Source organism: Pseudoliparis swirei, chromosome 23 (genome assembly GCF_029220125.1).
Source record: "Pseudoliparis swirei isolate HS2019 ecotype Mariana Trench chromosome 23, NWPU_hadal_v1, whole genome shotgun sequence".
Lineage (NCBI taxonomy): Eukaryota > Metazoa > Chordata > Actinopteri > Perciformes > Liparidae > Pseudoliparis > Pseudoliparis swirei.
This window is the reverse complement of record NC_079410.1, coordinates 15,533,429-15,676,463: the sequence shown is the minus strand read 5'-3', so window position 1 is coordinate 15,676,463 and position 143,035 is coordinate 15,533,429. Positions and strand designations below refer to the sequence as shown.

Here is a 143,035-nt window from a genome sequence, read left to right as displayed (position 1 = left end):
TAAGTTTACCAACCCTGCTGTCTCTGGTGGATGGAAGCCCTTTAGGAACTTTTGCTTACTCTTGAAACACAATACATGTTTCTGTCTGTTGAGTTTCAGACTCAGGTCCAGCTCTGTTGAGCATCTGCCATCCGTCTTATTTGTAGCTGCAACCTATAGTTTGAATACACTGTCATGTTGTAGTTATCAGTGGCTGCATTGTTCGTGGATGGTTGAGTACTTTGTTTTCTTAAATGTTTATCACAAAGCGTGCATAACCCCAAATATTTCAGCAGAGAAAATTTAAATGTTTCCCTGGCAACATCTTATAGAAGTTTCAGATGTTGTACACGATGTGTATATGTGTGTGCTATAATCATCTCTATTACAAGAACACCTGACCTATGCACCTGAGCTGTTTCTCAGAAGCCGGTATAGAGCCTTCCGTTATATTTCATTGACTTGAGTTTTATCAGGATTCTTTTGGAGCAGTTGCGCTGCTCTCCTCTTATATCCTCATGTGATGATGCAGTAATGGCTCACTGAAAGGTGCAATAGATTTCGTGGTGGCCTTTGTATATGTACAGCAGCCATCTTGGGAGTAGCAGAACAATATATCTGCTTCATTCCTCCTGTCCTCCTCTGAGATTGTCGAGTAAAGCCCTTCATGATTAATTAACCAACAACAAAAAGGGAAAGCAGAATGGCTCAGCTCTTGTCTAATCAATGTCCTCTTAATTTGAAGGTTTGATGTTCAGATCAGGCTCTTGTGTATTTCACAAACTACTGCTGTTCATTCCCCCTCTTTCCACTCCAAGATCTGGCGGCGCTGGCACTGCAGGTTGAGGGAGGAGAACCAGAGAGAAAGCATCATTAACAAGTGAAATTAAAAATCCATTCACTTTCCTCAGTCATCCATTTGGAGGCCGGCCAAAAGAGAAGCAGCTGTTAGGCTGGCAATGGAAAGTAAAGGGGTGGGGGGGGGGGATTTAAGAAAAATAGAGAGAAGCTTTTAAAAGGACTAGGATCAGTGGAATGGGATGTTTTGATAAAAATAGGCTGCCTGATAAAAAGTTGCTCTGCACTCAGAGTTGCAGTTGGCTCACACAATCAAATCAATTGCTTTCATTGCTTCTTGTCCGAAATGGGATCTATGAGGCTGACGATGCAGCTGATCAGCAAGCCGCTCATACTAGTAACCACACAGCACTTTCATTTATTTTCCTTATACAGAACAATATGTACTGATTAAGGGCCAGGGTCCAATGAAATACAGTTAAGAAAACCGTTAGAGGTGGACATAGATAGGTGTTGTTTTTTATGTGCACTTGTCAGGTATCTGCCATGCTTCAGTTCTCATTTACTTTGAGCTATTGACAAAATGTCTGACCTAATGTTAAGTTTTATTCATTCTTTCTCAAAAAGAAGAAACAAGTGCTTTGATCGTTCCCCTTCTCCGGTGTTATGTGTGTGTACCTCCATGTACCTCTGTCCATCCAGGGAGAGGATCCTCCTCTGTTGCTCTCTCCAAGGTTTCTTCCCTTTTTCTCCCCATTTAAGTTTGTTCACGGGACAGAGGATGACATATGTGTACAGATTGTAAAGCCCTCTGAGGCAAATTTGTAATTTATGATTTGGGGTTCTACGAAATAAATTTAATTGAATAAGCCAGTTTGGGTTTTTACCAGCAGGTGTCAAAGTGTTATGATATTTGCCTCTGAAATGTGTGCTATGCAACATGGGTCAGCGATATAAGAATTCATATAAAAGTGTATGTCTTTATTTCTCATTATCAATGTACATTTACTCTCATTATTGTAAAAATAGTGTAGTTAAAAGAAATCTGCATCACTGTCCAAAGAGAGTAAAGGCAACTGAAATAAACAGGACCAGAGCTAAGAATAGATGAGTAGGTGAGACAAGGCCTGGTATGAGACAGGAAGCTAAGGACTAGTCAGTTAGGAAGCTTATGAACTATGCTTTTGTAAGGACCAGTTTGGGACCTTTTTGGAAATGTTAATTAACGGTAGCTGGAAGAGAAAATCAACAGAACTATTGAACGCAGCAAGGATATTTCTGGGTGTTGTGGGAAATAAACATGTGTGCATTCAGGCGACACTGGCAATGTTCACTGTGGTGTCAGAGGCGGTGTGGGGCGTGCACAAGGAACTTAAAAAACAACTAGGCCATAGTGTGTGGTAAAAACAAGGAGAGCAATGCAATATGAAGCAGAGCTATACGTCATTATGGTTGAATGTAAACATTGGTGTGCCTCGGGGGAGTTGTAATTAAGCAGTGGTTTCAATTCCCAAACCAAACACCCACCTTCTGCTTCTGTGGAGGAATGTCTTACCTTCAGTGAGGGCTACCTGCTGTGTATGAAAATAATCCCTGATGGGACTGCACTGCCCCCATTCAATTCAATATGTTGATGAGCTGAGTGGACTGGACATACTGGGACAGAGAATGAGTCAGACTGGTTGTGTTATATGTAATGCGAATAAAAGTGCAGAGAAAACCTCACTCTGCTTCCATTTTAAATGTCACGGGTTTAGGCTCAGGGACAGAGAAAGACAGACTGGACTCTATGTTTAAAGCGAAACAAAAAGACTTTACTTCAAGAACAGGTATAACATAAAAACTCTGGTTCGAAAGCAACTACAAAAAAACTACCGTCGAACGAAGACTGGGAATGAGAGATAAAAACAGAGCCACTACAGGACTGAGATAAAGACAACAAACCGACATGAGACAAGGGAAAGACTGGCACAATATATAGGGGGTAAAACACAGGTGTACGGCATGAGACAATCAGGGAGAGCAGAGTGGCTGAGGGCAGGTGAAGGGAATTAACTAATCAAGGAGACAGATGAGTGGCTGAGGGCAGGTGAAGGGAATTAACCAATCAAGGAGACAGAGGAGTGGCTGAGGGCAGGTGAAGGGAATTAACCAATCAAGGAGACAGAGGAGTGGCTGAGCGCAGGTGAAGGGAATTAACTAATCAAGGAGACAGAGGAGTGGCTGAGGGCAGGTGAAGGGAATTAACCAATCAAGGAGACAGAGGAGTGGCTGAGGGCAGGTGAAGGGAATTAACTAATCAAGGAGACAGAGGAGTGGCTGAGGGCAGGTGAAGGGAATTAACCAATCAAGGAGACAGAGGAGTGGCTGAGCGCAGGTGAAGGGAATTAACTAATCAAGGAGACAGAGGAGTGGCTGAGGGCAGGTGAAGGGAATTAACCAATCAAGGAGACAGAGGAGTGGCTGAGCGCAGGTGAAGGGAATTAACTAATCAAGGAGACAGAGGAGTGGCTGAGGGCAGGTGAAGGGAATTAACCAATCAAGGAGACAGAGGAGTGGCTGAGGGCAGGTGAACCGAATTAACCAATCAAGGAGACAGAGGAGTGACTGAGGGCAGGTGAAGAGAATTAACCAATCAAGGAGACAGAGGAGTGGCTGAGGGCAGGTGAAGGGAATTAACTAATCAAGACAGAGGAGCCACAGGAGAAATGGAACAGGGCGTTCCATTAAGACCGTAACGTTTACTCATAGTATTCTAACTGGCATACTGAGTTACATTTCTTACACCATTTCTAATGGAACTTGAATACAAACATATTTCAAATAACAGTTATTTTAAACAAGTATGATATTAAATTATTCTTTCCAGTTCTGACAGTGTATAATGTATATTGTTGTACCGTTTTGTGGAAATTCTATTGAGAAAGCACTTAAAAGTAAAATTATCTGGCGAATTAAGTCCATCACATTAAAGCAACAATCCTTTATTGCCATAAGTCAATCTTCCTCATTGATTTGCAGCATTGCCCACACAATGACCTAATATTCCATTATATAACAGAATATACTAAAGAGATATTTACCTCATTAGAGAGGTGATAGCAAAATCTCTGAGGATGACAAATTAATGCAGTTAATGCTTAATCCTCTTATGCAATAGAGTATTATGGAGTTGAATGGACTTGATGGTGTGCAGAGCATTGCAAAGTGACATTTGGAAAAAAACTCCAAAGCAATGTTTCCCTTTCAACTGTCTCAGTGACCAATATGTCAAGAACTCATCAATGAAAGTCAAACTGCATGGCGAGAGAGGGGCAAGTGAGAAGTTATTATTTTGGGTGAAAAAGGCTGCACACTTCTATAAGTGACGGATCAGCGACACATGCAGAACAACCACGCCGCAGCAGGAGGAAGGAGGAGAAAAAGCGTTGCTGTCTAAACTAATTTCAAGTTCTGTCTTTCTTCTCTCTTCCTCGTCTTCCTCCTTTTTCAGCTTGAGTGTGTAAGAGAGAAACACGTTGACGGCCAGAAGGATGGATGCTGTGCAAAGGCCGGTTGGTGGAGGAGGTGGGGGAGGGAGGGAGAAGGAGGGGGGGGGGGACTGGAGGCCAGGTGTGGTTATCTCCTCTGTGCAGAGGACAACATGTCTTTGCCTGCGGGACGCTGCTCTTCCTCCGGCCAAGGACAGCATCCGTGTGGTGAAAGGAATTATGGGCACGCTGTTCCCAGTCTCTGCTTTGTAGGGAAGCCCGGGAACTGCACTCGGTTGTCTTGTTTGTTGACCATTTTTCAAGTATGTAATTAATTTAATGGGGTTAATTAGGGTCGTGCACAGCTTGTGCTGATTTAAAAAATGAACCCGTTCATGGACAGATGATAAACCGATCAGGGAGCAGAGATTTCGCCAGAAAAAAACCCTCACTGCTCAGAGACAAAAAACAACTCGTAATGTGCACCAAACCTTTTTAAGATTGTGGATTTCTCTGTTTTTCTTCCCTATTTTCTGCTCCTCTCATTTGGACTTGAGCTGTTGCCAAATCCTCAAAATGAAGTAGAGTGAAATCGTAGAGAAAGGCTCACTTCACAAGGTGCCCACTCCTCCACCTGGCCGATGATTATTCCTTACTGTAAACAATTAGAGGTACCAATATCACCTCTAACCAGGGACAGGATGAGTTGATCCTTTACGAAATGTTTTTCCACCCAAAAATGATAGTAAGGCGGCATGAATAAGGAATAAATAGAGACAAAAGGTGAAGTTAATTTATGGAAGGCTCAGCTGCTCCGATGTTCACTGCTTTTACTCTTAATCCGTTATTAACCTCCACAACACACACACACACACACACACACACACGTTGAAGAGATCAGGAATCCTGAGTCAGGGGAAACAGGTTCTGAAGCCAATATTACCCATCTGGGAAATATAGATAGGCCGAGGGTGCAGGGGGTGAGTGAGATGAGGCGACGGTGAAGACACGCTGAAGAGCAACAAGCCACCTGTGTTTAAACTCACTGGTTTCCAGGGCGATGGCAGGAGGTGTTTTTGCATGTGAGACACTGCTTCCTAACTATGATCTTTCTAGGCCTAATCTCATTAATAATCTAATTTTAGGCAAGTTACCATTTGAACTAGTCTTAGTCGTAGCATACGTGAACATGCAACTCTGTGTGTGTGTGTGTGTGAGAGAGTGTGTGTTTTCAGCCAGTGGTTTGCTGCTGAGTGTTTTTCTTTGTGAAGTTGTCAGAGATGAGCTCCATTGTTGGCATAAATTGCTCGGCCCAGGCCTGCCGCGTCCACCCCCCATCCTGATCCATCTAATCCTGAGCTGTAATGAGTTTTTCTGTCGGAGAGCGAGTGGTGGCCCTTGAAGTGGAGAGGAGAGTGAGCGGGAGGAGCTGGAGAAATGAGGGGTAGTGGGTCGTGATTAAAGATATATACAAAGGTACAAAGTTATCAAGTTCTGATCTGACAGCAGTTTATCTTCATGAGATGTTCTTTCATGAGGAGAAGTGTTCTTCTACTCGATGCCTTATGAGGATCTACCACTCTGCAGGATATTGCGTTGCAGAATGGAGTAGGCTGCCTCAATATGTACAGAAATATGAACCATTTAGATCCATCTATAACAATCCTTCTCATTATTGATTAACTCACCATAACTGAAGTGAGTGTCATCTTTTATGTTACAAAATTACCAATATTAATTATCTAACAATCTTATTTCAGTTAATCTTTGGTTGATCCACGAGTGGTTCAGCTATAAGTCTCTTGTAAATTGAGAGAGAGAGAGTGTTGGTCTTCCTAATATAGAAACACTGACATGACATGTTTGTGAAGTCAGAAAAATGTTTTCACAGCTCAAAAAAACGACTGTGTGCTACTCAGCAACACATGGCAGACAACATGAAGTGAGAGCCCAGCTGGTGAAGACAATGGGGCATTTAGAAGCTAAAGATATGCTGAAGTTCAATCTTTATAGTATTATTATTTATTTAAAAGGTGATACTTTGTCAGTGCTGTGTTAACGGCACATTCCTGCTGCCCCCGGGTGACCAAACAAGAGGAATAGACGGAATAGGTAGACTAGCTATTCTGCATCATCTAAATAGATGCAGCCACACAATGAGCTAGCTATAGCTACCTAACAAATGTATCCACTATTTTTTTTGTAATCATAGCAAGCAAGTCTGATTTTCTGGACACTCAACCCCAGAGCACACAGAGAGCAACCCCCCAACACGTCCAGCCTGCTCAGCTGGATTCAAGGCATGAAGTAGTATCAATGAAAGGCAACGTTGCTTCTCTTTTGCAGAAAACAGAGAGCCGGAGAGATGAATAACAAAATCAAGAACCGACTCAGAGCAGAGAGGGACGCCTGTTGTTCACAGACTCGAATGTCCGTCATCTCCCAGAGAGCCGAACTCTGCACATCAAGGCAGGAGACATAAAGTTTCACAAGATAAAAAGGCTTTGGAGGAGCAATAAGTCACACGAGGCAACATCTCTGTGAATATATATCACCCCTTTCTGGCAACTTGGAGACAAAAGGACAGAGTGCATCGTTTGTTGAGTTCAAACATGATGTATGAGAAATGTCCCCTTTCTAATAACAGGCCACTATTTGTTGTACCTTTCTTGTAAACGTAAGCTCTCTTCCATTTGTCTCTGAAAAAAATAGATTCCAGCTATTTTCATTATTTCCATTAGTCCCTCTGTCAGTCACTGATTAATATGTCATGCAGAAAATATTTGTAAAAAGAAAAGAAAAAGAAAGCAATTTCCCAGAAAACAAGCCCCAAGCAGACTATTTAATTATTTAGATGGCTGAAAGCAGCAAATCTTCACACTGGGGAAGTGGAAACAAGCACATTGTTGGCACTTTGTGGAGACGTTAAATGATTATTCAATCGTAAAGAGTTTGCGCCGGTCAACTGATCGATTTGTGGTCTAATCGTTTGATCGACGTCATAAAGTAACTAAAACAGTGCTGCTGTGTCTATTGTTGGCGGTCTGGCATCTCTTCGTGGTTTAGCAGGTTCAAGTGTCGTTAATCTGACCACCACATGCCATCGAGGCATCGGCCTGGCGTGACACTGGAACCCGCGTGAAAGGCCTCTTTGTTGAGCCGTGTCATCATTTGCATTCAGCAGGATCAAAGTCTCCTCGGCTGCCGGAACATTTGTCCTGTGGCTATCGTGTTGCCGGAGCAGTGAATGACAATGTCAAGGGAAGCGGAGGAGCTCCACATTTACATAGAAATGGCTCTCGATACGAATGTGCAAGAAAATACAATCAGAGTTCACAATTTTGGATTGTGTGAGCATGTATCTGTGTCTGCCTTAAGCTTGTGCGTGTATGTGTGTGTGTGTGTGTGTGTGTGTGTGTGTGTGTCAAATTTATAGCTACTTTCCCCAAAATTCTTTTATGTAGTTTGAATGTTATTTGGCCTTTTCTCCGTCATTGGTCAGTCTTACAGTGACTATGTTTGCATGCACAAAATATTTCACGGTCTTATTCTGGAAAATAAAATATTCCTACTCAGCGATGAATATCTTACACTACTCAGCGATGAATATTACTATATTTTCTCATGTTTTTATGCAGTCATGCATAGTCCCATTAACATCAAGCATCCGTCTTTCATTCCTTCAACCAGTCCTTGAAAAGGTCGGCATTCCCTTATTTGGGCATATCCAAACACCTGTTTATATCCATAATGGTTTAGGTGTGTTTTTGCTTCAGACCAGAAATGTGGGATTTTTTTTCAGGCCTGCATCTTTACTTCTGCAGGCAAACAATTGGCCGTGAGCATGCCAGAGGCCGTGTGAGGTGAACAACACTAAAAAACCCAATTGAACCGCATCTTCTGAAATTGTTCTAAGTATCGGCATATGTCTATTTTGTGCTGCACAATGAGAATTGAAAACGTTTAAATTCAGAAACCCTGCGTCATCTGATCGGCTGCTCTGATGTGTCTTTATAGAGACCACAGATCAAACTATTCTGAAAAATAGCCGATTGGCCGATAACGGCAGCATTGACATCCGCCATCTTCATTATTATGGCAGACACACCACGGAAAATCAATAGGGTCGTTGTAGACTTAATAAAGGGAATTTCTCCAAAGCTCATGCGGCACCAAAGTACCAGGCTCATTTCTCGACATATTTCATCCTTTTCCACGAATCAATTTGTTGGAAAAACGCAGCAGGGAATGATTCATCAGCCAAAAAATATTCTAAAGTAGATTGTGAAAGAGAAAGGTGAAGAAGGCTTTATTTCAGTAGTTGAATGAAGCAGATATGTCGATCAGCCATTTTTATGAGATCTCTTGGCCCCCGTTTTAGAAAAAAATAAGGTGAATATGAATGAAGTCATTTCACAGTCTTCTTCACATCACACATAATAGTCACTCTGTACAGTAATGGTAACTGCCCAAGGATCTGATTAAAAAAGTAAGTATTACCCATATCCATAATGCCATGCTCCTAATAAAAGCATTATCTGTGCCTGCGCTGTCTATTTGACTAATCCTTGTGTAAACAACAATGATATTGTAATATTAGCTTTACTTTATATGTATTATTGCTCACAGTTGATTGCGCCTGAGATAATGACACCTCGCACCAGTATGCACACTGTCATAAAGCTGTCTTCTTCATCCGGAGTTTTTCTATTTTCATACAAAGAGAAACATGCTGATTGGCTAGATTGTTGTGAATAAGAAAACACTCACACATTAGTTCAAATCCACAACAAATTAAATGTATTTAACTATACTCTTTTAATCAAATTATTGATTAAATCATTGTCATCTTCTTTTATATGGTCAGTTTAATTCCATCTTTTTGCGTTTTCTACAATCATTATTTTTTACTCATTTACATAGCATAGTCACATTTTTGCATACACAATGTTTGAACTGCTAGATGTGTGATTACAAGCGTTTCTATATTCTAAGGCATCAGTAATGTTCTTAAACTATTTGTTTGTCCAGCCCAAGGTTTGGCACTCTGCATCCATACAGTGTTCATTTATGTCCCTATAAATGGGAGTAATGTTGTCCCTATAATGAACAATCATTTTTCAAAACTAATAATGAAAATGTCTTCCGGGAGAGCGTTTAAGTGAGAGTTGCAGCGTGGACAGGAGGCTGGATAAGAAGGACGGTCTAAGCAGGTGTGTCGCCTTTGGCGAGAGATTGTATTATAAATAGGAAGCTGTGGTGGAGTTTCCATCAGATCAAGGACAGCTTCTGCCTGTACACTATTAAGATAGTTCTCGGATTAAAATTCTCGGAGCATACACCAGATTTGAGTCCAGAAACCAGAAAGTTCCTCTACTCCTCCACTTGGACAAGCAGAGAGTTTACGAGGGAGGATGTAGCTCGACCTGCAGAGTTGGACAGAACCCAAACCAAGCTTAGTGTTATCAGTGCATGTCCTCCTAAATATCCAGGAAAGGTTAAATGTGAGATGTCTAGTCCTGAGTCATAAAGTCCGTTTGACTAGTCTGTGGACTTCAATGCCCCCGGCGAGCCCAGGTGAGTTACCACCTGACCCTGGGGCTCGTTGAGTGCACATGCCGACCCGAGGCGCTGGTGTTTATCATCTCATCTCGGCCACCGACATGCCTTCGGATTTGGATCGCTCCGTTATGAATTTTAATGTCCGCTCCTGAGCTAGACTGAAAATCTCAAATGCTTAAAAAACCCTGACATCCTCTCCCAGAATGGGCGTAGTGTCCCAGTAAAACAGACGCATGGGAGCATGGGTCAGTGGTAGTCACTAAAAGCGAGGAGTGTGCTGAATTATTTAATCGATATTGAAAGGTGAATCAGACTCAGAATGTAAAGACAATATAACTTGTGTGTCTGGGGAGTTTTCCAGCTAAGATGAATAACATAGATTTGTGTTGTGTACATCAAGACTAACAGCTGGATTTTTCTATTGATAAAATGCAACACAGAGCTTCAGGGCAAGCTACAAGGAGGTACAAACGCCCTCTCACATAAGGATGGTTCTGGTTTATTAAAACGTGGGTCATATATTCATAGCTTTGCACTATATTCATATCTGTTGTCGTGAGGATGCAGTCGTCAAATGAATCCCAGGATTATTGCTGAAAGAACACAAACGGTCAGACAATAACACAAGTGAGTCATTAGCTTCTTTGAAAGAAAAAAATAATTCCTGTGACTTTGACGTGCTGCTGTTGTTTATGCATTTATGTGCAATAAAGGATTATATCAAGGTTATGGAAGACACTTTTGGTTTTACAAAAACTTTGGTGAGAACGATGTAGCCATACACAATAGAAATGAAAGGGTAAAAAAAAGCTTCAGATTGATTCAAATTGTCTTTATTTGTTATTTTATGAAATAGAAAAGCAGCATTACGGTTATTTAAATGACACACTGATAGCACAGGGTATTTGGATGCAATATGTGTGTGCACATTTCTGTGTTTGTACCAGGAAGTGATTAACAGTGGGAGGTAAATAGGCAAACTGCCTTCAGAGTGAGCCAGAGTGACAAGAAGCTTTGCATCAACATCCCAGCATGCACGCTGTTTTTACCCATGCTATCCCTCACACTCCACCTCCCTTCCTCACTCCCTCCTCATTTACTCATTGTCCTGCCTCTCTCACTCACACACCGCACTCACATGAATACAGACACCGACAATTTGCATGGAGCAATGTGCCCCTCACGCCAGTGAGAATCGGTCTTGTGAGATCGGCCTACTATGTCTAATCAAGAAGTGGCGCTGCGCCAGTGGGCCATTTAAACCCACTGCTGCCTTTTTGAATGAGAAGGCTGCATTTGCTCTCCTTTTATGCCTCTTTGCAGGTAAACTTAAACCCAGATCGACAGCTGCGCGCTAGAAGACAAGCAGTGAATACTAAGAGGTGTCACTTATTACTAGAAATGATTATTTTGGACTAAAGCTGCAGTTGTTCTTTCCATCGTCACACTTTTGGCTCATTTGTCTCAATATGTATGTGTGGATAGGTAGCTTGGTATGTCGGTCGATCTTACCTTTGCTGGACGAGCAACATATGCCTGTGTTTCTGTCTAAAAGCTTGCAGTCTTGTGGCGTTTGTGTATCATTGTGTGGCTGAGTGCTTCATGAGCGATTCACTCGACGGGCCGGGTTATAATGAGATCCCTGGGGCTGCACGCAGGCTGCCTGTAAAACAACAGATGTGACCGGACTCGCTCTGTCTCCCCTCTCTCCCCACTAGCCGACAGAGCTGTCACTCAGCAGGGAGGGGGTTGAGTGACGGGTGAGCCGGGGCCCCCGTGTAGGGCAGGAGATGTGTGAACCGCTGTGAGGAAGAGGGAGGCGGTCACCTGGGCTGACAATAGATCCCACAGCTCGCTGCTCTCCAAACAAAACTGTTGAAACCAACCCAAATGTCAGCAGCTCAATCGCACTGGAGATGTGATGATGGTGATGATGATGATGAGGCCTTACACTTCCATTACTGATGCGATACTTCAAAAGCAAGCAGAATATTCTGACATTTAAAAGGCATTTTGAGAAAAATTGCTATAAAGTACTATCTATAATCACATCGGAAAGGACCATTTTTTATGTCTTGCAAGGTGTGAAAATGAGGGGGAAAAAAATTCTGATTTCCCATAAAATGCTAAAAGTAAATCCTAACATTTGATATGCCCTCCACTTCACACTCTTTTTGGGAAAAACAATTCAGGATCTGAGTTTTCACCTGTCTTTCTTCCTTCGAGCCAGGCTCCAGGAACTGGCAGCCATACAACCCAGACAAACATGACTGCAGAGTGCCAGACACATCACAATAGATGTTCTGTGTGAGGGAGAAAGCAAACGGGGACAGACACACACAAACATCCCTCTGCTCCTGGGCATACAGCCACTGGGGTCCAGTGCAGCCTCTCGGTCAATAGACCAGCATTGTGCCTCCTCCAACAGGAACCGGCTGCAGACGCCTGTTCCTGCGTCATGTGCAGGCCAACATGTAACTACGAGACAAAGGTTGCCTGACATACAACCATGTGACTTTTTTTGTTGTGATTTATCCACATAATAAAACAACAAGGGATGAGATGTATCCATAGTTACTTGGACATTGTCCTGAAATACGAGCTGGTTTTTACTGACCGTAATCCTGCAACTCTGGATTGACCAGAAATGTGGCACAAGATGAATTGTTATGATTATGTTGATATCCTGATTTTTCATTTCGCTCAATCATCAGGCCACCATTTTAATGTGTTCAATGCTTTTGACCAAACGCCTGCAAAACCTATTCATTCCCATCGGCTTCAGCTGTATGTCTAATGCATAGACTCCAGAGAACATGGACGTATAGGCTACGCCAGGGCCGGAGTGGGGCCACTTTTCAGCCCGGGAATTTCAGGCTCAAGACCAGCCCACTTTTTTCATGGTATAGTGGAAATTGGATAAATGAAGCAACAGTTCAGCTCTTACTATCCTGTAGTTCTTTTATTAATACCATGGTCCAACAAATAATGTAACGGTTAAATACAACAATAATAATCCACTTAAGATGAGAAGTTAACAAAAAATATGCACAACATTAAAAAAGGCAGAAGGGCATAGCAGGGGTGTCAGACTCAGATGAGGCAGTAGGCCAGATTTGTTGGAGTGAGACCTCATGGGGGCCGTCATGGTCATGGTCATTATCATTTTTCTGCATGAGTATTATATAGTGGTGATTTACTCCTTTACTACACCCACTTCTGAGCAAACAATGCATATTGGTTCATCAAGTACTGTACTGCTCTTTCTTAGAATATATAACTTTAATTCATATAGTGTCCACTGTTATCCTCTCTACCTGTCCCTGTAGTCATGGCCTCCTCATTGCAAATGTCAGGCTCATCATTTTCAGCAGGAGACTGTCTTATCTGCTGCTCCGAAGCTACAAAGAAAAATTAAGAGTCATATTACTGCATACTTCAATATCAATAGTATATATCAATATTTGCAAAGTCTATGGATCACCATATTTTGGGTGATATAAAAAGGCTAATATTTTAATTAAATTTAATATTTTGCTTGGGAATAGGTTGACAACGCTACAATGATATTAATCAAGGCTACAACGTTAGCCGAATAGTTATGTTGCTAATCATTAGGCCTTTGTCTCTCTTTACCAGTTGCCACTTGTGTTTGTCCTCTTGAAAATAAATCGGTAAGCTTGGCACATTTGGCAGCATCCTCCTCCAATGGCTTTCCTTTTTTCAACCTGGCTTTTTCAGCCCTTCCTGCCCTCTTCCTCCCGTCCATCCTCCCTGACGCGTATCGTTGCGGTCGGGCCCGCCCAGCTATCCGTAGCTGAGAAAACTTTTTGGAAAAGACGGCTAAGGACCGAACCAACTCTATTTTGGAGGGGTGAAGTTCTCCTCTCCCAAACTGAGTTGGTTGAGTTCCATAATGGACTGAACCAACTCTATTATTTGGGAGGGGTGAACTTCCTCGCATGGTACAACCCATGCAGAGGCTGCGGTGTCAGAATGCGGAACGTGTGTATCCCACTTTAAGAGAAGATGGACTAACGTGACAAATGTCAACAAATAAAATTCTCGACCGGCCCAGAAGTGAAGCGGCCCACCGGGAACTCTCCCGATTCTCCCGATTACCCACCCCGGGCCTGGGCTACGTGACGTCGCCCAGAGGTTTCTGAAGCAGTGTCCACACACCCAACTGTCACTCAAAGCGGCCATGCCCTTAATTATACATACCTTTTAGCCTAAATGTAATTCCAAAGGCTGTAAACATGTTTATTTCTGCTAGAAAGTTAGGCATTTTAACATCGGATTCTCTGGGAATTGACTCACTTGTAGGGGCCAACCTCTAGTGGCCAATCTGTGTACTGCAGCCTTTGGAAATTCCCCGTTGGCTTGGTTTTTCAGCCTTATAGGTTACTGCTTGGTTTAATGCAGATTAACAGATGTTAACATGATGACATGTCTAGGTTCCCAAGGTTAACATTATACCTACTAAACATCCGCATGTTCATCTAGGAAGTGTGACCGTGTTAGCATGCTAGCTTAGCATTCACCATAGCCCTATTGTGGCTAGGTACGGCCGTATGAAGCTGGTAACATGGCTGTTGAATCGTAGGCTTGTTACCTTCGCATTGAAAATGCCGGAAGGTTATGTTTTGATCGCCGTGTATTTATTTATTTATTTATTTGTATGCGTGTTATTCGCAAAACTCAAAAAGTATTGAACCGAATCGCATGAAATTTGGTGGGATGATTGTTTATTATCCGGGGACCAGTTGATTAGATTTTGGGATCGATCGGGTCAAAGGTCAAGGTCAAAGGTCATGAACAGGTCAAAATATTTCGCAGAACTCAAAAAGTATTGAACCGAATCGCATGAAATTTGGTGGGATGATTGTTTATTATCCGGGGACCATTTGATTAGATTTTGGGATCAATCGGGTCAAAGGTCAAGGTCAAGGTACCATAGCACGATACATTTTTGTCCAATTGGCATGCAACTAATGCCAAAACGTTCATAATTCAATGCCCAATCTTGTGATATGCGAAGGTATGCGCTCTACCGAGTGCCCGTTTTAGTTAAATGTTGTTTTCACCACAAAGTGAAATGTTATTCACCTCCATTCTACTGGATTGGAGGCAGACATCTCAGAGACTGATGTGCATGGCAAAATACCACTCGTGAGAAAAACTTCTCTTTAATAATTTATGTGACACTTTAACCCAGCTCTGACCCAGGCTTTTGTTGACACAAAAAAACAGCCTACAAGGCAAAGCGTACAACCTGACAGTGGGTCTGACATATGGGCTGTGCAGTGCTGAACAGTAGTTAATCCCTGTGCTGTAGCTCCCTGGTTTCTTTATGAGACAGCCGTGTCGTTAGCTAGATAATCAAGCTTGTTCCTATTATCGCTGCTCATTTTAATGAGCTGTGTACATCCACAGCACAACCTCCAGAGATGCACAATCACACAACCAGGCCTGCTCTTCTCCAGCCTTTAGTCTCTTGTGTTTTAGTAACATGTTTAAATAAAACAAAAAAATGTTGTTGTAAAATCTGCTATATTTGGGGAAATTGACAATTAGTGTTACCCTGTCAGGCACTATTTTCAGATTGCTTTGCTTTTAAAACACATCATAAGTTATCTTTGAGCTCCATATCTGCTCCATTGCCATGCGATCAGCACACAGCGGCTGGATATTTTACAGGCTAAATATGCAGCGTCTCCATCATCAGAGAAAGCTATGATGCCTGACCTGCTTGAGTGAGTTGATGCATGATTTATCAAAAGCACACACAACCAGTCTAGGTAAGGGTTGTGGACACAGAGAGATGCGAGCAGGCAGAGGGATGAAAGCGAGCGCCGACTGTGAGAGCAAACGTCGAAGCTCCAGATGGTGTCGGTGACAGGTGTGATTATCATTGAGAATTACACGATGCTTGTGATACTCTCACTGCACAATGTGTGATAATTCAGCTCCAAAATCAGCTACACATCACACCACAAGAAAAGATCCCTGCACATGAATGGCTTTTTAAATCGACAGGAGCAAAAAATACTTTCGTTTTAAAGCATAGAAGAAGCTTGGTAACTCTATGCAATGAAAAATTGTAAACCGAGGAGTACAATGCTGTTTACAAACCAAGTTCATAATATTAGATTTAATTAAATTCATTGTATATATGAATTACTGCAAACTCAAGCTCAAAGAGTTTTAAATGGATTTGAAATATGCAGAGACACAAGCCCAAATTCATGCATTCATGCAACGTGTTGTCTCATTAAAACCAATTGGAATTAATTGCAGATGGTTGACCTCACTGTCAATTAGCTATAATGAGGACATAAATGTAATACAGAATTATATTTTGTAATTTCCTATTTGGTTGCACATTGTGTGCCACTTTGAAAAAGAAAAGCTTGGTTGTTACATTTTATGTCATTTTGCAGATCCATAATATAATTTAGTCCAGTGGATTAATATACTGGTGTTTCAGTGCTTTGTTTAGTATTTAAAATGTACCTGAAAGCTGTTTTCTCTCTTAATTACACCAGGGAATATGTTTTCTTATTATTGACCAACACATAAATGCTCTGTAGTGTGTGGATGTTCATATATGTTCAAAATTATTAATTCAAACACTCGTGAAAACATTGAGACTGGATTCAAAGCGTGTGGCTTATTGGTGGCATATTTTTTTTTAAAGCTTTGTGTGACTTTGTGACTCAGTACATGCATATCTCCAAACACTCACTCACCATGGGGGGGGGGGGGGGGGTTTCAAAAACTCTTCAAGTCTGTCAAGTCTGGCAAAATTACAGTTTTAGAATCCCATCTCTAGGTGACGGTCGAGCAGCTTCGGCTATATGGATTTGAGGGCACTTACTTTATCACGATTAACTTCCCACCAAGTGCCATCATTTCCTCTCCATTTATTCTCTCTCTCTCTCTCTCTCTAGAAACAAGAGCAGTGTCTTGCTGTGCCTCTGCTTTCCTTCTTCCTCTCCTCGTTGTTTAAACTGTAATCTCTGATTGTGGAGGCAATGTTGCTGTTGCCCTGAACTCTGTTTTTACAGCCTGTCTTTCTAAATTTGACACCGCAGGATGAAAGACACACAAAAAAAGAGATCGTCAAAGAGAAGGAGGAGAAAACAAATGCTGCAAGTGTTGTCCTCTGAACACAAAGTGAAATTAACATTTGACTCAGACAAATATGTCCCATTGGCTTAAAGTATAGCTGCTGTTCTCACTATATCTTCTACTCAAAGACCCATTATAATTGGCATTAATTCAGTGTTAGCAAGCTGTGAAAATGTAATTTCCGGTGTAAGAGCTCTAATTGGAGCTTAGCTGAAGTGGAGAGCATTACAATTGGCTTCTGCCAGGCTAAGATTGCCCCGGCTCCTCTGCTGAACGCTACGGGTTAATAGATCGACGAGGACGAGGAGGAGGCGGAGAGAGAAAAGAGCAGGAGTGTGGTTACTTGGAGGTAAAGAGAGGAGAGAAGTGTGAGGAGGGGAGTGAATGATTGGCTTGATTTCCCCTGTGAGTCTGTCATCATCGGGGAGCCGGTCTGGCTCCATCAGCCGGCCAGGAGCTCGGCTGCCTCCCCTAATGCCACTCCTGCCTCCATTACATGGCTATTGGCAGGAAGGCGCTGTGCTTTGATGGTCGGGCATATTGGTCATCCTCGCCTCTTTGCCTCTTTGCCTCTTTGCAGGAAATAAACGAACAGGAGGGAAAGGCAATTACTTATTTGTTCCCCCATACCATCCTCACTGATTTGCTACATTGTGTGTATTCATGCTGGAAATCTTTTATGAGGACGTTGCTTTGTAGAGCACTGTTTGGCATATTTCGGTCTTTCTTCGCATTTGTGTCCTTGTTCTTTCTATTGTCTGACTAATTTCGAGTGTGCGTGCGCGCCGCTTGTCTGTCAGCTGCTTTTGTGCCGCTGTGTTTTAAAGTTGTGTGGGATTTGTTCTGTTTATTGCCTGTCTGGTTCCTCCCTGAACTGTTTGGCTCCAGCACAAGTCTGTCTCTCCGGACTCCTCGGCAACTAACCGGGCAACGCTGGCACGTCTCCGTGTTCATGAGACAGCGGGCATGTGTTTGGTGCCACCTGGCAAGAGGAGATAGAGAGGGATGGGGGGGGGGGGGGCTTGAAGGAGTGTGAATGAGAGGCCTGTTGTGACGCGGTGGGGAGCGGGTGGGCATATTGGGGAGCAGCAGGTGCTCAGCCAATCTGGAAGGTGGCCTGAGCCCCCGTAATCCCACCTCGAAGGCGAACGAGGCTCCGATTGGCTGCTGATCCAAATGACAGGGTCAGAACCCATGTAGCTTTGCCAAGGATCCATTCTGAGTGCACCTGGCCTGCAGTCACATGACCGGAGATGTCTCAGACAGACCCTGTGTGGCGTTTGTGCGTGTCTGCTTTGAAGTCCCTGTTTCTGGCTTGTCCGTGTTGTGACCACATGGGTTAGCGGAGGCCCGGCTCTTCCTCTCATTAGAGCCGATGGGAGTGGCTCTGTCTGTCTGCCAGTCATCATGGATGTGGCTGCTTCTCACCGGACGCCTCTTTGTTTTTCAGCTAATTTGATTTTATTCTCACACTGCTCATCTCTCCAGGGGTGGCCGGTCAGCGTTCAGCCCCTTTGCTTTTAGAATACCATTCAAACACCCACCAGTGCCCACTAAATACTCGTCAAACCCGGAGCCAAGAGAACTCCTCCTCCTCTTGTGTCTTTGGAGTGTACTTGTAGGCCAGCAGAGCCATCTGGACACAGAGTACTGCTGCTGCTGCCCATATACATGGGCTACGGCATTGGTAGAAGTAAATAAAGGATTAGGATATCACTGCAATGCTAGTGTTGTCAAGAAACCAGAGCTCGCCTCATCTGCCAAGAAGAAGCCTGGAATGCACAGCTTAAGTGCAAATGTATATTTAATAGGCGTTTTACTCTGGACCTTTTAGAAAGCATGCTAAACCCCAAAGCTCCTACAAGATATACTAAATGGGATTTTCAGGAACTGCCGCTGTGCCTGCTTGAGGTCGCAGTGAGAATATTCTCTCATTAAAATGTGTCCGATGGTTATGAGTTTAATGGGGGTTTATGTTTATGTTTTTTCCCCCAGAGAGAACTGAGGTGATCAACAGGGCAGAGATGTATTCTCTCCCTGTCTCCTCCTTTCTCTTCTCTTGGACTTTGATCATTGACCCAGACACCTGACTCAGAAGGGCACTGACTCAGGACAGGGAAATTACCAGAGGAAATGGTACCCCCCCCCCATTGCTGCTGCCCTCCATATGCAGCTTGCAAAGAAAAAAACTACAACTTTTATGTAATTATTTCCAGCCTCAGCAATAAACGCCTGGGGAGGAGATAAGAGCAAGGGAGAGAACAGAGGACAGAATAGGACAGTCGACTGTTGTGAAATGATTATTTTTTTTCTGTCAGGACAAAGGGGAAATCAATAGAAGATATTGATGTTGAGCTCGAGGCTCACTTGTTTCGTTGCTGCTTTGTCATCTTTCTCTCTCCGCTCTCTCAATTGTGGGTTTGAAGGTGTGTGGTGATGTGTGTCTGTATGTTATTTTGTTATGTGTATCTTTTCTATTTTTTAGAATGACAGAATGAATCATAAGACTGAAACCTATGAACTCCTGATGTGAATGAAGGGGGTCGGGGTCAGGGTGGGGAGTGAGCACGTAGCACGTATGACTTTAATGCAGGAGAAAGGAGTTTTCATCACGTCTTGCATCCCTTATATAGTTTATTTGATGTAGCCATAACTTACCACCGGGCTAAAGCACATTGTTTTACTGCCTCTGGTTGACGTTGAAGTCTGTTGCAACTATACACCCGATGTGACGTCACGCTGTCCGACACTTTTACACCGCTGCAGCAAGGGGAAGTTTATTTGCGGGGTGTTAAGTTGCTCTTTAATAAACATACCACGGTGGCCATGTGCAGATATTTTTAATTGAGGTGGGATTTAAAATATTTTGAAGAATCGATTATTATTACTTTTGGTGATAGAGTTAAGACAAAGCCTAAGTAAAGGAGGTATGGACTCTCGACTTTTCAATTCTGGTGGCCTCATACTTGGTCTCAAAAGGCTTATGTCCACTTCTGCGTTGAATCTGAGCTTTTCATTATTATTATGTCCTCATAATCTCTTCCTTTCTTCCACTCAGAGCTGTCTGTCAGGTCTTTCTTTCACCTCAGCTTCATATTCAAAAGATACCGTATGTTGTAAATAACACAGGTCTATTCTAAAAACACAGATGCCCTCACTCCTTGTTTCTAGGAGACAGCCCCGAGTCAAGCGGTCTTGAATAATTACTTTCATCTTACAATTCCATCGCTATTGATGCCCATGCATGTGCTATAATGCCATCAATGTACATTATCTTCCTCACATATATCCCATTTGCACAAGTACTGATCCACACATCATTGCACATAGAAACATCTACAAGGATACAGTGAGCAACACACACACACACACACACACACAGACAAGTAATTAAGTCTGAAAATCTGAAATTAAATCACAAACACAACCCTTGGCGATGGCACAATGAACACATCTCTCCTCGTAACTGGGCATTTAGAGTGAGAAGAAATGAGCGTCGAGAGATAAAGACTGAATTAAAGTCGAATAGAAGATGAAAAAAGAGAGAGGCGGAGAGAAAACGAGAGAGGGCCTTTGTTAATGCAAGTGCCAGAAGTATACATCTATAATCTGCTTGATTCTACATTCTGTTTAAACAGGCGATCCATCTTGAATAGAGCTCTTTCTTCACTGCCGTTTGCCGTTTGGCTCGAACATCACGGAGAGATGGAGCACTGACGCTGACACATGGCGCAAGGACACACCTGCACTTGAAAACAAAACATTGAAATCAGTCTATTGCCAAGTTTGTTTTGTTCTGCTTCTGGGAGGCTCACATTTAGTTTTAATAATAACAACCGGTTGTTATTTTCTGTCATTTTTCTCGTCTCATAGATCCAGTTCGGCTACGCATCTTAGCATACGCGGATAACACACCACTCCAAATATTGAGAGGTAGTCAACGCTCATCAGCATGTTTTTCTTTTTTTCCTTTTAATAATAACCTAGGTGTGCAACTGCGCACTGGCAAATATTACATTCAAAAAAGCACACTCATTTCCCGCCCCCCCCCCCCCAAGAGAAAATAAGGGAAAAGCATTAAGCTACTTAGAGAAGCTTTTTGTGGGATTGTGCAAAATATTATTTAACAAAAAGCCCCAGCTCGTACGAGAAAGCAAAACACGGAGCAATGGATTGTGGAAAATGGAAAACTAAAGTGCGTCGAGGGAAATAAACCACTTGTTTAAAAAATCACGAGTGTTTCTTTCATCCAGCCATGTTGCCAGCTGTGTACCTGCACCTCTTACAGAACCACACTCACGGCTGTCGAGTCAAGAAACATAAACATGCGATTGTTTTTGCACCAGGAAATCTCACCATTGTGAAGCTTTCAGTGAGCTCGTCTGACTTTCCTCCAGTTTTCTAGACCTTGACTCTGGCTCCAGGCCTGCCCTGGGGAGAGGTGGGGGGGGGGACTCATGCTATAGGCCAGGATGACATCCTGGTGCTGGATGCCTGCTCGTCATCAGCATGGTGGGTTTCTGACTGGTCTTAAAAGATTCATTAGAAAAGCCACCATGCTGCAGTTTACATGTTCCAGGAATGTGAATGGAGAAGGGGGTGTACATACCCACTGGGCTTCAGGAGAGGAGATCAAAGAACTGTACGAAGAATCTTACAAGGGTGGGACATATATTGTAAACCTCCAACTACCTTTATATGGCTTTAAAGTACGTCATCCTGAGTGTGGGGCTGTTGCCTTCAGACGACTCTGTGGGCTGAAGGCTATTTCCCCCACTTAGTTAGAACATATTTACACTACACTGTCTATATTTTGTGAATATTTATTTTTGTTATAGCGTCCAGAGAAGTTTGCAATGATTTGAGTGAGGAAATACTTTGTTGGATGTTTGTTTGTGTGGTGTAAAGTCACTCAGCGGGGGAGGCAGTGATTTATGTGTCGTGCGGGAGGGAGGCTACACGTCTTGCCGACACAAGACAGCCATCAACGGGAGTTATGTCCTCCTAGGAACACAAAGCAACCTCTGAAGGTGCACCAACACAGGACATAAGGTAACCTTTGGTTATTACCTTTAACTGTCACACACACACACACACACACACAAAGCCTCCAGGCCAGTCGTCCGTCTCTCTGTTTGTTCATTCCTTCCTCTTTACCAAGCAAAACATGTATGCATTGCCACAGAGCGTGAATACACATTGACACACACGTGCACAAAAACAAAGGCGCACACATACAATTGCGATGCAAAACAAACAAACTATAATCGCACTGTAAATAAGCATATTCACACGAACTCACAGAAGTAATAAAAATGCCTTCCCAGTCTATATAAACCAGCTGTGTCACACCGTGGTGAAGCTTGTCTTGTCTTGGGGTTTTTGTCTCGTAACTTCCTGTTTTATTTTGAAGGCTAACTCTCCTCTCGTTTCAGGTCACTTGCCCTTTCTCATTTACTCACCAGATCTAGATACTCACAGAAAGCATGTGTCCCAGGTTCTCCAACGATTGTTAGAAAACAGACTCTATGTGAAGGCAGAAAAGAGTGAGTTTCATGCCGACACCATCTCCTTCCTGGGCTTCATTGTAGCTCCTGGAAGGGTGCAGATGGATCCGGCTAAAGTGCGCGCTGTGGCCGAATGGCCCACACCTGATAGCCGCAAAAAGGTCCAGCAGTTCCTCGGTTTTGCGAACTTTTATAGGCGGGTTATCAGAGGCTTCAGCGCAATAGCAGCTCCGCTCCATGCACTCACCTCCACGAAGGTGCGCTTCCTCTGGTCCCCGGAGGCGGAGGCAGCCTTTCAGCACCTCAAGACCCGCTTCACCACGGCTCCCATCCTCACGATGCCTGATCCCCAGCGGCAGTTTGTGGTCGAGGTGGACGCCTCCAATGAGGGGATTGGAGCGGTCCTGTCCCAGCGGTCTGAACAGGACGGTAAGATGCATCCCGCGCCTTCTTGACGCAGCGCCTGTCGCGGGCGGAGCGGAACTATGATGTCGGCAACCGGGAGCTGTTGGCGGTCAAGCTGGCCTTGGAAGAATGGAGGCACTGGCTTGAGGGAGCTGAACACCCGTTTATCGCCTGGACCGACCATAGGAACCTGGAATATATACGTAAAGCCAAGAGACTGAATTCTCGCCAGGCAAGGTGGGGCTCTTTTAACCGCTTCTCTTCGCCCTCTCGTACAGGCCGGGGTCCCAGAACATCAAGCCCGATGCCTTGTCACGTCTCGACCCGAGCCTGTTGCCAAGGAACCAGAGCCAATCCTTCCACGAACCTGTGTGGTTGGAGCGGTGACTTGGAAAATAGAGAAGCAGGTCAAGCAGGCAACGGGAGAGTCCGCCACCTAGGGGTGCCCTGAGAATCGGTTGTTTGTTCCGGCTGAGCTGCGCCCACAGGTGATCCACTGGGCTCACACCTCGCTGCTTTCCTGTCATCCGGGGTTCGCGGACCATGTTTGCCATCTCTCGGAGGTTCTGGTGGCGGTCCATGGAACGGGAGGTCCAGGAGTACGTTGGGGCTTGTTCGGTCTGCGCCAGGAATAAGACGTCCTCTGGGCCGCGTATGGGACTTCTACAACCGCTCCCCATCCCCTCCAGACCATGGGCTAACATCTCCATGGACTTTGTCACGGGCCTCCCGGTCTCCGAAGGTAACACCACGGTTCTTACCGTGGTGGACAGGTTTTCCAAAATGACGAGATTCATAGCCTTACCCAAACTGCCGTCAGCCAAAGAGACATCTGAGATTATGATTAACCATGTCTTCAGAGTCCACGGTTTCCCTAGGGACATCGTTTCCGACCGGGGGCCCCAGTTCGTGTCATGCTTCTGGAAGGAGTTTTGTCGGCTTATCGGAGCCACGGCGAGTCTCACGTCAGGCTATCACCCGAGGCCAACGGCCAGGCCGAACGCCTCAACCAGCAGCTGGAGACCGGTCTCCGCTGTCTGGTGTCCCAGAACCCCTCAACCTGGAGCCGGCACCTGGTCTGGGTCGAGTATGCCCATAATACCCTGCCCACCTTGGCCACAGGTTTCTCACCCTTCAAATGTGTGTATGGTTACGAGCCTCCTGTCTTCGCGGACCAGGAACCGGAAGTGTCTGTGCCCTCCGCCCACGCCATGGTCCGCCGTTGCCGACGTATCTGGGCGGCCGCCCGGCAGCTCCTCATCCGCCAAGGAGACCGGGTCAAAAGGGCCGCCGACCGGAGAAGACGACCCGCCCCTGCGTACCAGCCGGGCCAGAGGGTGTGGCTCTCAGCCAAGAACCTCCCCCTCAAAGGCCTCTCGAAGAAACTGGCACCGCGCTTCGTGGGGCCATTCCCCATCACCAAGATTATCGGGCCTGCAGCGGTTCGCCTTCGTCTGCCCCGGACTCTCCGGGTCCACCCGACATTCCATGTCAGTCAGGTCAAGCCAGTCAGGGAGAGCTCCATGGTCCCGCCCCTCCCGCCCCCTCCTCCTCCTGAAGTAATAGACGGGGGTCCTGTCTACAAGGTCAAGAAGTTATTAGCTGTGCGCAACCGTGGTCGGGGCAAGCAGTACCTGGTGGACTGGCAGGGGTATGGCCCGGAGGAGCGTCAATGGGTCCCATCCCGGTTTATACTGGATCGGTCCCTCATCGAAGACTTTGTGAAGGACCATCCTGAACTGCCTGGGCCGTCAGGAGTCGGCCCTTAGGGGGGGGGTACTGTCACACCGTGGTGAAGCTTGTCTTGTCTTGGGGTTTTGTCTCGTAACTTCCTGTTTTATTTTGAAGGCTAACTCTCCTCTCGTTTCAGGTCACTTGCCCTTCCTCATGTGTCACCGGTCTGATTGTCTCCCCTGATCCCTGATTGTTTCCACCTGTTCCCCATTACCCTCATGTGCTTATAGTCTGCGTCTTCCCTCTGTCCTGTGCCAAAGTGTTTCGTCTCATGGTCGTTCACCAAGGCCACATTCATAGCCACCGAACCTTTTTGGAAAGTTATTACCCACCTCTTAGGAGAGTTTTGGTTGTGATTAGTAAACTGCTCACTGACGCCTCAGCATTTGAGTCCTGATCGGAATCTCGGCCTGACAAGCTGTATGTGCAGTTTGCTGGAAAGAATCATTCAAATATGTTTTAATTATATTGTTAAGATTGTTTCTCAACGGAATCTTTCTCTTGAATTAATCATGTCTATGTTCCTTATCTTAACAGAAACACACAGACTTGACAAATTAAAAATAAAGCTAGATTCATGGATGAAGAATAACAGACTCATGCAACTGTTGGCCGTAACAAAGTGAAGGCCAGCGTCTCTTTATGCATGTGAAGGCATGATAACGTTCATAAATAACACACATAAATGTGTGGTCATGGTCTTGACGCGTCAATTTCTCTCTGACTTCACTCTTTTGAAACACCATTTGCAAGTCAAAGCCAGCAGGCTTTATACTGCTGCCATTTAATTGCGACGTATAACAACCAACTCTGCAGCAGCAGTGCACACAACAAAGTTGCCTTTCTGCTCCGGCCGCTGAGTCTGAAAGCAGTTGCTGCCAACTTGGTGATAAGCCATGAACCACTGGCAACCATAGCTTGGCTGGAGCTGGACTGCAGCCAATGCACACCCCTTGTATGTACTACATACGCATGCTGACACAATAATACACAGCTGTGCATGCAAAGCCAATTCAAAATTCAGAATAATACACAGAAACAAGTGTGTGTGCACTGCAGGAATATTGCACGCAGCCACAGGCACACACACCTAAACCCACAGAGACAAGAGTAATGAAGCAGGCCACGGAGCGTCTAATCTTAAAGGAGTTCATTTTGAAATTCGGAGCGTTCATATGGCAATAAAATAACAACTTGTTGTGTGCATGCATAGAGGGCTAATGTCTCAGAATGAGCAGAGAATGAAGTCTTTCACTTCTGTGTGTGTTGTAACCGGAGCTTCTCAGGCTTTTGTTTCTGTAGCTGGTTCCCTGTGTGTGCTCATGTTAGTGCGTGAGCGTCCCCGTGTGTGTGCCCCCCACCGGCCAGCTAAACGAGTCCAGCCATGGGACCTTTGTTGCATCATGTCATACCCATCTCCCCATTTCTACATTGCACTCATTACCTTCGCATTGAAAATGCGAAGGTTATGTTTTGATCGCCGTGTATTTATTTATTGATTTATTTGTATGCGTGTTATTCTCGTAACAAAAAAAGTTGTAAACCGAATTGCATGTAATTTGGTGGGATGATTGGTTATTTTCCGGGGACCATTTGATTAGAATTTGGGATTGATTGGGTCAAAGGTCAAGGTCAAGGTCATGAAAAGGTCAACATCTTCTTGAATCGCATGACATTTGGTGGGATGATTGTTTATTATCCGGGGACCATTTGATTAGATTTTGGGATCAATCGGGTCAAAGGTCAAGGTCATGAAAAGGTCAACATCTTCTTTTTACCATAGCACGGTAAATTTGTATCCAATTGGCATGCAACTAATGCCAACATGTTCATAATTCAATGCCCGATCTTGTGATATGCGAAGGTATGCGCTCTACTGAGTGCCCATTCTGGTTAAACAATGTGAGGAGCTCTGCTCCGTGATCTCGGCAGCACACTGTCCTTCCTGAGACGTGTGAACCTTCATAAGGCAGAGCGAGACACAGCAGTGTGAGCGTAAAGGAGGAGAGCAGCCAGCAAAACACACTCCAGTCTCTGCGTTGTGTGGTCGTGTGTGCTCAGGGCTACACAGGTCTGATTAGGAATGGCCCCTGTGGCTTTTTCCCTCTCGATAAATCTCCAAAGTCCACATTTGACTCTCTCTCTCTCTCTCTCTCTCTTGTTTTTCTCCGTCCCATTCTGTCATTTCCTCCCGACATGCATTGCGTTTTGTTTTGCTGGCCATGTCTGTGCTCTGAGTTCTGAGTGAGTCACCTCCACCAGGTAATCGACGACGTCTCTTGGACATCTGCAAGCTCATTACCATTCTGAAGCATCAGCGCCACGGTTGCCATGACGTCAGTGTCTCCGTGGAGACCACATCGGGGATCGGGTTCAGATACACATTCTCGATCGTATTGCTATTCATCTCGTCCGGTTGTCAGAAAAGACACTTTTGATAATTAGTTTTTGCATTTTTTTCCTCTCCTCTATCATATTTTACAACCATTGTTCTGAGCGGTGGGTGTTTTAGTCCAGCAGTCTGAAATGCCTGCGGGTCACACGTATGGGGAGAGACATCCAGCAGAACACCTGACTGGCTCTCTAATGACTGTTTAATTGTCCATACCAAAGTCACATTGTTTCAGGAAGCCCGGGGCCTCGTGTGAGCAGAAGGAGGGATTCCAGCATCAGATCAGGCAGCTCGACGAAGCTGCTCTGAGATGCACAAGTGGACATGAGATTTATTACTCTATAATCACCTCGACTGAGCCGACGAGAGGCTGAGAGGCTTTCTGCCGAGAGAGACGATGGATGATCCCGTCTCCTTGGTGATATCATGTTTGGACAGCCTCGGTTGCCTATTCGCATATCCAAAGGTGCAGCAGGATTATAATGATCCAAAGCGCGGTCCTCGTGAACGTGGTAAATGGTATTACACTCAAGCAATTACACATGTTCAATCCCAAGCTGAGTGACTGCATTAGACACAGCGACCTGATTTGTTTTGTTATTGTTTAAAAACCCAAATTGGGTCGATAACATTTTGTTCCCCTTTAAATCTGTTACAGTTTTGGGGAACTGTTGAGTGCTTGCACATTTACAGCATTCACTGGGATTTTCAGCCTCATATTGCTCTGGGTGTAGCGGCTGCTCTTCTTGTTCATGATGCCAATAACGTGTGTTACGCTCCTCTAATTTCCCTTTTACCCAATTATCTCTACCTCTTAATTAGAAGTGGAAATGTTAAAAAAAAGAAAAAGAAAAGGTGAACCTATCTATGATCTCCACCATGCAATATATTAAAGCATAAAATGTAGTTAACAATCTTAAAATGATTCCTTTCACAACCGATGAGCAGGAATAAATTGCAGTCAACTCTGCAGTTTTTTCTTCCTCAAAGGAAACCATAACCGGGTTTCTAATGAAAATTAAAAAATCTTTTTATAACCATATGACATTTACATTAGTTCCCTGACTTATTTAAAGATATTAATTTTCTTGAACACTCAATTTGCACGAAGTTCTCTCAAACGGGGACAGGTGAGATGATCGCACGCGAGTGGTGAATAGATAATGCTCTTCCCTCCCTCTGCGGTTGACAGTGACGTGACCTTTATGGAGGCACTACACCCCCGGCTGCTCCCGTCGAGCCGCTGGTGGACAAACAGACAACAACTCAAAGGGCATCTCCCTAAAGTCTGACGCCCTGCAGCAAATATGAGAATTACAACCTCAGCGGCCGATGGGACGGATGGTTGCTGTTGGGATTTAAGGACCAACACAAAAAAGATGACTTCATTGAATAAATCATGAAGATTTATTTCAAATATGTCTGTATTTTTATTTTATTGTTTTTATTATTTTATTGTCTGACCGTAAGGAGCCACATAGACACAGCAGTCATATCAGTTTCCATGGTGATGCTTTACAGCAGGTGGTATTGCAGATTGATGACCTCGTTGAGTGAACAGGAACATTTAGGCATGGGCTGGATTATCCCAAAATACAAAACAGCTGCTTGCAGAGTATTTTGAAGAAACCTTTCTGCTGTAGTTATTCACCACACAATTAGTTGCTGACAGGTTGTTAGTTTGCCAGCTCGGAAAACAAATATTCAATCGATTCCTGGAGAAATAAATATGATGTAATAGACTCGCTTGCTGCTGCAAGCTAACACGATGAAGGATTTACAGCCGTGCGAGTGGCTCTGTGAGGCAGAACGTCATGAGGATCTGCCCAAAAGTTATTGAAACATTTCTCTCAAAACCACAAACCTCATGGAGGAACACCAAAGTCACGGCGATAAATCATCCGGGAAAACATGGTGTGTGTGACCAAAATGTTGCAGCAATCCATCTTGTTGATGTTGAAATATGATGAAGTGAAAACTTTGACCTGCCGGTGGCACTACAGGAAAGTTTAGGACGTAATCAGTGTCTTCATCTCTTCATGTTCTTGGCACCATAAATAACTCCGAGGCGATCCATCCCAGAGTTGTTGACAGTCGAGACCAAAATGTTGGAGCGAAGACCAAAAAAATAAAAGTAACTAACAACCATACATCAGTTCCAGCTTCTTAGTGCAACCATTGTGAAAGAAAACAGACCATTTAGACAGGTTACTGAATAACTCTAATAAATACACTCGCTTTACAGATAAAGCTGTTTTAATAGATTTATATCCGTCTGTGGAACGCATTTAAAAACTCAGAAGCTGGATATTGTGTACTGTTGCAAGACTCCATCTTACCAGACCTCCCCCAATAAACTCAGTGACACAATACACAACCTACTTTCTCAGGGAAATACTGTATGTGTGCATCCATCTTAAAGAAAACACAGCTTTCCAGATTATAAATAGCTGTCCAAATTATAAATAACATAATAACATGTTAAAAAACCTTCTAAAAATGTTTTTCTCTGGAAAAAGATGCTCGTCCCGATGTAAATTCAGACAAATTCGGATAAAGACAAACACACACACACACACACACACACACACACACACACACACACACACACACACACACACAGTGACAAGCTATATGAAAGCAATCACACATTTTGAAAGCACTAAACCGTAGGATAATTAATCTCCACAGTCCGTGTTTTCACTACGTCGGGGAGGAGCCAGGTTTCTCTGTTCTTGGTTGAGTTTATCTGGGAGACAGGAGACAATAAAGTTGAACATCTTAAGAGGAAACTGTCGTCGGATTAATATGCCGTTGAGGGCATCTGCTTTGTGCAGTACACTGATGGTCAATTTCTGCTTTGTGAATGTGGAATGACAACTATCTCATCCGGCTTCCTGCGTGTGTGTGTGTGTGTGTGTGTGTGTGTGTATTCAGCGTGGTCACAGACTGCCTCTCATTACAAATCCTCTCATGACTGTATGCAATTTGTGGCTCTGGACTGTTGCCTCGGCAAGCAAGCCAAGTGCTGTCTCCGTCTGTCTCTGCCCATCACTCCTCCTCCATGTGTCTCTGGCAATCGCTCTGTCTCTCTCTCTCTTTCTTTCTCTCTCTCTCTCTCTCTGCCAATCTCTGGGGACACAACCCCATCTGCAAATTGTTGTAATTAACCAAGAACGTCGGCGACCTCGTGCTTCCTGTGCCCGCGACGTCGGCTCTGGCCATTGAGGAATACGATGACTGGGCTCTCTGTGCTCTCTCTTGGATTGAAGAGCAGATCAAGAATGCAGAATCAGAGCATAAACCCACAAAGGTACTTCTGATCCTCCGCCGTCTCAGCGGTAAAGGGCGCATGGCTGATCTGATTGCTGAAATCAGGGCTAAACATCCGGCATTAATAAACCTGCGTGCGAGTGGGAGTACAGATTGTCAAGATAAACTCAGATGCCAGCCTAATTTTACAAACAAAGCTGCGGCTGATTTGTCTTCATCTCGGCAAGATGTCCCCGTCTGTACCAGCGTCTGGTTGACTGCTTTGTTTGAGGGATATGCAGGCGGATGGGGAAATGCAGGCCAGTGCAACAGAGATGATGCTGCCCATTGCCCACTCTGTTAAACACACAAACACACAAACACACACACACACACACACACATATATAAGTGGCACAACAAGTCTAATCCTAACTGTGGGGGCACAGCAGGTCTTGTGCCCCCTGCTGTGGGTGCTGGCCTCATTTCCACTGCTCCTTTCCTGCTGGGGGCAACACCTTCCTAGAGGTCCTCAGTGTCTCATGTGTCCATCCAAACAATACCCCCACCCCCCCACACACACACACACACACACACACACACACACACACACCACCACCACCCACCCACCCACCCAGACTTTGACAGACAGTTTAACAGCTGGCTTGAGAACTTTCTTTGGATGTGTGATTATGAGTCAGTCGTAAGAATTGAGGCCCCTTTCAAGCATACAGGTGAATATTTGATACTGAAAAGATGTATGTATTGTCCAAATATTCCTTTAATATGTACGCCCACCCTTTATCACGTCCACCTATGTTTCTTGTTTTATCTTATTACTGTTGTCATCATCCTAACTTCGGTGACATATCTTATTGTCAGTGGTTGAGTGTCTAGCAGCTTCATTGCCAGACCCCTCTGACAGTTGTGAGGGTGAAGCTTTAAGTTGCTGCCAGCGTGTTGTGACTTACAGCGGACGGGCCTGTCCACGCTCACCTCCCCATACAGCAGCTTGCCAACTTCAAAACCACTCTGCACTGAATGTTCTGCTGCCTCAGAGAAACTGTCCACATTGAGACTGACCCATGGACTGCTTCACAGAAACAGCTCAGGGGGGATGAAAAGCAGCTTTGAAAGGTGCGGACGGCAAAATGGTTCTCTGCGGATGAAAGAGCTCACATTTCACGTCCTCTGTCGTACTGAAATAGGCTTGAAGCTCCAACAACAGTACGGAGTCCGTCATTGTAAAGCACAACATGAGTGCTCTGGTGCTGCTGCATTGCAGTTTAATTTCAAGTTTTCCAGCTGAGAGGTCTACACAGTGTGCACATTACTTTGAAAGACTGACTCATTCCTCCGGCTGCAGTGCTGTTGGACTTGCAGGGCAACACGACAGCACGGAGATGACATGGAAATGGACGGTTATTATTCAGGCTGGTGGAGGAAGGAAGCAGCGAGATGCGACGTTGTAGAGGAAATACTGAGCATTGAGAGAAATGGCTCCTTCTGAGCATAATGAGTTGGTTAAAGAGTGTTCTAATCACGTGGTTTACATCTATGATGTCATGTCATGAAAAGAAAGGTCATGAAACCAGCCACAAATCAGTCCTCTTCCTATATAGTGAAGTTGTTGCTGTATAGTGAAAGGGAAACAAAATACCCCCAAGATTTAACAATTTATTTTCCACAAAGAAACATCTATAAACTAGAATAGATACAACAGCATTAACATCAGCGAATCAAACGGACACAGTTGGAGTTGTTGAGAAAAATGGTGTTTAAATGAGCGAAATAAAATCAGATATGTTGTGACTTCTAAATGCACTTGTGGTGGTAATGCACCGTTATTATATTTCAGTGTTACGAAATCTCATTTCCAGCTCCCAGTGTTTGGCCTGAGCCACCATTCATCTCATCACTACCACCCAGCATTACTCAAGTATGGCAACAGGAAGCAACTTCAGACAAGCACAGCAAGATAATTAGGGCTCGTGTTCCCGGAGCAGCACTGTCTCTGACAACGGCAAGCGTTGTCTCCATCGTCCAGCTTCAACGCGTTCCTCCTCACAGCTCCCCCGCCTCCCACTGCTGCGTCACCGCGGTGGCAGCCTCCAATCGGAGCACTTTCTGGAAATTCACTTTTCTTTAATACCCCGGGACTAGACGGCATTTCCACTATCACATCTTCCTTGTGTGCAGAGGGTTAGTCCACTTTGCCATCATTTTAAAAACAACACACATATGTAAACAGCTTTAGAATATAAGCACACACGCAACAAAACATGTCAAAAGTCCAGAGCGTTTCATTCCACGGCGCAGTGTGTCTTTTTTCATCGCTCCTCTTGCCGTGCAAAAAAAGAAAGGAAAACTACAACAACCGAAAAAAAACAATAAATAGACTTCCTCTGGTTTATATATTTCTGTGTTCATGTATATACATATATATATACATATATATATATATATGTATATATATATATATATATTTATAGTGATGGGTCTCTACATGAGTACACAGCTCTTGGCCCGGTCCTTCCTCATGGTCGGGGCCTCGTCTATTTGCTCAGTCCGGCCCGGCAGAGGTGGCAGGACGAGGTGTGACACTCGCTTCAGGCCTCTGCGGGAACTGCTGCGCTTCAGCTGCGGCTTGTGGGGCCGCCGCACCGACGCCACGGTGGTGACGTGGAACACGTCCCGAACGCTGTTCTCCGAAACCTTGGATGTGCACTCGACGTAGGCCGTCGCCCCCATCTGACGAGCTATCGTGCTGCCCTGGAACACGGAGACAGGAGACGCGAGAGACAATTAGCGAGCGAGCACATTGAACTCACCGGGCGTTTCTCACAACAGGAAACGTGAAAAGGGGAGGAATGCGTGCAACATTTTATCTGCGGTGGCACCGACAAACTTCAGCTTGTAAAACACATTCCTGGTGCACTTTTTATCCTTTCAATGGTTTTGCGTTCAAACTCTTTTCTAACAAAACTCCTGAGCGTGATGTGTTCTCTCTCATTTCCTTTTAGAGTTTGCGCTTGAGTGTACTCCACATCAAAGTGTTGTGAGAGCCCCTGAAAAAGAATTACGATTTTACAACATGCACCCCATGCGTCATCGTGCCGTGGCAATAAGACGGCGTCGTATCTCAACAGTGGAACACGAAATGTCCCCGAAAGAAGCAGCAGATCCCAGACAGAGATGTCAATCTAAACCGTAGACTGAATGTCAATGATCTCAACATGTCTGGAGACAGATGCAGGTCCTCCAGATGAGGCATGAATAATCGAGACACCCATCCTCCTCAGTCTGTGGTGGGACAGTGGGCACAGAGACCACTGGGCTGCTGTTGACATGGTCTATGCAGCTATTTAGAGAGAAGTGAGTTCCTCCAGTACTGGAGCTCACCACTGAGTAATGTTACTATATACCCAGTTAATTGAGACTGTAAATTGTTGGCTTGAGATGAAATCAGTGACACATTTAATTCAAGAATCCCTCTTGCCTCTCTCTTTTACGCAGGAAGGGTAAAGGTTGCAACCAATGCGACAGGACTGCATTTCCCATGACCCTAAAAGTGCATGCTCTCCAACAGCTTTTCATCCCCAGTGGACGCGGTTTGATTCGTATCGCGTGGCGGTCCACTGAGCCACCTCTAAGAAGCAATGAATTACTCATTTTGGTGGAACGGCAGATTTAGATTCAGGGGTGGAGGTAGAGATTGCCGTGACGAGAGGGAAAGGCTCCATCAGATCTCGGGCAGATTAATGCGGGAAATGTCTGGAGTTCACCCAATGGTCACTCTCTGATGACTCCTCAGCTGTGTTGCAATTCAATGTAAGATCAACCACAGGATAACAACACAGGTGATTGGATTAGAGCTCCAGAGATGTTTGAACTCTGCTGCGAGACACACGTTTTCTGGGCTTGTTGGAGGGACAAACAGGAGTTGCCTCAGATGAAACAATAGTGTAATGTAGACATGGCCACAAATGGCCCCCACGTATTTTACATCAGCTCTGTGGTTTGCCACTCCATCTTGTGGTTGTGTGTCTTATTTACATGAACTGTCAGTTGTTTTCAGTTGCTGATTTCCTTGGGAGGTTTGGTGCTTTTAGCCTCCGGCAAGCTCTGGATGTCAAAGGCTCCTTTGTTCTGACGGCTTTTGTGCGGTGCTGAAAAAAGCCCCTCCACTTTGTGTACGTCCAACACAGGAGAGCACAAAATGAAGACGCTGAACGCCGATTAAAATTCACCAATTTACAGAACAGTTTGTCACCCCCTCCCGCTTCTTCCCCGTTCCCTTGGCTTCGAGGTCATGGCGGCACGCGATAAAAGGGCTCACTCATTTATCAATGTCCGTTTTCTTTTTTTTAAATCTGCATGAATATTTCATTTCAGCTAAAAATATGTCCCTCGACGTAAACTCCGCTAACCGCCTTGTGCCTCTTCCGCGGCCCTTGCCATAAGCAACCCGGCGTCGCCTGTCAGCAAATTTTCGGTCAAAAATGCCAGCAACATATCCCAGAGGGGTTTCACACGGCTCTTATTCTGCTGCGGTTGATTGTGTTGCATGAGTCCCTCCCCCCCTCCCCCTTCTTGTGGGACTTCACCTGAGAGGCCCTGCTAAAATGGAAAAAAAATTCTATATAATCGCTTGGATCGCTTTCTAATTTCTTTTCCCGAAAACCGTTGTTGTTTTCAAGTCTGTCTTTTTTTTCTTCTCCCCGGGCACCTTCCAAATCCCTCTCTCATTTCTCATGCCCCCCTCCCTCCCTCCCCCCTCTCTTCCTCCTCACATATCCATCATATGCTTGTTCTCACCTGCTCGTGGGTGACGGGGATGAGGCGCTGCTTGGAGAGCTCCCTCAGGGTGCCGACGTCTGTCCTCATGTCCAGCTTACAGCCCACCAGCACCACTTTGGCATTGGGACAAAACTCCTGCGTCTCCCCATGCCACTGTTGAGACATGAAGCGACACCGATACATCACCGATTGTGCCAAACACGAGTGTAGAGCCGCCTGTACCGACTGGGATACAGTGACGACCTTTGGCTCCTCGGACACCAGAGACCCGAGCTCGATGGGGATTCGCGCTCTCTTGATAAAAGACAATTGTTCAGCTAAGAAGTCACAGAGAATAGAAAATGTCTTTTGAATCTATGTATCAGCATTCCTGAGATTAAATGAGTTGATATTTGTGAAAACAAATCATGAGTGCTGTAACAATAATGTAACCCTTGTGTTGCCTTCGGGTCAATTTGACCCGATTCAATGTTTCACCCTCCTGTCGCCTTCGGGTCAATATGACCCGATTCAATGTTTAACCCTCCTGTTACCTTTATATTTACTAACATATTTTACCCTTGAGGTCAATATGACCCCAGCTATTAAAATCTCCAGAAAATTATTAGGATTAATATTGTTTTCCAAGTTTAAGTGTGAGGTACTTTATGTTTGTTTGTTGACTCCCGAAAGAACACCGACATTAAACATTGAATCGGGTCAAATTGACCCGAAGGCGACAGGAGGGTTAAATATTGAATCGGGTCAAAATGACCTGAAGGCAACACAAGGGTTAAGTAGTCCAGTTCTGAAACACCATAAAACAGCCGTGAGATATTGTAATTGTAACATTTGATTTTTAAAAGAATTAACAACAAATCAGTTAAGTGAAAAAATAATTGAGCGATGAATTAAAATAAATGGTTAGTTGCACTGTAAAACATAAATTCATATAGTTACTTTAGTTACAACTAATAATGTTCTGAATAATTATTGAATAACATTTATTCTCTCGATTAACATTTTATAGTTTGATCAATACCTTCTCAGAAAGCAACGATCAGTGCACATGATACTTTACTGAAACACATCACATTTTGACATTGCTTGCTCGTCATTCATGCCACTTTGGTTCAGGTTTCTGCGATACCCATCAACAAATGTATTTCAGGTTGTGTACAGAAAAGGTTGAACGTCTTAAATGTCCCTTCTGAAACTCAGCTGAACCAACATCGTCTCTGTTCCGGTTAACACACAACCGCAGCCAACGGCCCTGACATATTCCTCATGCCGTGTGCAGAATGTCAGGGTGTCCATTCACCCTTCATGTTGAAGACCTTTCAAGCCCACCCCTATTCTTCCAATAACACCCAATCAAAAGCTTTGACTGTTTAACCCTCTGTCCTCCCCCAGCTGCCATTCGGAAACCTTGGTTTGCTTGTTTCTCGAGGTCAAGAGTCTAATTTGGGACGGTGATTGTGCAACGGGTTTTCCATGTGCCCCTGAGTTTTAGAGATTACCAGGGTGACAGCTAGGGGTCAGGGGTCACGGCAACCCCCTGCCAAGGGATACATGGGAAAACCAAAAGCTTGACGGCAGCTCTGCTTCCCCCTGTTGACAGAGAGCACTGAAGCTTGTGAGATATGTGGGAGAAGAAAAAAAGAGTGTCTCGGGTAAGATCTACGAAAATCTGCAAGGGGAATTTTAGCTGCTCCCCTCAGACCACTGAACACGTCAACGGGCCCGCCCTGGGAACGGACTTTGGCCGCACAAGGAGCGCAGTTCAAAGGCAAACACACACACACACACAGCTTCAAGATGAGATACTACGAAAAGGCACGGACCTATTTCACATGACACCCATCCACGCAAACAAACCCATTAAGTTGGGTGTCTCTACATATCCAGTAGGTATGTAATAACACTTCTATGACCACATCCCCGCCCTGCCTGTATCACACATTTTAACCGCCACTCCAAACTCAGCATCTGAACCATAGAGCCCCTTATAAATTTCAAGTTCCACCATCTGGCCAACTGTTCTGCATAAAATTAGTCTTTTAATTTCAATTTAATTGTAGATTGCCAACACTAAGTACTCGTGATCAGACTCTGCAACAGCTCCTCTTTGATATGGCTGATGTGGCTAATTTGATATTCCTCTCGCAGCCACTCGTGTGCAAAGCCTCTCTTCTCATTCTTCACTCTGACCTTCCGTTCCTCAGAGGCACGAGGGTCAAGTGTCCATGGACGTTTTAATGAGATAAAGGAGCGGGAGGCTCTAACCTCTGTGCTGATTGGCTCTATTGTTGAGCCATGAACATGCAAGCTGCTGCTGCTGAGAGGGAACTAGATGCTGATTGGAAGAAGCTGGATGTTGTTCTGGTTAGTTCTCCAGTGGCAATGCGGAACCAAAGTGTTCAGAGGAGGAGATGAAATAAAAAATGTAAAAAAACACTGACCTTCTTTATGACACTGTCCAAAGTCTGTGGGCGGCTGATGTCAAAACAGACGAGAACTGCATCCGAGTCGGGGTACGCCAGCGGCCTCACGTTGTCGTAATAAGAGGAACCTGCGAAAACACAATAACATATGGCATAAGGTCACGGTGTCTTCTGTAAAATTCCTGTGTGAACTTGCTTTTAACCTGAATTAACCCCATGAGGCTCAGACCACATGGCTTATTCTGTCAATTAGAAACATACTGGAAGGTGAGCTAAAGGTCAATAATACATGGAGAGCTCGTTAAAGCAGAGGCTGTGACCTGAACTTGGACATGCTGCATCTTGAATGCACTCTGCAGATACAAACGAGTCTTGATCTTAACAGTTGTGTGCACATATGAGTATCTTTGTCTCTTGGGCTTCCACACAGCTGTGGCCTCCCTTTATCAGAGCGCTTCAAGAGGAATGTCGAGGGGTTACTAAAACAAGAACACACACACACACACACACACTCAAAAGTGAATTATAGTGGGTTGAAGACCGGAGGACTTGTGCACACAGTCCATAATCATCTTCAAACAACAGCGAATGCCAACACAAAGGCCAAACTAAAGGTTGAACCCCTTCACTTTGTCTACTCATCCATCTTCCTGCCTCCTCCTGGTCCTTGTTTTAAAAGCCCAAACTTGTTTCTGATTTGAGATTCACATGCACTCGCACGCCTTTCTCCGCTCTCTTATTTCATTTCTGTGCCCTGATCAAATTTGAAGGCGGCGTGGCGCCTTTGTACTTTCACAAGTTGCTCGGTTCCACGGGTCCTGCTCACTTACAGCTCTCATTAGAAGGCTTGTAAAACTATCTGGGCTCTCTCTCTTTCTCTCTCTCTCTGAGCTGTGGTTGTGGCCGTGAGCACCCTCCCTTCTGCCTTCCCTGGGAATTAGTAAGGAACTGAACTCTTACATTTCGATAGCAACAGCAGCCTGGTTGCATTACTTTTAGTGTCATGAAAACTCCCACGTTTTAGGGAGAAATCACCACATTGTACCCTGACAACTGCTAGAAATGTGCATCACATGCCGTTGATGAAAGTTTATACATATTCATATTCTACAACCACTCAAATATTACATGAAATTGTATAAGGCCCCACCAACTATGAGTATGATCATGATGGATTATCTTTCCTGTTAACATGCTCGTACCAGACCCGACACAATAGCCAGCATGTAAAAGAGCTGTGTGACTTTGTCTGGCGAGGTAAATGGAGTCTGCACAATAGCGCTGGAGCCTGTTTTGGCATCACTATGTTCTCTTTGTTCATGATGGAATGACAATAGCTGCATGCGGCCCGTACCCCCACCCAGCGGGCTGACTGTCCCCTGATGATCTCAGCCCTGAGAACAATGCACAGCCTGCACATTAAAGATGGCTGTGCCTCCGAGTGAGAGAAACAGTTTTGTTTAAATTCGGTTTCTCACCAAAATGCACTTTGCCATCAAGGGCTATCAAATATTACAAGATTTAAACAAATAAAACTCTGTGAAATATGCATTGTTCATGTCTCCTGTTATTGTGGCATTCCACTGGAGATATGCATTACCGCCCCTTGCAGTGAACCTTCACACGCTAGCTCATGGCGTGTGTGCCGTACTACGATAACTGTCCACTGGGTTACAAAATGAATTCACTGAATGAAAGTTTCTCGGTGCACATGTAAACGTTCTTCAAGCATTTTTGGGCTTCGTACATCATTTTCATAAGAGGCCTCTCTGTACAACTTATACCGACACAGCGATTGGACAACTTTTATGTTTTTATTGTCCCTAATGACTCAAATTGTGGTGACACAAATTTGCCATGATCCATTATTGTCATTGTTTTCACAACAATGTAAGCAATGTAATGAGTGGTTATGACTGATAAGATAATGATTGGTTACGGGGCTGCTGTGGGCTTGGTCCAGATTAATCTGTAATGAAAAAATCCGTCTAAGTGGTGCCTTTAAACGCAGCAGAAGCAAGTTTTGACAATCTTGTTTCTTCTTCTTCTTTTTTTTTTTTACACACATTGCAATCATATTTGTAGTGTATTATAGAAAAAGCACCCCTTACAGGACATTATCAGGAATTCAAAGTCCTGTCACCGTGTTAGTAATACAAGATTACTGTTTTGTAACACACACACACACACACACACACACAAAGCCCAATCACACAGATGCCAAATTGAACAGTCAGCAAAGCACACATTGTATGACAGCGAGCTCCGATTGGCCGTGGCCATACATGAGGTGCTGTAGCTGCTGAAGTCGGTCTTTAGTAGGTATCACAGTGCAGCAGGCCGTGCTGAGGATAGAGCTGAAGAGGAAAAGAGCATGTGGAGGTGGAGAGGGGACAGAAAACATTTAATGACTTTGATGCTCGGGCGAGGGCAAGTGCACAAGCACGAGATGATGAGAGAAGCAAACGTGGAATTACAGCGGAATCCAGATGAAACAAAAGGTCCTCGTTTGACTGAAGATGTAATTAGAGGCTGGAACGAGGCCTTTGGGATCAATTTGTCGATCCCAAAGATCAGAATGATTGTCAGTTCGCGGTCACGACAGACCTTGTCACCGCGCAGTATATCTGAGCTCTTTTGCCTTGAGCGACATGGAAGCTACATCAGCACTTTTACAAAGTCAGAAAAAAAAGTCCTCTTAGGGAGAGGAGAGGAGAAAAGAGCTGAGTTTAAAAACAAGCCACGCTGGCAACAAAAAAAAGCTGATCACCATCACGATCGAGGACATAAGGAGGAGGAGAAGGGAGGGGGGAAACGATTCATCCTGATTGTAAAATATATCACCTCCACCGCCTGAAAGGCACTTGTGTCCCTTCCAGCAAAGAGACATGACCGGAGATAAAAGGGGCTGTGCAGTGGGCGTTTGGGTAGGTCATGAAAGCGCTGGACCCGGCAGGACAGATCAAATCGAGAGCTATGAGAGCTCTGCGTTGGCTATCGGTGAGGCTGGCCTGTGCCTATTCACTGTGCAGTGGAACAAAAGGTCAATTGAATTTCAGACAGAGCAGGAGGAGATGGATGGAGCAGGAGGACGAGGGAGGGGAGCCCAGCCTGGCAGCCACCACTAAAAACCATCACCCCTGCCACGTCGTGCCAAGGACAGGCATAAACCACCCCTCACAAAGCCTCCTCCAGCATTAGCATTAGCCTGCTTTAGCACCGGCCTTCTCCCACAGTGGAAAGTGGATTTCTGTCTTCATTTGCGCCATGCAGGAGGCTCTGCCGAGCACAGGCGACAGAGGTCGAGCTTCTTCAGAGGCTTGAATATCCCAGGAGACGTCGATAAAGTGATAAAGCTCGAGGGTTTCTTGGCCTACTGTCCGCTAACCCACTGACTCCCCCTTAGGGGACACTCTGTCCAAAACATGACAGTCTCTATCTGCTCATTCAAACCCTCCTTTGTGAGAATTTCCATTTCACGAGGACAGAAAGTGACGTAGCCTATACTGAACAATAAAACACGAACGCGGCTAGATGGAGGAGATTCTTTAGAAAGCCTGTGAAATTGAGTGTGCATTAACATCGAACAAAGCCATCCAGTCTTCAGTGCATTAATCTGTACCATCACAGCAGGAATTCTCTCTCTCTCTCTCTCCCTCTCTCTTTCTGTTGCATGCTCATTGCAGACACAGCTAAAAAGCAAACCATTATGAGCGAGGGTAAAAGAATAGTCTTTGCCTCGAGGCTCTGATGTGTTCATGCACATATGGCAGGGAGTCAACAGCAGCTCATTAGGACCCACAAGAAAACACCCATGCACACAGACAAAGGCAAGGGTGGAAGGAAACAAACACTCTCAGAAATGAAGACAAATAAACGAAAGCAGTTAGTGTGACTTGGTTAGCACAAACGCTTCGAAACACAACACATTCAGCACCACACACCCCGGCGTCTTTATTCCGCTGCAGCTGTTTTCCTCTCGAAATGCACCTTCAAAGCAAAGGCGAAACATTTCAAGTCGGGGTGGACGAGTATCGTAGCAACCCGGAGGGATGCAAATGGATTCATTGCGAGGCCCTGAAAGGAAGTAAGGAAGAGGAGAGCAGGGGAGCGGAGGGGATCTAATGACTCCGGTGCATTGATTATTAGAGGTGAAGAGGTGCAGGAGAAGAAGAGGGTTGGCGCTCCATCTCCATCCTTTAAAAAGGTTGAGCAGACTTTTCATGACAGAAGGTTTTGGTCTGTGTTGTGAACTGTTATGGTTTCTTCTCAATCAGGGTTCTTACTCGCATATGAAAAGAGACGAATGCCAAGACACCCTTAGAGCGGAGGTGAAGTTGGATCGACCCAGTGTGCTGCTGTACAAGCATGTTCCCTGATGCGAATGTAAGCCAGAACAACACTTTCTTTTACAGTCCCACGTCCAGAATCCAATACAGTGTCCCGCCCGCACTGACCTTATTCACATGGCAGAAATTGTAAACTCACACTCCAAATGGAGAAAAAAAACCTACCTTCAATATTGGCATATAACTTGTGCTTCTATAAGAAGGGACTCAATTTCAGCGGGTCACATGAGCGTGACACTTTTTAAATGCCGGCTCTACCGTTTCAGATTTTTTTCCCATCATTTTCAAACCGTTCCAGGAAACCACTGGTTTCCATTAATTTTCACATGATCAATTAGAAGACTCGTGAAACGTGTTTGAGTAATCCGTCACAATGAGGATGAAGATCTGCATTAATTTTGGTCAGTGTCAAATTTTCATAAATGTGACAAATATTAAAGCACGAGCTTCATTGTGATGTATTACACAACTCAAGCATGATTTAAGTTTCTGCTCATTGATATAAAGCCAGCCGTTAGATAAGTAGAAAATGAAAGAGACAAAGCGTGGCTATGGACTAAAAGTCATGATATCTTGTCCTCTCTTGTGGAGGGCCACACTTCATTGGATTAAAATGGATTTCAGAGTTCAAGTTTCTTGAGATTCATTCTTAATTAATTTGTTATTTATTGTGCAGAGAAGTCTCTCAAATACATGTTTCCATTGTTCGGTGTTCTTCTTGTTCCATAATAGCGTACATCCTCCTCCTGTGAGGCGACTTCCAAATGGCCATCAATGATGTAAACATTGATATTGGCATTTACAGATCACATATGACGCCTGCCAGATTCTGTGCACATGTAGGCTATGGACATGTACATATACCCCCCCCCCCCACACACACACACAAACACACACACACACACACAGGTAAAGCAGTTGATCTATAATAGAGACGGCTACGTCACATTTTCAAAGGCATTAGAACACAGTAGAGGTGACACTGGGTTAAATGGCCGTTAACCTCCCTTCGTCTGCAGTCTCCACCCAGGGGATATTGATCAAAGCTCCCTGTGCTTTTCGCCGTGGAGGAAGTGCTGCCTTTGAAGGGCATCGAGCACCTTCCACATCATCTGCTCTGAGCCGCGCTGCCGAGGATTCAATGCCCGTGTCTGTGGTTGAAAAGCTGGGCCAGCCACCGCAGAGATGGAGCAGCATTACTGTCTGTCTCCTGCTCGCCCCGGGGGTATGGAGATGGACTTGTGTGTCCGCTTTCAGTTTCACCCCCGGCTCCTCTTTTATAATCACAGACAGACACGCACACACACACACACACACACGTACACACACACCTATACACACACACACACACACACACACACATATTCTTTCTCACTCCGCCGGAGAAACAGGTTTGAATTCCATCTCCTGTTGTTTGATCACCGTGTCCTGTCTAAGGCTCAAGCTGTATTTTGCTTTTAAAGATCCCTACACTTCTTTTGTTGCTCTCTCCTTCTATCGATTCATTAATATATACCCTTTCTCCCTTAAAAAAAAAAACACAATCATGCCTCTGCTTTGATTTTCTCTTTCAAAGTGTGACATGACGAGATCAGGAGAGGCAGTCTGTGATGATGCACCCCTCTGTGCCACTTCAATCCTTGGAGATGTTCTTGGGTTTTAGATGTTGCAATACAAATACTACCCAGATTGTGTTTGTGTGAGGAAGTCAAGTAGCTAGGAACAACGGCTGGCAGTGTACAGGGAGAACACACAGTTTGTCTTTATCTGTTATGTGTTTCCTCAAGCTCAAGCGCAGAAGCAAAATGTTTGGACAAGATCCATCGAATAACTTAGTTTAATACAAAATAAATAAAAAAGAAGAACCAGTAAAAGCACACCATATGGTGACTTGAAGATTGTTTTGTATTTGCACAACCTCTTTCACCACTCGAAACCAACTGGTTATAATACTCCCAGTACAAGTCTTCTTGCTGGATTTGTTTTTGTCTCGTTGCGCAACATTTCAAAGCAAAAGATTTCAGATGGCAAAGAGGTAATATATATATATTTATATATATATATTTTATATATATATATATATATTTATATATATATATATATATATTTATATAAATATATACACATTTTTATATATATATATACAATTTATATATACAGGACTGTCTCAGAAAATTAGAATATTGTGATAAAGTTCTTTATTTTCTGTAATGCAATTAAAAAAACAAAAATGTCATGCATTCTGGATTCATTACAAATCAACTGAAATATTGCAAGCCTTTTATTCTTTTAATATTGCTGATTATGGCTTACAGCTTAAGAAAACTCTAAAATCCTATCTCATAAAATTTTAATATTTCCTCAGACCAAGTAAAAAAAAGATTTATAACAGCTGAGTGTTTGTCAAGGCTCAGGAAACCCTTGCAGGTGTTTCGAGTTAATTAGACAATTCAAGTGATTTGTTTAATACCCTACTAGTATACTTTTTCATGATATTCTAATATTTAGAGATAGGATATTTGAGTTTTCTTAAGCTGTAAGCCATAATCAGCAATAAATCAGAATAAAAGGCTTGCAATATTTCAGTTGATTTGTAATGAATCCAGAATGCATGACATTTTTGTTTTTTTAATTGCATTACAGAAAATAAAGAACTTCATCACAATATTCTAATTTTCTGAGACAGTCCTGTATATACATTTATATATATTTATATATATATATGTATTATTTTAATTTTTTTTAAAGAAAGGAGGCAAGTAGGAATTTCAAGCTTACTCCTTAAAGGTTGATCAATCAGCCACCCTGAGCAAACCACTGCTTTGAAGGGATGTCTGGATCATGGATGCATTGGTCAACATTTATTGACAAATAACTTGCATTCGCTCTAATAAAAACTCTAATTTATTTGACCTAGCAATGAATTCTGCTCTGAAAAGCTACACGCCCTCCTCAAAGACTACCATCACGCCACATCTCCTTCCGCTCCTTTGCACGTATAAAACCGCAGAGATCACAGCCTTTATTTCCAGTCCTACACATCTCTCTCAATCACAGGATTTTCATTAAAACTTGTAATAACACTGACGGAAGCTTCTCTGTCCACAGCTGTCTGTTTGATATGAAAGAAGATGTGAGAATATTCAGGCAGGATATGAAAGAATAGCTTGTGAGAGGAGAAGGACATCCTCATGCTGCATGGAATCCACTTCCTCCATCCAAACACATCCCTATCATGGCCCGGGCCCACTCTGAAACCCCCCAGGGAGACCGCCGGGAAGACATTGCACGACGACCTTGAGTGCTATTTCACTTCCACAATGGCGACCGTAGAGCGAGAAAGAGAGCGCATCGAATCTTGTTTATAAATAAAGTCATCCATAAATGATGGGATCCTGTCGAGTGTGTGTGAGCGGGGGGGGGGGGGGGGGAGGTGAAAGGCGGCCCTGTATCCCCTTACGCTCGGATGGGTTGCAGACGGATGCGTTGAGGGTTTTGCTCCCGTGGCGGTAGGGGGCTGAGGGACTTAGCGCTAGCTTTGGGAGCAGCAGGACCGGTGTGGCTGTTTGAAGTGTGCTGATCACTGCACCGAGGAACGCAGACATGGCTGAACATCGTCTTCCAAGCGTTACACATTCAATTCAATCTGAACCATGTTATGACACGTTTAATTAAAATGTGCACACATATCTTTCAAGCATAATTAAGGCTCACTGCAAAACAAACAATGTATAAGTAGAAGCAAGCACTTACTTTGATGGCTTTTTATTTATTGAGAAAGAAGGAGACGTTTCTTTTCTCTTTGGATATCTATCAGGCAAAACTATATTGGCCTCGCTCTTTGGCCCATTTAGGCATGAAGCTCTTTTTTCTCTCTACATAACATTATTAAAGCACACGATGTTGGGGAGGTTTTAAATGCTGGATACTCTTGTGAATCTTCTTAAATAAAGTATAGAAGTTCATCACAGCAACATGTAAGTTGTGTCCGGGTCAAATCCATCAACCGACTAGACCCGGAAATATGGCAGCATCAAACTGGTGCTTGTTAGTCAGTTATTCTCAAAGTTAAAACGTAAGAAGCTCTCAGTTGTATGGTCAAGTCCATGTGCCTTTGAAGTGACAACCTTTAGGACCCATAACTTCCTACCATGTCAATATCCTTTGCATTGTGCTGCAGGTCGTGTTACTTCAGGTCAATGGAGAACCAGGTTGCATGTTTCCTCCATCTCTTAATACAATAGACAAAAGCACTCCTTTAAATCCCCGACATGACTTCTTATATCGCGATATGTAACTGTGTGTTTAGCATGTGACAAGAGAGCTGCATTGGTTTAAAATGGTGACACAGTTGCTGTTTGTGTGTCTGCATCCCCGGGGACCACAGTGGGTCAGGTCCCAAGGGTGCCACCAACAAACCTCACTCGCAACCAAAAGCCTCGGAGGGTGGGGCGGTGGGAGAAGCACAGATGTACATGTCTCCTTCTGTCCACCCTCTCTGTCCCCTTCTGCAGTTTTCAATAGAGTGAACACTTACTGCTCTTATAACATGCTCCAAGGGCGCCCCCCATGCTTTTTACTCGCTTCACCCCCTCACTTCCCCAATCTCTGTGCGTATTGGGCGAAGCAGCTGCCGCGCTTTCCAGCCTCGTTGACTACCGGCTCCCCCCCCCCCCCCCCCCCCAGCGCCCCGCATCAGCCCCCATTACGCCTCTGTTCAGCTGAGAAACAATAGGACAGGTCGCCGGGTCAGAGCTGTTGGAATGCCCATACACAAACCCATTCAATCACACACATGCCCACACACATGTAAACATGCACTCACACATGCCAATAACCATATATAACTGTGCTCCCCTACTATTAATTACAATTTATTTTAAAATCTGACCATTTGTATTTTTGTTGCCCTCAATGCTTGCCAACAAAACTGTTTCTTATCTATATTTCATCACTTTTTTCTCTCTGTCAGCCGTCATATAGCGTCATTCTCCTCTGTTCGCAGCGCGGCGAGGTTTAACACAAAGTTTGTAATCTGAGTGTGAGCGCATCGAAAGCCTGAAGTGCACGTCTTTTTTATCCCCACCAAAAGACTCCTTTTAATTCTGCCTATTTAAAGTTCATTCCCACTTTGTGATTTTTTTTTCCCCCATTGGCACATTAAGTAATTAAAAAAGCCAAAAGCCATATCCGGCCTATCAGCAGCGTGCGGCACAGTTCATCAGTGGACATGCTATTTAAGCAGATTATACACTTTGGCCTGGTGCTCAGCATTAAGCTGACAGTGCACGGGGCTGAGAGGAAGGAATGTGGGGTGGCTCTCAGCTCACAGCTGTATCCATGGTCACATTCGGGCTCCTCCGACGGCGATAAGAGATCAGACGGGATGGGAGGCGGTCTCCTCGGGGGGCCTCCAAGGAGCGCTTGTTTGATAGTTTATGGGCGGGTGGCCATGTGGGACGCTCAGGACGTTTTCTATGCACGTGAAAGCGGGCAGAGGAGCGGGTACAGGCCTGTGTGGTGCAGCTGGCAGGCCGCACTTCTGTGTGTGAGCAGAGGTGTCTGGGCGAGAGAGTGTTTCACAGAGCCTCTGAGGAGAGCCCATATTCTGTGTGGTAATTACAGCCTGTGTGTTCCCGTCAGTGTAGCTGGCTGGCTCTCATGCAGCACTTCTGCCCACCCACTGCTTAACACGGCCCCTGACTGCCGGTGACCTAAGCGCTACAGAAGCCGCCTTGACTAATGGGCTATCAGAGATGGAGAACACCGACGAGGGAAAAGAAAGATCAGAGGATACATAAACAGCACTGAGGAAAAGATAACAGACACTACACCTCCAGAGAAGATACTATACAGTCTCCTGCAAATCAACAATCCTTCTGATGCAGCTTCCTTTTTATTTCTCTTACCTTCTTATTTCTCACTGTAACAACTGCGACGCCATTTCCTCTTCAGCTTCTTGACCCTTTGCGTAATGGTCTATGAATATGATTCCCGTAGTGCTGAGCTCCAGGGATGGAGCACAGCTGCTTGCCTGCTCGAGAACCGAGACTTCTAGCCCAGCAGCCAGGACTGCTGGCGGTACTCCAGAGTTTCTGTCACACAAACCCACTCAGAGAGTCAGGGTGCAATGAAGTGCAGCACTGTGCATGAGACCATCATTATTCAAGAAATTTAGAGCTGGAGACAATTTACAAAGAGGAGAAGAATGGAATGTCTGTAACACAGAGGGGATTTGTTCATGCAATGCCAAAATAATTTGCCTCATCTCGAATACGAGGGAATTTATGTCGAAGCCATTTTAGTTGCATGCTTTCATGTGATTTAGAGCCGTCAACACGTTTTTGTTATTGTCAAATGGAAAAACTGTTGATTTAAGGCACTTAACAGCCATATAGTGGGTGTTAAAGTAAAGCAAATGATCAGTGCATTTACATTTTCCTTGTTATTTGAAGTTTAAATGTATTTATTTGCATGTTTTAGCCAGTCTCATTATTCCTGATCACAGGAGTGATCAGTTTGGAAGTCACTAGAATCCTTGGCTCTAACATGTGAGGTAGCGTGTAGGATGTGCAGTACTGTGACACTCAAAGACTGCATATCCACTTCACTCCACGCAACTCTTGCCGTTTAGTTTCTAATATACAAAATGTCTTTCTGGGCTTCAACCATTAACTGTAATCCCCGGGATTATCAAGTTTCAGGCTGCCAGAGAGGCTGCAGGCTCATCCCAAACCAGGGGGATGAGAGTCATGGAGGAGCCAGAATATATGTCCTGTCAAGCTCATCAGGCCCCAGGAATATACCTGTACCAGTTACTGGTAACTGTACCAGTTACTGGTAACTGTACCAACTATCTACGAGAGTGGCAACCAGGACCATCAGCCCACGCTCATTTCCAACCTCACCAAATCCAACATGGCAGTCATATATATATATATATATATATATATATATATATATATATATATAGTCAAACAACACACTCTGTGCTCACTCAGCCACCAAATTAAAAAAGGAAACTTCTATTAAATGTGTACAGTGTGATCTTTACACAAACACAAGACACAATGACATGCCTTCTCGTGCTCTGTGGGTCTGTACTGAGGCACAACAGTGCTTTGAGCAAGGCAGCAAAAGAAATGATGGCATAAAGATACTTTACAATGTATGAATATGTATTATGTGACAATGTTATGGTGGCATAATAACTACATAAACAGCTACATGAGTGTAAGAGTGTGTTGATTTGATAATTAGTCCATTAATCAATTTGTAAATGAAGAAAACAGTTTTAGATAACACATTGATAATTGAATCATCAATTAAGTCATTTTAAAACATCTTCTCAAATTCAAAGATCTGATCTTTTTTTCCTTTTCATATTATTGTAAACTGTTTTTTACAGAAGGGGGTAAATATAGTCAAAGCAAATTACTCAAGATTGTGTGTATGGGCACTTTTTATCAACTTCTTAATTGAGTTTGTTTAATTCCTTTAGGTTGCAGTAATTCAAAAGCTTGCACTATCGTCTGTTTACTCATTACTCAAATATGTCATGCAGCCGTTCCCCCCCCATTACAGGGAGTGCCTTATCGCCTGCTATGCATCATCAAAACAGGTTTTAATTTAGGCAGTTATTGCCCTGAGCTGGTTAGGCAAAGACTAGGAACCACTTTCAGAAATCAGGCTCGGTGCATCCATTCAGTCTCGTGAACGGCAGTAGGATGCTGACAACATTTTTTTTTAAAGGTAAATCTATTGTCTGCGGTTAAATAAGCAGCACCCTTACCAGTGAGTTGCAACCACCTAATTTATTAATTGGAAATTGAATGAAATTTAGTTTTTAAAATTATTTAACGTTCCAGTTGTGATGCAAAGAGGTCAAACAGACCAACTGTGAGAGCCCAGAGCAAATCGTGTTATCTCTTGCGATCCGCATCGTCGCTACTCAGGTCAGGCAGCCCTCTCTGAGCATCCTCTGGCTCCAGTGAGCTGTGGGTTTGAGGGCAAATAGCTGCCTGTTAGAAGTAGGTATGCCCTGTGTTGTGGCTGCAGTTCACTCACTCTATTAAAGATTAATAAGGTGTAAAGTGTCGAAGAATAGAAAGCCTGCTGAACTCTGTGTGTTTTTACAGGCCTCTGAATGCCCTACTGGTCCAGTGTGCTGAGAATGTGGAGTTTAAAGACACCAGGAATGTGGGAAAGTCGGTTTAATAGGAGCGAGACAGACGGACTGCGAGTGCTGGCGCTGGGAGTGGTGTTGCACACTTGCAGTGTCTTGTTGTCGTCTCTCAAGTCAAAACAATCACACCTCTGTCTGGGAAAAGCCAGGACAGCTTTTTGTTGACAGAGGAAGACTCAATGAGGAAAAGATGCTCGGAAACCTGTGTGAATGCGGAATTTAATTTTTAGAACGTCTAAATAAATGTGTTCCTGCTCTCTCTGGCAGTGCAGCACAATCGTCCATCTATCTGTAACCAGACCATGAAAGCTTTTATATTTGTTGTTGTGGTGTGTCAGGCAGGTCTATTGCAGGAACAATCCTCCCCTGAACAGCAAAGTGATGCGTTTTATGTTCCCAGCAGCAGCAATTTGTTTCGAAAGTAAGAGTAAAAAAGAAAGAAAAAAAATGGGAAACTACAGCGAACATCGCTGATCAGTCAAAGAGCGATAACAGAAGCTCTCAGGATAAGAGCGAGAGACTCGGGGTCTGAATGACGAGCGACCTCTGGGAAGCACACAGTGGAAAAAAGCACCGCAGCGTGAGTGATTAGTAACAACGATTTCAGCAGAAGAAGAAAACAAAACAAGATTCCTGTGGATAGCCACTTGAAAGAACACTCCACCATGACTAAACAGAAAGTAAAAGTTCCAGTCCTCGTGTGGTGATCAGAGAGGGGAAACAAAAAGAGACGCGAGTGTACTGCTGTATAGGAAGTTCGTGGAAACCCAGCTGTCGTAGCTTGGTGTTATAAGAAACAGTGTGCACACCTCTTAGCAGGGTAATAGTCTGAGGGCAAGGCTGTAGGGAATCTTTCCCAGGCACCTATACCATATTGGGAAGAGAGGAAGAGTGTATTCATGCCTCAGGCTCAGTAAAAACCCTGACTGGCTGACTACCAATGGGCCCATGAGTGTCGACAGTAATCACTAATGGCTCTCAGACAAGTTATCACCAAGCTGCATTAACATTTTGACCACTTAACAGCTTGGGTTGCTTTAAAAGTGCATTAAGATACAGATACATGCGCTGGCACAACAGACCGCCTCTCCCTGGTTGGCTGTCTGCGCGCTCATAAACAGATACCCTTTCTAATTGACTTCATTCTGCAGATGGTCTGGAGCTGAACGCAGAGCGGAGCACAAAGCTCAGCGGAAAGTTGTCCCAGAAGTCATAAGACCTCCCTGGTTCTGTTTAATGCTTCTTAAAATACACATTCATTTAGAGAACAACAAACACACGCACAGACGTACAGATGTACAATTGGTAATGACCTCAATTTAGAGACCAACCTAATCAACGGGGCGACAATGAGTGCCGGGAACCTTTTTTTAGAGGCGATGCACATCTAACCGTGCCGGAGAGATGGGAACCAGGCGAGATGCCGTCTGTTTGAAAAGCCTCGGATAGAGATCAATATTGCTTTGTGATCGAAGCCCGACCACAGCAGGCAGGCTTTTCCCTCAATGAAAAGGGAGACAATACTTTATGTGAAGGGGCTGAAAGCTCGGTGGTGAAATGGGATGTGGCTTTGGAAGAGCAAGTGGAAGACTGACTGACAAATGTTAAGTCAAAATTGAACTGGCTGTAGACTGCAGCCACAGGAAAGTGGCGGAGCACAATTCCTTCTTTCTAAAATAAAAATAGCTCGGTGAAGTCGTGGCCCGGTTGATGAAAGGCAAAGTGGGTATGAATAGAGAGAGCTCCGTTGGCACTGCTGCTCTGTTGGCACTCAACGGCCGTGATAGGTTCCTCCATGTTGGACTCCCTTTGGTTTCCTCAAAGGTCAGCACTGTCTGACGGCTTGCAAGAGGCCTCGCAGAGTAGAACAGGTCAAAGGTTACCAAAGGTTAACTGGAAGCCTTAGCATGTCACACACGCTGCGAGTAAATCCACCGATCGCAGCGATTGCGTCGAAATAAATAGATTTAGCTCCAAATGATGGCGTGCGCAATGCCTGAGAGCCTGGGCACTGAACTGGTGGTGCTGCTGCTGGTTTGCGTGAGATAAAGAAATAATCAAAACTAAGCTAGAAAGGGGCAGGAGAGGGGCAATAAACCAATTAGAATCCAAAAGAGATGCGAGACGCGCTCTTTTCTTCAGATGAAAGCCTTTTTTTAATCTACGTGCGACTCAATTATGTTTCTTGTTGAGAGAAAATATGAACATCTTTGTTTTCTTTGAATCTGTGAAAAATGGCATAGCACATAAGGACCTCTAAACACACACACACACACACACATACCAATGCACACATGCTTACCAAACAAACACACTCACACACTCACACACATTTCCCCTGTGGGTTGGGTGACGTCATGTTTGTTGTGGGTGGCGGCTCTTGGTTGAAGATTAAAGACTAAACTGCCAAATGGTGGTTTAGGGTTTTAAGAGGGACAGAAGCACAACACTCCCACTGCATCATTAGGCTCCTACAGCCCAGAGATAAGGAACTCTTCTAAGTTGTTGCCCCGGGCCCCAGAGGACCCCGACCCCTGACTGACAGGCTCAAACTGATTTACTCCCCGGGTCGACGCGAGGTCCCAGGAAAAACAACATTCTTTCAGTGACTGCATGTAACATAAAAAATACTCCCACCATCTCCCCTGGAAGATGGTTTTAGTTTTAATGTTTGGGAATGTTTATGGTAGAAGAGGGAATTCCCTCTGGGAAGGTCTCGTATTCAGTGGTGTGACTGGCCAGCCATGTCGCTGACGGTCAGATGACAAGAGCCTGTAGCCTGAGACGACTACGATGACATGCAGATATCAGGTAATCCATTCATGCCGACTAGACAGGGATGAAAGTAGACATGGCTTTCTGTGCAGGAGTCTCACGGAGGCCACGGCAGCTTCTGGGAAGAACTACTTCCTTAGCAAGAAGCAAATTCATACACTGAAACCCAGTGACATAGAAAGTCATTACCATGTCAAAGTAAGGAGGATGTGTTGTCAGAAACTCTTCCTGATGACACAACACTCCTTTCTGCGGAACAACTGATGTCACCAGTCATTGCTATTTTAATAACAGCTGATAATAGCATTGCATAGCGATCGTATGTACATTTTACAGGGTGGGAAAACCTCTTTAAACAACATTCACTAAAGTCACGACGACTTTCAGATTAATTAATTAATTAATCCACAAAAATATTTGTAAGGAATTCAATCATTTCAAGGTGAAGGGAATGTGGTGGCCCGATGTGTTCACTCTGGAAACACTACTCTATGAATATGAATGATTCTTTCACTAATGTGTAGACGAGAGGGAATACATCTTCAGATCAGAGCTAATGGGACAAAGAAGGAAAACTCAACCAAACCAGCAAACCACATAATATCAGGCCGATATAAGACATATATAACAAACCACTGCATCAGTTTACCCTTTTAACAAGTTACTGGTCCCTTCAGGCCCATCCTGTCTCAATTACCCCCCCCCCCACCCCCAACAGCCTGACCCCGGCCAGAGCATGGGAAGACCCCGGCACACACAGTGGATATCACAGGAAGGAATGCCAGACACGGCGGGCACCAACGTTTCCAGCAAAGACAACAATCATGCACGATGCAGATGACGAGTCTAAAAACAAAATCCCCCGCTCTCGAGTGGGCAAGGTCGAAGCAGTTTGTCATAGAGACGGTGACTGCTGGGAAAGTTGGAGAGGGGCGGTGGAGGCAGTCCTCCCCAGTCAGCGAGGGGTGGATTTGATGTCAGCCGTTAGGAGACACTGGCTTACCTGACGTGTCCCACATGTTCAGCTCAATCCGGTGCTTGTCTATCTCAAAGCTGGCTGTGTAGTTTTCAAACACCGTAGGCACGTAGTTCTGTAGAATAAGGGATTTATTGTAGTTATCCAATCAAGACGGACAAGATAAACGTGTGTGACATAATCATATTTGGAATGATGCAGCATATTAATAAAACAATGGAAGACACATTTAACAGCAACACTATGGTTATAAACTCATTTGGGGATATTTTAGAAATACGGTAATAATAAAACAGATGAAGACAACGCCTAAAAGTGTCATGGGCAGTACTGCAGACCCAATAAAAGTCCATTAAGACATTAAAGGACTATTACAGTGGTGTTACAGGAATTCATTACAGATCCGTCTCCACCGGCGCTTCTTCTCTGTCTTGATTTAACAGTTGCGTTTTGGGGCAGGTGTAACCTGCTGAACAAGTGCTAAAGTTGAACTGTGCAACATTTTTATTGTAATGGCAGTGCTCATAAACTCCTGGTCTCCTGTGTCTTCACATTAAAGCCACTTGAGTTCAGACCTACCTCTGGATAGCAGTCCTTGGCAAAAACGTGCAGCAGTGCTGTTTTCCCACATTGCGTGTCCCCGACCACCACAATCTTACAGCGGCTGCCCTGACTGTCCATGGTCGGTCCGTCAGAGGTGTGTGGTTGACGCGCGGATGGATAGCATCCAGCATCCAGCATCGGACACGCAGCGAAACAGAAGACAGGAAAGAAATGTGAGCAAATAGCATGCGCCGGGCCAGGTGTGCGCTCTCCAGCTCCGTGTGTCCTGCGCGCAGCTCCGTTGGTGCCGCTGGTGCCGTCTGACTGGTCCGCTACCCAAACCATGAGAAGGACGCGCGCAGCCTTCCCTGGAAACTCTGGCAGTTTGATTGCTGGCCACGCCTTCTTCATCTTCACGTCTGAATCTCATCACTCAACTGGAATAGGCTGATGTGACGCGAAGGGTGTGTGCGACACATAGTTTATAGTGACCTTATCCGGTTCTTTTGTTGTATCCTATGGTGTCTAATATCCCAATTATAATAAGTGGGGACTAAATTAATGGCCCTCAGAGTTTGTGGAGACAATTATGCCTCCTGTTATATATGGACACTCTTGTAAAGGAGATTTTTAATCTCAATGATGCATTTCCTGGTTAAATACATTTAAAATTAAAAAAATGCATATGCCTGTATGTCTTTATTGTTTTGCCCTAGACGTTTATTTTTAAGAACTTCAGAATTGCATCTATGGGACAGAAGAAAGAGTCCCAGCATGTAGCCTACTAGCCTACTGGAGCTTCAAATACAACATGGCTCTCTAAAGAACACTTATCTGACCTCCTACAGGTCCTCGTAACTTTAATTTAGCAATAAACGGTCATGTCGTAAGAGCTGAGCAGAGCATTAAAACCACATATTTGAGGTTTGTTCCTAAATGGACCTTCTCAGTAGTTGCACCCAGATATAATCTGAAACTGTTACAGTGATGCATCATGCCTTTACTGTAACGTGGACCACACACACAAACAACCACCAATGCACTCAGTCGTGAAACCAGTTAACACAGATAGATCGATTTATTGTTCTCAATTATTGTCTTCAGATCAGTGATTTATTCACTGAGGAGATATGAGTGCGAACTTCATTATTGATGTGTTGCTAGTGGTGCCTGTTTGTCCCATAATGATCACTGAATGAAGAGCTATTTTTCATGATCCCTGTTTGGAAAGCAGCATAAATAAGGCACATTATGCTGCTTGATTTAGTGCCAGTATGATCTTAATGGAGGTATAATAAATGCAGCGTACGTACATCGATAAAATAGTCCATCAAATTAAATAGTTAGAGGTGACTGGGCTGCTTTTATGGGTCTCATCGCCTTGCTTGTGGCTCTCCTTGTAAGTGCCCCGCTGAGCAGTTACTGGTTTTGTGAATGAGATCATTAAAAGACGTGGCACCACCTGCCAGACGAGCACTGCGGAGTCATGTCGTTTCCCCTGAAGATCGATATCGCCACCTGCTGGACATAAACTGATAGTACATCTTATTTAGAGGTACAATAAAGGCGGATAGAGGAGAGGAAACAATATCCCAATAAGCAGGAATATTATAGATTTTAAACAAAGCAACACACCTACAAAACTGTTGAAAACTTTTACTCCTCACATTTTTATTTTTTGGCAATAGTTTGTTGTATCGTTGGATTGTTAGTGCCCCTCTGTCACTGGTGGGAGAAGGAATGGGGAAAAATGGTCAAAACTTGACCCTTCTGACCCTTTATAGCCTCCGCTTTCACAAACATCATCACTTTATATAAACCTGCAGGGGGAGGGGTTTGACCTGCATCATAATAGTAGGGTTAATAAAAAAAGTTGCCTGTTCTGAGGATAAATATTTTTTCTAGAGGTGAAAGTTACATTTGCTTTCGTTGCTGTGACAAAGTAGTTTTTGATTTAGCCTGCTCAATCCTTTTCGAGTAGCCTATTTCTTAATATAAATCCTAATTATTTTGCCTATTTTTTAACACAGGTTTTGTTCTTTGTTACATTTGAGGTTGAATCAGTCCCACAGAAGCCTGGTGAAAAGTAAAAATGCTGCATCAGAGGAGACATTGCTGCGGCGGTCTGGTCGCACCAAGAGGAGGGCAGAGCTTCAGAGACTCTGTGCCACTTTGGAAAAGATGTTGAACGTGTGTGTCCACTGGCCGACTGTCATGGTGAGTACAGGTATACGGTGTAGGTGTTTCACATGGGCCAGGGCTTACAGTCAGTGAAGGGAGCATGACAAAGCAATGAAATAAAGGATGACCTCATTATGGGTTGATGCCATTAGTGCTTCTCGACATAGTTTTAAAAATAGGTTGCATCTACCATAATTCATTATCGGTGTATTGCAACACTTGGCCAGCACGCTGAGTGACCCAAATAAAATAGATCCAACAGGTGTGTGCCGGATCTGGCTGACAAGCTGAATGCTGAGATGCTCATGGTGGGACTTTCACCCTCAGAGAGGTTTGTGAGGTCTTTCTGCTGTTGGTGACATTTATTTAGATTGAGGAGGCTGTTCAGACGGCTGTGTACGTGGTGACCTCAACACATCGCCGCGTGTGTGTACGCAGTGAACTGTTTGTGGCTGTAGCCCTGTGGAGTCAAAATTGTTGTGTTTTATATCTGTGATGTTTTATTCTTCTGTTGATTCTATAAGAAGTTGTATTTGTGGCTCAGGTCTAATGCGTGTTGCACTTGTTGTGGGGTTCTAAAACTTCATTTTGGCCTCCTGTCTGTCCTATTGGTTTAATTCTCTGAGTTTCATGCTCTTTTCGGGTTAATTCAGAGGAAAGCATGCTTGTATATTAATAATTGGTAGCCTAATGCTGCAGGGCAGTGTCGTTTATAGAAATGTGTTTGTGCTGGTTTGGACATGAGACGTAAGCTTAGTCCACTCTAGCTATATGTTGACCTGTCATGCAATATATTCTAGATTAATGTTTATCAAAGTAAATTTGAATTTACCTACTTTTTACTCCAATCCAAGTCCATTTTAACAACATTTTTACTGGAATAAATATATAACTAATTTAATTTGACTCGCTCGTACTCTTTCCATCCTGGCTTGTTTCTGGAGGGGATGTTGCTGTAGCATTTATCAAATGGAATGTTTCCAATATTTCAAAAGTGCAAACTAAATTCCTTTCAGATTCATCCTTGAAGTGTGGCACACAATTCAGAGGCAAATATCTACGAACTTGGGCAGACAGACCATTTTTGATAGGGCAGAAAATCCTCATTTCACTCAAAAGAACAGCAGATGGCAGTATATTCATTCTATATTTTATCCCAGGAATATAATAGATTTCTTTTCACAAGTTAACTGAGTAGATAGAACTCTAGGAAACGGCTGGAGCTCACCATTTTGTTCTTAAATTCATACACACACATTTCCCATATTGCTTTTTATGAATGTGTGTGTCCATAAATGAATAAATATTTACAATACATTGGGTACAACTTTATAATAACTGCATGCGAAGAAGCATTAGTATGAGTAAAGTAAGCATTGTTCCACACTTTATAAATGATGGATTTACCATTTGTAAAGGAAGTATTATATAATGCTTCATAGCATGCAGTTATTATAAAGTGTTACCATGTCGATAACGGCACGCTATGAAGCATTATATAATACTTCCTTTACACATGGTCAATCCATCATTTATAGAGTGTGGAACAATGCTTAATTTACTCATACTTCAGTAATCCTTTTTAGCATGGAACAATGCTTTATAAATGATGAATTAGGTGTTCATACTTTACTAATGTTTCAAAGCGTGCTTATATTATTAAGTGTCACCGTACATTAAAGGTGGATTACACTCTCGTGCTGACTCATTTGCCTGCCAGAGTGGTGACACGGTACTTTATCCAGGCCAAATTACACCACGGAGCAGCATTATGTATTCACTAACCTACTTAGACCACAGAGAAAGTCTCCAAACTACTCCAGGTGTCCAAGGCACTGCATCTCTGTCCCTGCATCCTATTCCTGTGTTCCTTCAACTGCAGCCACTTCCTGTGATGGATACATTTTCAAACATCGTGAAGCTGCTGTAACATGCTCTGAAAGTGTCTTCTCAGCCTCACAGTGAAACTATAGAAAGCTTAACCATTGAGCTCCACTTCTAATCCTTTTTTTTCAGACTCTAACCTGCAGTCCAAGTCGTTTTCCTGATTCTGCTTTGCTGGTACATTACTATACTGGCCCTGTCAGAACTAATGAGGAGAAGAGCCACTCAGCCAGCACCCACAGCATACTGATGCATTTTCAGAGTGGCTCAGTGTGGTCAGCTGGGAAGAACAGACAATCTGCCATGTAACATTTTGCCCATGTCAAAGCGGCAGATCAATAATGCTTGCATCCTACATCATTAGGCCCCTGTGGGATATTGATTGGGACACTGCTTACTTTGGCCCCAGAAGTGCTGAGTGGCTCTTTACTGCCACAAGGTGTCTCACCACTTGTCGTGTGGTCAAATCTCCCTGAATGGTCACTGGGTTGATATTACGGCTGTAATGGCACAGAGCTGGAGAATGTGAATAGACGGTTGATGATGAGACATATCCTGACTGTTGCATCTGTAATCATAAAACTATTTATTTGCAATCCCGCAATCCACCAGGACTCCAAAAGACTTGGACCCTGGACCATGTGTACTAGATTTGAATGGAAAGGTCATCCCGACCCAATGGCTGAACAATACAAAGCAGGTTATGTTGTTTAATCAGAAACTGGCTTGACCTCAACACTAACTCATATTTTCAGAGCAGGGAAGTTCTAACAATGAGCCGTACGCAGGCCCAAAGTTCCTGCAAATCCCAGTGAAGAAAAGGCAGCATAAACAGACATTTCCTCCAGCTCCTACTGTTCCAGCACCGCACGCCAAGCAACAGTAAACGGAAAGAAACAGGCAAATACATATTCATTTTCAGGTGTTGTATTCCACCACGTGGGGCAACTGCACTGTGCTGTGAAGATAGGTCATAGTCCACTCAAAAATGAAGAAAAAAACAATACACTGTTGAGTTGTGATTTATTATCTCTCAATGATTAATCCAATAATCTCGGCCTGTGGCTTCTTCATTGGACATGCATACTGTTCTGCTCTTATGATAATACTGCATTTTAACTGTACTATGGAGGATTGGAGGAATCACCAGATTTTGGGTTTTGCATGGGTTGTCTTTAACTTGATTTGCCATAACTGAGTGACATATTTGCAAATGCCCCCTGCTTGATGCAATACACCCTCATCGTATAGCCCTGCCAGACAGCCAGACACACCCAATGACAAAAGCCAATCCCTCTGTTTCCACAGCTCTCCGGGTTTTCCAGTCCGCCTCAGTCTCGTCCCACTCTTACTCTCCTCTGTCAGAGCCTGGCGTTGAACCCACTGGCCACTGATCAGCCCACTTTGTCGGGGTTTGTGTCTCCATGCAAGAAGACTGAAAAAGACGCTCTCACTCTCGCATTGTCTTTCATTCTCAAGCTTTACGCGACGAAGCAACACGGCCACGGCACCAGAAGCACAAGAAGTATATATTTATTAAGAAAAAAAAGCTCTTAAGTCATTTTCTAGACTCATCACTGCCTCTCATCTTCCTACACAATGTCTGGAGAGGACGCACCTGCCGAGCAGCAAAACGCCGTGGACCAGAAGCTGGAGACCAAACCGGCAGAGGAGCCCAAAGCGGAGCCGCCCAAGGCAGAGCCGGCACCCGCCGCAGCCGACGCCGCAGCCGCAGCCACCGGCGACGACGAGGCGGCTGCTACCCCCGCGGCGACCACCGAGAAGGTCCCCGAAGAGGAGACGTTCACCTACCGCGCTCTGGTGCTCACCGGCTACGGGGGGTATGATAAAGTCAAGCTGCAGGTTAAAAAGGGCAAGCCCGTGCTCAAGACTGGCGAGGTCCAGGTGCGGGTCAAGGCGTGCGGGCTGAACTTCGCAGACCTGATGGCTCGCCAGGGGCTGTACGACCGGCTGCCGTCCCCGCCGGTCACCCCGGGAATGGAGTGCTCCGGGGTGGTGGAGGCGGTAGGGGAAGAAGTGACGGAGAGAAAAGTAAGCACACACATGCCTCTTAACTCGTTATCTTGGCTCATTCAGCCTCATTGTACTGCGTGTGTCTTATTGTTTAAGTGATGAAGATGTGCTGCTACATCTGGACATGGGCGTGTCAGGCTGGGCTCGCTGCTCAGGTGGTGCTGCCGGCTAGTGCTGTGCAGCTTCATCACTTCATGCATTTAATAAGAGAATATGCTATTGCGTCAGGTCATTAACAAGGTAGTATGTTAATAAGCTATATTGATATATAGTTATATATGTTAGATATTTAAGCTGTTCTCGGTGCTCATATCCGTGCGTAAAGAGACATACTGTGTTATCTCTTGGTGGATGAAGCCTGTTATTGTGTTCATGCTGTATTTTATCTCTGTAGAATAAGCCCGAAGTGTGTAAATGACACGAGTTGAGCACAATGAAGGCAGCAGTAGGCGTTGCCCCTCTTGTCTCCCCGGTTTGCAAATTGCGCTGAACTGTGCGCACTTAGATTGAGCAACTCTAAGTCCAAACTAGTTGCTGAGATGAAGATGGATGCGTTGCTTACACGCAACATGTGTGTTTTCAGTCTAAAGTGTAAATAAACACATGTACACCCGCGGGATGCTTTCCGCCCTTCCAGCACCCACCCTGTACTGCGCCTTGATGTGTGCTAAGGCGCGGAGAGGAGAGCTGCGTCAAGTCAGCCACAGATAGCCACAATTAGACCGGAAATAAGACTCTACCTTCAAAATTAAAGCTTTAAACAGTTACTTGAGTTTATTTATGCCGTTTATTTGTGGAAACATGCAAGCTATGGAAATGAAATAGGAGTTATGAGTATGTTACACGTTTAGCGCAGTGAACGAGCATTTACTCATGTACAGTGCACGTGTAGGCTAAGGTGTGCAGCTCCTCGTGCTGAGGCCTTTATTACGCCTCTTTATGAAAACGTAATAATTACGTTTTTGGTGAAAGAAAAAACAATAAAAAGACCACCTCGGTTATAATTAAGTTATCCAATAATTAATAGGGAACTTTACCGTGGAAACGATGGCCAGATGCCACCGTTATGAACACGGATGAATTGAAACCGGTGGCAGAGACCGGAGTCACCGACGCCTTTTGTTACCGGGAGCGACGGTGGCGCACGAGCTCACGGAGCGGAAAGGGCGAGGCGCGACGCGGCGCAACAGACAGCCTGGTGTGAGGAGAAGAAACAGTCGGCTTCTTTGTCACCATGAGTCTATCGCCTCGGCTGTGATAAGACAATATTTCCAGTCGTAAATACACATCACCATTAAAGTTCACATTCACAATGAAGCCAAGTCAATTAAGCAATCATTATAAAAAGAGACTTATTGGTCGATTTATCACAGTCCATGATGAGTCACAGGCCCGGCTGCATGGCATCACCACGGTAACGTCTCTGTAAGGCAATTAAAACACAAAGCCAACATGCTACACATGAGCCGGCGATGACTCACGCCATTTGTCATATTCTCACATCAGACAGTTCTGTGGATAACATCAGGCCCATCGGATGTGTGAAGCAAATCAAATGCAGCATCAGTGCTGGGAGTGGCACAGATGCCAATTCCTTATGGATGGAGAATCCTTGCAAGGTGATATGAATATGGTTGGCGGCCGGTCGGCCAATAGCAGCCAGCCATCGTAGAAGGTTAAGACCCTTGTCTTTCTAAATGTCCTAATTGCTTCCTTCCACATTGTCAGTGATGCAGATTGGATTTAAAGGTCATGCGTTAAACTCTCATGCACAAACACACATCTTGTCATCAAGGCCTCACCCTGAGTTTAAAGAATTAAGAGCCACTCTTCCAAATGGATTGAGACCTCTGAGATCTTTTGGCATCCGACTCAGAGGGAACCTGCTGACCCTGACGGCTCAGAATTTTTTGGGGAGGTTCATCACTCACTGCAGCTCTCTTTCTGTCTGCCTATCTATCTCTGTTTCGCTCGCACACACACACACACACACACACACACACATATGCTTACAAAGACAAAAATGGGTGTGCCTCAGTTAGCTCAACATACAGCATGCACTCAGCTATGGAACCATTTCTGCCATTTAATTAGATAACGATTAGAATTTATTTGATCTTTCTGACATTTTAATATGTAATTGCTTGCTTCATACAAAGATAGCATTTGAGAACTTCAGCTTTTATGCTAAATGAGAATACAAATGGAGACGAATACATGTCTCCATTTGTCTCCGGATATATATGTGATAAGATATTTGCAAAGTTGATAAATGCAGCACTTCTTACGCCCTTAATGTTTTGCTGCTCGCTTCCTCTTGTTTTTATTTTAATGTATTATCCACTGCCTGCCTCGCATTATGTTTCAACGTCTGCAAAACTATAACACCCCCAAGAGAGAGAGAGAGACAATCAGGCTGAATGAAGTCATGCTAGTGCCTCACCCGAAATGACCTAAGAGTGAGTCCGGGAAAAAGTGTAACAGTGAGTACGAGGGGAAATATCACAAATCACACCGATTTCTCCCCAGATACTAAACATCAGCACATTTCTTTCTCCTGACCCGCTTCTTTTTTTTTCGTGCTCTTCCTGTGTGTGATTTGGTCGGATCTGACCCATATGTTCTCAATTACCTCCCCCTGGCCCACATTGTCAGTCTGGTATTTCCTCTATTCCTCCTTTCCTCTCTCTCTAACTATTTCTTGATTCTTCCTCTGTTCAATGTGAATCTCTCCATCCTGCTGCTCTCCCTTTGTGTTACCATCCTCTCTCCTTTCCAGACATGTAGAATGTCCTCTTTCATCCTACGTGTCTCCTTTTCACCACAATGACAACATGAAGAGCTCTCTACTGTACATGGCCTGTTTTCCATAAACTGCTGGGTTAAAATAAAAATCTCAGTTTTTTTGTAATTGTCTCCTAATGCATATCCAGAGTGGTTTTAGACCTCTACTTTTGGATCTTCTATTTTTTTAAAGTGTATAGTTGCATTAAGGTAGAAGCCTTAATGCAAATATTACTCAAGCTGCAAAAAGGCGATGAACAATAATTATATTTTGCGAGCATGACATGCTGATTTGCATAGTCAGAGGTGCTGTCAAGTGCAAAAAGCAGCACAAAGACCCTCATGTCACCAATTATGCTGTATCTGAGAGCAGGGCGTGGCCCTTATCCCAGCATCACACAAACTGTGTCAAAGCACAGTAACACCTACGCTCACACTGGGGAGGTATTGTGTTTCCTTTTAATTACATTTACAGGAGCCATGCAGGCTGTGTAGGTGTTATATTTAACCTTCGTATTTTGCCTCACTCTGACTCAGGAGCTCTGTCAGAAATTTGGTTCATCCTTTTTTTTTTGTGGTAATTTTCTCTTGCTGAGATCATCAAACCTCAAAGCCAGGAAGCAGCTAACTTGGAGGCCCGCATACCCCAAAATCGAATCACCATCTGATAAAATGCATTCATGTACAGTTAACTGGAAGTGTCTTTGTTCAGCGCTCACTCAATGCTGACCCCGACTGTGACGACGTGTGATGCACTGGCATGAAGGCTGAGAATGGAAGTGCAAGTGTGTGTGTCACACTGTGAAGATGTTGTAACAGAACTGTCACAAGGCTCCTACCCCGATGCTGCGTGACTGACAGTACCTCGCACGCTTTGACGTGGGCGCAAAAGAAAAGCTGCAGATGCATCTGAATGTGATGTGTGACAAGTCATATTTGCGTGTGTTTCTTGTTACAAGCCTGAACTCCCCCGTCCATCGATTTATGCCACACTGTACCCCCAATTAAACCCACGAGGCTGATGAGTTTGAAGACTCAAAAAGACGGGACGAAAACCCGAGGTGGAGATGACCGAGAGCGAGTCAGCGTGATGGACAAAAGAGAGGGAAGAGAAGAAGCCCACGGTGGAAACGTGAAAGTATATTTTTGGAAAAAATGAAAACCACATGACTCGGCCTCAGACGGCAAGATGTCGGTCTGAAAAGGGAAAGAGAGACGGAGATCTCTCTAATTGGAGTGGATCGACAGCGAGGCACATTGCTCCCTCCAGACCATTAGAGAGGCCCGGGTGGAGAGGGGTTGTTCCCAGGAGGAGAGAGCTTGTCTTAAGCTCAGCCATGGGGAAGAATCTGGCAGGGACTCTTGATGAGTGGAGGGAAGCCAGGGGAGAAGATGGGCCCCATTGTCCTGTCTCACTGATGAGGAAGAGGGGATGCGGGACACTCCTGGTAAGAGAAAAGAAAGAGGATGGTGAAGACCAAATGAGACGGAGAAGGATGAAGAAATAGTGAGAGGCGGCAATACCGAGACACAGACAGGACGAGACGAGACGAGGGACCGGAGAAGGGGAAGGAAGACGCTCTAAAGTTGTAAGAGGAAAAGGAGTCAGGAAGTGAAAGAGAAAGGGGGGAAGAGAAAAAAAGTGAGGGGAATGGAAACGGGACAGGAGGATGAGCTGTGTCGCGAGGGGTGAATAAGTGGGGGAGGAAGAAAACAGGAAGAGAGTTATAATGCTGCAGTCGTCTCTGTTTCCTGTGTCCCTCACACGGGCTCTCCTGATTGGTCAGTGAGGCGCCCGAGGGGTACGGTTACATCGAGGCTTGTCCTTCTGGAAACAGACAGTTGTGAATCAGAGGAACCTGCACTGATAAGATTTTGGGAGCATGACATGAGGCGACGGTGACTGTGGCGTTGGGCACGTTGAATGGTGTGTGGCTTCCTCACTGCCAGCGCAGTGGTTCTGAAAGGTAGAAATGGCTTCAACGACACTCCTACTGTGCTTTTATCATTTATGGAACAGCTATCATACTGTGGCACAAATCTCAAAGCATCTGACATGCAAATCAAAAAGATAGAAGAAGAAAAAAATAGAGCCACTTCCTTTTCTTTCTTTTTTTAACACTGATTCTTCTGTCGCGTTGATTTTTCCCTCCATCAAGTCAATGCAGTTGCTCCTTTTCCTCCGCTGCACTTTATTGCTTCTCTGGTGATGTTTGCAAACTCTATCGGGTCTGGTGGCTGCATGTTTGCGTGTCTATCGCCCGTAAACCACACGATTACTGTATCGCAAGGCCGCAACAGCTGCTCCCTATTCGTTGGGTGTTCAGGTAGTATAATTCAAAATCGTTTTCTAAATCAAATAAAAAAACATTCTTATTACTTCTTAAATCCAATGAGCTTGAGTAACCCCTTGTTGGGAACACAGGCAGAGCCCTTTGCTTTCCCTCCTTCTCATCGCTCGTCTTCCCGCGCCTTCCGTTCCAGGTCGGCGATAGGGTGATGGTGATCAACCGCTGTGGGCTGTGGCAGGAGGTGGCAGTGGTGCCGGCAACCCACACCTTCCTCATCCCAGAGGGCATGGGCTTCGAGGAGGCAGCAGCCCTGCCTGTGAACTACATCACTGCCTACATGATGCTGTTTGACTTCGGCAACCTGCGGCCTAACCAGAGCGTCCTCGTTCACGCTGCTGCAGGTAAGGAGAGAAGTAGAAATACACAGAGGGATGCACAGTTTACACACACACACACACACACCCTTTTAATATGTCAATCTTGGGTTGGAAATGAATGTACCACTCCTCATGAAATGATAGTTGAATTAATTATACCCGGATAAATAATTCAACCACCGATCTAAAGCAAACATTGTTTCACAGTCGGCTGTAGTATCTATGAATAACTGTTGATTTATGAAAAACACATGTATGTAATTTACTTCTCAGTATCCATAACTTATGGTTAGAAGCTACACAAATTAATTTCCCAACCATCCTTTTGAGTAAAACTCTTGAGAATATTTTTTAAGTCCTCTGCAGAAGCTGAACACAAAGATGCAAAGCGTGTACTATGACGTAAAGGAAACATCTTTGAATGCTGACACTACCAGACTTCTTCTTTATCTGCACCTCCTGCTTATGCATTTCCTTTCTATATGAATTATGGCTGTTGGGGAAGGACACGCTGTTCATTCGTATGACATATGGCTCAGTGTTCTGCGGTCATACCGGAGCGCCTGCCACCTGGACTGCGAGGTCAAAGTTCGTGAGAGTGTGTGGGTGGGTGGGAGAAAGATGGGAATTGAGGGAGTAAAAGCACCTGTTTTGGGGTGTAATGCACCTAGCCTGGAAACATTTGATTTTGCTGGCCAGCTGGAGAGAATGTGGAGCCCATTAGCCCAAAAGCCCCCCGATCCTCTCTCGCTATATCTGCCGATGTCCAGCTTTCACTTTGCCTCTCGTTCCGACTCTGCCTGCGCAGAGGATGTCAGAAAGGGATCCCTCAGCATTTGGGACAGTGTAGGCGTAGACACCCGAGAGATGTAAGCACATATTCAAAGCTGAGCCCGAGACAAAATATGACGGGAAGAAAGATGTGACTACCGGCCCAGGCGGACGTATCCTTTAATATTCACACAAGATTCTCATTCAACTGGGCTGTTTCCCCAGAGCGGTGAACAGACTCCTAGTTGTGGGATTGGTGGTTTACAGTGGAATCCCAAATGTTTCATCTTGTTTTTCTGTGCCGAGTGTGTAGAGGAGGAATGCTGTGGAAGTGTGGGTTGAGACACTTTTCCCCACTGGTTTGGTTGAGGCGGCGTCTCTGGTTTCTCGGGGCAGGCTCGCCAGCTGTCTGGACACCATTGTAAAAGCACATTACTGAGGCCATGACAAAAACATTTGCTTAACCGTCTGCTTCACTGCACTCTGTCATTCTCTGCATGTGTAAATCATTATCATGCTGTATGCGCGACAACGCAGCTCCACTGACTTCTTTAAAGCGTGTTTTTACCAGCTGTAAACATGGAAAGTCCCTTTGGTGGAAAACTGTGAGAGGTGTGCACGTCCTTCACTCCCTCCGTTGTGGGGCTGCATGGCTCACATGGTGCTGGAGGCTGGTGTGTGTGTGTGTGTAGGTGTGTGTGTGTGTGTGTGTGTGCACACAGCGGTTTATATTCCTCACTAAATGCATTTGTAATACTGGAACTGTTTATTTTAGTGATATTGTAACATACTGCAAATATGAATAAATCTATTTAATATATTAGTCAATCGATAATAAACAATTTTGACCATCAACTTATCAAACTCATTTACCTGCTGTCCAACAATTAAATAAATATGAAAACATCACCATGGTTTCTGAAAAAAAATGTATGAGCATTTTGAAAAGCATTGTGACATTTTAAAGAACCAAATGATTACATATTTAATTGTTAGCTGCAACCCTGCAGGAATGTATAATGTGTCTGTTTCCCTTTTAGACATAATATCTTGACAACCCATCCACAGTTCACATGAGATGTGATCAAATAATATCTTTTAGAAGTCTGAGGAGGTGAAACTTTCCAGTATTTCACACATATTTGTGAATCCTTCCTCACGCATCTACTCTGCTTGCAGTTACTTTACTTTACTTCCAACTTCAATCTCAGATGGCATTTATTTGACTGTAATACGTCATTTGGAAATGTGGAAACCCCCCAATCAAAACCTCAATCAAAATTCCTTGTTTCAGTTAAAAAGCTTTTCCAAGTATTTGTAGTTCTCAGTAACACATCAGAGTACAAAGCATGTGATGGATTTTGATTGTGAAACAGTCGTTAACAACTTCTCTGTTTCCATTCAACCCTGTCCGCAATTCCAGTGAACACCCCATTTAACCACACACTATCCATTTGAGTTTAAATGGCTTTACTTTAATCGTCACTTGGTCTCACCAGGCTTTGTAACTGATAAAGTCCTGTAACTAACTTAAAAGCCGAGGTGTTGTGTGTTATGCCTGCACAGCACGACATTCCTGCTAGATCCGTCTCTGTTTTGCAAAGATAACGTAGTAATCGTTATTTTTTATTGTAAATTCTGTTCATACTCAAAGGCACAGAGTACACATTCATACGTTCCCCACTCAAGTTCGTGAATCTAATGAGAGAGTCTTCAATTTATCAAAGTATTTTATGATAAAACAATGAGTGGATTTTCTTTTCTTATGATTTCCTCCAATTTACATAAGAACACCAGGTCCTTTAACCACATGGAGCGGTTTGGGAGGACGAGGTGACTTCCAGTCCAAGAGGATTCTCCTTCGTGCCAAGAGGGTTGAGAAGGCAATTATGGTTTTGCGTTTATTCATTAAAGTCAAAGTTTGGTCGTCATTCCCCTGAACACCAACGATGCACGTCCAGGCGTTGGGTAAAAGATTTAGATTAAGGGACTCTGATATGATTTTGAATATTGTATCCCAGTAATATGTCAGGACCAGAACACGTGTGTAAGATCTGCTGGTGAGTTGTGACATCTACTGCAGCTATCCTTGTCATTTGAGGACATATTTGCAGTATCTTGAATTGTAGTTCATTTAACCGTGCACACAAAGAGCTGTTATTGACTTGATTAGGGCATGGTTCCACAATGAGTCTGGTATATATATATATTTCTTTATTCCAGACTCATGGGTCCATAAAACAACAAACAAAAAAACAACAACAATATATAAAATACAATACAGTACAATACGAGGACACAGGTACAATCATTGCAGCTAAAAAGTCACTCGTGGTTAAAAAACATATAAACATTTGTTCCATTGCTTCCAGAAACAAGACACACACCTGGTATCACTCAGTGCTGGGTCAGCCAAGGCTTTTAGAACTACATTCTCTGAGACACTCAATCGACATTTAACTCGACATTTGTATGTTCATGGCAAGTTATTTTTTTCCAATCTGCTTCGAATTTGACAATGTTAGTCTCAGTAATTAAGTTGATAGTTATATATTCGGGATATAAATCCTTTTACCTCTGGTGGTGTGTTCAGAGTGTTCTCATACACGGAGTCTAGTGGGGCATTATGAAAACTATAGTGTTGTTAAAAAAATTCTGCACTTGGAAATAGCGAAACTAATTGGAATGAGGGATATTATATCTCTTAAATATATGCCGAAGCTTCCAAACACCCCACCAATGTATAATTGACCAATGTTGGAAATGCCATTTTTAAGCAATATAGCGAGAATGCATAGTCCAGTCTGGGTGGGGAGAAGAGGGGATTATCATGGAGAGGGGTTATAGCCCAATTATGTGCAAAATGGTGCCAGAATTTCCTATATTATAATTACTTAATTAACTTAATTAACTACTTAGTTAATTAATATTATTATCGGGTTGGATGAATATTTTCTAGGGGTGAATGGTAGTTTACCAATGTGAGGACAGAAGATGTTGACCAATATTTAGCTTCATTTAGACAGCAGCCTACTTGAGGGAGCTTTGATCCAGTTTATTAGTTTCTGTATATTTGCTGCCCAGTAGTAATATCTGAAATTAGGAAGAGGAAGTCCATCTTGAGATCAATGTCTTTGGAGCATCACTTTACACAAGTTTAACCGACTCAGTTGAGGTATCATGATTACCAAACCGCAGCCACGGATATATTCTTTGAGGAGCTCATTTCTCCTTCTACTGTCTTTTAATTAAATCATCTCGAATGCTTCAGGGGTTCATCCTCACTTGTTCGATCTATTGATTTAATCGCATTAAGAAAACGATCATCCTTCTTTTTAATTACTTTTAGATTGTTTTGTCCCCAAAGCCCCTGAAACTTGCTTCTGAACAGATAACTAATTAATAATAATAATTCACATTTATTTATTTATTATTATTATTGATTATTTCTTCAATGGGTTCATTTTTCTCTAGATATGTGGAATGGTTCATCGACGTTGACCCTCGAATTAATAAACAGATTCTACATCATTTTTCTCTCAACAAAAGCGAGAAGTAAAGTAGTTTTAATTCATATGGTCCAAAATGTCTTACGTCTCACAGAACAACATTCTGCGTATGACCCTTTATTGGGATAAGGAGAAACTCTTTAATCGGAAATGTGTTAACGAGTTATTTAGGAGAGCTTTGTATTTGCTAGTAAGAGGATATTGTTATTTTTTTACAGAACCATAGATGTTTCCCTCTGGTTCCAGTCTTTATGCTAAGCTAAGCTCACTGGCTGTTGGCTCCAGGAACATACAGTACTTACAGGATGTTTTGGTCCAAAAGATATAGGTGGTGCTGAACCTGAACAACAACAGGTCTATATGGCAAAAAAAAATAATGTTGAAGCTAATGTTGTAGTGAGCGCCTGATGTATATCCATCCGAGGGCCTCTCCGTGGTTTCAAGTTGGCAGGAAATGCCACGTTAACTCATCAATAGCTCTCCATAAAGTACATCATTTCCTCAAAAGGGGACCTTTACCCATTACGATCAGATGACCAGTGCCTGACTGTTTGTGTGCGTGTATGTGTGTGTGTGTGTGTGTGTGTGTGTGTGAGAGAGAATCAGCTGCCTCACCCATGGGTCCACTCCTGTCCTTTCTCCAAACAATAGCTTGTTGTATTTCCTCCCATCGCGCCTCTCTTCCCCACCGCGCTGCACATCTGCATCCTCCGTCGTCGTCGTCGTCGTCCCCCGCTCTCCGGTCCTCCGTAACCTCCTCTCCCTCTGCGTGACCTCGCCATAATATCCGTGCCTGATTCCTCGTCATCGTTGACCGTTTCTCCTTTTGTCCCCCCCCCCCCCCACCCCCCGAGGGCTTGGGGCGGGGGGGAGTTCAGCGACATTTGGATGTAATCCGTGGGTCTTGTACTGTGCTAGCAGCCTTATCTCTGACCTCTCCCTGAACTGGTCCTTATGTTTATGAACCCTGGCTGGCCACCACACCCACACTGCACATTCCTACATAAATATGGGGCTGCACTCCTTCCAAGGATGACGTCCCCCTCACTTTTATTTATGAGCTGTCGAGTGGCTGCCGGTCAACGCCAAGTTTCACGCATTGTGTTGCAAGTTGCAGATGTGGAACGCATGATATAAATTAGGCGGCGCTGCGGGAACCTGTGTCATCAATGTATCTGAGGATTTTGCTTCAATCTCTCAGCCGCCTCCCACTCTGGGACAATTTGGCCCAGCTGTCAGTTTGTGGATTTCAACTGGTTCTATCTTCTCACACTGGATAAAAACATGCTCACGACTCGCCGCCTCTCATTAAGCTCCACAGAAGCGTGTTCGCGGTTTGTCTGTTAGATTTCACACATCCTGAGTGCTGTTTAAGCGGACACAAGCCAATTATGCAGGCTCCCATACTGTACTTTTGCAGCTTCTTTTTGCAGGAGTGTTACACCAGGTTACGCTGACGGTGTTCTGGAAGCCGCCTCCAGCTGCTGCATATAGTGATGGGTGATAGCAGCGATAGCTCAGGAGTTAAATCCTTCTTAATGTTAATCTATAAGCTTCTCGTTCTGGAAGTCATTTTTTTATTGTAAATTCCTGTTTGTAGTTCAACGTTGAAATGAGGAACTCTCCTGGATAATGTTTTGATACTATAAGTTTATGTCAGTGCCATCAATTTTGAGCATTGTTAATACATGTACATTTAGGATCATTCACTTTTACAATGAAAAAAGAAAAGAAAAAAATGTTTTTCCCAAATTAATGAAAAATTGACTCTAAATATGAAAGGCAATTGATTAATTAAACTGCCCAACGTTTTATAAGGTTTACACAATACCTGATCTGTAGGTTTTACTCACTGGCACTGGCACAAACAACATCATTTAAAATATTTTGACTTTTACTGAAATACTCCTCGGGATTCATAAATTACCTTCTCTTTAAGTTTAGAGGCACATATTTTTTAAGGCATTTGCTCATTAGCAAAACCCCCGGCCTTGTCACGTAACATTGTCTCTGCAAAACACGAACAGGACTTCCACTTTTGTCAGAGGTCTACTGTAGATGCCTGAAGCAATAGGAACAGGTGTCTGGATCTCTTGGGTTTTTGAATGAGAGCCCCATCCTGGTGTAGATTGTCATGACTGCTGTCAGACCTGCAGGTAGCGCCTCGGGCAAATGAGCCCTCAGTGCACAACACGGTTGATTGTGGATGCGATGGAAAAATGGGAAGCAGAAAAGGTCTTTAAAAGTTGAATGATTGCAAGAAATGTGTGAGTTATAAGTGAAGAAATATACCTTCCTCAGTATCTAACTTTACTCAGGACTCACTCAACAGACCATTCTTCTCATTCACTGTATATACAACATATATAAACATGAACAAAGTGTGTTTACACCTCTCTCTTTTATGAACCCATTGTCCCTGAGAGCCAGGAAAAAAAGTCTGATGCGCCCTGAAAAAGGTTCCCTCTCCTCCCCGGCTGTCTGCTCAGGAGGTCTTACCCTAGTTTAGAGAATGCTAATTCAGTCTGACCGCTAAGCGGGAGTCTGGGCTGCGTGGTTGAACCGTCTCTGTGTTCCCCGGGCCTGGCATCGCCGCAGACAGATCAGCTGCACCGATAGGAAAAGGGAAACCAGGGCAACCTCCACCCTAACCCACCAATCACATCGCTTGCTCGCGCTCTCATCGCTGCAGCCGCCGACAAATGACCCCATCCACCCGCCCCCACCCTAACCACCACGTACAGTCGCAGGTGTACGTGAAACCTGGGTCAGGGCACCTGTTTGTGAGGAATTGGATGAGTGTGCACCAGCGTGTGTTTCATGATGCATCTGTGATCATGTGAGGGAATAAAAGAATGTGCATAGTGTGTGCATGTGTGTTGTGTGTGTGTGTGTTTGTTTTACTAAGCAATGTGAGGAACCGTACTCAATCACAGAGACCCCTTCAACCACAGGCAAAGGATGTTTTTATACTTTTATTTCATTCATTTTCCCAGAAACTAAAAGGGCCTCTTCTAAGCTGCACAAAGATAAATCCACCATCAGAGAGCGCACATTAAACTGCTCTTCAAGCCCACAGTGTGCGCACTTTCCACAGTCCTCCCGGAAAAATACCACGGTTACATAATCCAGAGTAATATCTCAAGAGTACACGTTCACAAACAGCCAACCAAAGAAACAGGCTGAGCTGCACAAAGCAGAAATATAAAGTAAATGTATTTGCTTGTTGATGTTGAAACGCAGCCACTGCGAGTTTGGGTAAAACGAGAGGTTTGGGTCATCGTTTGTATTTCATTCTTCGTCAGCCACGACCGCCGCAGGCTAATGACAGGTTAAGAAAGACGAGAGTCCTTGAGGACATGTGGAGAAAAATGCATAAAAGAAACACAAGAAAACAACACGGAGCTCAGAGACGAGGGACCAGTCGTCTCTCTTCGATGTTGACAGTCGACATATGGTCACCGTCCCCTGAGTCACACCTGAGATCAGGGACCATGTGAGATGGATTAATCGTAGCGAGGCAGACGGAGTGTCAATCCATTAATTCTTCATAAATCACAAAAACATTTCAGATCCCCCCCCTACTCAACTCCCCGGGGCCCCACCCATGCTGTTGAGCTCTGGGTGTGGAACAATAACAGTGGCCTCAGTGTCGGGCTGGATTCCACGGTGATTTGGAGAGAATTGCTCTTCACTCATAACAGCCATGTTATGGTAGCCAAGTGCAATTTGTGCCAAATTGTAAGAGTTCAGGAGAAGACAAATCTCTTCTGTATATCCTCCTGAGAGAAAGAACAACCCAATACATAGGTGGATGCTTATTTCCATTTTCCTTATTTCCATGTGTAAACAGTTAAATTGAATCTTGAGGAGAACGAATGCAATTAGCAATAATAATTTACAAAAGCTGCTTTCTCTTAGGAATAGGTAAGTATTTGTGGATGGTCTTAAATCACACAGCCCCGAAGATGATTCTACTCTTAAGAAGTAGATATAGAGGGAGAAACCACAACTCAGGAAACCAAGGAAACAAGGGGAGCTGAAGCACTGGGTTAATGAACGGTTAATAATTTACTCTCTGTGCATATTTGTGAAGATTAGCTGATACAAGCAGCTCCTCTCTCCCTTGTGATCTGTGGATGTATGTATGTGTATGTGTGTGTGCATGTGAGTGTGTGTGTGGGTGTGTGTGTGTGTGTGTGTGCGAGTGTGTTTGTAGAGGGAGGTGGGGAACGGTAAGGGGTTCTTGGCACAGCTCAGCCGTCTTGTGATGGAGATCAGGAGTTTGTTCTCAGGGAGCTCAGAAACAGGTATCTTCTGCGAGAAAAATATTTGACTGGATACATGTTTTTACACACACACATTTCTGAGGAATAAAGATAGGATTATTTAAAAAATGCATTTTTAGGGGTTCTGTTGTCATCTGAGAAATGGTTTTATATTTTTAAAGAAGTCAGTCTTTCCAAAAACGAGAGGTTGTTTCCCATTGCTCACTGACTTGATGAAGCAGAAACCGAAGGGGAATCACTGTGTTTATGACAGCAGCGTTAGTTAAATATTAATATGCAAGTGCCTGGCTGTAATAACGTGGGATTAATGGATGCCTCATCCTGTTGGACCCTTTTTCACACCTGTATATGAGGGTTGTTATGGGACAGAGCCACTAGGGACATAGCTCTTAAGCCCCACTCAGACAATGCATAAGCAACATTTTCTCACTTTAGTTGTATTAGTCTTTCCTTCAACCTCACAAAAAGAATCAATAATGTGCCTGTTCTACAACCTATGTGTCAACGGCAATAAAGAAATGTGTAAAAGTAAGCTATAAACCCTAAACAAATAAAAACCTTGACACACGCTGGCTATCCAAAGCTCATATACTCTGATGAAAAGCTTATGATTGCCTTCAAATGACTCTTATATGGCCAAAGGAAAAACAGACAATGTAACAAAATGGCTCCCTTTGCTCAGTCATTGCCTGCAATTTGGCTGAGGTTTCCCTGGCAACACAAACTTGGTTTCTCACTGAGGACAAGGAGAGATGTGATGACGCAGGCGCAACAACCCTCACATCCAACGGCGACAGCCTAGAATTAGTTTTCTTGTCAATTCTCCCATCGGCGTCAGCAGGTGTGATTCTAGTAGCGCTCTATTCTTCCCACATGGATCTAAGATCACAGATGAGAACCTCAAATCACAAATGTTTTTCATCTTCACACTGAAATTAAAGGGGCAGGGAAGGGTTTGTCTTCAGTTATGTCTTTTTATTTTTTTATCACGGGATACTTTTCTCTAGCAAAGCTCTTGGTGCTTTTTTAAAAGGTTTCAATAAAAGGCCCTTAATTGACCCTTTTTCATTCTCATGCTGCTTGTCCTGATCAGACATTAATAAAGAGGATAATCTAATTTGCCGTTCATCTTATCATTACATCTCAGTTCATATTTCTTTTAGCTGGTGTCAGTGGTGTTTTTATGTGACAGTGCAGCCTCAAAGACGAACTGCCAGGTTGTCGTTGAGGAAATTGGGATATTTGACTGGTTTAATGGCTCAGAATAATTTTTATGCTGAGCTGAAGGGACCAAAGGTGCATCAGTGTCATCTAATGTTCGACTCATACAAAATATACATAATACAGACATAATTATTCTGATAATAAGATCAAACATTTGAAAGGAAATTAGCTAATCACCCAACTGTACAATGACTTCCAGTTACACTGAGTACGCAAAATAGGCTGTAAAAGAAGCAGGTACAGCATTCCTAGGAAAACATATTGATTATGATATTTATTATGATTTTGTCGGATAACAAAGTGTACCTTCTCCTAAATTTATTCTCACACAGTTGATTTAAGAGCGGATTTTCTTAGATTGTGAAACATTTTTACAGGAATACACAGGAAAATGTACAGTCTGATGTTGTATGTGTAATTTATCTTGTGTGTTTTTCAGAATAACCTATAAGGATCAAGGAAAATGCATTTTTCATAAATGTCATGTGATAGGATCAGAAATGTGATAGATTAACGATGCATCTTCCTCTTTGGTGACTTCTGCACACGTCTAATCAAACATGCATGGGCCTTTTTTCGTCCTGCCTTTCTTTATCTCACTGTGTGTGCATATATATATATATATATATATATATATAAATGTTGGGTTTAGTTTCCTTTGTACGAAAGCAAATCACGATTTCATCATTCAGTTCATCCAAACCTGTCGAGCAGTCCAGTGGCTCAGCTATTATCAAATGGATATAAATGCTCATGTTTTGTTGCTTTATTCTGGTTTCAGAAAAGTCGTGCTCTTTACTTGTTCAGGCATAAATGACCTTTATGGATGCCTTTTTCAGTTCAAGTCCTTAAGGCAGCCTCCATTTCAAACAGGCTGCTGCTTATCAGTAACCTATTACTTCTTGCTTTGGCTGCCTGAGCAAACATTGGCTGAGGTATTTGCCACAACTATGTACACAATTTCAAATAAAGCGGCCACACAAACACAGATATCTGAAACATTCACTGAAGCACACAGTCTCGCAGCACTTTGTCTCTAAAATCTTGGACAACGTGCACATGTTGTTGTCAGGTGGCACGCTTACAAGTAGCTGTGTTTACGTCGTCCACGATAGAATCTCATCTAGCTCTCCTTTCCTAACACAACAGATACGAAAGCTACATCTTTATTCCTTGTGGAATTTTGGACAGGTTGTCTTGAATAAGGTAAACAATTAGATGTGTCATTTGAGCTACAATGGCTTCTTTCTCCAGAGTTGGGTATGTGTGTGTGTGTGTGTGCCTGTGCATCTGTGTGAGGGGGACTATTCTCCCCAGGCCAGTCCGGCTAATGTAATTGTGTTTAATGCAATTTTTCTTCATGCCCTTGAGCCAAACACGTCCACGCTGTTATTGACTTGCTCGTTTGGGACAATAAATAATGCAAATCGCATTTACCTGCCATAGAAAATATGTGCCGAATGGGAATTTGTGGGAGCCTTTCTGTTACGCTGAGTTTCATCATGGTTTTTGTGTTGCCTTGAATGCCCAGTTAAAGCTTGAATGCGTGTCAGTCGAATACATCACAAGTCCTGAAATGTATATTATTTCACAAAATCCTGACCGTTTATTAACCCTGCCCCTCTTCCTTCAGGTGGTGTGGGCATTGCAGCCACTCAGCTGTGCAACACAGTGAAAGATGTGACCGTGTTCGGCACGGCATCCGCCAGCAAGCACGAGATCATCAGCCAGGGCGGAGTCACGCATCCCATTGACTATCGCACCAAGGACTATGTGGAAGAAGTACGCAAGATCAGCCCGAAAGGTGACACACTAGGCCCTCTGCACTGAGAAAGTTGCTCTAAATGTGCAGCTTAATAAACCAGTGCACACTATCTATGATCAAAGTTTACATCAATATGGATGTTTATCACTGCTTCATAAGCAAATATTCCTTATCAATGTATTCCCACTGGCACAAAGTAATCCTATGTGACTGCACCATTTGTTGATCAGTGTTGAACAAACTGCAGACAGCGTGATGTTGTGTTTTCATACACTTCGTTTTTTTCTCTTCCTCATGACACATTTCTCAGCAGAGCTGGCTGCCATACTACACTGGCAGCATGTAGGGAGTCATGTTGTCTACCCAGCGAACTTGTCTCACAAAACTGTTTGTATTTGCCATCAATAATGTAACCGCAGTTTATATGTGGCCCTGGATTCGCTGAGAAAACCGCTGCTTTTCCGCGAAATGGAACAATGTCCAGCTCCCTCGTAGGATAGAGGCCGTTATTATGCTGATTTTATAGTCCCCTCCCCAACCCGTCTCTGTTCATTGTAGCTCGGAGCAAAACAGACAGACGTTACAGAGACTGGTAGGAAGACAGCGAGAACTGACAATTTAGACAGAATGTATCTAATTAAGCCTGGATCAATGTGCAGCTACCTTTCCCTCTGTCTTTGGCTCTCCGTCAATTCATCTGTGCCGTGGTCAAGGCAGAGTCCTGCTGTGAGCCTCTCACAATCAATAGAAGCAGGTTTTTAACGGAGCAAGGAGGAGTAGCCCAATTTAAGGAGTCCCCTCTGGCACAAAGGAACATCATTAAGGCCGAGCCTACATGGCCAGACATTAAAAAAAAAGCCCCAGAGAAACCTTCAGAGTTAGGTTGCCATTCTTTACCATCTGTTCAGAGGTTGGTCTGTTATTCTGTCGACCATGGACGGGTCTGGATATTGACAGAGAGATATTTGATCTCTCTTGTCTTATCAGTGACAAGAAGGAGAGCATAAAAAAGTAGGATCTCACCAAGCTCTCCTCCTCTCCTCTTCTATTGGCATACGTATGGGTTCCTCTTCGTGTAAACAAGGCACAACTTGGCTACACCTACTACTCGTGAACTGTGGCCTGCACAGGGGGCTGCTGAGGAGACTTGGCAGCCGGCTCTCTCTGAATTCACACCAGTAATAACTGTCCCCTTCTTCTCTCTTCTGCTCCAGGGATGGACATAATCCTGGACCCTCTCGGAGGATCAGACACCCATAAGGCCTACAACCTGCTGAAGCCAATGGGGAAACTCATCACCTATGGTAAGTCGTGACACACCTGAGTGTAGAGCATTTAGTATCAGTCTAGAGCTGGTTTGGAGAGGCTCTGTTTCAATCCTCGGTCATGCAACCCATGCTATCCACACAAAATAATCTGATTCAGAAACACGTTTATGAGCTAAAGTCAAGTAAAAATCCTGCATCGACCTCCACAAGCAAAAGTCTTGTAACTGCGCTGGAAAAGATTTACGCAGAGCTTGCCCCCAGGTTGTTTGTAGCCTATCTCTTCAACCAAGCTTCTCCAGATCACCAGTTTATGTCATTCGTGAACCCTAATATGTGGTATATTAAAGCTACGATGTGCTGTTAATCAATTTCATCTGAATTCTCATTGTTAAATTAACCAGTTCAGTAACTTTAAGCTTGTTGGCAGCGCTGCACGGCGTGGTAGGAAGCACAACGAAGACCTTTGAAGCCAACGTCTTGGCTAGCGTGCACAAGCTAGCAGCTGAGAGAATAAATACCCATTAGCGGGGTATTCCTAAACAAACGTTGACTCTGTAATGCAAACTCCACTTTATGACAGTGAGTAAGTTCTCGACAAAGTGTTTATGAATAATATTTACAGCTTGTTATTTAAAAAAAGAACTCCATGAGATCCCGGAGTGTGAATGCTAAGTAAATGAATACAGTAGCCTACAGACAATAGTTGTAGGTTTCAACTGAATAGAGCTGCTTCCTGGTGGGCAGTGTGACCTCGTAATGGAGCTCCATGTCCTCAGTGTGCTGTGTGTCGTCTGTGGGAAGGCCTTTACCCTTGCTCTGTAGCGATGCCAATCTGGAACCAGCATGTATGCAACCGTGGGCGGGGTCGGCATCCATGAAGAACAGGGCCTTGCCTTTGCACGCTGCACAAAAACCCACCACCCAGCATGGTGCCCCCGACCCTCGCCCATTCATCCTCTCTCACCCCTGCAGAACATCCTCCCCCCAGTCCACCCCACCCTCCCGATCCCTGTGTGCTGGTGGCTTCTCGTCCAGCTTATTAGAAGTATGCATGGCGGAACAATGGCCGTTCTATCCACATGAAACCTGGAATGTGTCTGAATGTAGCAGGCTGGGACCCTGTCTTCCCTCAGAGCGGGCTTTGTGTCCCCTCTTTCCCCCGAGAGAGACACGGAAACATTGAGACCAAAGCAGACTATTTGCACACAGACTGAGGGGATAGGAAGGGGAAGTGGTGACAGTGAGAGCCGAGGTGCTGAAGAGGTTTTCAGGCTGGAAGGTGCAGGAGAGTGTGAAAGAGATGGAGCAAAGCAAACACGACTGGATTTAATATTGATTTAACATGCTGCATCATGATTAATCAGTCTCTTTTTTGTCAATAATTGTTTGATCTTTATCTAGTCTTAAAATTGGAAAATAAATGAAAACGTGACACCGAAAGCCTATCACGATGTCTTCAGATTTCTCAACCAACGGTGAAAAATACAAACATCTTTAAATTACAAAGTACATCAAGAAGAGAAAGTAGAAAATGTTCAATTAAGTAATTTTTTCCTCCAATTCAGTGCCCAAATGAGGCTAAAATAGAGAAGTTGATGATTAGATGAGAGAGAAAAGGGAAAATGGAGAAAGTGGGAGAGGGGGTAGATAATTTGATAGAAAATGAACCCGACCTCGAATCGATTCATCATCAGTAAATCAATTAGGGATTTAGAAATGCACCCTGAGAATATACTCTTAAGATTGAGCTTATTATCCTCCGTTCGCCCTCCCGCTCCATCAGGTACATCTAACATGCTCGCTGGCCAGAAGAAGAACCTGCTCGCTGTGGCCAAGAACTGGTACCATCAGTTCTCCATCCACACGCTCAGCCTGATCCAGGGGAACAAGTCAGTGTGCGGTTTCCACCTGGGCTACCTGGACGGGGAGATGGAGCTCATCACCCAGACCATGGACATCATCCTGGATCTCTACAAGCAGGGCAAGGTCAAGCCCCGCATCGACTCCACCTGGCACCTTGAGCAGGTCTGTGCTTTACTGTACTCTTACTTTTACCTTGAATTTATGTCACTCATTATAAGAACAATATGTGTATCATAGCTGTTTCTCATTAGTACTTCAGACAATGTCCATCAAATCAGGTCTGGACATTGTCCAGAGTTTCCAACAAGAGACATTCTCACCGACTGGATATACTCTGTTGGGTTAAGGCGAGGGGTGACGCATGAGTAGAGCGGACAGGATGCAGGTCATGGCACGGATTACACCGCGGTCAAGTAGCCGGTTCGTAATTTGCTCATAAATAACAAAATGGCCTTTTAAAAAAACTGTCTCTGATCCTTTCGGACCAACAAAATTTCACTATAGCCTCGTCTCCCAAGTGACCCCTCTTCTTCTCCCTCAGATGTTTGTCTTCTCACTGAGAATTCTACCGACAATGAGCAGCTCTATTTACACATGGGCTCCGTCGGACTTTACACAGACATTTGCGTTTTTTACATACAGCTCCTCCGGGTGATGGCTCGATGGTTTTCAGGGTAGCAGTGCATGTGTGAAAGCGGCTCATGTCGGAAGATATTATCCTCATCATCCACACTATTTTCAACTGATGCAACTAGTTTTCTGGCCCCATATATGTGACAATTTTAACTCCGTTTATTTATGTATTATAGGTTGAATAAAGACTCAAAGATGTATTTCCATTAAACAGCCTTCGTATGTGGGTTTCAGATCCATTTATGCCTGGTTCTTCGTGCGACCGTGTACACCTCAATCTGAATGCCCAGATAATTAATTGTGACGTGTGCATTTACACCTGAACTACAACCATTTTTACACCATGTGCTTACAACCCACTCACCCAGGATGCATGCGAGTGCCAGGTGGGGTTGTGTGTGCGCTCGCATTTTGCAGTGGGCTCTGCAGGAACTGGGTGTGGCTCTACGATGTAATAAGGCTCCACAATCATCAGGCGAAGTTCGTCCACAAGAAGCACTGTGTCTCCTCGAGGATAACTCCCTCAGCCAGAGAGACAGAGTCAGATTGTTGCTGGCAAAATGTTCGCTGCTAACAGATATGAATAGAGAGAGTGTGAAAAAAAACACCAAGAGAAAGAGGGAGTCAGAGGCTGACATCTTCTGTTGTCCGAGTCAGAGCTGGACAGTATTTTGGCTTGTGTTACTGCGGCCAGAGAGAAACACCTGCTGTCTTTCTCCGCCATCTGACGCTCTTTCTCTGCCTTGCATCCTATCTGCTCTATATATCAGACTTTCTCTCTGTCTTTAGGTTATTGACTCTCTCTCTGTCTCACATCATTTCGCTGTATTCTCTCATTCTCCCTCCTCACAGTGTCTTTTTTGCTTTTTCTCTCTTGTTGCTATGCGACATCCTTTAGTCAGTGTGTGCGTTTGTCTTAGGGAGGGGCCCTGATGTATGAGAAAGAGACGTGGAAGGAGTGTGGAAAAACAAAAGGACAGAAGAAGGTGTCCTTTAGTCTGGCTTGAAGCGATCAGGTGTGGGTAGTGTTAAGTTCATGCATCAAAGTCCAAAAGCTGGGAGGTGACAATTAATCAAATACATGATCAATTATTACAAGTCGAGCACAAATGCCACGCCCTGACCCCATCCATCACAGCCCCTCCTCCATGCTTCGTTGGCCTTCTTTTTTACTCCAATAAACAATTAACATGCTTGGACAATATTTGGAAAAAAGCATCCCCCTCCCCCTCTGTGGTTTCTCGTGGTTTAATATCTACATCTGCACTGATGGGCAGGAAGATAATGGGCATGTGTGCAGACGCCAATAACACATTCAGTCCGAGATGCCTGGGAGCCGGGGAGGTTGACAGATCTGAGCGAGTGAAGGATGGAAGTGGGTGGAGTCGTCTAAAGCGCCTCAGTTGCTCTCACTGTGACTTTCATTCACATTGAAGATGATGCAAACAACTCCCCGACCCCTCCCTCCCTCCCTTTCACTTTCAGCGAGGCGCGTTTTCTCTTTCCGAAGGACACCAGTTGCTCCCTCCGTTCCCTCCCCCCTCCACTTCAAACCCCCCACACTCCCCCTCTCTCCCATGTGTCTGAGTCGTCAGGGCCACGTTTCAGCCAGGCTTTACGTTGCTAGGAGATGGCCCTGTTGCCGTGGCATTGGTTGTTAGGTGGTCTGCCTGCCTCGCACGAAGAGAGGGAATCGGAGAAAGGGGGGAGGGATGGGGTGGGCGATGGAGACAGGAGGAGACAGCGGACAGAGCTAGGTGGTCAAGAAGAGGGTGGGGTTGGTCTGACTGGGATTCTCCTTTCGTTGTGAGGATTGACAGTTGGACCAAATTGGTCGATCCATCACCGGATGGGGGTTTGGCGGATGAGCTGCCGACACTGATGATTAGTTGACTCCATTAAATTCAGCTTTTACACACAACCAAAACATCATTAAACATCAGTGAAGAAAGTGTACTATAGTTAAAATAAAATTTAAAAAATTGGATTAACTAATACTGAAGATAACCTCAAATTTTAACCCACTAAGTGCCATTGTTAAGTAATTTTGATATACGGTTGACATGATCCACTTTCCTTGTGCTCTGCAAAAATGCATTCTTAAATGTAGCCAACGAGTGCATACTGGTGGAGCACCATGAAGACCGAAGGTCCACAAGAAACTCCCTTTAGTGAGATTTATTGAAACATCAACAAATGACATTTCGAGCTTATGCTCTTCTTTAGATGTGATGTAAAATCAGCTTTATTATTATTAAATTCAGCGGAAATTAATATGACGCTTTTGCGATCGGATTTACTCAAAGGAAGGATAACTAACAAGGAATTGTGCACTAAAAGCTTGGAACTTGTTATCTTGAATGCAGACTGGATCCTCATGTTATCTTCAGCTGAACATTATGGAGCATTTCTAAGTCATGTGCATTTAGTGCTGAAACACTTCTCTTTATGATCTATTTATGATCTCTTTATGGCCAGTATGAACAGAAGGAACATGTACAAACATTAAAAACTGTTGCTTTTGTGCAGCAGTGAAAAATGAGACCCTATCCTTCACTAATGAGACGTAGCACTATCTGATAGCCGCGATTAATTATTGATTGATCGACTGTGGCTTCATTTCACAACGATTATGACATAATAATTCACATTAGAGCCATTATTAAACTCCAGCTCCCATAAGAAATGACAAGCCTGGGGGGCAGCGGTTATCAGGTTCATTCAGAGGATCGGCGGTTCGATCCCCGCTCATAGCCCGCCCTCGTCGATGTGTCCTTGAGCAAGACACTTAATCCTGAATTGCTCCCTGTAGCTGTGTCTACGCTGTATGATTGTAAACTGCTTCGGATAAAAGCTAAATGAAATGGAACAAGACCAAGACCTTTTCTTTCTGACCGGATGAGGAGCATATTTTATTGTAAAGATAATATAATTTTCAGTCAACTTTAAGTAAATGTTTTGTTTAGTAGCACTGGGTTATTAGATAAACAGGAGACTTTCTGCTTCGTTTCTCTATTCCTTGCCTAGTTATAATTATAAACATAGAATTGTTTTAATACTGAATTCTAATATTTTAAAGTATTTTTTTGCAGCACATGTTTTTCCGCGCATTCATTTAGTTATCTTTCCGTTATTTTATTTTTTGTCTTTGCTTTTTCCTGCTGCAACAATTTAATTTCCCTTCAAAGATTATTAAAGTCTCATCTAACATAATCTATCTAATATAGCTTCTGATATACGCCATATTAAAGTGATATTTCAGCCTGTAAAATGTATTATTGGTCTGTGGTATCAAAACAGAAGATTAGAGACACAGTGTCAGGAGGCTGATACCGTTGTGGAAATGTGTTGTTGGAAGTGTTTGCGACTGCTTATGCTACATAGATTTTTCACAATGCGGTGCATTTAAACTCCACCTCCCGTTCACTCTTTACTCTTTCATCTTGCTGTCTGTAATCACCTTTCACCTTCTGTCCCTCCTCCAGGTGGGCGATGCCATGAGAAAGATGCAAGAGAGGAACAACATCGGCAAAGTGATCCTCAGCACAGAGCCGATGCCCGAGGAGGAGAAGAAGGAGGAACCCAAGAAGGAGGACAAGAAAGAGGACAAGAAGAAGGACGACAAGAAGAAGGATGACAAGAAGAAGGACGATGGCAAGAAGGAGGAGAAGAAGGACGACAAGAAGAAAGAGGAGCCCAAGAAGGAGGAGAAGAAGGAGGAGGAGAAGAAGGAAGAGCCAAAGGAGGAGAAGTGAGAGGGAGGGATGCATAGTCAAGCAGACCAACAGGGAGGTTGTGTTCTGGGAGCAGGGGGTGGGTGGAGGGTGGAGGGTGGAGATGGATGGGGTGGGAGGTTGGGGGATGGAGTGTAATCAGGGATAGGAAGGAGTTAGAAGGGGAGATTACAAAATGATCACACCACCGTCAATCGATCATCTCTTCCAGTTCCCCTCCACCTCACCCTCGTGAAACCGCAATGGCAGTAATTACTCAGGCCTGGCTCCTCCCTCCTCCCCCCGCCATCCTGTTTTCTTGCCTTTTATCAAAATATCAAAATGTCTAATCACTCGTAACACCTTGTAAAAGACAAACGTGTCTCTCTGCCTCGCAAGAATTAGAAAGCAGCCGCAAGCACTTGGATAATTTGTATTATTGGGAATGATGGCAACAAAGAGCTGTGGTGCATTGTGGGTATGGCCCAGGCTTGGGGCAAATTACTGTTTTTTTGACAACCTTAATCTCTGCTTGCACTCCGACCCCACCCTCGACCCCCATGCCCCTCCCCCAGCCCACACCTCAACTCCCACTGTGCTAAAATTGATCTGCTCTGACTTCCACCTGCCACCTCCTCTTCCCCCACCACTGTGCTGAGTCCCCCACCCCTCCCCACACCTCCTATGCCACCATCACCACCACCGCCCCCTCACACCCAACCATTAATGGGTTGGACCCACAGACAGGCACAAAGACAGGTGGATAAACGGAGAACCACACCCACCCACACGATGCTCTCTTAGAGTCCACTGCTTAGTTATGTCACGGAGGATGAGTCAGAGATGCCTGTGATTAGCGGACGCACCCCATCTTTCCTGGTGATATTTGCGCCATCGTTTCGATCATGACGTGTGATTGCTCAGACAATGGTGTTCATGCTACAAGCCCCATCATTGGTTACCATTTGAATGGCCTTGCCTGCATATATTGTGTCAGTCTCCATCAGAAGAGAGAGCGACGCCTCCTAAATCAATGCGTTCCCACAAAATGTCAGCGAAGTTATTCTAGTGACTGCAGTTTTGCACTCGCCTGAATATGAATTTCCCTCATAATTAGCCTTTATGTTGTGGTACTGAATAGGGAGGCAGAAATCATTGCTCAGCTTCCTTCTCCTTAGTTACAGATTTTTCTAGCCGACCAACTGTTGGCATGAGGTGTGCACTGCCAATTAAGAGAGATAAATAATGTCTGCTAAAAACAAGCCACAAATACACACTCTGAATGTGATGAAAGAGGCACTGTCATGCTGAGACAGTGAAGCGTCTGAAATGAGCAAGTCAAGAAGGTGAATATCAGCCCTTTTTCCTCGGGATCAGGCTTTCTTCCTCCCTGATCCTCCCCGTGGCATCCTGCTCTTTTCACAGCGACCATTTGCCTGTCGATCGCCCTGACCTGAGAGAGGAGAATTCAATTCAAGCTGGCATCCATACTTCTCCTCCCCTGCTTTTCTTACTCAACTATCTCTCTCTCTCTCCCTCTCTCTTTCCAATTCCCTCTCTACGGTCGGCATAGCAACAGGCGTCAGAGAAGGCACTGTGGTCTTTTCCTCTGACTCTCTCTCCATGTGTTTCTCTATTCAGCCCGGAGACTTGAGCAGTATTCAAACAGGTGTGAATTGTGTTCATGATTTAAATTATACTTTTAAGAGATGGAACCATATTCAAATTGAAACCAAGTATTGTGTAGTACAATGTGTGCTGGCAAAAACCAGCGCACCGCTCCCCATAGTGATGTAACGTAATCAATGTAAATCCTAAACATGTATCGTACATCCCAGTTGGCGGACTTCCAATCTTTCATGGAGGAGGATATCAACTTTAAACCACCCGCCTGCCTGCCTGTCTGTCTGTGAGCTCGGCCTCAGTGTTGAGACTCAGATGGTGACTAGTGACTTTGTAAAAAACACAAAACAAAATGTAAAAAAGAAAAAGAAAGACAAAAGTTGTTGTTAGCATGAGTGGCCTCCCTCATGTGCTGCGTGTGGTGTGCCATTGTGTGTGAAGATGTGTGTGTCCTCAGGTCGTTTGTCAGGTTTTAAAAGCCCCCCCCCCGTCATATATACCCCTCACACTACTCTGCTACAGTATTATGTAGCTCCAACTGCAACCCTCCCTTCTCGCCCTATCTCTCAACCCTCCCTTCTGATAAGAGGCCTGTGTTATGAGGACAGTTGGTATTAGTATTTTGCACTCTGCTCGCTGATCTTAATGCACTTACAGGCATGCCAGTCGCACTCCAGTCCCACGCAGGCTTTGATTCGGCTCCAGTTGTGCGGCCTGTTTGCCGTCATCCACTCCCAGTGTATCTGCTGTAGCTCACCGAAAGCACAGGTGGCACACGCACACGCACACACACACACACATGAAACGGTTACCTTCATTTTCAGCTTGCCAGGCCACTCCTGCTGGGTGGCAGCTCAAATCAAAGCTCCCACCAATCCTTGACCGTGGAGAGTGAAATGTTAAGCAGGGCGGAGTAAACGGGGCTGGAGTGCGTCCGCCACGCTGGTGTGGGGAGTGACTGTGTCCTGTCAGCCTCTGGTTAGTGTTCTGTTCTAATCGGCTGGGCTCCCTTTGTGAACCTGTGGACGGTGCCATGTGAGAAACAAACGCTTCGGTAAAAAAAATGAAGAAAAAAAAAGATGTTTGACTTAATATGTTATTTTAATTTACCTTTATATTTCTGTTTGTTTGTCCGTTTTTGTTATCCAAGGGTTTAAAGTTCAAAGCTCATACTCTGATGTGGGGACCTGCCAACCTGCACTCCTTTTAAATGTGAAGTCTTTCTGTTGGTCCGAACCATGTGTGCCAAATTGTATGTATATTCTTCTGTCAATGCTTTGAATATTAACTGCATAAAAAATATGAAGACAATTCTGTTTTTTGGATGCATTTCCGTCAATCTTGAAGAAAAGTGAAAATACAAGTGTTGTCACAGTGTCAGTTTTGTATCCCAAATGCTCATGGGTGCTGAAAAGGTTTTTGCTGCAGTTTACAAAATGTTTGAACACAATTTGTAGTTTTTGATTGGTCGCAGTCGCGCTCTAGCATAGGCCTGCACTGTGCCTCTCTCCTTGCACACAGCTTACCTCAATCCGAGGCACCTCCATCCGTATTTATATCCTTTTCACTGTGTTTTACCAGCTCTCACGTCATGTCAACCACAACAGGTTGAAGTGTTTACAACCATAATATTAGTATCACAGTGAAAAGGGACTGGATATGGAGCATTTAAGGTTCAAAACTCCACCAAAACACACAGATTCACTGAAATCTGCAAATTTCCTCCAAATGCAAAGCTCCATGGTTTTCCTCTCTATGGACTTCTATTCCGTTCCGTTCATTTCCAAATGGCTTGTGTGTAGCAAGTGAGGGAGCAGATGTTTTCACAGTTGTACAAAGATGCCAATACCGTTACACAGCTGCACAAAACCACAGCTTATTGGCCGATAATAACTCTGCTCTTTCCTGTAGTGAGCTGATCCCAGTTCACTTAAGGATCATTAGAGACGTTCCTCTTTTCCTGTGGCCGGTGCAACCTCCGCAGTCCAAAATTCCTCTCCATATCGCCTCCTTCTTTCTCCATACACAATTATAGAAATTAAAACATTAGTTTGACATTTGGAATTTGAAATTGCATGCGTTCATCGACATGTGGAACGCCTATTATAGTCTTTCAACGCGTTCCCCTCGGTTCTTTTGAACTACGATGCCTTTGAGATGGACTGAGTCCGTTGGGCGGATGGCGGCAGTGTGAGAGCAGCTCCGCCACGCTGAAGCTGCAGTGTAAAGTCATCCTGAAAGGGTTTCCCAGTCATTCCAGACACTTATGCAAAAGTGCTTCGCAACTCAGAGACGCACAGGAGAGAAACAGTGTTTCAAAGATGAAATAAACAAAGTCAACAAATCATTTCCTGAACATTTGCAGTTTTAGATTTGATATTCTGAATTAACACTTGTAGTTTTAGGTTTGAAAAGACAATGAGCGTAGTATTTCCAGTAGCTCCTCTTCCGTCTGTCTATAACGGGGACCCACCGTTCAGTTTTTTTATATGGTTTCTCAGGTCATTCCATAGAGCAGGTTTCTTCACGTAAGAAACTACTTCATTTTGCATTCACTAACACACTCGACATCATTCAGTTTCACTGAGTTCACTGCACAAACTGTCACACCATGCATGTTTAATGTACTCCCAGTCAAAGGGCGAGGCTCTGACTGCGGGGTTACATCCAAATTCAGAGCCTCTATGTTCACTCATCCACACAATGAGAACCCAAACAGCCACATCTGCCTATTGTTTCCCGAGCACTCATTTTCACATCACAGCCACATTGCAGAGAAGCTACGGAAGTAGAACCCGGCGGAGCTTGTCACGTACAGCACTGGGATGCACGTTTAGTCGACCAGAACATAAGGCATGTGTCTATGCACAGTTCACACCGTCTCTTTCCACGATAGTTCAGTCGTCATGTGGCGGCGTGGTGCTGTCCCACTACACACACACACCTGTTGGCATTCAGTCACCACTGGTCATTTTCTACAAGGCATACGCATGAGGTTAATTTCCAAGCGAGTTCTCTTCTCTCTGTCCTTCCTTGTGTTGGTGGTTTTTTTTCCTGGTTACAATCACTCCTCGGCTCCACTTTGTTTTTTAAACCCTTTGAATTGATGCTGCTTCTGTGCTTGACTCTGGGTTTACTGCGTGGTGCCATGTTGTCCACATGGCCTCTAGAGCTTGTAACGCTTCAGTGTGTAATGTTACCATATGCCTTACATGTTTTCCAGGACTAATAAAAAAAAAAGCATAACAAAATGTCAGGAGATGTGCTCTTTTATTTCACTATCCTTTCTGGAAAATCTTTACAAATATAATCTTACCCTCCAAAAAAATTACAGGATCCTTAAAACTACACAGGGTGGTAAAACAGATTAATATCTATAAACAGTACCGTGCACTTATTTTACAGGTTGAATCAATGAAGAACATGTTCAGGAATCATATGTGAACTGAATAAGACAACAGTGATTGGTCACAATTTTCATTTACACACATTTTTCTGAAAAACAACAAAATAAAAGTGGATACTAATCACCATATAAATACAGAGGAAATGGTCCAAAACAACATGATTCTAAAACTGCTTAAGAAATCCTCCTCAGATTGCTTTCATTATTAAGATTTGGCTGGTGGCTCTCCAATCCCCTTGGCAGTCAACACTTCAGACAAGTGAGTCAAATAAGTGGAGTCTGGGTAACCGTTCCTGAGAGAGACAAAAAGAAGACCGTTCAGTGTAGATACATGGACTAGTGTGACCTTTAACCCTACGGCTGTGTCAGACATTCACACCGGCCTCACTTACCCTGATTTGCCCCCATATAGGGTGGTCTTGTGTGGGATGCAGTCCCAGGAAACCCTGGCCCCTGTGTCTGTTCCCGTCACTGTGAAGGTGAGTCCCTGCCTGAATGCTTCTTTCAGCCGTGGCACCAGCTTCCTCGTCTTCTCGCTGTCGGGAAGAAAAGCTTCAAACACGCCTCCGTGAAATGGTTCTCCTGGAGAAGGTTGATCCTCCTGGTGAGACAGAGTGCAAAGACCACGGTCGTAAACACAACCTTTGGATATCCTCTTCCACAACCTAAACGCAAAGCCTTGATATTAAAAGCTCTATGTGATACCTGAGCACACGCCATTCATAAAGAATGATAACTTCCTACGCACAATGGCACACTGTATTTCCCAGTACTCTATAAATCACACTTGTTAAACTAAATGCTTGTTGGCATCTGTGGCAGCGGGGGGTGTTTATGCCCGGCTGCAGAGTGGGTAGAGCGGGGGTTGTGTGTGTGTGTGTGTGTGTGTGTGTGTGTGTGTGTGTGTGTGTATATCTGTGCATCTGTCTCCATAAAGGAGCAGTAGGGACTGAGGAGAGCAGAGACACAGTCTGCGGGTAAATAATAAAAGATATTACCAAATATCCCTCTTGTTGATCCTTTGGTGTTTAGGGGGGGAAACCTACTGGTGACAGCCTGAAACCTGTTACAGCATCGTATAAGAGTCTACTCTATTCTACAACACAAAATAGTGTATCTGTAACATACACATCACGTCTCTGGATTATAGACCTTAAACAGAACTATTGTGAAAACATGTCAGGTGAAATGTAAAAAGATCCAATTGAAACAATAATACAGTTTGTTGTCCCGTCCTGAATGAAGATCAATGGGCCTTCCAGTACATACCGTATACAACAGCTATCAGTGAGAATGTGTGTAAAATAAGCCCCTCACCCCTTGGACACCATCCGGAATGCAGTACGTGATCTTGATGGTGGAGTCGTGCTGGTGACCAGGTACAGCGATGTTGAGTTTAGAGCAGCTAATTTTGCCCGTGATGCCCCGTGGCGTCGCCTCCGTCTCATGGCAAACTCTGCAGTGGACGTGCACAGTGTCCAGGCAATTTGAGCACATGCTAGCTCCACACTGTGTCTTCATCAACATCTCACTCTCTCCACACACACAGATGCACCCCGGGCCTCCAGGACCGGGCTCCTCTGGTGGGTCCTGGGTCGCTCGTCTTCGCTGCACACGGTCCTTGTGGGTGGAATGTATCGTTCTCTCTTTCTTATTCAGGGCCATGTCTTCACCCGTAGGCGTTGTTGTTGACGTGGCGTCATTCACATGACTCGCACTATCAATTCCTGTTTCGGTGTGGCTCACAAATGACTCATGTCCATCCGTTTCACTGTTTAACATTTTCACTTTCTCTTTGATGACCGGGTTTTTCCTCACTAACGGTTGGTGAACGGATCTATTCACACACTCTGTCTCACGGAAGCCACTTCTCTGGCGTGTTTTCCTTTCCTGGCTACTATCAGTCCCATCGGCTTTGCTTGTTGGGCTCTCTAGCATCACCTGAGGGTTACTGTGACAGCGCAGGCTCGTACTTTGGTCCTCATTCATTTGCACCAATGTGTCTGGAGTCCATTTGGAGGTAGAAGGGCCAGAGAGGTCCTGAATTTGGGCTGGCTCTCTAGAAAGAACCTCCCGCAGTGTAGCACCTAACTGAGAACACAACACGTTCGGGCCGTAAAGATATAAGCCCTTTTTTAAAATCTTCACAGTCACGTTCTTAAACCGACCCTGCAACTCAGTGCAACACGCCTGTAAGGCTTCGTCTGCTACGTCAGTGATGCCCAGCTCTGACAGGCACAGCTTGTGCACAGAGAAGTCTATACAAACCAAATCAATCAGATTCTGCAAACCTAGCTGACACAAACCCACTTTGGATGAGTTTGCCCCTCTTAAGGTGACGATCAGATTACGACTACCCTCTAAGATGCTCTCTTTCATCTGGACATCAGAAGTCAGGTCGTCCACTCGGGAGCTGTAGGCTTCTTTTATGTGCAACCACATGGCAATGGAAACTGTAATCTCTGCATTGTAGACTTCCCGCTTGTCCCTCCGGGTTTGGAGACTGACGCTAGAGGACCTGGCCCTCTCTCTGACCGTCGGCCTGGCGGAGTCGTCTTGACTCTTCTGACTCACAACTTGAGCTTTCTGCAGAGGTGTTCCCGAGAAACTCCTGGTTCGCTTCAAGATGGCTCCAGATCCAACGGGTGGAAGCGCAGTACTTCCTGATGAACTGGACTCGGTCGGGTTGATGGGAGATATTAAACTTAAACTTTTTGGTCGAGTATCAATTGAATGAGCTTTCGAGGTTTTATTCTGTGTTGAAGCTTTTGAAGGCAAAGCATCTCTACTCTGAAACAAGATGTCCCCTCCAGTGTTTTGGGCTGACGCTCTGGAGACTCTTTCATCATAAATCCCTGCTGTGTCTGACAGTACATCATGACCCAATATTGGCCCCTGGTGTGTTTGTCGAATGGGAGGCGAGAGCCCTCGTAAGCTGAAGTCAGTTGGTCGACTGCCTAATGCAGGAAGCCCTGAATCCTTAAACCGAGCAGCTAGTTTGTACTTCCTGGTCCCTTCAGCCCTCCTCTCATCCTCCTCTGACTTCTGCTGATCCATCCGGTCACTCTGAGAATCTGCAGTGGAGTACAAGGTATGGGGGACTCTCCGCTCATGAGCACGAGTTGATGAACCAGAGTCATTTGGAGGATATGTAAGAAGACTGGCTACATCCTCTTCTTTACCTCTCACTTTGCTAGGGCCCAGGAGAAGTAACCGCTTTGCCTCAGACACATCACTACTGCTCCCAATGATGTAAATATTTAGCTCATCTTCATTCAGAAGAAGCTGAGGAAATCGGACACTTAAGGTGTCCATCACCCTTTGCTGACCTCCCCTGAGGGACAGGATACTCTTCGGGAGATGGTCTCGACAGATCTTGGTCTCGTTCTCCTCATAAAGCCGACTTATTGCCTTCATTGCCAACTTTAGGGACCCCTGATCCCAGACATCCTCCCCCACTCCTGTTGCAACCTGCAAAAACAGAGTCGTCAACCCCCGATTGGTCATATCCACTACATCAACACCATACTGACTAAGGATGTGCTGGTATTCCTTCCTGCAGTGTTTCTGGAGATACTGGAACATGTCTGCATCCACAATTAGTGAGAAGTCCTCCTCTGATGTCGTAGGATGCCCAGGAAGCTGCAGAGCTGCACCTTCTGTCTGGCCAGTATCTTCCAAAACAAATCCACCAGGTGAATGGTCTCTTTGTGGGTCGGGGTTGAACGCATCGGAGGCCCTGCCATTGAGAACTTTCTCTTGTTCTCTTTGCTCATTAGGTTTACTGCTCTGACCCTCTGACTCCTGAATATGAGGCTTCTGCGGTGTCTGAACGGACCTGGAGCCGCTGGCGGCAGGTTGACCCGAGTCTCGGTTTTCAGCTGATTGTGCGCCTTTGGGATGGCCAAATAGTTGTGCCAGAGCAGACTGGACATTGGAATAGGCGCCATTCAATGTGCACAAATCTTCAATAGCATCGTAGTTTATCTGGATATCAGGGTGGCTCTTATGAAGGCTCGTCAGTGCGTTTATTCCTCCAGGAAGCTGGCTGTGGTCGACAGTTGCTGATAAACGTAGGATGACCTACAGTGATGGAAGAAGAGAGACAACAAACACTCAAGGATTTAACCATCTATTTAGTAGTTGTTGACTTGTTTTTTAATATTCGGCTGAAGTATACCTTGTCTGGGTCCAGGCTTTCTCTGTGATGAGTTACAATGACTTCATACTTCTTTTCATCCACTTCCAGAGTGTACCGTCTGTGTTGGATAACTCTCTGTGCCACTGTGTGAGAGGGGTCACCAGACAGAAATCAATCTCAGTCTGTAAAGCATCCTGACTAAGCCCTTTGCCATTGGCTACTCCATTGACTTACATGACAACATTCCAGCTGAGTGTAAATCACGGGTCACAGACAACATAGCGAGCCAAGGGGGGGTAATGTAGATAATATAAGATAGTTAATCGTATTTGCAAACCTGCATGTTTCTGTCATGGAATCAAGTAAGTATCCTGAAAACTCCCCCTCTCCTACACTTCATATGCACAGACATGCACACACCATGACCCTACTGACCTCCGCTGTCCTCGAAAGTGATGAGGGCAGAGACGGGCGTTGCCTTGACAATGGTGACAGAGTTTATTTCCCCTCCTCCATTCCTGGCTCTCAGGAAGTGAATAAATAGCTTGTCTTTTAGCCTGTCATCCCCAATGTCAGCGGGCAGGCCGCTCACCCTCACAGTCCTGCCCAGCTCTGCCATCTGCTGGGAGAAAACAAATCCCTGCTGTGAAGAATAAGTATGTTAGGAGTGACTGCAAGACCGCAACATCAAACTATCAGGATTCTGCAGTTATAGATCAACAGGATGATGACAAAAAGCCAAAACACAAGCCCTCTTTATGAAGCTGTTAATGTCAAAGTATTGGCCAACCATCAAAGACCCCACCCTTGGAAATGGGAAAGACGACATAGTTGATAATATACCACCCTCTATTGGGGTAACTAGGAGACTACATCAACATCATCGCCAGTGGGACTTTGGTTGAAATTGTGAGCAAATAACTGCCAATCTCCAATGAAGATATCGCTAATCCCTCGACAGCTGCTTCTCTAATACCTTGACATTAAGATGATGACAGCTTTTGGCAACCGATGTTTGATTTACTTATTGCCACGACTATTCGATATTTGAAGAGGAAAGCACGTGTTGCCTCCTCTTAGTTATAATCCCCTCGTGCAATATGAATATATAGGCCTATCGATAAATATTCAAAATATATATTTCCGATTGTGACAGATGGTGAAGTTAACACGTCTTCCACATTCCCACCTCAACAAACTGCACATGCTATCTTTAATAACTACACGTCGCTTTTTACTCACAGACGCAATATATACTTGTGACATTGCAAAGTAACCATACATATTATGTTGAATTATAAACTATTTTGTTCTGATATGCAGCCATCCTGCTAAATGTGTTTGTGTTTATAGCGATAAGGTGTCAAAATGCATAAGCTATATATTGAGACGAGCAGTAAAGCCACATTCGCAGAGCTCAGTGTCAAGGAAGTGGAGAGAAATCAGAGAAATCTGCCCTTCGCACCTCGACGATCTTCTGTTTGCACGTGACGCTGTTTCTACCCGACACAAAACATCTTGGATATCTTTTAGATGTGTAATGTTTACTGACCTTACAACAGTTTCACGGAGGGTTCTCACTATCGATCAGAAACCGTCACACTTTACAAGCCATGGAGGAAAGTGAAACTACAAACTAATGTGTGATCTGTCGTGTTACCGCTAGGGGGCGACCAAGTGCCGCCTCGTCGCAGATAACAAGTAGGCCCATATTTCACAGTCCTGCGTGCGCGTGCATGTGTGCGCGTATAGACCGCAGGTGCCACGGCTGAATGGATCACTTTCTTCCTCCTACAATATCACGAAATAAGAAACAACGGAGAAAAGTATTTGTGTGTGTGTCTTTACTCTTTTCTACCCCACAGATCATCTTATCCGATCGATGTTGTTACCATTCGGAGGAAACCTGATACCTAATTTGGGAATCGTTCATTAATTTCCTAGCTCTATATACTAGTTGAACGAACGCAACCTCAATCAGCCACATACAATGCTGCTGCATTAGTATTACCAATCTGATTATGTTAAATATCAGTCATACTTTTACTTTTGGAATCTTAAGTAGGCTACTTTTGTACTTCAGTGCAGGGCATTATTTATTACATTTGTGAATTTGTATTGATTTTAAGATCTACTAATAGATAAATAAATACTAAAGGAACCCATTGAGTATAGTTGATCTGAGCCATCTTGACCTAAAACATAGAAAATGTGTGTACTATGGCTGAGGTTAGTCTGACAGACGGACTACTTACGATTAATCAATTCTCTAGTTTACTTCATAGGAAGACAAATATAAGTCGTAGGTTATATGCCATTGTGTTGTATTTTTTTAAAATACATAGGTGTATACTTGAAACAACCCGCAAAGACCACAATATTCTATAGGTCCAAAAATTGATCTAAGGTCCAACCATACTCTCACAACCAGTAGGTGGCAGTAATGCATAATTACATTAAAAGCCAGTCACTTTCACGTAGCCGAGGAAGAAGAGGGTTGTCTTTTGTCCAATCAGAGGCTACATTACTCAGGCTATGCGCATGCGCTGTGGGATAAATATTTCATGCGTTTTACGTCTGTCTGGTGGAGGTCATAGACATCTGAACAAAACCGAGGTAAGCGAAGTCTGTGGTTTCGTGATTGTGACACTTAAAATGCTTAATTGTATAGCAAAATGCCTGTTTATCGATCATTAGAAAGCAATTGGAGACGTTTTTTTCTAACTATATGTAAGACGTGATATCCTAGTCTTGAGGCGTGCATGAGAGCTGTACAGCAGCCGCAGATGACATGCGTACGTTATCTGACACGCGCTTTATTTTTAATCTGTTTGAAATTATATGTCATATTTTGTACTTCTTGGACTCTTCAGATATAGTGCTCTCTTTATTCGGCTTAGCGTGGCATCTGTCTCGCTCCATGGTCTCAGTCCGCGGCTAAGCTACACGGCAATGCTCGGGAGCTAAACTAGCTAACAGCCACAGCCTTGGCTTCTCATACCCGAGGCCAAGGGAAACTGTTACTGGGTGGAAGGGATTTATACTGGCTTTATCAACACCGTCACACACGGTAATGTATTAACTTCTTGTCTTTTATCCACTTCTAGTGTGACTGCTGCCATGGCCAAGCTGTTCGAGTCTCTTGGGAAATTGGGGCTGGCAATCGCCATTGGTGGAGGTATTGTCAACTCTGCCCTCTTCAATGGTGAGTTCTGCTCATTTGGACACCTGTCCACACAACTGTGTTCCAGTTCACCTAGTTGTTACCTTACTGGCAAACTCAAGAAGTCTGTGCAATCACGAGGTGTTTAATAAGACTTTTAACTGACTCAATTATTGATTGTGACATCATTGCAGTTGTTTTAAGATGTTAGTCTAGTTGAGTTAAATCATCAAGTTTAACTGCAGCATCAATGTCATATGGTGGTTCAGAGAGTTAAAAGCCCTGCAACGTAATACATTGAAGCAGTTTTAATTTTCATATGCACCATTTTAAATAATACATCGACTCATACAGAACACTATTAAATATACTAAGATCAAGTTGATGAATATAACATTCTGTCTACTTTAACAAATAGTCAGCATTTGGAAGAAAAAATTCTTTAAATAAATAAAATGCAAATTAAGAAATTGACTACATAATATATAGAATACAAAAGTTAAGCGCAAATGTTTAAATATCCCAAGTCTAGTTAAACGCAGCTAAAGAAATATTTCAACCCTTCACCAGTTATGTTGGCAATGAAGCCAAATAGGCTTATTTTTATTTATTATGATTTTATGATTCTGGTATTTGAGCATATTGGATGTTTTTCTTAAACTTCTATTGTGTTTTATGTAACAAGATTTGCAGAAGTTCTATATGGTCTGTTTATCTATTTGCGGTGTGTTTCTTACTGCTGAATTTGAGTTGTCAAATAATATATTTCCGGTAATGTGTCTTAAATAAACCCAAGTTCAGTCCTGTAGCAATGTGTAGCTCTTCAGTTATGTAATTTGCAAGATTTGAACCAATCAGGGCTTTATATCAAACATTAGAAAAACACTCATCTATGAACTATAATTGTCTACACATGAATCTCCTGGCCAAGAAACTAACTATACTTCTTTCTGCAGTTGATGCAGGGTATCAGGCTGTGATATTTGACCGGTTCAGAGGAGTGCAAGAGACTGTTGTTGGTGAAGGTACCCACTTCCTCATTCCCTGGGTTCAGAAACCTATCCTCTTCGATTGTCGCTCCCGTCCACGCACCGTTCCTGTCATCACAGGCAGCAAAGGTACACCAATTATCTACTGAATAGCTGTGATGCTTTCCTCACTTATTCTCATAACATTCAGTGTCTCTCTAAACTCTGTAGGCTGTATGAGTTCTCTGAGAATATAACTGGCCTCTTAATAAGGATATTAAGGTGAAAAATAGGCTGACATCTATTATTACCTCATATAAGAATGCTATAAACAGTATACTAACATGTGTCTACAAATTGTGCAACCATGACCGAAGAATGTAACTTTTAATTTGAGAAACAATTTTTTGTTGGCTATTATAAGTTCACTTAAATAATTCCCCCCACAGATCTGCAGAACGTTAACATCACATTGCGTATCCTCTTCCGGCCGATGACCGACCAGCTGCCACGCATCTTCACCAGTATTGGTGAGGACTATGATGAGAGGGTGCTACCATCCATCACCACAGAGGTCTTGAAGTCTGTAGTGGTGAGTATCCGTCAAGATGCTGGTTAATGCCAATAAAAAGGTCAACGTTGTTTTCCATTACGAGCGTGATAAACTGACTGCTCCAAAATGTGACTTTTTCGTAGGCTCGTTTTGACGCTTGTGAGCTCATCACCCAGAGAGAGCTTGTTTCTCAGCAAGTCAGTGAGGACCTCAAAGAAAGAGCCAACACCTTCGGGCTCATCTTGGATGACGTTTCACTGGTATGAATAAAGATGCCGGCACACTTTGTAATATTGTTCATGTTATCTCTTCAAATTGACTTTAACTAGGAGAAACAATTGTGTTCTTTCAGACGCACTTGACCTTTGGAAAGGAATTCACTGAGGCTGTTGAGATGAAGCAGGTGGCCCAGCAGGAGGCTGAGAGGGCCCGTTTCGTTGTAGAAAAGGTAACATTTTAATTCTCGGATCAATCCCGTACTATTTTTACATTCAGAATTTTGTATGCAGTCTTTCTGGGGGGGGAAAGTGGATGGTTGAATTCCAATTATTGTGAATTGCTGCAAGCTCACAAAATCTTTTCATCTTGTTTCAGGCAGAACAACAGAAGCAGGCAACCATCATCTCTGCAGAGGGAGATTCCCAGGCTGCTTTGCTAATCGCCAATTCTCTGATGGAGGCTGGTGATGGTCTGGTAGAGCTTCGTAAGCTGGAGGCAGCGGAGGACATCGCCTTCCAGCTCTCCCGCTCCCGCAACGTCACTTACCTGCCATCGGGACAGGGCACGTTGCTCCAGTTGCCGCCGTGATGACACCTCCCCTCATGTCCAGCCCAATCGCTCTGTCACCAGTCGTTACAAGGGCCATGGAAAGGGTGGTTGCAGGATTCAATAATGGACTCTCAGCTTCACACACACATTCCTCTCACTCTTTCTCTAACCAACTCTGGACTGAGCTCTGCTGATAGCAGAACGGTGGGAGACAAAGTGAGAGGTCTGCGATGGATACATTTATAAAGTCCACCCAGGCATAAGGAAGCGGAGGGTAATCTATAGTACTTGTTTTGAAAACTGATGATAATGCAGTTTATTAAATAAAGATTTGACTGTGCTTCATTGTTTCAGAGCATTGCATGTGTGGAAAGCAGCAGTTGTTTCACCATCAAAGAAAAAAAATGATTCCTTGAAAAGATGATAAATGGTGAAAAATAAATGCAATTACTCTGTTATATGTGGTTAAACGATTCATTGATTTAATTTCTTTTTGTTCTTCTGAGGTGTCTGTATATTTAACTATATACATATAGTCGTCATTCTGTTGAGTTTGTGTGGAAAAAGTGTACGCAACAATATTAAAGAAATAGCTCAGCTTAATAAATTCTTCTTTCTACCTCCCAGTGGTCATACTGTTCAAGGCCTCAGAGGTAATTGTACATCATTCTTTATTCAGTGTAATCATAATCACCACATGAGATAATTGCACTGCCATTAAAAAATGATGTAGAAAATAAGCAAGTCAGTTGCATTGTTGTTGCCTCCATAACAATTGCCCTGGTGATGTCTCAAAATTCAAAGTGTTTGACGATTCTTGTAGATATTTATTGGTACCAAAAATGTGTTTTAATTTAGAAATAGGAATGGTTTAGATCAAAATTACTGCGCTTTAGATTGAGATGTTATAACTATCATTTTTCTTTCAAATAACTACTATGCATTATCGCAACGTTTATTTGTTATAAGAAACTATTTCGTTCATGTGATTTTCTCTAAACATTTTATCGAGACGCCTTGGATGTCCAGACCAAAAAATGAAACGGCAGACAGTCATAAAATGAATGAGGTGTTTAATAAAGAGCAAGAGGTGATGGCACAAATAGAATAGATTCATTACACTTTTAGGATCCCTCCCTTGAGAGGATAAAACGGTCCTCAGGGTCCTCATTATTATTTCATCAATCAAGATTGAAACGCAGCTCGTGTGCGCGCGCGCCGTACCCTGTCTTGTCTGGAGGGGAGACGAGAAGAATCCAGACACTGCCGCGCGCCTGCACAGACAGCGGCCTGAATACCGAGGATGAGCGCGGGACGGCGGTGGTACGCGCGAGAGCTTGGCCCGGCCACGTAGCGGGGCTGAAGACACCGGTGCGCAGGTAGCTCCGCAGCCTGCACCGGACATCAACAAATACTCTGCCACACATTTGCACCAAAAAAACCCCATTGGCATCGCTCTTTCTAAATGCACATACGCGAATTTAGAGGGAAAGCGAGCGAGGAAACTGCGCGTGCAACCCCGAATCTGTGCAACTCTGATTGCACGGACGCAAGAGGGAGGTCGCTCTCGACGGAGGTAAGTACGCCAGCAAACCGACAACAAAATGTTGCAATATAATGTCATCTTTATGCACTAAAACGTATGTCGAGCATGGCCGCTGTCTGGGTTACTGCAGCCGGAGGTCACCGGCTGCCCGTTGGCAGCAGCGACCGGGAGAATCGTCCGCGAGCTCAGCTAGCACCGACTTTGTGACAGTGTCGAGTTGAGTGGGTTTGATCCGTCGGGGGCTTGTCGGGGGGGGGAAAGCGGCGCTTCTTGTGCTGTACGTCAAGAAAGACACACCGATAACGACGCATGACATCGGCTCTTCGCGTCGCGTCGGCCCGGTGCCTGTCGCACCTCCTCCCCCCTCAAAGTGCCGTACATGTGAAGCTTTACGCTGAATGTGTGACGTTAGCGCTAGCTGTAAGCTAACTAGCCCCAAAGTGAGTCTGGTGTCCGTTGGGAGCTAATGCATGTCAGCGCATATGAGCCGTTAGGTGGTGTAGGGTAGTGAGATTGTTTTTGAGCTGGAGTGACATTTGACTGCACTAACAATATGTAACGGCTGCATCTTGAGCTAATGTAGCCAAGTTAGCTCGTCATGTGTAGGTGCAGGTCAGTGCCCGTGGAGAATCGCTAGCTAGCTAAGTAGCCTCCGTTGGGTAGGCCCTCGCGGTGTGACTGCTGCTGTGCAATGTTGCCTTTTTTTACATTTATTTTTAGTTTGAACCGTTTTCTTTGCTTTGTATCCACTGCAACTGAACTCAAAGTCTCGAAGCCCAACAGATTGCCCTCAGCGATATGTAGCCGAACCCAGACAGGAGCTGCTGCACTGAACCGCGTCATACTTTGCAAATGTATGTCGTTGGTTTCGCACTTCGTAACCTCGTCAGCCAGAAATAAGGAGCTCGTTGCACCAATTCCTCCCATTTGTATTTTAATCATGTTTTATTTTTATTTATTTTTACATCCAAACAAGGTTTTGAACTAGAGATCAATGTCCCTATGGGATCTCCCCCTTTAGAGGAGAGCTATCCCAGTTGTGAGCGTCAGTGGACTGCTGTCAGACTTTATCCTGTCTCTGTGTGCAGTGATGAACATTCAGAAACCTGGTTTGGGAGAGCTTGAGGTTGAGATGATACACTCTAGCTTTTCTATGACACCTCGGATGATTCATACCAGACCAAAAACACTACGTAGACTAGCTGCTGCTCCATGACCCGATTATGGGCTTGAGGGCCAAATACTCGGAGGCACGGGCCCCCCGACAGTGCACCACACCACACAGTGAGCCGGTTAAGGTCTTATGAGTTTGGACACAGTGAGGAATGTGAACCTTCACACGGTCCTCTACAAGCTGTGAACAGGAAAGCTCATTAAAGTCTAGACTTCAGAGGGAGCATGGATTTGAGGAGCACTGCTGCATGAGCAGAGGTGAACATGATGCCCTTTCCTGCTTCAGAGATCTCGCCTGCTTCGCTGTCACAGACCAAGCATTTGTGAATACTTGCACCACGTCGTTTTGTTGATCGACATGTTGCACAGAGCCTTTGCAGTAACGCTCCCATCCTGTGTCATTCAAATTGTAAACCACAGCAGCACCTATCTAGTATATCACCGGCTTTGTGGCTTACCCTGCACACGTTTACTTTTGGTTTCTCGTCGTGTCTCTGAAGCGTGATTGATGAAAGCTGGTTATTGTTGAGTAAACTTTGATTTCTGGGCGACTTTTGCCGACGATTAGTAATTATTTGGATTACTTCAATGGGCTGTCAGAGAGGCATTCGTTTATGCACTTTTCTCTTGTTTTTTATGTCCGGGTGCAAAGTTTCAAGATGTTTGATCTCCCGATCCGACAAGGTGATTGTGTGGAATAATTACCGGTGATATTAAGTTGTCTGTGCTCTGTTTGATTCCCACATCAAATGACTTCATTATTTCGCTGGAAGTGAAACTCTGAAATGACTCATTAATAATGATAAGCCAGTGGAAGGATTTTGCTCGGTGTGTGTTACATAACCACCCTGTGTGTTTGTGTATTTGCACATGTGTATTTTAGGCCATTTCTCAGCGCTGCATGTAGCACTTTTGATTAGTTTTACATTGTGGATGGGAAATTAAACGCAATGTTAGAGTAATAATGAAATGTAGTGCATGTTCAACCTGCTTCAGGCAGTGTTTTCTCATGCAACTTCTATTCCCCTCTGATCCAGACGCCGGATAATTGATGAGACTCTCTGTTTAAGACAACATGTGAGTTGAGTTGCTCTGTCAGTGCAGAGCTCGCCCTCCCCTTGTGGTCTTAATGCTCTCAGAGCGGCTGTCCAATTCTCAGAAAGGATCAGAGTCAATTTGCACAGGAAGACAGGTGTGTCTTTGTGGAGGGACGTATTCTACATAAATGGGTTTCGCTTGTATTTGCAAAACTGGTAGAACATAGAATCATCTCTGTTTAGCTTTAATATAAACTTGGCAAACATCATTTGGTTCTATGTATGGCTACTTTCACTCGTGTGTTTTTGTATTTGTATTGCAGTCAAGTGAGATGACGTGACAGGAGGAACAGGAAAATCGGTTTAGGGTTCACCAAGAGCGATTATAGCATTTACCTGAAACAATGATTATAATACTCGGAGCATCTGTGGAATGATTTGGATTTTAATCAAGGGCAGCTTCTGTGTACTTTAATTTAGTGTTGGAATTGAACTCATAATAATAATAATAATATATATATAATTCACATATATATATATATATGTGTGTATTATATATATATATATATATATATATGAGCACTGTATTATATGTAGACTACAAATGAAAACATTATACTATTCAAGAAAATTGTGTAGTTAATTATACAAAATAATAGGGCTTGTAATGCTGTAATTGTCATTTCAGGTGCCCTTCTTTTCACACTTTCTTGCTCCTTTTTCTGTCACTCTCGAGTCTCGACTAGAACAAAGTAGTTCTCACGGGTCAGTGAGGGGACGTTTGACTATCTCGGCCTATTTATGCGTTCTTTGTAAACAGAGGAGCATTTTGTGTTGAAGAAATAAAGCAAAAGCTATTTGAAGACGAAGAGGAGAGGATGTTTTCCATCTCCACGAAATGTGTTTTTTTTGTTTCTTGCTCGGAGTTTTTCTATTGAACTAACCGCCCTGGTGCACACTCATCGTGAGGTAGTTTGAGTTCAACCATCCGCCAGCCAGCGGCACGTAGCTCAGATGCCGCAAAGTAAGGATACATGATGTATTTGTTTTAGTACTGTTTTTTTAATTGTTAATTGCAGACACGTGACGTCTTTGCTGCATGTTCCAAACTGTGCGATGCTCCGGCTTCATTGAGAAGCTGAAATAGTTTCCTGTGGTCGTCTCTGCACTACAAGTTCCTGAGCTGTGGTTACACACTGCTGTCTACAGTCAATGGGGGGTTTCGCCATTTAGTGTGTTGCTTAAAAAAAAAAAAATCTTCAGTTTATTAAGTGGACTTGAATTTGAGATTTTTGCAACATTTTCAGATCATTTTTGTTAATTGTGAACACTGGAAAGATCTGAAACCTCATTGATTTAGTGATGTTTTTGAGTTTATCAATTGGCGATGTACAGTGATTGCACCTTGGTTGTCCGAGTCCATTGCAATTCATATTTAGCTATTTACCAATAATACATTGTTGTTATGCTTTTATGTATTATGGCATGTCACTCCTGAAAGCAAACCATCTGTGCATTTTATTTTATATTGAGGTGTTTTAGTTGTGCCCTAGAAATATTTAGAATTATGATAATCATTCATTTTATTTATCTGTGTCTTTTCAAAGCACTCGATGACACCTCACAGGCACAGCACAAGCAGCAATGTATCAAGGCATCATATAATACAATTAAACGGTATTTACAATAATAAATCGACACAATAAGTAAATAATTGTCACTGCAAAAAGTGATGTTGGTTTTAGTCATAAGAGACAGAATCGGACTCAATAAGCCAGTTTACGAAGGTGTGAATACAGCGTCTGAACTTTAATTCCCACGAAATTAATTGTGACGGCTGTGGTTTTGACTCCGACGCACAGGACTGAAACATTTGTGGGCAAATGAGGTGCTCGGTGTTGAAAACGTGACAATGTGAGTGTGACTCGTTTCAGTTCACAAACTCTACAATGACACCAGAGAGTGGAAGGACACATTTAAAAAAAATCTCATTTCTGTTTCTTCTGTCTTATCTCACAGGTAATGCACTGTAAATGTCTCTTCCGGCAATACACAGAAGTCCCTACAGCAGTTCCATGTCTGGCCTTCAGCTCGTCTTCACCTGCTCCGCAGTTTGAAGACACTGGCCCTCTGCAGGGCAGCAGCCTTCAGAGAAACTGAATCTGGGCTCGGCCGACAACTCGCGTACAGGCTTGAGAGGAATCCATCTCCAAATGTTCAGCGTCGAAGACGCTGAGACTCTGATTTTGAAGTTAGATTTGTAAGCATATGGAGCAACGCTTGGAACGGATTGTATGTCTTTCCGACTGCATTTCCTACCTTGGACAGCATGGATGCTCTTTTTGAATCGGGTTGAATATCGTTCGCCTCATCCTCTCCTTCCTGTTTCTTCAGAAGGAGGGTGGGGGATTGATGTGGCGTCCCCTGCCCCTCCTAGTAGAGTAGGCTAGTCTACCTTGGCACCATAGCAGTTGCTCTTTTTTCTCTCCAACCAACTCCATCACTCGATTCTCTCTTCATGAAATCCTGCAAGAGCCTGAGGGAAGAGGTTTCTGTCCCTAGCCTTGGCGGGATGTCCCAGGAGGAAGGACGCAGGGCTCCGGTGTCCCAGTCCTATTTCCACTCCGCTAACCCAGATCTGGACCTGACAGGCAAGCTGTATAAACGGGAGGTTGGTGGTAAGCCGTATTCTGTGTTAGTGGACAATAAAATGGCAGCCAAGACACCCATGGGCGATCAGAACATTGGTCAGATGCCCACTCAACATTTGACGTCACAGCACCATCAGCAGTATTTCAGAGAGGGAGGAGTAGGGCAGGAGGTGGGGACGCATGGGTCCCAGGCTGCCGACGACGGCACCTCTGACGACACTGAAGATGAAGACGAGGAGGAGGAAGAAGAAGAGGATGACGACGACGATGATGGGGAGGAGCAGGAGGAGGAGACCTTCAAGCGTGAGCAGATCATTGTGGAGGTTAACCTGAACAACCAGACACTTCATGTTTCCAAGGGGGACAACAAAACTGGAACCACAGCGGATGACTCTGAAAGAGTTGGCAGCGAGGACGAGGAGGAGGAGGAGGAGGAGAAGGACAGCCTTGATGAAGAAGATGACGACGACGAAGAGGAGATTGAGAGTCAAAGAACGAGGTCAAAGAGGGCCCGTCGTGGTGCTAGTAGCACAGCAGCTTCCAGCCAGCCACGGAGGAAGAGCCTCCGAACCGCTCTGAGCACAGCGACAGCTGGAATGACCACCAGGGGCCGGCGGAAGCGCTTGGAGCCCCCGAAGAGCAAGCGCAGGTCGGCCAGATCGGCCCCATCTTCTGGCGGTTCCATGACGACGGGGGGGAAAGCGGAGGTGGCGGAGAAGGAGATACTGGCGTGTGAAAAGTGCCCCCGGGTGTTTAACACCCGCTGGTACCTGGAGAAGCACATGAACGTCACTCACAGGCGAATGCAGATTTGCGACAAGTGTGGCAAAAAGTTTGTCCTGGAGAGCGAGCTGGCCTTACACCAACAGACCGACTGCGAGAAGAACATCCAGGTAAAGCAAAGCGACCTCGTATCGTATCACTGTAATTACTCTTGCAAATTGACATTGTATTCTAATTGATGGAAGAAATGCATTTCCAGGTTCACCATATTCTTTGATAATGTCTTTATACACCTGGATAAATTTAGCAGCTGCCCAGAACAACCGACTTTCAGATTTATTTTGGGTGCTTTGAAGATGATATTAATATCATGTTTTCCCCGCTGAATGCAGTAAACATTTAAAACATGAAACTGTTGTATCCCGTGTTATACCTGGTTCATAAAACCAGTTATAATGAGACTGAAGCGTGAGGTAAAGTAACTGGTCGCTAAGTTACAATATATGTAGTCAAAATACTCCCTAATATTGTTATTAATGTTTTTGGTTTTCCAGGTAATTATTTGTAATATTTTTTTCCAGAAAACTCAATACAATTTTTTAATGGACTGAAAGATGAATGTAGACTTGGGACTTTCTCTAACTGCTAACATGTAGGGGAAAATGACTTATTGTTATTGTCCTCTGATAATATTGATTTTTCAGTGGGTTCAATTCGGTATAAGTTCTTTAAAACTGAAAAGGTAATTAAATGTATTGATGCCAAAGGGTCTTGTGGCTGTTTTTTGAATATCTAAATATGGCCCTCTGTTTTGTTTAACTAGATTTGCATCTTTATCTAGTTTAGGAAGAGTGTTTTCATCTGTCGCCAGCCGGTCAAACGGGTTGAAACCATGTGAACCTGTGATACAAGTCCTCTCAAAATTAATTTAGTATTTCATGTTTTGCATTTATTATTGCAGAACCTGTAAATGCCCTCTTCCTGTCCAAGAGGCAACTTAAACAACATTCAGCCCTTTCTATAATAGATGAATATCTTTACTTTTGTGTCTTCCCCGTAACGTGCCCAACCCTCAAATGTTTATAAAATACAGCTGCAGTGGAAACATCGCGTCACGTGTCATTAAATTTCTAAACATTCTGCCTTCTCTCTCAGGCATGGCACGTCAACTCTGGTAAAAAAAAATATATGTTTGTAAAGTTCCTTTCTTGAAGCACAATGCAACTTTTTCATCATCATCCAGACAAAAGAAATGAACATAATGGAATGATTTGATGAAAGAGTACATCCCTCATGTCCGCGTAGTGAGGACAGTAAAACAAAAAGTTCACCTCATTCTCATCTTCCTCATTCGCATTTTCCCCGAGCTCACACGGCAAACGGATCTTCCTCTGGAGTGGAATTAAACCCCCGGTCTCTTTTGCTGATGGGAAAGTTCCTGAGCGTAACTGCACATGGGGATCTTTGTCTAACCCTAACCCTATGCATGAGAAACAGTTTGGTCCGAATCCCCTTCGTATCACAAAACAAACCTGTTCTGGGAAATGAATCAGAAATTAAACACATTTCAAACCCTTAGTCCATGCAATGCAAAATGTCCCATTGAAATATCTTTTTAGTTGGTCTCTGATCAACAACATCTTCTCAAGTCTACTCCAAAGTCGAAGCATTTGACACTTACGTCTGAAGTTTGGGGTTTCCCAACCCAAAGCCCCACTAATGGTCCAAACCGAAGCAGATTTGTGAACTCTCGAGATTGAATAGTGTCACACCATTGTGTGGTCATGGACAGGACATGCATATGGATTACAGAGCTGTTTATAAATATGGAATCCCAGTTGTGTCTTCATTAACTTGAACAAGGGCAACAGGTGCTCGTTAACACCAGGATATAATGTTAAAGAATCCCTATTAACCAAGTCAAATGCCTTCTGGAAATCAATAAGACACAAATGTAGACCAATTATCCTCAATATTTGCACGTATAATGGAAATGACTACATATATATTGCTGTTTTTAATACTGCTCGATAAGGTCCAGCATTATGATGTTAGAGGACCAAATGAATCCAGGAGTTGCCTTTCTAATGCAGCTCTCCTGGTGTACGATGTATGAGAATCATCTTTTACTAAATAAGATCTTACTTTAACGTTCAGAGTAAAGTTAAGTGAAAAGAAGCCCCTCTCCCCTTTAATCTCTCAATTAACTCATTTGGGATTAAGACACAGAACCTAATATATTTAAACCTTCGTGTGGCAATAATATAATCAACTGCTACTTTCACTTTTAACTGCAGCTCAAGGGGAGCTATCTTTGCTCAAAGAGAATGACTACTGCAACTAGAGCAGGCTTGTTTATAGGTATGCATTTAAAGTCTAGTGACTTTCAAATATTACAATATTAATAGTGTCCAACTGTTAGTCTTATAAAAGTACAAGTGAGGCTACCAACAGAGCTGCAGGGTTCATGAATGAGCCGGTGCAGAGCTGTTAGTGGGGCCTCGTCAGTTTGACTCTCCTGGAAAAGAGAAAGAGCCTGTTGAGGGGAAAGACTCACATGATCGCTTGGCAAGCGTTTACCAGAAGGCATGTGAGAAATACTTGAACAAAGTGGAAGACTCTTTGATATGATGGACCAACATTGAGCTTTCTGGCCGTCCAAAGTACATTGGCTTTAGCATCGTGCTGCAGGGACGCTTCTCTTGCAGTCTGCAAGAAAACCTCCATTACAACTACATGTATTTTCCTCCAAGAACAAAAAAACCCAAACACAGAACCAATGCACAGGAACGTCCTCAAAACATGTTTTTTCAAAGTCAGTCTATAATGTAAGCCATTTTTTCAGAATTGGTGCTCTTTTACAAAGAAAAATGTGCAAAATTGATGCAAATCCCACACAGACTTGTATCCGTCTCATGGCTGGTAAAGGTGCCTCCGCTGAATATCAATTTGAAAGTGATAAAATATCAAATTAAATCTGCTATCGTACCAACAAGATAAATTAGTATTAATGAAATCCTTACATCTGTTTGTTTGCCCCCAATTTGTTCTCAGATATTTTGTTAATTGATCATCTTCAGAAGATTCATTCGACCCGTTGCATTTTCTCCCCAGCAGAGGGAGCTAGAGCAAAAGGAAACCGTGTGGACAAATGAGAACCATTTGATGGCCACCAGGTTTTGGTGCTCATGATATTTATCAGCAACAATCATTTTAACGTTTGTTTTTTAATGCTTATGTGTCCTTCTTTTAGTGCGTCTCCTGCAACAAGTCTTTTAAGAAGCTGTGGTCGCTGCACGAGCACATCAAGATTGTTCACGGCTATGCAGAGAAGAAGTTCTCGTGTGAAATCTGTGAGAAGAAGTTCTACACGATGGCTCACGTGCGCAAGCACATGGTTGGTAAGTGAAGGTCTTTTTCAAAGTTCCTATTGTGCTGCATCACTGTCATATTTCATATTTAGGGTGACGACATACGACTGGACCCTTAGTATTTTGTAATTGTATGCCAACCTTTTCTTTAAATGTTTCTAATCAAATTGTCTTTGATGAAATCAAATCTATATATTCATACATGGGTATCTTTCTAGAAGCTGTGTATCATGTGATCAGGGATGCAGTTATCTCAGTATCGTTTTGCTCTCTCTTTCGTCCATCTCTTCCCCCAAACCCAGCTCACACAAAGGACATGCCCTTTACCTGTGAGACGTGTGGGAAGTCGTTTAAACGCAGCATGTCTCTAAAAGTTCACTCGCTCCAGCATTCTGGAGAGAAACCCTTCCGATGTGAGGTAAGAGACGCATCGATGCTCATAACACCGCCCTGAACCCTGAATATGTATTGATACAATCAACTTTATCGCCCAGTGTTTGTTGACACTGTGAATATGATTCATAACCTTTCCGAAAATACCTTTTTTTTAAAGTCAATGACAGTCACAGGTTAATTCAGGCAGAGCGAAGACACATTTTAGAGCCGCATGGGGCTCATTTGTCATGTTCTCGTTTTTATTCCTTCACATTCTGCTGCTGTTCAAATGTGTTGTCATCTAAAAGGTTTAGGACTTAAGCCTTTTCACCATTACAGTTCAGCCGAAATTCCACTGATGAACGATACATTTTTGCCCCACAATCCTAGTTTAGTTCACCTTCCCGAATGTCAGAACCAAATATAAAGCTGACATACTGGACCGGTGCTCTACAATAAATCATATTTGACATAAACAAACACACCTTAATGTCATCTTTTTTTCTTGCTTTTGCAATGTTTATGTCGAGCTGAATTCAGTTAGTTTGAGTGTTGTGATGGTTACAGTGTTGTGGAATTTGACCTTGTGTTCCTCCACAAGGAGCCTGAAGGTAGTTTCACTCATTCCTTTGAGCAGAGGAGCCTCTGTGCCATGTGGATGGTGTTATCCTCGGCTGTTGCCTTTCAGAGGGGGACCATCCTCCTGTATTTCAAACATTAATTCGACGGTTCTATAAATTGAGTTCTACAGAGAAGGTCAACCATCTTGAATATTAGCAAACAGTGTTCCCCAATAAACTGGAACCTAAAATAGATGTAAAACTGGTTTCATGGGGCCTTTACCAACTTCTCCACTAGATGCATTTTGCCACTGTCAAGATTTCCAAGCACATTTCTGCTCACTGGGGTTAGTTACAGTGTTACGTTATCCCTGTCCTCAGCCTTGAGTTCAGAGGCAGTTGACAGATGGATGGTGTACTCCGACTCTTTAACGTCCAACCACGTGGATGGACAGCACACAGGGAACATGCGTGTATGGGTGGAGCTGCTCTAATTAAACGTTTAAACTCATCCTATACTTTGACATGTAATTACATGCTTATTAAGGATGTATATAATATATATATATATGCTATTCTCCTCAGTGAACTAACTCTGTAGTGCCAAATGAAAACTGCTAGTTTTTCCCCCAAAGACATTTATTTAGCCAGGTGGTGCTATTAAGATTATAAATATTTAATTTTGAAAAAGACCTGACCAAGAAAGCCTCATAATGCAAATGTACAGCGTGGTTAAATGCACCCAAATAATCTGGTTATTGTTGGCTTGCTGCACTAACCTAATTTCTTGAATATCATGTATAAAACATCCGCTCCCTTTATCAGATTATGGATTTACAGAAATCTTGTTAAGATGGCGAGATATCTGGAGAAACCTGATTTCTTGTCCATGTATACAGTTATCCTGAGATGGCCTCCCTCCAATGCAGACATAATTACATTAAAACGTGTCTTTGAAATGCATGAAAAAGTGTTTCACGAATTCCCGTCATACCGATCTAACCTGGTTCCATGTGAGCATGTAACAAACGAACAACATTACATGCACACATGGCTTGCATGACTTAACATCATTTCTAAGACTAAAAAAAATATTATTGAAAGTCAATATGGCACCCTTCATGATTGATTTAACCTTGAGTGTGTGAAAGATCTTTACCCTAATTCGGAGTTGTGTGTGCCTTGTTATCTGAACACCTGTCTCCTCCGCTGCAGAACTGTGACGAGCGGTTCCAATACAAGTACCAGCTGCGCTCCCACATGAGCATTCACATCGGACACAAGCAGTTCATGTGCCAATGGTGTGGCAAAGACTTCAACATGAAGCAGTATTTTGATGAGCACATGAAAACACACACAGGTGAGAAATGTCAAGCGTCGTGAGCTCAGACCGAATGTGCCGGTGTCTAAAGTTGCGTTGACCCCAGGAACCTCTTGTAGGACGACAGCGTAACGAGCCGTTTGACTGCAGGACCCGACTTCTAGTTGTAAAGCCATGTTCGGTTCCTCGGTCTTGTCCAAGCCCATTCAGACGCTCCTGCTCTCCAGATTCTAGTTCCCGATGGCCCCGGAGCCGTCGGGGTGGAGTCTCCAGTACAAGCTGGCCTGGTCAGATACACAGACCTGGAAATGGACTTTCTTGGAATGTTGTACATGTTTAAAGTTATGCAGCCAACTTTTTAGACTTAAAGATTGACAACTGAAAGGTGGGGTTTCAAAAAAATGTTCCACAGAATGTTGGAATTGCTGCTAAAACGGAAGAAACACCAGAAAGCACTCGGCCGAGTACGCCGGAGACGGACGTCCCTCCTTTCTGGCCTCGGTCTTCTCCTCCGTCTCGGCACTATCTCCTCTCGGCATCTGACATTTTTGAATATCACAGCTGTGCACCAGTGCATGACATGGTCATAGATTAGTATTTTGTGACGTTTGTTTTCTCTCCGTTGCAAAATCTTAATTTAGACATTTACAATTCTGAATGAGCTGAAGACTTTGCCAAACGGCAGCATTATTCCCGGGCTCAGCACATGTGCAGGCCAGTCCTCATACATGCTCGAAAAAAAGAAAGACACGGGATGTTTTCAAGATGAACATTATCGTGGTGAGAGCAGGCAGACTGCGCCCAGTTCTCAATGAGAGGGATGTTCTACATCTAAGAAGAGCTGTGCATATAGCGGGGCTTTTAATGACTACCCAGACACATGCTGGATTGCAGCCCTCTGGTTTTCTTTCCCCGCTCTATTGCTGTTGGATTTTTCCAAAACCAAACTGAGCAGTCCGCCCTGGTCCTTTTTTTTTTTTTTTTTAGCCTGCATTGGGTGGACACACAGCTCTCCTCTGGCCCTCACGGTTATATTTGTGATGTGTAATTACGCTGCCCTCTCTTCTCCCTGCCGCTACCAACCAATTTAAGCTCCAGACACACCCTGGCCTGCCCTGTAATAGGCGGCACACATGCTAAACACAAACTCCCAAAGTTTAGTTCACTGTGCAGAGATTTTCAAGATGTCTCGTAAGTGTAATGTAACGGTTACAGACGGCTCGTGCATCATCTGTCGCGCTTTTAAAATGCAGTTGGTTTGGAGGCGCTGCATGCATAAGAAGCCCAAGGCGTTGAGAAAACCCTTCAGCAGCCACTTAGTGGAGGGCTGTGTGGGAGGAAGCGGCCTATTCAGGAGCTCCATGGAGGTTAATGAGAGCAGCGTCTCAATGAAGCTGCTGCTATTCGTTTCTCACATCTCCTCGAGGTGTGAATTGTAAAAGCTTCCTTCGGAGTGGGTGGGTTGACAGCAAAGACCCTCATTTTGAGATGCAAACGTATTTGCATGTTTTGGAACTCACTTTTTTTCCCCACAACATGCATTTTCAGACTGATACTTTCTTTGTCCGTTTTTCAGCTGTATGTCGTCTCGGTGCACATGATGTATTAATGCTCAGTGTACAACGTAAAGAACACGCATCAAATGGGGCTCACTCCAGGGAAAAAAAGGGTGGTGGAATATGGATAATAGTTAATGGCTTACATGCTTAAATGATTCAATATAAATAATTAATTAAATAAAAACGAGGGATGACAAACTAATACTTGTCCACTCCTGAATGTAGTATTGTAGGTGCTGTAAATGCTTTCTAGAAAGCCTAGTGTGTAATGTGTGTGTCTAAAGAGACTCTTCTGGTTAGAAAGCACGGCTTTGCTCTCAGCGATGGTCATAAACAATTTTATTTAGATGGGATTCAAATTATTGTTTCTATTTCATGTATTAAATCTATATTTGACTCTGTTTTTACCTCCAACCCAAACCCCACCTCTTTGTCTATTCATACATTGATGCTTCCCATAAATCCTCCCTGGTCTAGCCTCCACTGTGGGGGCTTGTTGGAATATTTCGTTGAGGGCATCAAAGACTTCTCCAGTATTTATTTAACTTTACATATCCAGAGTGTGTGTGATGAGCAGCACTTCCGCCCACTCTCGTTGTAAAGCGCTGGGCCGTCTTGGCTGTCGTTCTGAAGAATCTGGTGATTACGTTCCATTTAAATTCCCTCCCGGTGTTCGCGTTTGAAGCTAGGTGTGTCTCTGTGCACATTTCCTCCCAGGTATTCTGTGGTACGTCCATGTAGATTCATAGATATAAATATGTTATAAGATTTACTTATCTTCGTTCTGTATTTCTATTAAAAACCTTTCTAGAGGTGGTTGTTTCCCAATTCTTTGTCTGTTCTCAATTGTAGGTATCTGAAGAAATCTGTTTTCACTTGCTCGAATGTCTTTGTCTTTGCATTTATGACCCTCTTGGTAGAGATAATAAATTGGTAAATAATCCTGTAACCAATCTCATTTGACAACAAACTATTTGTCTCTGACGCGTCGTATTATTTTCTCTTCTTGTCCACTCATACGGTCTCTGTCTTCCTCACACGAGTCTTTTTATTTTCTCAATCTGTGCAGGAGAGAAGCCTTTCATTTGTGAGATCTGTGGGAAGAGCTTCACCAGCCGGCCCAACATGAAGCGCCACCGCCGCACCCACACCGGGGAGAAGCCGTACCCCTGCGAGGTGTGCGGCCAGCGCTTCCGCTTCTCCAACATGCTCAAAGCACACAAGGAGAAGTGTTTCCGGGTCACCAGCCCCGTGGTCCTGCAGACCGGCGGCCCGCCTGTGCCGGTGCGCATCTTCGCCAACACCTTCTTGTCCTCTTCCTCCGTCTCTGGTCCCAGTCCCTCAGCGGCCCCCGCGGCCACCGCCTCGGCACCCATGGGCCTCAACCCAACAGGAGGGCCCATGCCTCCACGGGGCCCTGTGGGACACGCGTTCTCCCACGTACAGCTTCATTCAAACCCCTCTCACCATCACCCCCCGACGACCCAGCAACACCTCTCAAACAGCCCCCAACACGCCCACCACCACCTGGCGGTGCCCCCAGTCCCCCAGCTGCCCCCGCCCCCAGCCCTGTTCAAGAGCGAGCCCTTAAACCACTGTGGGCATGAAGACAGCAGCTACCTGCACCACATGGCTCCCCCCGACAAGGGCCCCGGGGCCCCACAGCACCACTGAACTGGGCTCCAGCTCAGCGGGCCCACACCGAACCGCCTTGTTCCTCCTCTTCTCGTCGTCTCTCCGGTGCAGCGCCTCTGACCAGAGGGGCGCCGCTCTCAAAGTCATTTCAATAAGTAAAGCTACACGTGCTCCCCGGTGTGTGCGATTCAGACTTCTACACACTCGCGCATTATTTAAGTACGACTTGAATAACCTGGTCAGCTGACGAAGCTTTTTCAACCTCTGAGAAATATATTTCTTGAACATCTACATCTACACAGAAGGATTTGCGTGCGCGTTCTCTCTTTGTACATTGACGGGCGTAACGTGTCTCCTCATCAGAAGCTGCTCGCGGGAGTCAGACGTACGTGTTACCTGAGCTCCATGAGTCATCAAGGATCTGTGTCATGTAACTTGATGTTGACTTACGGTGGCACATTGATCAGGAGCCTCGGTCCCCATGGCAATACTCAACCTGTCCTACGAGTTGAACTGTAGAGCAATATTTGATGCATGTTGTTTATTGGTTTAACTGAACCTGATAGCCGCGGTCGAGGCTTTCCGACGGAGGGGGAACGGCAGCAGTGCAAGAAGCAGTGCCATAGGCTGAAGGGGGGGGGGGGGGGGGGGTTTGTAGGGGAACTTGGAATCCAGGTTTTGTAACCGGTTGGATGACTCCAGACAAAGTCTGAGATTCACGTGATGGTGAAATGGTGCTTTCCATTCCAGTGCATACAGTGTTTCTTAATTTTGCTTTTCCACACGATTTTCAGAAGTTCAATATTACAAAATAGCATTGTATTGCGTCGGCCTCGCATCTCTCCAACGGTTGGGAGGTTTGACTGGATATGTTGCGCTCAAGAAACTCCAATTATGCAGGACACGCACCCTCACACTCACTGAAGCACACGCTCACAAGACAAAGTCCTTATGGCCGTGTTCAGTGCAACCTTTAGAACTGTTGCTTTGAACCGTTGCTTTTAGATAACGGATGACTAACACACTGCCACTGTGAGGGGCCATACACGTGGCCCCGTCAGGATCTACCCCACTTTCCTTCGCTGCTGTCAATGACACGGGTTACCATGTGAAAGGTCATTTGACACACACAGTACACACACCTGGGACCTTTTCTCATCACCGTTCTTAACAGGCAATTATGCATATTCCTCTCTGCCTATATTCCAGTGTGGGGAGTTGTAGTGTAAAGGTTTTGCTTTCTGGCGTCGTACCGATTAACCCACACAGGCAAACCCGTGTCCAAACCTGTTGAATGTTGCCTTCGCCGAATGATGGTTGTTGACTCGTCCATGTTGTTGTTTTTTATATTCTCTGATAACTTGCTCAGTTTTAAGCTCATGTAGATATACTGTTGTTAGCACATGATAGGAAATGTCAGGATAAAAAGCAGTGGACATAAAACTTCTAATATTTGGAATACTTGTAACGATAAGCATACAATGTTATCAAGTCAGCTTCAGAAATTACATTAATTGATGTAATAGCCGATGGTGTGAATGTTATTTGTTTAAAATAAGCATAAAGGGTCGACCAGTTCGCCGTGTGTTTGAGTTGCGTGGCTGGTGGCCCTTCGCCCAGTCTGATGGGGCGATCAGATGTGTGTCTGTCAGAGCGACATTGAGCTCTGTGCGTCAGTGTGTGTGTTTGTGTGAGTGTGTGAGCGAGCATATGTGTGCATGCATTTTCACTCCCAGTCCGTCTGGCTGGCTGTCCCCAGTGCTCTTCTACCAAAAGCTGCTTTGACAGTGTGCCCCAGTATATTTGTGTGTGTGTGTGTGTGTTTGGGGATACCTGAGACGGACAACAGCAGTACTTTTAACGTGATCCTCTTTCTACCACTCTCACTGTCTTCAGTCTGAAATGGTTCCGCTCAATAGTTTAGGAAGCCCCCTTTTTGATTTAGAGACCTGCAATTATCCTGCCATTTCTATGGGTCTTAATCCGGCCGTATTATTTGCTTCTCATCCGCTCCCCTCGGGTTCACTGCTGTGCTTCAGCATTGTGCCAGAATGGATCTTTGTTTTTGTTTTTGTAATCCTTTTCATTTGTGTGTGTGTGTATTCTCTGCACTTTACTGCTGCGCGGGTGAGGCACAGGGAAGGGAGGGGCTGACGATGCATTGTGGATGGAACGGAGTGCAGTTGCGGCTGCATGAATAAGGGTGGAGGTGATTATTTTGAGTATGTTTTTAGGCAAGGAAAGGAGGAGAATCCCCGGGTGGAGGTGGTGGGTGTGGAAGGGACCCTCGCGAACGAAGGACATGTCTTTTAGTATGCGCAGACATTTAAGTTCCTATTGCTTCTTTCTTTTCCTTTAAAGAAATACAGTCGTGCTCCGCGCGTTCCGCCCCTGACCACGACCGTCCTGCTTCGGGGACGTCACGCGAGCCCCGCCGAGCATTCATTCTTTATGTTTGTTTCTGGAGTTTCTTTCCACCATGTTTTGTCTTTCCACCGGGTCAAATGATTCTCCTCCTCCATTATTTGTTTTATAGAATGCACTTTCTACTAAAATTCCTGGCTAGTTAAGAAAAAATAACATTGTATATTCTTTGAAGATGTTTAAAAAAAAATCAATATACCTTTTCCCCTTTGTATTTTTAACCACTTAATGTAGCATTGCGTATTTTATTATTGTATCTGGTACAAAATGTGCAGCTTTATAATGTCCTGGTTTGTCCTTTTTTGTATGTTATCTGGAGATTGAGGAGAAGTGAAAAAGTTGGGCCTTTTTTTGATAATGTACATTTAACTGACTGCTAACTTTGAGAAGTAAAAACAAGTAGCCATGATTATCACACTTCTCTGTGCTTCTTTTGCGCATCTTGAATTGCTGGGAGTTTTTAATGTGACCGTTTTTTAAAGAACGGTAGTTATGAAGGGAACGTTGAAAAATAAGGATTGTGCTCAACATTTTCCTGACGGTAAGTGCCGAGCTTCACCGGAGAGCTTCCAGCTCACTGAACTTAATTGGTGCTGTTCGTCGACAAATTTCGGGTTCTTGGCACATTGTGCTAAACTAAAACATGTAACTAATACACATGACACCGACTGCCTTTCAAAGCTTTTTACTTGTCCAGGAAAATTGCATTTCTCCTTTTCTTTTCTTGTGACCGCTTCCCGTTTGGTTTACTCAGCTTTTTTTAAATGTGTTTAAATTGTGTTTGTTTCATTGTATTCCTGGTGACCTTGACCAACAATGAGCATCTAGGCAGCTCGTCTCCGGCTGGGTGACATACAGCTGGAGGTTTTTTTTAACTAAACCCATATCGTGTATGTTTTAAATGAGCAGTTGTATTTGGAGAGTGTCTCTCAGAGTGACACCAGGACGATGCAAACGCTGTCCTCCCAAAAGCATTTCGTCTCCCGGGACTCCGTTGATTCCAACTCTACTATCTTCATTCCTCCACGAGCAGAGTGCGCTCCCTCAGGGCGCGTTAATACTTCTAATGTTGCCGGTTAAATGAACAGTGCCCTCGTCGCCGTAGGTGGTTTTAAGTGGTGCACCAATGAGTCACACCGTCCTATAAGATGGCAGAGCGGGCCGATGGGTGGAGAACAAGTGCGAGTGACTCACTGATGGAGAGTGGGCGGTCAGGTAGCGAGCAGAGGAGATAATAACACACCGGCTGTACAGCTCCGTTCCCATTTGGGTTTGAAAATAGTCTGCCCACCCAGCTGTTAGTCATTAAGTGTGGGGCAGAGGAGGCAGCGTCTGTCGGCAGGCAGATTAGGAGGATGTGTTTTTTCAGGCGTGTGTCCACCGCTCTGAAGGTTGCAGTGCGGTTCTTTAATCGCTCTGGGCGAGGAGGTGCTGCTCCTGTTTCCGTGTCTAACAAATGGAGGGACCATATTGCTCCAGTTTAAAAAAAAAGGATTTATTACTTCAGGTATACTTCCTACGATCAGACTCTCAGATGCCGTACAGCTCTAGAGGTCAAAGGTTAAGTAACTTCACAGCAAATTATGTGTTCCCCCCCCCCCCCCCCCAACGAGTTTACGGCCATGCTGACCCAAATCCTGATCATGTTGAAGCAGGTTTTCCACGAACTCAAATGAACTCTTGAGATTATTCACATATTTTTCTGTGACTGCCAATAATTCGCTATGTTTTACCGACGCCAAACAGGATCAACACGACACTTAAAAAATACAGTAAAGGGTGCAGTTGACGTTGGTATTTTCTTAGACCTCTAGTAGAGTGTATTCCCTCCTGTCTCAACTGGCGCTCATACTCTCGTGCAAAGTGTGTGTGTGAGTGAGTTTGCACAGTGACGCAAGAACCAGCACGGACACATTGTGTGGATTTAGCTATTTGGAAAACGGAATATTTGCATTCTGTCGTTCGCTCTCTTTTTGCCTCCCTTCCTTTCCTCCCATTGCTCTCTCTCCTCTTGAAAAGTACCGTGCGCGCGCTCAGCAGGCTGCTATTAAATGGGCGGACTTGGAGGCGCGATCCCGTCCACAGCGGCTCTGGTGGGTCACATAAAAGCGCGCGTCCTACCGACCGACGGACGGAACAATGTCTACTCTCGACGACACCGGATCGGACGTGACCGACACCGGGGATCGGGACCAGCGCGCGTGACCCACAGTAATGCTTTTTGCAAGAATGTTGATAGAAGAGCGCCGAGTTAATTCCAGACTCTGCCTTTGTTGTTGTTTTATTAATTAAAAAAAGTATATTTTGAGAAAAGTATGTTTACTGCAGATAAGGGTGGCTGAGTAAATTTCCAAACGGACTTAGCAGAGGTTCATCATGGTATTCATCACGTGTTCCTCTTCCTCGCAGGAGAACCAGCCGCACAGCTTGAAGGAGTTTGATAGGAAATCGGGAAACACGTGAGATCAGCTGATCCACTGACACCGGCTTCGATCACAGGTATAGGAGGGCACGCACTGCGCGCTCTGTGCCAATGCGGCTGTTGCGCTTGTTCCTCGAATGCAGTTCATTAGCTTGCTTGCAGCATGACAGATCGGAGTATATTCTTACGTCTCTTCTATTCGTATAACTTCAACTGAGCAGGATCCCCCCCCCCCCGCTCCTTACTTTTTTTATTCCCTCACATTGTTTCAGAGACTTCTGGTTAGAAAGTACTGCTTTGCTCTCTTTCAGCAATGGTCCTAAATATTTCAATGGTATTCAAATTATGTTTGTATTTCATATATTAAATCTATATTTTACTCTAGTTTCTACCTCCACCCCAAACCCCACCTCTTTATCTATTTATACATTGATGTTTCCCAGAAATCCTCCTTGGTCTAGCCTCCACCTTCCGTCCTGCGTGGGATGCTGGAAAGTGGGAGGAGAGCAGGAGTGGATATGTGATGCCTGTAACAGTCAGAGCTGTGGCAGTCAATCATGGGGGATTCAATATTCAACTGCTGTTATATCCCACCCCATCCCCCAGGCGAGGGGGAGCCCACCGAGTCCAGACACGCAAAGAGCATGGCCTCCAACTCAGCCAGCATCTCCTCCGACAAGCGGTTCCTCATCTTCTTCGACTTTGATGAGACCATCGTGGATGAGACCGGCGACGACGTCGTGGTGCAGACCGCCCCGGGTCAGCACCTCCCGGTCTGGCTGAAGGACACCTACCAACCTGGCCGCTACAACGAGTACATGCAGCGCGTGCTGGCCTACCTGGCGGAGCAAGGCGTCACCGAGAGCGACATCCGCACCTCCATGGAGAAGATCCCGGCCACCCCCGGCATGATCACCCTCTTCCAGTTCCTGCGCACTCGGCCCCCGCAAGACTTCGAGGTGGTGCTGCTGTCCGACTCCAACACCTTCTTCATCGAGGCCTGGCTCCGACGCGCCGGGGCCCACCCCCTCTTCCACCAGATCTTCTGCAACCCGGCCACCTTCAACCGGGACGGCCGGCTGGTGCTGCGGCCCTTCCACTCCCACGACTGCATGCGCTGCCCCAGCAACATGTGCAAGCAGGTGATCGTCCGGGAATATGTGGCCCGCAGGACGCAGGAGCGGGGCCGCCCGTACCAGCGGGTCTTCTACGTCGGGGACGGAGCCAACGACTTCTGCCCGGTGCTGTCCCTCGGGTCCCGGGACGTGGCTTTCCCGCGGCGGGATTTCCCCATGCACCGGCTGATCACGGAGACCCACGAGGCCATGCCCGGGGAGTTCAAGGCGGTCACGGTGCCGTGGATCAGCGGGGAGGATGTGCTGCAGAGGCTGAGGAAGCTGGTGGCAGAGTAGAGGGTCACGTGGAGACCGAGAGGGGGGGAGGAGATCATTACAAGGGGCCAGTTGACAGGATGTCAAACTCTCAGGTTAAATAGTCCCACAAATTAATGTTAAGGCAATACAACTAATTGTATGTAGAAATAAACGGTCCATCTGAAGTCCGGCTTACACGTGCCTTATCGTCCAGTGTCACGTGTTCAGCTTCTCACGTGTCTTATAGTTCAGCCTCACGTTTTGGTCCGGGGGTCATTCTCAGGACAGGCCCAGTCATCATCAACAGTTAAATGAGAAAGGAAATCGATTGCATATCAGTGCTTTGTTGTAAAGATTTAGACCTACGGTTATGCTATATCTTTAACGTTTGTAGGTACGGACAGTCTATTATAATAAACAATAATACTAATCTGTAATTGGAGATGTTGCATTTAAATGTTATATTTGGTCAGTATGGACATATGAGTGTTTAGGCCTCTAGCAATATTTAAACATGTTAGATGTTTATGCCAACCAATAAATGGGGTGCTCTATAATAACAAGTGTGTTTAATTTATCTGCATTTTTATAATTTTTTAATTTGTCTATCAGTCTGTATCTTTACTGTGTAGGCCAGGCCTACTGAACAATATATTAACACCAGCCGGAATAAAGCCATCAACTGAAACCCTGCCTGTGTCTGCATGTATTATCAAACCTCATCAACATTCACCCACCCTGCTAATCACAAACATGTATCTTAGAAAATGCCATATTATATATTTAAACATCAGTAAGTACTTGTTTTATACTTCACTTCTATGACAGCGGTTGTTTGTAGCACAGCAATCATGTACACCATATAGAAACTGCATGCAAGTTAATGTTAAAGTCCCATGTAGGTACCTAATGGAACAAAGTTTAGAAATCCAAATTATGCAAGTAATGCTCAAAGTCTAAGCTTTCCCGAACATTGAAGTATAGTGTTCTGAGAGTTAAATTATTAATTTTGGTGGCTTTTTTTACCATTAATTCTAATGGGAGTTAATTATTCTAAAGAAACTGCCCTTATCTAAAAAGTATAGTTAGGGTTATATTTATAATTGATGTTATCATAAATAAATGTGCACTACCCCTCAGTGGTGACGATGCAAAACTACATGGCCATCTATTTCACCGGAAAACAGTGTGAGAGTCATTTCTTTATGACAATTATTGTATGTCTGTTATAAGCCCATTATAGCACAGCGGCTATTAATTAAGTTTAATTTGCCACACGGCTATGCTATATTTTCAATGAATTGCAGAGAGATATACTCTTAATCTTTCGGTCAACACGTACAAAATAAAACTTTCTAAATAGTCAGTTTTAGTGGCATACCTTGTCCACGGGATGGCACCGAATGCACGAGTGTCATCCACACACACGCCAAGCTAGAGTAGGCACGCTAATATTTCCGGTAAAGCAATTCACGATAACACGTTTCCATTGAAAGGTGCTGACGTGTGCTGTGACTATGCATATTGTAATAGTATAACATGATTCGAGGTATTGAAGCAAGAAAGCGAAAATATCTGATGTGAAAGGTCGATGTAGTAGAACCCCTCTCCTGTTGGGGGCGCTAGTGAGCCCTAACTGCCCTCATGTCAATAGAAGAAGAAAACCGGAAGTAGTATCTGGTGCGCATGGCGCTTTTTAGGAAATTATTTATCTGAATACGCTCCAAACTTCTATCTCGTTTCGATAATAATCTTTGCTGAGGGCATTATAACAGATCACAGGTGAGTCGGTTTCGTAGCCTGTTAGTTATATGTTACTTCCGGATGATAAACTTCAAGCTCCGTTGATCTGAACTACTGAACTACTGAAACGTCGCCTCCAAGTCATTCATTGCTGTACTTGTTAGCTGACTAGCATGCTAGTTTTTGACTTTGCTACTAACATTGCAAACACAAGGAGATGTTTATTTATAATCATTGAAAACCTCTCACTTAAGACCGATGTTTTTACGACGGAAGTCATCTGATGAGTATCTGTCGTGGTGCATGTTGTGCTACATTGTTAGCATTGGCTTTATTGATAACTTACGCCGGTAACGTTATTTGTGAGCAAACTGGTGAAGTCATCACCGGCTTTTGAAAAAGACCAACACTTAATTCACCTAAGACACATTTGTATTACTAATGAGACGTGAACATGACATAACATTGATAATGCAAATTTAGACAATTCTCGCTGTATCCTGTCCTTCCGTCCTCCACCTCAGAGACAGGTGGTATGGACTCATTTCATCTCCATTTTTGTCTCCGCAAAACTGTTTTTGCATTGGATCTAATTCATATATTGTCTCTAGGAAATGAGCGAAACTATTTGCTATTATTTAACCCATGACCCTTCTTTCAGTTCTCTACAAGATGGAGGCTGATCTGTATGACGAGTTTGGAAACTACATCGGCCCAGAGCTCGACTCTGATGACGATGAAGATGATCTGGATGCAGTGGACAGAGACGTTGACGAGGTAGTCTTAAATATGTCTAAACCGTTGACCTGGTGGTACTTTTAATGCAATATGTGCTAACATGTCATGGTAATTACACTCTCCTTGTGCAGGCTGATGATGATGAAGATGATGAGCCTGCTGATGCTGATGAGGATGTCCCTGGCATGGAGGTGGTGCTGCATGAGGACAAGAAGTACTATCCTACAGCAGAGGAGGTTTATGGACCCGAAGTGGAAACTATAGTCCAAGAGGAAGACACACAACCTCTCACAGGTTAGATACAAAGAACAGTGTAGCCAGATTTACAGTAAAGTACATAGTATTTTTTTTTAAATGCTCTCACATATTTATTATGTTTTGTTATATTCCGATCCATACAAATACTCTTGTTTTCTCTTCACTCCAGAGCCCATCATCAAGCCTGTGAAGCACAAGCGGTTCACCCTGATGGAGCAGGAGTTACCTACCACTGTTTATGATATGGAGTAAGTCATCTTCGTGAATATGCACATGATGCGTTGGTTTTTTTCGGCCAATAAGGTCTGACGATGCAAATGTACATCAAGACAGTTTCTGGTACAACAGCGCTTAACTCAATCTTTTGTATTTCCTATTTATTTACATGTGTTTGCTGTGTGTCTTTCAAGTTCTGATAACCCTTTTCTATCTCGGCAGATTCCTTGCTGATCTGATGGACGGTCCTGAGCTAATCCGCAACGTCACCCTGTGTGGTCATCTTCACCACGGCAAGGTTAGAGCTCGTCTTATGGCTGCATCTCTTTCAGCTTTTTATTTTTAGTGAGGGCAGTGTTTCCCCTACAGTATAGGTTGACTGCTTCGGCCAGGCGGATGTGCTGGCCAGGGCGACCAAACACAATTACACCACACCAAACTCTGTTCAGTCACTTTTCCCATCAGCATGAATAAGACTCACTGCACAACTCTTCATTTAAATGAAAAGCGGGTTCACATCTATTGTGTTTTTCCTTCCTTCAAAAATAAGTGGCAAAGAATGCCAGGAGTTGAGTTCTCATTAATAATAATACATTTTATTTGTATAGTGCCTTAAAAAGTACTCACGGCATTAAGACACAATTAATACTGGCGTGCTAGCTGCACGCCAAATTTGTCTGAGCCCACATGGTCAAATTGCCTCCTAAGTTAAAGACTTAAGAAATGTAACATTTAAAAGTGTATATACATGTAAGAGTCCGGCGCCGTGCCCACTCCACCCAAAACGCACCCGGCTTATTGGTTGAAACAAACTTACTAATGTGCGCAAAACGGCAAAAACACAGAATCTGTCAACTCACCGGACAGTCATTCACTACTGAGCCTGTTTGTAAACGAAAGGATTTCGATATCATCTTCACTGCAGTTTTTCAATTGACTTTAGCAGTTTAGATAACAGGTATGCAACTTTCCGGCTGTTATTACAGACGTAAACTAACCAAAGAGTTTTGGCTTATTGACTGATTCGTTGCATTGCGTTGCTGCCGAATAAATATATATATACCTTTTAGTTCTGGCAGGAGTTGTTGGCTTGGCATCCCGCCTGTTCATTAAGTGATGAATCACTTCACTGCTCTTCTGTGGCATATAGCCAAAGAGGACATGTGTTCTTAAGATGCAAAATGTATGAGGATATGAAGGTTTTGGAGCATATGCTAATACCATGGCTGCTCTTTGGACTCCTCTGTGAATCTAATTCATTATTTTTTCTGTTCAGACCTGTTTCGTGGACTGCCTGATTGAACAGACGCACCCAGAAATCAGGAAGAGAGACGATGTGGATGTGAGTGTCGACTGGAATCATGAACATTATTACACTCTTATTCTGTGTATTACAGAAGAACTAATGTGATTTTACCTTTTCAGCTCCGATACACAGACATCCTCTTTACAGAACAGGAGGTGAGTGGTTTTGTTGTATTGTTCTATAATCATAAAAACACTCACTATATCCTAAAATATTGATTTCCCCTATATTAGACCGACACAGAATTGCAAACATGGAACTATGATCCACAAAAGAATACTGTTGTATTTTACATCTTAACTTTAGTGTGGAGGTTTCAGGAACAATTTGCCAGAAATCATTAAGAAATAAGCTTTGAGCTGATATAGTTAGGTTCCCCCTCCTGCAAAGATTATTTCTACCTTGTGCTTGTTCGATCCATAGAGAGGCGTTGGTATCAAGAGCGCCCCCATCACATTGGTCCTGCCAGACTCCAGAGGAAAGTCCTACCTTTTCAACATCATGGATACACCAGGTATAATGCACGTCTGAATGTGGTGTTACTGAATGTATGTTGGGTGGTTTGTTTTGGTGTATCTCAGCAGAAAGTGAACCTTGTGTCTCCCTCCTAAGGACACGTGAACTTCTCTGATGAGGTCACTGCTAGCATCCGGCTGTCAGACGGTATAGTCCTCTTCATAGATGCAGCAGAAGGAGTGAGTCGATCCTTTTCTTTCTTTCACGGTCTCCAAATCCTGCACGTTTGTCAATGTTGCTCAACCCTAAAAACAGCGCTGCTCAAGTGGACTCACTCAGTGGTACCAGTTATTTTCCACGGCAGATAGTAACTTTGAACTTTGCCTTTTGTATCTCTGCTCAGGTGATGCTGAACACAGAGCGCCTGATCAAACATGCCGTTCAGGAGCGTATGGCCATCACCATCTGCATCAACAAGGTGGACCGGCTCATTGGGGAGCTCAAACTGCCTCCTACCGATGCTTATTATAAACTGCGCCACATTGTGGATGAGGTCAATGGTTTGCTCAGGTAATACTTAAAACCCATCACGTGCACACTGTTTAGAGGGCATGCATAGCTTCATGAGATGTAGTGCTACTTATTGGTGGGGAAAAAAGGTGACAACATCAGACACTTTATGGTCATTTCTCCTTCACAGCACTTACTCCACAGATGAGAACTTGGTGGTGTCTCCCCTCCTTGGAAATGTGTGCTTTGCCAGCTCTCAGTACAGTGTCTGTTTCACACTGGGGTCCTTTGCAAAGATCTACTCGGACACCTATGGTAAGGCTCTTCAGCATGAACTGACACCGGCACGTCCCGTTTCTCATCTTATGCCTCGTGCAATTGGTCAAGTGTTAACTTTGTTCTTCGCAGGTGACATCAACTATAATGAGTTTGCCAAGAGGCTTTGGGGAGACATTTATTTCAACCCCAAAACGTGAGTATCAAATTTGGACTTGATGCTAATATTTAATGCTAGCGATCCTCTCTTCACACATTCTTATGATATCTGCCATCTTCTGTTATTTTGTTCAGTCGCAAGTTCACAAAGAAAGCTCCCAGCAGTAACTCTCAGCGCAGCTTTGTGGAATTTGTTCTGGAGCCTCTCTACAAAATCCTCTCGCAGGTTAGACATGGCAAACACATGTTTGTGTAGCAAAGCAACACAACAAGCCCAATCGCAGACTCACCCAAATCTTCTGTGTGTCTAGGTGGTTGGCGACGTGGACACGTCTCTTCCCAGAGTTCTGGATGAACTGGGGATCCACCTGACTAAAGAGGAACTGAAGCTGAACATCAGACCTTTGCTGAGGCTGGTCTGTAACCGCTTCTTTGGAGAGTTCACTGGTAAGGCGTAATCTTTTGTTTGTCAGTATTTTTATTATTTCTTTGTTGTACATGTAGAACAACGTTATTTATTTTTCATGGCATTGTATGTCTGAGTAAAGTAATATGAACAGTACTGCAGACTCTCAGAGGCACTTTATCTGTCTCGCTGCTTTATTCAATATATCTGCTCCTGAATATAAATTTAATCTGAATAGCAATGATCATGATTAGTAAACATGTTATATCAATGTTAAGTCATTCACACATTTCTTCTCTACAGGCTTTGTGGACATGTGTGTACATCACATCCCCTCACCACAGGAGGGTGCTAGGAACAAGATAGAGCACACATATGCTGGAGGTCTGGACACGGACCTGGGTGAGGCCATGGTCGAGTGCGACCCTGACGTGAGTATTAACGAAGCAGAGCAGGAATCTCCTGTTTAGTGGGTGGTGAGGAGCAGATACGCCAATTAACTGCAAAATGCGGCAATCTCTATCTCGTTATTCCAGCTGCTCATACAGATTAAACCAATAGGCCGTTTTAATTGTTTTGGAATTAGCCAATTTAAGACGATACCAGACATTGATAACAGTTTTCCAAGTTCCTTTAAAAGTCTTGCTGCCTTTTGCCAAAGCCTTCTTGTCTTTGTTTGTTGATTTTTTTGGGAAGAAATGTCACATTCCAGAGGTAAGACTATCTCTCTTGTTTCCTGCTCACCTCTTGCCTCTCGCCCTCAGGGTCCTTTGATGTGCCACACCACCAAGATGTACAGCACGGAGGACGGCGTTCAGTTCCATGCGTTTGGCCGAGTGCTGAGCGGGACCATTCAGGCCGGTCAGCCGGTCAAGGTTCTAGGAGAGAACTACACCCTTGAAGATGAGGAGGACTCCCAGGTCTGCACTGTGGGCCGTCTCTGGATTTCAGTTGCCAGGTACAGTGCAAGGGTTGTGTGTAAATCCATGTAAATCTAGAGCTATTGGTGTACTTATTAGAGTATAATAGTAATATACTGTTTGGGGTCTCATTGAAGAAATACAGACTGCGGTCATTGTCTGGTGTAAACGTGGCAGGTTACATCATCAGGAGATCATGACGTGTCATTCTATCACAAACTAATACTTGAAAAATGTTTTATCTTAAGTGACTCGCTTCTCAATTAATTGTTCACTCAATACTTTTGTGTTCATTTTGATGATGACTTTTACTTATTGGAGGTAAGCTGTGTGTCTGGTTGGAGGCAAACGACTGCGAGGCGGTCATTGTAGTTTTATTTAAACCGCATTGTCCCGTCACCGCTTTAGATACCAAATCGAAGTGAACCGAGTTCCCGCTGGCAACTGGGTTCTAATCGAAGGTTGCGACCAGCCAATCGTCAAGACCGCAACGATCACGGAGCCCAGAGGGAACGAAGAGGTGAGATTGAAGCGAGAAATACCACGGAGAGCTTTTAAAATGTCCTTGTGGAAAACGGCATAGTTTACATTTGTTGTACTTTCTCTGACAGGCTCAGATTTTCAGGCCACTGAAGTTCAACACGGCATCAGTTATAAAGATCGCAGTGGAGCCCGTCAACCCATCAGAGCTGCCGAAAATGTTGGACGGGCTAAGGAAGGTCAACAAGAGCTACCCGTCTCTCACCACCAAGGTCTGTCGCACACAACGACAGCAATATGCTTTCAACACGTGTAAATGTAAATCACGATAGCGGCATAAACTAGTAATTACTGAGGTTACATTCATTCTGTTTTGACTTGGTAGCCTCTTGAAATGGTTCCCTGGGAAATAAAATACGAATATGGATCCTCCAGGAAGGACAAATCTGAAAAGTTAAAACTGTTTTAACAGTAATTGTTTTGCTCCTCAACTGTGTAAATTATGATTTGCTTTCCGTCTTTGTCTCTCAGGTGGAGGAGTCTGGAGAGCATGTGATCTTAGGGACAGGAGAGCTCTACCTGGACTGCGTCATGCACGACTTGCGCAAGATGTACTCTGAGATCGACATTAAAGTAATTATTCTCACGACCTTCGAAAATCAACACGAGTGGAGCCTTTTTGTTCCTGTGTTTAATCGTGCTCGTCTTTGTCCCCAGGTTGCTGACCCCGTCGTGACCTTCTGTGAAACGGTCGTAGAGACATCATCACTCAAGTGCTTCGCTGAGACGCCAAACAAAAAGTGCGTATCATGATATTGTCTCGATCTTATCCAAACATACAATTACAAGAAATCATGCTTTTGGTCAATTATCACTTAACTCGCAGCTCTGATAATTTCCTCTCTCAAAAAGTTTCTTCTTTCTGACGGACTGTCTTGAGACTCTTCGATGTTGTATTTCTTTGTTTGGAGTTCACTTTGTGCTCAGTGTGGAGTCCCCGTCAGCGTTAGTCCTTCCCTATGGCCACAGAATGAGTGATTGACAGCCGTGCGATGTGATTGACAGGAATAAGATCACCATGATCGCGGAGCCCTTGGAGAAGGGGCTGGCCGAGGACATCGAGAACGAAGTGGTGCAGATCACATGGAACAGGTACGATGGAGCGGATATCGCCTCACACACATGGAACGAGTGATCCCTTCATTGAAATGACTTAATGTGCCTTTCATCTTGTAGATTTCCCCCATTTCCTTCTGATATGGCAGTAGCCTTATTAATTTCTCCAGATATTAGAACCACTCTGGCCGATCATTAGTTTAAATTATTTCCTGGGTAAGCATGTATAACGGAGCCAGCTCGGTGATTGGTTCTTTGATTAAATGTGGTTATTGAAGAAGATAGAAAGATATAGGAAACCCCAGGGCTAAAATAGTCCTTTTAAAAAATAAAAAACGGTTATGGATTTGTGTATAATATTTCTAAATCCATAAAGTGTTGCCATTTGATAGCGGCGCTATAAATCAGTCTAATGTTTTTTTCAATTATTTTTTCACTTCGGTCTCTTTTAAAGTTTTGAAAACGTCGTGACAGTAAATATGTATTTCTGCTTCACCATGTCAGTTTGAATGTAAGAAATGCTAAATATAAGATCAATGTTCACTATAGTATAACTCTTTAATCAAAAATAGAAATGGATGTACAGAAGAGCGCTTCTGTGAAAAGTGTTTTGTCATTTAAACCCGTCAATTGATCAGATATCTCAGTTATAGAATCAGTCACTAAAAGCTTGAATGTTCCTGTGACATGGCGAGTGTGTGTGTGTGAGTGCTTGTATTGCTGGAGCGCGGCTTCCTGTCAGTCCTCGGCTCATCTGTTAGGCCATCTGGACCCAGCGGTGCCAGCGTGCCAAAGAAGTGTCATACTTCACACGCCATTAAACTGAACCTCCGCTCTCCTCGTCCATTAGCCCCTCTGCCCCCCCGATCAACCAATCTCCTTAATGTTCCCGCTGACGCACGACGCACTCCTCCTTTCAACCACTTCTGTTTCCTCACGGCAGGAAAAAGCTGGGCGAGTTCTTCCAGACCAAGTACGACTGGGATCTGCTGGCTGCCAGGTCCATCTGGGCCTTCGGGCCGGACACCACGGGACCAAACATCCTCGTAGATGACACCCTGCCCTCTGAGGTGAGTTTCTACCAACCAATCATGGCTGATAGATCTCCGTCTTTTAACCCTCCTGTTACCTTAGGGTCAACTTGACCCCATTCAATGTTTAATGTCGGTGTTCTTTCAGGTCAATTTGACCCCAGGCTGTTTTTCACTGTGTCAAACATATAAGAAATATCAACTTTTTTATATATTTAAAGGGCTATTTAGGTAGTCAACAAACAAACATAAAGTACCTCACACTTAAACTTGGGAAACAATATTAATTCTAATAATTTTCTGGAGGTTTTAATTGCTGGGGTCAAATTGACCCCAAGGGTAAAATATGTCAGTAAATATAAAGGTAACAGGAGGGTTAAACATTGAATGGGGTCAAATTGACCCGAAGGTAACAGGAGGGTTAAATGTCGGTTCCTTTGCTGTATTGTGGAACAACTATTTTCTTTGTGGATTAAGTTTTTGAATACAACATCCCAGAGTCCAAAGAGTCTTAACCAAACCGTTTTATCAGGTCAATAGTTCAAACCCCCAAATATACAATTTATAAACGGAAGAAGCGGTACATCCGTAACTATGAGGAACTAGATGCAACATGTTTGGCGGTTTTGCTTCACAAAAACCTTGAAATTGTTGCACATTGAAAAGATATCATTTCTAATCTAGAACTTCTTACCCGGTGACCAGTAAGTAACTACTTTCAACCTTCAACTTGATGACAATAATGACATTATTTAAAACATTATTATATAAACACGAAGCAATCATAAAACCTTTGTTTGACAAAAATGGAAAAAAGAAACCATGAGAAAGTGAGTCAGGACGACAGAAACATGGAATAGCGTTTTTGTTCCTCTCGTGACGTCTTCTCTTCTCCTGAAGGTGGACAAGGCGCTGCTCGGCTCGGTCAAGGACAGCATCGTTCAGGGCTTCCAGTGGGGCACCAGAGAGGGGCCTCTGTGTGATGAGCGTGAGTCCTCTACTTTTTTTTTTACCCCTGAAACATGTCGGTTTTTACAAGCAAACAGATTTTTTTCATTCCGCTCTTCTATTGGTACCATCGAGCGAACAGGATGATGCATTTTTCCTCCCGAGTGTTGAGTCTCAAAAAGTCTTTCTGCTCCTCTCAGCCATCAGGAATGTCAAGTTTAAGATCCTTGACGCAGTCATCGCTCAGGAGCCTCTCCACCGAGGCGGCGGCCAGGTCATCCCGACCGCCAGGAGAGTGGTGTACTCTGCTTTCCTCATGGTGAGATCCTCCTCCTCCTCCTCATCTGCCACTGGCTCCTCCTGCCTTCATTCTCATCTTTACTTTCTTTAATGTTCCATTATCATGATTACGGTTTGGATTTTGCTGACTGCGTTCTCTTTTAATTGTCGTGCGATATCTTTCCTCTTTCCCAGTTTTGGCATCTCTCATCTCATCTCATGAGGCATTAATGGCTGTCGTCGCCGTACATGGCCCGGCTATACGGCTTCGTCCATCCTTTAATGTGTTGGTCTCCCTTGTGTCACAGGCCACTCCAAGGTTGATGGAGCCCTATTACTTTGTCGAGGTTCAGGCTCCAGCTGATTGCGTCTCTGCGGTCTACACGGTGCTCGCTCGGAGAAGGTTGGCATTCTCATTCTACGAATTTCTCGTATTAAAAAAGGCAGAAATGTAACACGTGGAGAATATCCATAATAATGAAATGCAAGTGTTTGAGCTTTTAAAACTGTGGTCCCGTGTTTGCCACCCAACAGAGGTCACGTCACCCAGGATGCACCTATCCCAGGGTCTCCTCTCTACACCATAAAGGCGTTCATCCCGGCCATCGACTCCTTCGGCTTTGAGACGGACCTTCGCACACACACACAGGGACAGGCGTTCGCCCTGTCGGTGTTCCACCACTGGCAGGTGAGCCAACCAGCTTTCCTTCCCAATGACCAGGATACAGAGGGAAAGCGTGTCTTAATGCACGTGATGCAAATAGCAGACGGCACATCGAGATGAAGTATTGGTGCCAATTCTCCAGTTGGATGCCATTGAGCCGAGTGTACGTTTCAGGAGTTATTGTTCTCTTAATTGGTCATCTGGCTGTTTAGAGATCCCTCTCTAACGCCGTTTCATCGACTCTTCCTTGGAAACAATGTTTTTTATTATAAATCTGCTCATTCCGCGTTTTTCGTAGCAATTTTTTTTTTGTCGAAAATATTGACTGGTAAGGAACCAGACTTTTATATTTTGTTGTCGCTGTCATGGAATATAGACAAGATTGGAACACATCATTTAACTTCACGTAATACTCATTTTTATAAGTCAGCAGACATGGGGATGAATTGTTATATAATACATGTCTGATTAAATTAGTTTTTTGGCTCCACAGCTTATTTTGGACTTGCAGTTGTGAGAATACATGAACTAAGAAATCCCAATATTTTATTTATTATAAGCATCGTAAACATTAAGACTTTTTTTTTTGGCATGATAAAATAAAAAAAGCTCTGTAAAGATGACACACCTGATCCTTAAATGTTGTAGCTTTCTGTCACGAGCACCACATAACTGGCAGCGTGTGCAGCAGAGTGTCAAACCTCGTGCTCATGTCTGCCACTCTTGCTAAAATGCTTCTGATGTGGTTTGTCGAGTCATTAATTTTTAAGTAGAGTGTAACTGTCTGTGTGTGTCTGCACAGAGCTGTGTCGGGGGAAATAAACCCCTCTTATGGTAGATGAATACCTCATGGCAAAGTCATCCATGTGGAAGAGAATGTCTCCTCAGTGCACATATTCAATGTGTTTTCCCCCTGAGGTGAAAAGTGTGAAACAAGAAACATCAATTATTTATTTACATGATTCTACAAACCCCAAAGATTGTTCTAGCTCGTGTTATCATGTTTTATCGTACTGAGCAGTATATTTAGCTTTTATCATTTAGCTGTCATTGTGGTTGGCATAGGAATATCTTTTAAGTATAAATCATAACACCATTTCTTTATATACTTAATATAAAGCAAGGCACTAAGCAGTTGCTCAATCAGATTTTCTTCTTGGATTATTTCTGAAATGTTTTGTTCATCAGCTAAAAGAAGGTTTTTTGTTTTTTTAACTTCCTGTCGTCACGTGGCCAAGTGTGATGATTTATTTCCAGATCGCCTTCTCTGGGGTTGTTGGTGCAGAACAGGAAATACCCTTTTCCCTCCCCGACAGCACTCCTCGGGTCCAAAACCAATCGCCTGATCAATTTACCGTCTGAAGGGCTGCTGCAGAGTTTGAATCGGACCCAATCAACTCTCTGAATCTTCTCCTCCGCTCCGGGCGTTAACGGACGTTATTCCTGTCGGCACGTATTGATTGAGCTGCCCTCGAAAATCAGAAGAACAGGGGAGTCCCTGAACTGTGTTGTTTGCCCCAATAAACTGGAGAGGCTCTGTGAGCCTCCCTCATTAGTTTGATGATGTGTTGCATGCAGGCGGCACCGTGTTGAGTTACAGCGCTCTCCCATCTGTTGATTGGGCTTCATCCGCTCCATTGATTTATTTGTTCCCGTTTAATCTTCCCCCGAGGACGGGAACGTCTTATTCAGCCCACTCTCCCAAATGTCCTCCTCCACTCCGTCATGGATATTTGATACTTTCCCCCTCAATGCAATGAAACATGTCGTGTTGGTTTTTGCGGTGAGCTCCTGAAGGAAATGGATTTGAGTGACTCATTTTAGAAGCACGTGACCACTTCGTCTAACTCAACCTGCTCACATTGCACTGGTCACAAACTGAAGCAGTGGCACTTTTCACGTTGCTTTTCCATCATGTTGACGGACGCACTCCTGACTCGAAGAGTCGGACAGACTTCCAACTGAATCAGAGATTTAGTGAAAGGTCGGAGCCGCGATTAGAAGTGCCCACTCAGTTTGTTGGAGCTCAAGATGATTTGTACGCTTGACGTCGTCGCGCTGCTCCTCAGAGGACGCTGCCGTGGGCTTCTCCTCTCTGGGTTCACGACATTTACTATTTCCTTTCAGATTGTTCCCGGTGACCCGCTGGACAAGAGTATTGTGATCAGGCCTCTAGAGCCTCAGCCGGCCCCCCACCTGGCCAGAGAGTTCATGATCAAGACCCGAAGGCGCAAGGTGAGCCTTTGCTCGCTTCCCCTTTTATCAGTGGAGTTGTCGTCGTATCTTCTTGCCTGATCTCACGTGTTTGTTGTTCTTCAGGGTCTGAGTGAGGATGTGAGCATCAGCAAGTTCTTCGATGACCCCATGTTGTTGGAGCTGGCCAAGCAGGACGTGGTGCTCAACTACCCGATGTGAGGCGGCACACCGGAAACGCCAAAGCCTCCACGAGTCGCCCAACCTCAGTACAGTCACGCAAAATCCATAACGGGATTACAGCGGTTCTTCTGGATCTCAAGAGACTCCATGGCTCTGTTGTTAGTACCTGTAACAAAGTGAGAACACCTGGATCCATTCAGGCTGTCAACACACTGCAGAGGTTTTGTTGTGTCATCTTTCTTCTTGTATTTTTATTTTTTATATGTACAAATTGCCATTGTTTTTGTAGAATAAGATGACTTGGAAGTGGGTTTTTTAAAAGAAATGGGATGTCATTGGTCGAGCATGTTTCTGAATAAAAGAAGTTTGTGTAATTCAAAGAAATCTGTTTCATTGTTCTGCACTTTGAGTCAATGAAAGAACCCAAACCCTCAAGGACGTGGCTTTAGAGGGCGTGTGTATTTAGGATGGATGCATTTAATGTCAGTTGGGAAGTTTGAGTGTCATGGACTTGGGACCAGTGCTCAGTGGGGAAACCAAAGGTCCGGGTCACATGACCCGATACTAGGAAGAGGACGGTTTCGTCGTGAGGAGTTAGCTGAACATGTAAGTTCTCTCATTGTAAACGTCTTTCCATCATTGACTTCAAGATTATTTTTTTAATGTACGGAATATTTGTGGAGAAGTTCATAAGAAATCTAGCAAATAATCAACAAGGAATACAACAATTACAATAATTGAAGCTGATCTTCAGCATATGTCACAATGACTAATGAAATACTGTTAATATCAACCTAGTGTTGTATATTTGTCATACTATATATATATATATATCTTTATTCCAGACTCATGGGTCCATAAAACAACAAACACAAATACAACAACAATATATAAAATACAATACGAGGACACCAGTCCAGCCATTGCAGCCAAAAAAAATCACTCGGGATTAAAAAAACATACAAACATTTGTTCCATTGCTTCCAGAAACAAGACGAATACCTGGTATCACTCAGTGATGGGTCAGCCAAGGCTTTTAGAACTACATTCTCTGAGACACTTAGTCAACATTTAAATTTATACATAAAATTCCTCAAAACGGCATGAAAAGTGGGAACATTCCGGCTCACAAACATCTGACTTGCGCTTGTCCATCTCGGAAGCTTGAGCAGGATCCTGAAGGCATCATTGAAAGCCACCTGCATCTTTTTCATTTTCCCTTTACTATAACTGTACCACAGGTGGGCTGTATACAGAGGAGTACAGGAGGCTCGAAACAGAGCGGTTTTAACGTCTTCTGTACACATGTGAAATGTACGTGCCAGCATGTTGGCTTGTGCATACAGTTTGCAACACTGCCGCTGCACATCGTCATCATCACCGAGGTCGTTCCTGATGATGTGACCCAAGTACCTGTATTTCTGAACCACATTTAGCTCCTGGTCTCCCAAAAAGAATGAAGGAAAATGTAGCTTCTGATCCTCCCTGGTTTTTGCTATCATGATAACACTCTTTTTGGAGTTGAACTCGATGTCATAGTGCACCCCATACCTTGAGCACACTGAGCAATTGCTGTAAACCAGCACTGTAAGGAGACAGGACCACTAAGTCGTCAGCGTAGATGAGATGATTAATGAGACTTTCTCCCACCATACATCCTGTCTTACACTTTTTTAACTCCTTAGAGAGGTCATCCATATAGAGATTAAACAGTGCAGCGGACAGTATTCCACCTTGTCGGACACCATTTGTCACTAGGAAGGGTGCAGATACACTCTGACCCCATCTAACTCGCATGGTTTGACGTGCATACCAAAAGTGCAAAATCCTACTGATGAATAACATCCAGTTTTACTCCAATGAACCCTGAAGGGGCATGATGGATGGTGTTTAGCATACTTTATGTAAAGATACACACATTTCAAACCGATGGAAACAAAATGAGGCTGCAATAGAACATTTTCATATTCACCCTAATTATGACGTCCGTCCGTCAATTTGTCACCTACAGGAAGTGGAAAAATGGAAGAACAAATTCAAACTTCCTTCTGATATTATAAATCTTTTCTGTCTCATCCTATGAATACATTAATGAGAATTCAGCTTTTAGGTCTGTTGGTTATCCCGGTTGATGTATTGACATATTTTAATTATAAAATCACCTCGCGCAATGGATTGTAAGGGTTTAAGGAACGCTTCATCCAAAGATGGCACGCTGACAACAGGAAAGAGGAAACTGACATATTTTCAAGCCCACCGGTGAGACGCATCGCATCTTCAGGACATCTATCTGTGGAGTGGATAATCCCTCTGAAGAGCAGCGGTTAACGACACTTCATGATGGATGGAGTGAGCCTCGTCACGCCTTCAGAACACGCCGGGGTCTGAGCGGCTCGGTCCTTCATCGGTCACCGCTGACGATCATCCCTCCAGACCCGGAGGTGATGGAGCTGGGGAAGGTAAGAGGGGACAGGGAGAGTCAAAAAGAGCCCGAGCTGCTTTGACATTTGGCCTGAATGTCAATCGTGTCCAGCGAGAAAAGTGATTCGTTTTTTTTAGCAGATGGTGATGGGGGGGGGGGGGGGGCTAAAGTGCCCTTTACAACTGCTGAGGGCAAGGAGAAGTGAAGAGATTGAGGAAGGCTCTGTAAACATCAACCCACCAATAGGAAGAGATAAATACAGCGATGAGGACACTTGACTCGTCGAGGTATCCAGATGCTTTCAGGCTCCGTCACGCCTCCCCCGTGCTGGCGTGAGCCCGGGATCGTGCCTCGCCTCGGGCCGTGAGAAGGATGGCAGCAGTTCCCGCCGCTCTGAACACGAGGCCCCGGAGCACTTGTTACAATCTGTGATCCCCGTGCTAATTATAGACAAGCGCAAGACTCTGCCTCGGTATCGGGCCGGCGAGCGGCACCCTTCTCCTGCGAGCTCAGGCCTTTTCCTTTTTCCTTTCCACCTCCATCTGCTCTCAGCCGCCTCATCAGTCACCTTTTCCTGCAGTGAGTGAATCTGCCCTCTTGTGTTTGCTCCTCCTCGTCTCTCTGCAGCTGCACGCCTCCGTCATGTGGCTGTGACTCAATCACACGCGTCTCTTCCTGCTGATATCACCGTTCCCTTCACAACATCCAGCACTAAGTCGGGAGCTACTGGCATGGAGTCCAGTCAGGCCTTTTTATTACGACAGTCTGCTTGTGGCGAAGTCGTCACTTTTGTGTGTGTGTGTGTGTGTCTGTTGTGTCATAATGTTTACTAGGCTGGGTCAAGTGAGCTGACCTTTGCAAAAATGTTGTCACGCCAGCCGCTGATGGTATTTTTAGAAAAAAAAGACCATAAATGACTCACATTATTATATCACTAATCATTCACATTATAATAAACAACATATCAAATAAATAGATTAAAAACAAAATTCATTTAATTTAGAATAGTCATATTTTGATCATATATTTTGTTGAAACTTTCAGTAGGCCTATGACCCTGACGTTTCAGATGCATGGTTATTTTACTTTAAAATATCTTTCCTTTGCAGCTTTCAAATGTTTAATGGTGGCATTTTGTACCTGAATGTACTTATTCCCATTTAAAACCACCTATTTACAACTTTGGAAAAAAGTCCATTGTAACACTTAGATTTGAAAGCTGATAAAAACCTACACTCAAGACCTTTGCTGAACATTCATTTTTTGACACGTTACATATGAATTTATAACTATTTTCAACATGCTAAACTAACTTTTTGATGATTTTCTTGACATACTATGTACTAGGATTCTTTATTGACATGTTGTAACTCTGACTTTTTTTGACAAGCTGTGTGCAGAGCTGCAACCCCTGAGCTAACTAACCAATGGCGCACACTCACAAACAGGCACTAGCATGAACTAGCATAAACTAGCATGAACTAGCATAGACTAGCATGAACTAGCATAAACTAGCATGCCCGGCTATGCCAACAAAGTAAGGAGAAGCTTGGATAACAACACACGGAATTATCATGGCAAACTTTCCGCTGGGTTATTGTACAGAATGAAAGATACTGCTTCTTTAACTTATCACATATCAGCCAGTTTGTCTTTAATTGCTCTAAATCATTCTTGTATACTTATGTATTGTTTCTATACTTATATACTTATACTATATTGTACATTCCCCTCTGCAGATCAATTAAGACTCCTCTTCGGTTCCATATTTGGACTTTAGTACTTTTCATGGCGTAGGCCCTACTGACATATTGTGAAATTATTAATGACATTTTTTTTATGGCAAACTATACTATGACATTTTTTGTTTAATGCTTATGGCAGTTTATTATGATAGAGTATATGTTTTATTATGGTATACAGTTCCAAGAATAAACGTTATGGCTATATGATTTATTTTAATGACATTTTTTTCTGACGTATTGCATGAACTTACATTTTCCATGTCATAGGCCTACTTGTTCATACTCTTCATAAAGCAAACTCAATTTGTGCCAATGTAGATGATCCACATTGTTTGGCTATACTTCAGATGAGAATATTTAAATTTGCCTAAGCGAAATATTGGCGTGCAGTTATTACACAGAATAAATAATGTAATTAGTAATGGTATTACTAAGTGGTAGAGCAGGGTGGTCCTTTAATCAGAGGATCGGCAGTTTGATCCTCGGCTCCACTATAGTCCATGTCAATGTGTCCTTGTCATGAAGACACTTAACCCCCAAATGGCTCCCACAGCCTATTCTTGCAGTGTGTATGAATAATTAGACAGCCATGGTGGACAGGAGGTATACCTGCATGGTAGCTCCGGTCATCATGTATGAATGTGTGTGACGGGTTAATGATGACATGTAGAGTTAAAGCGCTTTCATTGATTGGAAGACTATAAAACATGCAATACAAGTACAGTCCATTTATTACTCGCCAGGAACCAGGTCTCTAAATGTGTCTTGATGCTTTTTTACTCATTTTACAAATGTACCCTTTGTAAACCTTTCTAATAACTGTCCTAAATAATATCTTCAGTTCCTCCATATACCAAAGAGCATCATCCACATCTGTTCTGACGTCTCCCTCTTGAGAAGTCAAATGTAGCTTATCCCCCAGGAACACAGGAGGGCGCCATCAGTGGCCAGCAGTGACAATTTGAGGTTCGTCAAGGTCGGAGCTGCACTCTCCACTCTCCACGAGCACGTGACCGTGTGACTCCTGCGCCCTCGGCCCCTCAAGGACCCACACGACCGAATCATTGCAAAGTTGAGAGGATCCAGAAGTTAATCCATCTCAGACTGCATGCGCAGACGGGTTGGGACTGCGCACGCACGGACTGAGAGGGCGGAACATCCACAGAGAGGGCAGTGGAGAAGTGTGAGAGCAATTAATGATGCACACTCAGAGCGACGCTGCCTCCTTTTAGTGTTCCCTTTCTGGAGGTTTCTTGAGTACATTTTCTGTTTCTGCTTTTCGCTTCTTTAACTGGAACTTATGAACCAGATAAAACCATAGTAATTCTACATTTTCAAATAATATCTACCCATTAGTCTATAGCAGGGGTGGGCAAACTTTTTGACTTGCGGGCCACAATCGGTTCTAAAATGTGACAGAGGGGCCGGGCCAGGAGCATTTGGACACGCAATGTAATTTATTAAACCTGGAGATTGCGTCTGATTTTTATACATTTCAATTAAAGGTGCAAAGTTAAAGAAATCAACATTTACTGGATAAAGATCAATGGAATCACTTTCAACATTCAAAACATATTATTACCCAACGAAATAATCAAGCTCAATAATTTCTAATTGTTTTAAACCCCGCAAAATAATGGACGGATTGTCTCAGTTCTCTATATACTGAGGCACAATTGTCTTCAGGTACAAGTGGAAAGAGAAAATATGGCCCCAAAGCTGAAAATGGAAGTTCGATTTTTAAGAATTCTTCATATCGCTTCTGGAAATACACCTTTACTCATGTGGACCAACTGTTTTTGTAATTGGTTTACCAAAGGTCATAGGTTCACAAAAGCAGTGAAATATCTCTATACAATGCTAGATACATGTAAATAAATGTGGAAAACTACATTTTGTATTATCGTTTTGAGTAAAAATGATGTGGTCTGTCACACATTCACCAAAATGATAAAGATGGGACTGAGAAATTACTTCATATTGCAGATAAAGTTTCATGGGGTGTGTGCAAATAAAAAATGACCATTAAATTTTTTTTTTCTTCAAATGAATATGTATTGTACATAAATAAATAAAAAAATCTACATTATATACATGTTGAGAAATAGAAAACAACTATTGACACAGACTATTTACAATATGGCTTCACTATAATAATATCATGTCATCGTGTCACGAGACCTCTCTGCTGGCCGGGCAGGTTGAGCTGCAGGTGGAGCTGTAGGCGCTGGTGAATCCTCTCTGTAAAATACAATAAGAGTCAGCAGCGCGCACCGGACACCGTGACGGGACACGTAACAGACACTGTAAAACAGACACGTAACACACACGTAACGTTTAGTGAAGAAACTTACCCGGTCCGAGTGGCTCTCTTCTGGCTGCGTGTTCCTCCTCGTGGCTCTGCAGCTCCTCCTCCGGAGGCTCCGCGCTGCTCGCCAAAATCACTGCGGCTGTTTCTAAATGAGCTTCACCTGGGTGGTGGGTGGGTCCCTTGTGATTTACTGAGTGTTCATTGGTTGTTTTTTCCGCAAAATGTTGACAGACAAACGGATTGACAAATCATGGTGAAGGGTTTCGTGTGACGAGTACTTTCCGCGCCAACGCACACCGGAAGTAAACAAAACTGCGATTTGGACAAGTTCAGCGGCCGGATTAAAAAGCCTAACGGGCCGGATGTGGCCCGCGGGCCGTAGTTTGCCCATGTCTGGTCTATAGCCTACTTATAAGAAAATTATACCAGCAGTTAAACAATACACGTACACTAATAGACACAAACTGCTTCAAAATTAATACTCTAAGAATTTTAATATAATATTACTACAAAACCATCGAAATCCTAAAGTAATACTGTACAAATATTATTTCATTAAAATCAATCAATCAAACTTGTATTACAGACTCAAGGTCCAGATAGTACAAAATATTAAAACATAATAATAATAATAATAATATATATATATATCTATGTATACAGATATATCTATATATACATATATATCTATATATATCTATATATATATATATATATATATATATATATATATATACCACTGTAACAAGGACATATCAGATACATCTGTAGCCTAATAGTGAACCCGACAGGCTTCGCAATATTAGCTCCAACCACTCTGGGAAGGTTTTGTTTCTAAAAAAATCGGCTTGCCCTTTGTTTTTGTTGAAGGCAGGTGTTTGTGGACCCAAGATGTGTGACCTGTCGGGTGCGCGCACTGTCAAAGTCGCGTGCGCGCCACATCCTGCTTCGCTGCTCCCCTTGAAAGAAAAAGGGCCGCCCAGCTCCAGAGGATCCAGCTGTCACTCCCAGAGA

At 44.0% G+C, this 143,035-nt stretch overlaps 7 protein-coding genes across 11 annotated transcripts; 5 read left to right on the top strand and 2 right to left on the bottom strand.

Annotated features, from left to right (window-relative positions):
- Positions 1-31,896: 31,896 nt before the first annotated feature.
- Positions 31,897-70,979, bottom strand: rnd2 (Rho family GTPase 2). Of its 2 annotated transcripts, XM_056407659.1 has the most exons (6): positions 70,730-70,979; positions 54,320-54,413; positions 53,768-53,855; positions 37,474-37,583; positions 35,051-35,185; positions 31,897-33,004 (listed from the first exon to the last, which is right to left on the bottom strand). In XM_056407659.1, exons 1-6 carry the CDS (start codon positions 70,894-70,896, stop codon positions 32,735-32,737), a joined length of 864 nt encoding a protein of 287 aa, XP_056263634.1. In that variant the 5' UTR covers positions 70,897-70,979; the 3' UTR covers positions 31,897-32,734. The 2 variants fall into 2 exon arrangements, with proteins under 2 accessions (XP_056263634.1, XP_056263633.1); XM_056407658.1 differs by lacking the exon at positions 70,730-70,979 and having other exon boundaries at positions 54,320-54,653.
- vat1 (vesicle amine transport 1) lies at positions 59,711-84,927 on the top strand. Its single transcript, XM_056407657.1, has 6 exons — positions 59,711-60,400; positions 65,651-65,858; positions 77,261-77,431; positions 78,607-78,696; positions 80,444-80,685; positions 84,642-84,927. The coding sequence occupies exons 1-6, from the start codon at positions 59,948-59,950 to the stop codon at positions 84,909-84,911; spliced, it is 1,434 nt and encodes a 477-aa protein (XP_056263632.1). The 5' UTR covers positions 59,711-59,947; the 3' UTR covers positions 84,912-84,927.
- A 4,818-nt stretch (positions 84,928-89,745) lies between these two features.
- On the bottom strand, positions 89,746-95,663 carry si:busm1-163l24.3 (uncharacterized). Of its 3 annotated transcripts, none has more exons than XM_056407592.1 (6): positions 95,592-95,663; positions 94,475-94,682; positions 94,079-94,182; positions 91,216-93,981; positions 90,291-90,499; positions 89,746-90,191 (listed from the first exon to the last, which is right to left on the bottom strand). In XM_056407592.1, the coding sequence occupies exons 2-6, from the start codon at positions 94,656-94,658 to the stop codon at positions 90,104-90,106; spliced, it is 3,351 nt and encodes a 1,116-aa protein (XP_056263567.1). In that variant the 5' UTR covers positions 94,659-94,682; positions 95,592-95,663; the 3' UTR covers positions 89,746-90,103. The 3 variants fall into 3 exon arrangements, with proteins under 3 accessions (XP_056263567.1, XP_056263569.1, XP_056263568.1); XM_056407594.1 differs by having other exon boundaries at positions 94,475-94,658; positions 95,592-95,652; XM_056407593.1 differs by having other exon boundaries at positions 94,475-94,679; positions 95,592-95,616.
- Positions 95,664-96,568: 905 nt separating this feature from the next.
- On the top strand, positions 96,569-99,949 carry phb (prohibitin). Its single transcript, XM_056406414.1, has 7 exons — positions 96,569-96,655; positions 97,147-97,244; positions 98,159-98,320; positions 98,620-98,762; positions 98,867-98,983; positions 99,076-99,171; positions 99,318-99,949. The coding sequence occupies exons 2-7, from the start codon at positions 97,160-97,162 to the stop codon at positions 99,528-99,530; spliced, it is 816 nt and encodes a 271-aa protein (XP_056262389.1). The 5' UTR covers positions 96,569-96,655; positions 97,147-97,159; the 3' UTR covers positions 99,531-99,949.
- A 685-nt stretch (positions 99,950-100,634) lies between these two features.
- znf652 (zinc finger protein 652) lies at positions 100,635-118,276 on the top strand. 2 transcript variants are annotated; one of them, XM_056406410.1, is made up of 6 exons: positions 100,635-101,067; positions 105,267-106,791; positions 109,875-110,022; positions 110,295-110,410; positions 112,143-112,287; positions 114,877-118,276. In XM_056406410.1, exons 2-6 carry the CDS (start codon positions 105,766-105,768, stop codon positions 115,479-115,481), a joined length of 2,040 nt encoding a protein of 679 aa, XP_056262385.1. In that variant the 5' UTR covers positions 100,635-101,067; positions 105,267-105,765; the 3' UTR covers positions 115,482-118,276. The 2 variants fall into 2 exon arrangements, with proteins under 2 accessions (XP_056262385.1, XP_056262386.1); XM_056406411.1 differs by lacking the exon at positions 100,635-101,067 and adding an exon at positions 103,885-105,161.
- Positions 118,277-119,527: 1,251 nt separating this feature from the next.
- On the top strand, positions 119,528-122,349 carry phospho1 (phosphoethanolamine/phosphocholine phosphatase 1). Its single transcript, XM_056406413.1, has 3 exons — positions 119,528-120,077; positions 120,276-120,365; positions 120,895-122,349. The coding sequence occupies exon 3, from the start codon at positions 120,933-120,935 to the stop codon at positions 121,698-121,700; it is 768 nt and encodes a 255-aa protein (XP_056262388.1). The 5' UTR covers positions 119,528-120,077; positions 120,276-120,365; positions 120,895-120,932; the 3' UTR covers positions 121,701-122,349.
- A 1,008-nt stretch (positions 122,350-123,357) lies between these two features.
- Positions 123,358-135,931, top strand: eftud2 (elongation factor Tu GTP binding domain containing 2). Its single transcript, XM_056407747.1, has 28 exons — positions 123,358-123,443; positions 124,066-124,181; positions 124,274-124,436; positions 124,570-124,648; positions 124,839-124,914; positions 125,893-125,958; positions 126,042-126,077; positions 126,346-126,436; positions 126,535-126,617; positions 126,782-126,948; positions 127,079-127,203; positions 127,297-127,360; positions 127,459-127,549; positions 127,635-127,770; positions 128,033-128,160; positions 128,494-128,687; positions 129,058-129,169; positions 129,261-129,401; positions 129,661-129,762; positions 129,847-129,929; positions 130,195-130,281; positions 131,189-131,315; positions 132,177-132,264; positions 132,425-132,543; positions 132,812-132,906; positions 133,038-133,191; positions 135,295-135,402; positions 135,487-135,931. Exons 2-28 carry the CDS (start codon positions 124,077-124,079, stop codon positions 135,580-135,582), a joined length of 2,916 nt encoding a protein of 971 aa, XP_056263722.1. The 5' UTR covers positions 123,358-123,443; positions 124,066-124,076; the 3' UTR covers positions 135,583-135,931.
- The last annotated feature ends 7,104 nt before the right edge of the window (positions 135,932-143,035 follow it).

What these genes read in the sequence shown, in the direction of transcription:
- rnd2 (XM_056407658.1), bottom strand. Translation starts at nt 54,628, where the DNA reads ATGGTTTGGGTAGCGGACCAGTCAGACGGCACCAGCGGCACCAACGGA. An exon ending in CCAAGGACTGCTATCCAGAG is followed by an intron (nt 53,856 to 54,319) that starts GTAGGTCTGAAC and finishes CTTATTCTACAG; the next exon opens with AACTACGTGCCTACGGTGTT. An exon ending in TGGACAGTGTCATAAAGAAG is followed by an intron (nt 35,186 to 37,473) that starts GTCAGTGTTTTT and finishes ATGTCTCAACAG; the next exon opens with TGGCATGGGGAGACGCAGGA.
- vat1 (XM_056407657.1), top strand. Translation starts at nt 59,948, where the DNA reads ATGTCTGGAGAGGACGCACCTGCCGAGCAGCAAAACGCCGTGGACCAG. An exon ending in ACGCAAGATCAGCCCGAAAG is followed by an intron (nt 77,432 to 78,606) that starts GTGACACACTAG and finishes CTTCTGCTCCAG; the next exon opens with GGATGGACATAATCCTGGAC. An exon ending in GGGGAAACTCATCACCTATG is followed by an intron (nt 78,697 to 80,443) that starts GTAAGTCGTGAC and finishes CCGCTCCATCAG; the next exon opens with GTACATCTAACATGCTCGCT.
- si:busm1-163l24.3 (XM_056407592.1), bottom strand. Translation starts at nt 94,658, where the DNA reads ATGGCAGAGCTGGGCAGGACTGTGAGGGTGAGCGGCCTGCCCGCTGAC. An exon ending in CACTTTCGAGGACAGCGGAG is followed by an intron (nt 94,183 to 94,474) that starts GTCAGTAGGGTC and finishes CCTCTCACACAG; the next exon opens with TGGCACAGAGAGTTATCCAA. An exon ending in TTCCGGATGGTGTCCAAGGG is followed by an intron (nt 90,500 to 91,215) that starts GTGAGGGGCTTA and finishes CTGTCTCACCAG; the next exon opens with GAGGATCAACCTTCTCCAGG.
- phb (XM_056406414.1), top strand. Translation starts at nt 97,160, where the DNA reads ATGGCCAAGCTGTTCGAGTCTCTTGGGAAATTGGGGCTGGCAATCGCC. An exon ending in CAACTCTGCCCTCTTCAATG is followed by an intron (nt 97,245 to 98,158) that starts GTGAGTTCTGCT and finishes TTCTTTCTGCAG; the next exon opens with TTGATGCAGGGTATCAGGCT. An exon ending in TCTTGGATGACGTTTCACTG is followed by an intron (nt 98,984 to 99,075) that starts GTATGAATAAAG and finishes GTGTTCTTTCAG; the next exon opens with ACGCACTTGACCTTTGGAAA.
- znf652 (XM_056406410.1), top strand. Translation starts at nt 105,766, where the DNA reads ATGAAATCCTGCAAGAGCCTGAGGGAAGAGGTTTCTGTCCCTAGCCTT. An exon ending in ACTGCGAGAAGAACATCCAG is followed by an intron (nt 106,792 to 109,874) that starts GTAAAGCAAAGC and finishes TCCTTCTTTTAG; the next exon opens with TGCGTCTCCTGCAACAAGTC. An exon ending in CGTGCGCAAGCACATGGTTG is followed by an intron (nt 110,023 to 110,294) that starts GTAAGTGAAGGT and finishes CCCCAAACCCAG; the next exon opens with CTCACACAAAGGACATGCCC.
- phospho1 (XM_056406413.1), top strand. Translation starts at nt 120,933, where the DNA reads ATGGCCTCCAACTCAGCCAGCATCTCCTCCGACAAGCGGTTCCTCATC.
- eftud2 (XM_056407747.1), top strand. Translation starts at nt 124,077, where the DNA reads ATGGAGGCTGATCTGTATGACGAGTTTGGAAACTACATCGGCCCAGAG. An exon ending in TCCTCTTTACAGAACAGGAG is followed by an intron (nt 126,078 to 126,345) that starts GTGAGTGGTTTT and finishes TTCGATCCATAG; the next exon opens with AGAGGCGTTGGTATCAAGAG. An exon ending in TCTACAAAATCCTCTCGCAG is followed by an intron (nt 127,550 to 127,634) that starts GTTAGACATGGC and finishes CTGTGTGTCTAG; the next exon opens with GTGGTTGGCGACGTGGACAC.